Source organism: Hyperoodon ampullatus (assembly GCF_949752795.1).
Source record: "Hyperoodon ampullatus genome assembly, chromosome: 19".
NCBI lineage: Eukaryota > Metazoa > Chordata > Mammalia > Artiodactyla > Ziphiidae > Hyperoodon > Hyperoodon ampullatus.
In genome coordinates this window covers 10,445,000-10,566,895 of record NC_136932.1, presented here as the reverse complement: position 1 = coordinate 10,566,895, position 121,896 = coordinate 10,445,000, and the positions used below count along the sequence as shown (strand labels likewise).

Below are 121,896 nucleotides of genomic sequence, written 5' to 3'. Positions count from 1 at the left end.
TCCAAACCCCAGCTCCTTCTTCCCCAGGGAACAGGAGATAATTACCTCATGACCCCTTCCAGGAAGCAGGACATGCAGACTTCCTCGCCATGCATCTAGTTTGGATGTGCCTCCCAGTTGGAGGAGTCACTACAGTGATGCCCACAGCTAACAGCAGGGCCCCAGAGCAAGCTCAGAGCAGGGGGCTCACAAATCCAATGCCTCCAGGATCCTCACTGGCTCCTGTGTCTACTCAGGAGGCTTCAGCAGGTCAGAAACAAGCTGGCCAATGGAGGCTGAGAGAAGGGTAGAGGTTGGCCTGAGGCACCGCCACAAACAAGAGGGGGCGACAGAGCTGAGCTGAAGGATGCAGTTCCCAAAACCTTCCTCCTACTGCCCTACCCAGCTGGTGCCAGAGCAGGCAGAGAGGGATGTCGCATCACCCTGTCTGCTCCACGGGGCCCTCTCCCGACCTGGAGGTGCAGGTCCTCTTAGCCTGTCTCCTTGCACTGAGGACAGGGCGAGCCAGGAGTCGAGGCCTGTTCTGCTCCACAGCTCTGGCTGGGCCAGCAGCTTCTGCATCCCTCTCTTCAAGAGGTCACCTGAGGCCTCAAGAGGGAGGTCCTGATTCCCAATTCCCAACTCAGGAAGGACAGGCAGGATGAGGTTTTCTCCAGTCTCCATACTTGACCCTCCGAATGCAGGGCTGGGCCCAGTTCCTGCCCCCAGTTTTGTGTGGCCCTCCCAGATCCTGACCGAAGGCAGAGCCTCCCCTGGCGGAACAGAGCCCCGCATGCAGGCGGCTGCAACCAGCTGGCCCGGCACCCGCACTCCAGCTGCAAGAGACCGGCCAGACCCTTCCACAGCCCCCAGCGAAGCAGCAGCAAGCACAGACTGGGGCACCAGTGGCTGGTGACCAGCATTTTTAAGAGGAAGTAAAACAGTTAAGTATCAGTGCATTGCACATGAGCTAAGCTCTAGTCTGTGAAATGTGCATTGGGTTGAGACGTTAAGGGTTTCTTTTTGCGGCTTGCCATCAAAGAAATTTGAAAAATACTGCTGCTGAAGACCTGGAACCAGCTACACAGTCTCCCTGGCTGTCCCTGCCCAGTTCCGATCTGCTCACTCCCTGACCAAAGACCTGCATCCAACACACTGCCCCGACCTCCTCCTCGGTCTCTCATCGAAGGTCTCTCACCCCCACCTGTCCAGCCCAACTTCCCCTTCCAGGAACTGTGCTTCAGCAGGCCAACGACCCGACGTTCCTTTAGCCACGCCCTGGGTTCACACACACTGACACACACACACACACAGACATACGACAAGGAGAGAAGTACGGGAGAGGTGTTCAAGGTGTTGTGAGAGCCCAGAGAAAGGAAGGCTGCAGGGGACGCTTGAGCTGAGTTTTCAAAGATGCTCAGATGACCAAGTCCTGGAGGCGTGAGAGAGCAGGGAGAGATCTAGGCATGACAGACACTTCACGGCAAGAGCACAGAATGGGTGAAGGACCCTTTGTGGCAAACACTGCCTTTCCTCACTCTCTTTCATTCTGCCCATCTTTCAAAGCCCAGTTCAACGCCATCTCCCGAATCTCCAGGAACCTCATCTCACTCTTAGGGAATTCATCAGCTCCAAGCTTACATTTATTACATGTAGCTACTAAATGATAACACAGGAGCCAAGTCTGATGTACCTTTTTACATCCCACACAGCCTAGCCCAACGTATTAGAAACAGAAAGCTCTCCAGAGAAGTGTTTTGAGTGGATGCGTGAAGTTTAGAGCTGTGACAACTGTAGCTCAGAGTGTGTGAGTGCCTGGCCCAGGGTCGCAGAGTATGCAGTCTTCACTAGGAGCTCTCCTGTTGTCTTGTTTTATCAGATACCAAAACCAGGTCCAGTTTTGTCTGGGCTGAGGAGCAGGGTTAGCATTAAGGTTGTGGGTAGGGTTCTGGGAGTCTGTAGATGCGAAGAAGCAATGGCTCCTGAAATTAATTTGTAGGGAAAGACCTTCCTTTTCATGCATGCCCTTCTCTTAGGGCACAGGGCTGAGTCTGACTCTAGGACAGTCTTCCTTCTAGAAACAGGCCAGGGCCCACCTGCACTGGAGGCCCTCTGTGTCTTGCAGACACCTCTCCAAGGGCCCCTGTGACGCAGAGGAGGCATCTAGCAACACCCTCTGCTTTTTACTTTTTCAGTTGCTGAAAACATCTTTACATCTCTCATCCCCTTCAAGACTTACAGAGACCATGAGCAGTCAAGGCAAAGGGTCCGATTCCCACTTGTCAGTTGGGACACAGGGACAGGGAGTTATGGGATTTTTCACTTCCTCATCTACAAAGCAAGATGACACTATAAGAGGGCTTAGGGAACATGAGGCGGGAATGTTCTGGGAAACCATGGCCCCTTCTTCCCACCTAACTTCACTTCTAGCTCAGGACAGCAGAGGCAGGGCTGCTGCCCAAGCCAGCTGGGTCTCCAAGTAGATTTCTAAGGGCCAGCCCTGAGGGAGGCGGGTACTCAGTGAAGGGAGCCCCGGGGCAGTGGAACCGAAGATTAGAGAAAGATATGCTTCCGGCTGGGCGCCAAGGTACAGCCTTTAGCTCCAATGCTCTCTGCCCGAAGATGGCACTCAGAGAATCCACCTCACAAAATGTTCAAGCCTGCAGTCCCTCCCCTTCGATCCTGCTCTACCTACCTACTACCAGTCACCAAATCAATCTGGGCTTTGGTTTCCTCATATATAAAATCAGCGAGATGCTTCTATGAAGCAACACAGCTGAGGAACTTCTCTGCAAAGTAGCAGTGCGAGAGCCCCTTCTGTTTGCTGATACCGCCCTCTGCAGCTCCTCCCCCAAGCTGCCTTGGGGGTGCAAAGGCTGGGACAGCACAGGAGGCCACCACAGTGGCAGGCTGTGCCTGGAGGCCAAGGAGGTTGAGGTTACCACAGTTCTCTGGCCGGGCACTTACCGCCACACCCAGGCCTGACCGGTGGCCCGCTGCTCTCTGACCCCTGCACACCACGGGGTCTCTTGCCCAGCACCACACACGACCCCTCCGCCGGCCAGCCTGTCTCAGGCCCTGCGAGCTTCCCCGGCACAATAGAGCTCTTTATTCCTTGCCCCTACCATGTCCCAGACCTGCTCCCAGGCCTGCCTGTTTTCCTAGCCTCTGGCAGGTTCCCCCAACCCACCCACAGAGCTTGGCATCGGCCGGAGTCCCACCTCCTCTCCCCACGATCTCTCTGCAACTCTCTCCTCCCCAGAGCCCTTCCAAGGAGCTGCAGCTCAGCCCCAGGATCTCCTCAGCCCGGATCCAGATTACCAGGCTGGATTCATAAGCAGACCCAGGTCTCAGTCCTCCGGCAGCCCTGGACCCCTCAGATAAAAGAAAAATGTGATAAATGAATTCACAAGAAGGAACTGATGAGTTGTTACATATATTTTAAGAGAAGGCCAAAGGTAAGAAGCTTTGCCTGAAGGAGTGAATGATTCTTGAGTATATTGTTAGGTACCAAGGCACCAGTATAAGGGTACAAAAGGGCATAGAAATGACATCTGGTCCTAGGACAGCCCAGAGCTTAAAGCAGATTTTTAACCCCAACACAAAAAATAAAACAAAGCCATCTCCGTCTTCCAGCTGGCTGAGTTTAGACAAGTCCTGAGAGCCACCCTCCAGCTGCCCCCTTGCTGGGGTGGATGATAAGGTCAGTAGGGCTTGTGACCTTCAGGGCTTATGCCATCTGGGAGACTGATAATGGGAGGGGGGCAGCTGAGAACATACATTCTTAACAGGTTCCCAGGTGATGCTGATGCTGCTGGACTGGTGGCCACACTGGCCTATAAAACGCCTCCTCCCACACTCAGCCAGAAGCAGTCTTGGATGCAGGGTAAGAGAAGGCTGCTGACCTTGTAGGACAGAGGTTGATATTGAATCTCAAGCAAGAGAGGAAGGCTGCTGAAGGGTCTACATCATTACTCCAGACAAAATCTCCTGACAACCTGGAGAGTAGAAAGGCTCTGAACCTCAACCAGCAAACTTGGGAGTCTCACTAAATCTTGTGATCTTTTTCAAACCACATTTTTTGATTTCCCTCTTATGTGCCAGGTACTTTAAATACCTTATTTCTCCTCCTCACTATAACCATGCAAAGAGATATTCCTGAAGCTTGCAGAGGGGGGATTTGAACCAGACCTAATTCTAAAGCCCAGCCTCTTAACCTCTAGGTGATTCTGCCTTAAGAAACTAAAACAGAACAGCTAGTTTGTGCACCATGTCTCTCTCCCACTTAAACCCACGCGGATTTTAATTACAGACGAAGAGGGCTTGAGTGATTGGAATGATGAGTAATGGAGAGAAGAAAAAGATTCTCAGAAAGCAAAAGATTGCAAAAGGTGGGTCGAGTTACTTGTAAACTTCGCCTTCTTAGGAGCAAGGAGCTGGACCCAAAGCTTGCTTCTAGCTCTAGGATTCGAGGAGATAACTATGTTTAAGGAGAGTTATTTTCTAAATTAAGAAACACAGAGCTCCTTGACTGCTAATCTTCTCAGCTGGAGGAAACCCTGTCCTTCCTGGACTAGAAAGCAGACAAGAAACAAACCCTCTAAAAAGGACAGCAGATGTGTCCAGGTCAGCCACAGAGTGGGGTGCGTACGGCTCTGACTGGCGATTCTCTATTTAAAGCTGCCCATGTCATGATGGAAGATTCAGAGCCCAAGCCCTTCTCCTCGACCCCTGTATTCCATCCCTTCCTGGAGCCCAGTGCCTTTACCCCTGAATGGTGAGCTCATGGTCATGGCTGGGCCTTCCCCATTCTGTTCACTGCTGTATTCCCACCCACAAGCCTAGCTGTTGGCACATCAGGGGTATAAAAGATGTTGCATGAATCCACACATTCCCATCATGCCTGCAACGTCCACTGGGACTCTGCCAGCTGCCAGGATTCCTCTAGCTATACTCTAGGTGGTAAGGGCCCCGTTTGAAGCTGGAGAACTAGAGTAAAAATCAAGAGGCTGGGAAATTCACTTCTTAAAACTTATTTTAATATTTTCCCCACCCCCCCAAATTGGGAAAAGCCAGAACAGTCTGGCTGGATTTAATTACAAATTAGTACACATTTTTCTGTCACTGTTTAAAGTAAATCAACATTGTGGCAATGAGGGATTATCCTTGGAAAAAGTGAAACCCATATTAACAAAATATGTCATGGAAGAACTCCACTTAGTGATTTCACTGGTTACTTACAAGTCTAGAAAAGGTCAACATTCTGCATGTTCCCTGGGGCTTATCCATGCAGTGGAAAGAGGCCTTGGCCAGACTCAACCAAGCCCAATCAGCCCTAGACCCAATAAAAGCAAGAAAAGAGGGCATCCCTTCTTCAAAATGAGGGCAGAAAAGGCAGATCACCAAATAAAGTCCTACAGCTTCACTCATAAGAACTTGGGGGAAAGGAGGCAGGAAGTTAGAGGGAAGCCTTAAAGATGCAGCATTCCTTCATCCTTAAGAGAAAGTTAAAAATTAAACAAACACTTCAAGATCATTGAATGAGAGGGAAGAAAAGAGGAGCAGAACTTAAGTATCTTGAGTAAGTTTAAACATGGTCTCAACTTCATCCATCTCTTCACGTATACAGACACCATCCTTTCGGTGTTGTGCTCAACCTTTGAGACCCCATGGGTGTTCTGCTTAGCAGCTTGAAAGTAATGGTTTAGCTGACTTCCTTCCCTTCAGAGTTCCACACAACAATACATCCACGAACCTCTCTCCAATTTGGAATGCTCCATCTTCCCTTAAGATCTCCTGACACTGGGGAGAGTGGGGCAGGTCCACAAAACAAACAAAGGTCCTAGAAAATGTGTCACTACTGGCATTTTTCACATGTAAAAGAAATACTAGTCATGAGTCATCTGAGAGCTCTCTACCCTTCCTGACTGCCCTCCCCCCTGCCTAGGGAACTCAGATGCCTGAATGCTGCATCTTTAAATGTTTCTGGCTGAGCCCTTTTGCCACATATGTCAGTAACATTCCAAGCTGGCTGCCACATGTTCACACTCTGGCCTCCTTCCCCCTGCACTGTCGAGTGCGCTGCTGTTCCAAGGGCACGGTGGGGCCATGCAGCTCCCATTTCAGCTCCAGCTTCAGTTGATCATACATCTCAGAAACAACCAAATTTAAGAAAAATTAGTTCCAAGAGAATGTTCATATTTGAAATACCTATTTCCTTTGAGATTATTTTTTAACTTCACTCAATGAATCTATTAAAGTGAGTTAGACAAAGTGTGTGTGTGCACATGCACACACAGACACACACACCAGCACACACCCACAAAATTTAGGGGTTTGGAGGTTGTTTCCTGCCAAAAGATCTAACAGAGGAAAGCTTATGTGCTGATCAAGTTTTAATATCACGGTTAACAAGAAATGTACACCATTTAGCAAGCACACACGAGACTGTGGGTAGGACTCCTGATCCCTGGAGCATCGGGCTCCCCAGCCCATTTTTTGCCTACCTTTGGAACAGTTTCAATAGTTACTACATTCAGAGAATCCAAGAGGACTGCATGGACAGATGAACCTTTATTTAAAAAAATAGCACTTCAAATAAATTAAAAGGGACAACCGTCAAGTGTTCAAATTGTGAAGAAATAGTTGAAAACCTAGAGAGACTCCAAGCTGCAGAGTTCTAACCTCATTCTTTGTCCAATGGCAAAAACCCACACATCTCAGTACTCCCACTCATTTTTTTTCCCTACTGAGATGAGGGAAGCAATTGCAAACAGGAGACCAGACGGAGGAGAAAGCTGCATCTGACTGGAATGAACATTGCCACGTACTTGCTAATACGGGTTTCACTTTATGACCAAATGTATTCTTTCAAAAATAAAAAAGAGGGGAGGGAAGCTGCATGTTTTTAAAAACTGAAATTATTTAGGGATAAAACACTAACTCTAGTGCCTTTAACGGGCAATAGCAACTTTTTTCCTCCGAAGTCAAACACCATCCCCAGCCGAGCCTTTGTGCTACAAGCTTTTCAGGAGATGTTACCTAAACTTTATTAAAAGAAAAGAACAAGTTTAAATATAGACACTGGACTAGCCCAGTCTTGTATTTTCAAGTCCACATTCTTCATCTGAAGCACTGCATCAGGGACCCCCCCTGAGTCTGCATGTTTTCAAGTTCACAGTACATGGAACCAGTTTTTCTTTTAAATTTTTCCTCACTCAGAGCAGCCACACGCAGCGGCCGTTGACGCCGGAACCTTGGGCGGGGCCTTTTCCTACGAGGCCTGGCCAGAGCTGCCCAAGGTTTCTCCTCAATGAGAATCGATGCTGTCATGCTCTATGGATGGGAAAAAAGCAAGAAAATAAAAGCACCTGGTACAGGTTTCATGAGATCCATTTGGATTCGCTATGTTCCAAACCCGCTGCTGAATGCCATTAGTCCACTTTGTGTGTGTTGAACAGTTTGTGGCTAGGAGTGGGTCTCAATTCGAAGAACTGTTATTGGACGCCCCAGAGGTTGATGCAATAGCAGCTCCAGCAGGGCTACTTGTGGAGACCGACTTTCGGATGTGAGGAAGCAAGTAGGGGTCACAGGCCAACTGCTGGACGTCGATGCGGTCCTCCTTTCGGTAGGCCAAGCATCGTCGAATAAACGCCTGAAAGGAAAGTTTCTTGAAGAAGCCTGAAGCAGATAATCCTGGCACCCCAAGAGGGAACCCAGGAGGTTCTGTAGCAGCTGCCAGGGCCCAGAACAAACGTCTCCTAAAGAGAAGGGGCTTTAGGGCCTTGCCCGGAAACCACTAGGCAGACCCAGGAGAGACGTGCCAGAAGCAGCATCTCTCTGTGGCCACTGGCTCCTTCCCCAGCGAAGGTGCCTGAGCCATTCCTGAGGGGGCACAGGGCATGACCTCTAAAGATCTCTGTCCCCAAAGCACAAAGACCAATGTAAAACTCCCCCTCTCTGCCTTGGCTGATGTGCATGGGCACAGTCTAACTTCATAGTTCTGCATCTACAAACCACGGTCTCGTGTGAACTTCCTGAGGAAGTGGAAATTGTACTGACAAACTATCACCATGTGCAGCGTGAGTAGACCAATACTGACTAACGCTACGGTGTAGCACAGATGGGTAAATGCTTTCTCGGTGTATCTTATTTTTCCCTGAAAGATCAGCAGGCAAATGATCAGGCACTACTACATCTAAGTAGTAAAGGAAAACCTGAACAGGACTTGTCTCCTCAAGAGTACTGCAGACATAAAAACTTACTGATTCGGGGCTTCCCTGGTGGCGCAGTGGTTGAGAGTCCGCCTGCCGATGCAGGGGACACGGGTTCGTGCCCCGGTCTGGGAAGATCCCACATGCCGCGGAGCGGCTGGGCCCGTGAGCCATGGCCGCTGAGCCTGCGCGTCCGGAGCCTGTGCTCCGCAACGGGAGAGGCCACAACAGTGAGGGGCCCGCGTACCGCAAAAAAAAAAAAAAAAAAAAAAAAAAAAAAAAAAAACTTACTGATTCGGAATCCTAATTCACTACCAACATGGAGGTTTCCTTTGTGCTAGGTACGAAGAGCTGTGTAGCCTCAGTTTCTACAATTTTAAACACAAAGGCCCTTACATAGATTATCTGTCTTCTCCTATTTCTTAACCGGACAGTTCTATTTAATCACAGCCATACAATATAATTATTTTAAATTGAATCAATTTTTAAAAATCTAAAATATTATCATCCAAAGTCCATCCTTTACATTCGGGTGGTAATGATGCCTGGATGTAGGTCCATTGATCATAGCAGATGTACCACTCTGGTGCAGGATGCTGACAGGGGGAAGGCTGTGCATCCGCGGATGGGGTGGCTGTGTCAGCAGGGAGTATATGGCATTGCTTTATTTTCCACTCAGTTTTGCTGTGAATCTAAAACTGCTCTGAAAAGTAAAGTCTATTTTAATATATCTAAAACATAAAATAAACTACTGATTTTCTATTTTTTTCATGTTTAATTAATAAAATTCCTGGTTTTTCAAAAGCAAAGACACCTACAAATAGTTGCTTTATTAGAGCATTTGGAAAATAACAAATTCACAGAAATGAACATAAGGATCCTTGGCCTTTAAAAATTAAGCTTTCTGGGCTTCCCTGGTGGCGCAGTGGTTAAGAGTCTGCTTGCTGATGCAGGAGACACGGGTTCGTGCCCCGGTCCGGGAAGATCCCACATGCCGCGGAGCAGCTAGGCCCGTGAGCCATGGCCGCTGAGCCTGCGTGTCCGGAGCCTGTGCTCCGCAACGGGAGAGGCCACAGCAGTGAGAGGCCCGCGTACCACACACAAAAAAAAATAATAAAAAAAAATAAGCTTTCTTAGTGAGATACCTGGAGCTGGAAGGTTTTCTTGGGATGGACACCAATCAAATAAACTCCTTTTGCCTTCAACTTTCCCTCTACACAGCTGCCAGGGCAGGCTTTTGAAACAGCAATCAGATCACAAAGTTGCCCTGATTAAACCCTTCAACTGCCTTCCATCAGTTCACAATCTATCCTGCTGCCCCTCCTACTACCCTCCCCTCTGCTCGGACTGCTCTGTGGACCTGCTAAGCTCACACTCACATGTGAGCTTTATTCACTTCTCTCTGCTCAGAATATTCTTCTCCCAAATCTATACATAGCTCCCACCTTCACATCAGTCAAGACTGTTCAAAAAAAGTTACTTCATCACTGAGGCCTTCCCCAACCATGGCATCAAAAAAGGGGGTTCCTGGGCTTCCCTGGTGGCGCAGTGGTTGAGAGTCCGCCTGCCGATGCAGGGGACACGGGTTCGTGCCCCGGTCTGGGAAGATCCCACATGCCACGGAGCGGCTAGGCCCGGGAGCCATGGCTGCTGGACCTGCGCGTCCAGAGCCTGTGCTCCGCAACGGGAGAGGCCACAGCAGTGAGAAGCCCACGTAATGCAAAAAAAAAAAAAAAAAAAAAAAAAAAAAAAGGGGGTTCCACCCTCTCTACTCCCTTACTCCGATTTGCTTTCTTTTTTTTTTTTTTTTTTTTTTTTGCGGTATGCAGGCCTCTCACTGTCGTGGCCTCTCCCGTTGCGGAGCACAGGCTCCGGACGCACAGGTTCAGCGGCCATGGCTCACGGGCCCAGCCGCTCTGCGGCATGTGGGATCTTCCCAGACCGGGGCATGAACCCGTGTCCCCGGCATCGGCAGGCGGACTCTCAACCACTGTGCCACCAGGGAAGCCCACTGATTTGCTTTCTTCAAAACATTTATCACCACCTGAAATGTATTCATTTTTAGTTACTGTTCGTCTCACCTAGTAAAGTGTAAACTCCGTAAGTATAGGGACCTTGTCTGTGTAGTTCACTGTCACACAGTCACAGCTCCTTTCCACTACCTAGAACAGTGTCTAGTACTTAATAGGCACCCAATAAATGTTTGTTGTGGGAAGAGATGGGGAGAAGAAGGTAGGGGTTGGACAAATTACCCAGAGAAATAATAGAGAAAGCAAAGCAGACATTTCTGCTGGCCAATGGGTCGAAACTTACCTTTGCTTCAGGTGTTACTACTGGCTTTGGCGGGAACTGCACTTCAGTAGCTTTGAGGATAGTATTTTCTTGTAGAATGTCTTGCTGGGACTGGTTATGGCCAAACGGCTATCATATAAAAACAAAACAAACAAAGGTAAGCCTCTGGTTAAAATTAGAGAGAACACAGACTTCCCAGGTGGCACAGTGGTTAGGAATCCACCTGCCAGTGCAGGGGACACGGGTTTGAGCACTGGTCCGGGAAGATCCCACAGGCTGCGGAGCAACTAAGCCTGTGCGCCACAACTACTGAGCCTGCGCTCTAGAGCCCGCAAGCCACAACTACTGAACCCACGTGCCACAACTACTGAAGCCTGCATGCCTAGAGCCTGTGCTCCGCAACAGGAGAAGCCACCACAATGAGAAGTTCACACACCACAACCAAGAGTAGCCCCCGCTCACCACAACGAGAGAAAAGCCCACACGCAGCAACAAAGACCCGACGCAGCTATAAGTTAATTAATTAATTAATTAATTGAGAGAGAGAGAGAGAGAATACAATTCAAAACCAAAGAGAAAGGAAAGGAGAAGACAAATCTCAACAAGAACTGCTAGAATGAACTTTGGAGATGATCCCCTCTAATTCTCTCATTTTATAGATAATGGATGGAAAGGCTCAGAGCTTAAGTAACTTGCTCAAATTCCAACATCTAGGTTAAGGCAGAGCTGGGACCAGAAGCAGCATCTGCTATATCACAACACCTCTGCAAGGCTTTGCTTACAGCAAAGATAAAGAAGATTCAGAGCAGGAACCAGCAACCTCTTTTGCCCTGAGTGATACCTGTGGGCTTAAGCAGTATATATGTGTGCCACTGACAGACCCGAGACACAGATGAAGAAATGGAAAGGAAGTGAAAGAGGAGAGGGGTACCGACAAAGTGGGGAAAAAAACAGAGTCGGGGCTACTCAGTGAGTGGCTTCATCTGTGCCACAAATTGCTATCTTCTAATAAACTCCTAAAAAAAATAAGTTCACACCTAGTGTCATCTCTACAGTGTTTCTACTGAGATCACGATTCTTTCTAGATAACCTCGACCACCATTATCAGCAGCACTTCCACAATATCAGAGTATAAATAATAATTAACCCCTATTAGTTCTGAATAGTTTGCCCACGTTAGATAGGTACAATAAAGAAACAAAGCCCAAGGAGAAGTTAAAGAGGAAGCTGAGATCTGAATTAAGAGTTTGGTCTGGAGATTTGAATCAAAATATTAGGAGTCTAAGGGAGTTGTAGAACTCCCCAAAATCTTAAACCCACAGCCCAATGGGGAACGCTAAAACACACCGGTAGCAGAAATAAGAATATAAATATACAACTGGATCCCAATATATACATTTATACAAGATATTATGCTCATAAGGAAAACACAAATGTGACAATTCATTAGATGTAGTTTACCATCTACGTTTTTACTTACACAAATAATATATCACCTTTACCAGAAGTAACAGACAATGAGTACTTTCTGACGTCACCTCCCCAGTACAGAAATACAAAGCATGCTTTTATTAATAAAAGCTCTAACTAATGGGGTGGTTGGCAATAAGAAGCCTTGCAGATTTTTCAAGTTTCAATTCTTGGGACCCTTAAGAATTGCTCTTGGGAAGACTGTATACTTTAGTAAACTATTTCATATATTTCCCTGTACATATTATCAGAATCAAAACATAGACTGGATCTGAGAACAGCAAAAAATGCATGTCTTCAACAGCCCCGCTGAATTCATTAGGTGCCCTGGGACTGAAAATTTCTGCTTATGCATAAAGCTTTTATAATTAAAGTCTGTATTTTCTTCAAACCACAACTTTCAGGATTCCATTCTGTATAACCCAATGATTAACTCCAAGAGAATAATCCACACAATGCCACCGTGTACATGCACCACCTAAGACAGAAGACACCACATCCAACCGTCTACATTACCTTCCTTCCATAAAGACACTGGTAGAAGATCACACCCACTGACCAGACGTCAACTTTATTTGAGATCTTTGGTGGTTCTTTCCCAACCACAAAACACTCTGGTGGTAAATACCTGGGACAAAAGGGAAATAAAAATTCTTAGAAAAAAGACGGTATAAATCTAAGACATTTACAAAAAGGCAAAATAAAGACCCTGTTAGAAATAAAAATATCTGAATCTTAACAGTTGAAAAGCCAACTCAGACCCATCTGGATAAAGTAGATGAAAAGACACTCTAACTTAAGGAGGCAGCAATGTCCTATTATAAAGCCTTAAAATACACGTTTCTTATTTACGGAGAGAGGTGAATATTGTCCCTAGTTCCTACTTTACCCACCCCAGCCTCCTTTCCCAGTGCTGTGCCTAATATAAGGTGTCATTCTACAAGTTTTTAAAAGGAGAGGGAGGGCTTCCCTGGTGGCGCAGTGGTTGAGAGTCCTCCTGCCGATGCAGGGGACGCGGGTTCGTGCCCCGGTCCGGGAGGATCCCACATGCCGCGGAGCGGGTGGGCCCGTGAGCCATGGCCGCTGAGCCTGAGCGTCTGGAGCCTGTGCTCCGCAACGGGAGAGGCCACAACAGTGAGAGGCCTGCGTACCGCAAAAAAAAAAAAAAAAAAAGGAGAGGGAGCACAAAAGAAGTGCACTCCCTTTTATGACAGCTGCAGCAACAAACATTAAAATACAACTAGAAGTGGTGTGATTTCCTTTCAGGCTGGCAGAAGAAGATATCTCCAAAATAAATTACTCCTTTAAAAGTCCAAATGAATTCAGGACCCAGTACAAATCTCTGAGGGGAGTGGCTATTCTGTCTTCTTAAGGTAGCCTCTTTTGGAAATCTAGACTAAAAATAACTACAATTATAGTCAATGGTGACATTAAAGTTCATATTATGAAAGGATATTTTACATTCCCTACTTTAAGGGTGATCAGGGGCTTATGGAAGACTAACAAATAGTGCATAAAAAGCCAAAAAAACTACTAGTTATTAGCCCAACTCAATCCTCATCTGAATTCCTTCCTTCCCCACCCACCCCTGGCCTCTAAGAAGACTAGCTGGACAGCCAACCACACCAAATTGTATGGTGTGGAAGGTAAGTGCCTCTTAGCATTTAGGAAACCAAATAAATATGTTTCTCCTCATTGCCTGGAGTCTTCACCATAGCACAGCTGGAAGGCAGAATTCTGAAGATAACAAATTGATTTCTGCAGATTTCATGCTGGCAAAATCAATTCTGTGAAAAACTATTATAAACCCCGCTGTGCTTCTGGTATAAAAATCTAAATGTATAGCTGGAAGGGAATCACAAGAGTTGAGAGGCAGAAAATGTTCAGATGATGGGCTTTTTTTTTTTTTTTAAAGAAGTTTAGTTTCACGTTGTTCCTTTTTAACAGTCATTTTTAAATGATTAAGACCACTGACCTAGATTATTATTTCACAACAAAAGCTTTTAGCCAAAACACACATTGAAAAGTGAAAATATAGACAGAGAACTCACAAAGCGGGGTGGGGGAGAAAGGCAAAGAAATAAAAATATAAACAAAAGAATATAAAAAGAACCGCTCTTCCAAGTGCCACGAAAACCTCCCTGAACCGTAAGTTTTCATGGTTCTTGATTCTTTAATATACATAACTTAAATATGATCTTGGATAAATAACAAATAGAACCTTGATTCTAAAATGATTTTTTTAATGTACTTATAACTTTTTGGTGGAAGTAGTGGGGAAAAAGTAAGTTCTTGTTTGTGGTGAGGAAGAACAGAGGTTGTTGGACTTATCCAAATGCAGAGCAATAATCTGGCCAAATAGACACTGTCCCTTAATAGTACAAATCTGGCATATCACTTTCTAGGACTCAGTTTCCCCATCTATAAATGAAGAAATACACTAGTTCTTCACCCAAATAATAAGCATTCTAAGTCCCTATCAAGGACTCTGGGAGGAAGGGTAGAAGACAGTTCTAAGATACTGCACTAAATTGTGTTTAAAAAACAAACATAGTTGCATACGCCATCATGATAAAATCCTCATAGAGAAAAATGATTCTCAAGGCCTAGTCTAGGGGTTACTTATTTAAAAGTAGTATTCCATGTAGAAGAATTCTGGAACAACCAAATGCCACAAACAATCACTTAAAATCTGTTATGTCCTCCCATTGTATCTGTGTGTCTCTGGGACATAATACGAGGATGACATATTGAGGATGGTGATTATAAACACCAATATGGAGACTTTTTAAGCCTTCATAGAAACCCATAAAATTAATTTTCTCAGTAGCTCCCTCTCTACTTTACTCTTTATTATGAAAAAAAAATCTTCAAATATGATCTAAAGTAGAAAGAATCGTAAAATGAACCCCAAGTAAACATCATCCAGCTTCAACAATTGTCAAGATGCGGCAAATCTTTGTTTGTATATACCCCTCTCCACCTCCCCCAGATTACTTTGAAGCAAATCCCAAACATTATATATTTTTATCTAAATTCCAACCACTGAATTTTATAGCTTAGCAAATACAGCAATAGGCAGCAATGAGATAATTTAAACATGAAAAATCTTTACCTTTAAAAAAGAACAAGCTATCAAATGAAAAGCTAAAATCCAAGTTCTGGTGAATTTATATAGCAGAGGTATAGACCTGCTTCCAGAACTTGCAACAACAGATATTTTTGTATCATTTACTGACAGGAACCCACAACAACCACCAAGTGAATAAACACTGGTAATGTAGCTTCTATTTTAAACCTAGAATCTCAAAGTTTTAATTTAGGGACTGATTTTCACTATAGGTACCATCTCCACAAACAATACGGAGCAAGGGAAAGTTGAAACTTTTGTGTACATGGTGTTTCTATCAGGATATGATCGAGTCTTTCTTTAATATGACGGGAGTGGTAAGACCAGGACTGACGTCCCCCTCTTCTCTGTCTGTTTCAGATCAACAACCTCACTCCGAGAGAGTCACTAATCTGCTAAGGGCCAGGGCCCTTCAGTCTCAAACATAAGTGACTTGGCCAACTGACCCTGGGGTTTAACAGTATGTATTCCCCCTCCCTTAGTGCTACTGGAGTCTTTTCCATGTTCAGAATTACACATTCCAATGTATGGCTTTGTGTCACCACTGCAGAAGTGAAAAGAAAGCTCTGCTAACATGCCTTTACAATCACAAAGTCAAATGCCTGAGCTGCAGGTATCTTTTATGGTTCTCACTGTCAAAAGTAATACTCGGCAGAGTAGGATAGGGCATAGAACAGGCAGGCAGAGCTAGCTGGGGTGGGGTGGCTGGGGGTGGATGAGTGACAACAGATGGGAAGAAATGTGGCTCAAAACCTTTTAGAACGTGGCTGCCAGAAATGGACAAATTCTTGGTAAGCCATGCTCGTGTTTTCCTGTTTAGATTTCAAGGGATGCTATGGTTATTTTACATCCTAATCTTCATAACTCCTTAGCTCTTGAGAGTCCACCATCCTCGGGCAACTCTAAAAACAAATCCCTCATCCCATTAACTCATGAAGAGAGAGACCTGCATTTGAAATTCTGAAAAGAATTTAAGGCCATTCTTTACATACACATGAGCAACCTCATCCTCTCTCTATTCAATAGGGACAAACCTACAGAGGAAACAAACAACTCAAACACGTGGCCACACATAATCTCTTCCTCAATGGTTTTTCAAGAACAGAAAGAAAAATTAAGCAAATTCATGTAAATACAAAGAGTCAAACTGTTGAAAAGACAGTAACTATTTGGAGAGGAAAGTCTACTATGGTATACAGCATTTTTGCCTAAGCAGACAGGATGTAGTTTAATTAATAATTACCAACACTTCAGTATAGCACAGCCACATCTCCATCAGCCAACTTGACAAATCTCCCAGGTACCTACCAGTAAGTACCAGCACCTTGTGATGTTAGCTCCATGCCATCCACTGAATTGTAGCTATCATCATCCATGATCTTGGAAAGACCAAAATCTGTGATTTTTATCTCTCCACATGCTGTACCATTTACTAAAAGAATATTACCTAAAAAGATAAAAAACTTCATGAATAAAAAACTTACTAATTAAAATAAACCAAGGTAATAACAGGCAAGAAGAGGACAACTGAACTGAAACTCTTACATATAACAGCAAACATTTAAATCTCTGGAATAAAAAGATCTGGACTCTGGATGCTAGGGGAGAGTTGTAAGTGTCTGGCGGCAAATTTCTCTTTTCCAAGAATCACCTGCTTAATGTGCCAAAACCACCACTATGAGCAGTGGAAAAAAATAATTAACTAGCCAAAGTAAAGTATCACTTCTATGGTTGGTCAAAAATAGTGGGAAAGTTACATCCGAACTTTCAGTAAGGATCTCTTAACCACCCTGTTTAGGACAGTAGTTTCAGGGGGGGAAAAAAAAATCAAAGAAAACATACAAGGAATCTAAGCTAGTACCACAGTGCCACCTACAGCTCCTGGGGCAGGAAAATGTAATGGATTCAGTGACAGAAAACCCAATCACACAATAGCCATCTTTTAAAAAAAATCACTTCATTGTGATGAATTTTTTAGTCATTTGAATTACACTAGAACACTAAAGAACAGTGAATAGTGAGATTTAACATGTAGCTATCAGAAGAGGAAAGCAAAGTTAACAACTGTGCCCACCAGGAGGTAAATGGGAATCTTCCCAACACCTAAGCTCAGCTGGTTAGAGCTGTCTACAGACAACACAGGCAGACTTCTAAGCAACAGCTCAGAATGACAACAACAGACAGAAGTAAGAAGTCTAACTGCTCTCTACTCGACTGGCGATTATCAAAGTTAGACAGTAACCATGAGAAAAGATGGAAAATTCCACTCGGAATTTAATGAAATGGGAGGCATATGTGTAAAATAATTTGTTAACGTGGGGGCACTTATCAGAGAGACTTGGAGAAGAGGAACTGCTATGCAGTGTGAGTAAAGGGAGGAACCAAACCAAGCTCGCCAGAGCAGTTCTTTCTTAATCGGACTGACGTCATGAACTGCCCTGGCTCTAAGACAAGGGCATTGTTTCTCCAGAGCATTTAATACGACCCACCCTCCTAATAAACCCAGTGCTGTGTGGCTGGGACTCTCTTATTCCCACTACCCAGGCAATTTAAAGTCAGATGTTATTAGGCCTTCTTGGTCCCCGGCCAAGTCCCCTAACTTTATAAAGTTAAAAGTCACTTATAAGACCAAAGAAATACTACCAATACTGTCTCCTAAAAATTAGACATACCTGGTTTGAGGTCATAGTGTATGATGGGAGGTTTTATTTCATTTAAGTACTTTAAAGCATTCACAATCTGCATGATAATGGATCGGGCCTCTTTCTCCGACATTAATTTGTGCTGTTTCAGGTAGAAGTCCAGATCATTTCCCTCACAGTATTCCAATACTGTACAAAACCTAAACACAAATAAACCAACATTTGACCGTGGGATAAGAGCAAGTAGATTAAGTCTAAACCAGCCCCACTGAAAACGTCAGGTCATTAGCTTCTTACTTCTTTCTTCTTTGCTCCTTAAAATATTCTTCTGTTCTTTATTCAGTATTAGCTAACTGAGTGGTTTACCGGAAGAAAACTGCTTACTCTTTTGGTGAAGAGCGTCTGCACCCTTCCTGTTGGAACCTGCTGTGCTAAAGTTCACCCAGGGCATACCTCTTCTTGAATCAAGACTGTAACAATACTGACAGGAGCCGTAATGTATTTAAACTAGATACTTCTTTTACTGTCTACACAATGCTCCATTTCTAAACAAGTACCTTATGATCAAATACACAATTGTCACTGCAAACATTTTATATGACCTCAAGTGCTGACAGTGAGGAAAAATCTAGGGTTTGCCTAGGTCCCAAGGGCTGTTTGCATACTACCTCTCCTGCCAGATTGGCACATACTATGATTTCTCTTTGCTAAACACACAAGGTATAAAAGAGCTTTTTAAAGTACAGTATTGATGGTTTTAACAAATGTATTATTACACAGTATGAGTTTTTTTCTTTCACTTGTATCAGTATATCATACAGACCCCAATTTTTTTTTAACATCTTTATTGGAGTATAATTGCTTTACAATGGTGTGTTAGTTTCTGCTTTATAACAAAGTGAATCAGCTATACATATACATATATCCCCATATCTCCTCCCTCTTGCGTCTACCTTCCAACCTCCCTAACCCACCCCTCTAGGTGGTCACAAAGCACTGAGCTCATCTCCCTGTGCTATGCGGCTGTTTCCCACTAGCTCTCTATTTTACATTTGGTAGTGTATATATGTCCATGCCACTCTCTCACTTCGTCACAGCTTACCCTTCCCCCTCCCTGTGTCCTCAAGTCCATTCTCTACGTCTGCGTCTTTATTCCTGTCCTGCCCCTAGGTTCTTCAGAACCATTTTTTTTTTTTTAGATTCCATATATATATGTTAGCATACGGTACTTATTTTTCTCTTTCTGACTTACTTCACTCTGTATGACAGTCTCTAGGTTCATCCACCTCACTACAAATAACTCACTTTTGTTTCTTTTATGGCTGAGTAATATTCCACTGTATATATATCATACAGACCCAAATTTAAAACTACATACCATTCGTGCCATTAAGGGGCATGTGTCTATCTTCCAAGGCAGTTATAAGCTAAAGGAAGGCTTCCTGAGAGATGAATACCTTTTAAACTATTCTAAGCTGTGACAATATGGGTAAATCACTCAGGGTCTAGCTGGGAAATAAAAACCAGTATTTAAAACAGAGGGGCTTTAATTCAGTGAACTAATCCCAGCAATGACGGAAATGCTGAGAAGACAAAGTGGCCAGTGAGCACCCCAGAAATCATCTAGAGCAGGAAGGCATTAGCACCCTAAGGCCAGAGGGCCAAAGGGAGGAGGTGGTGCAACCAGAACCAGACTTACCAAGGGAAACTGCAACCACAGCTGGGCGGAGGGGTCTCCACCCACCACCACCTATCTCCCCATTGGCTGAACCCCACTGAATAACAACTGACAAAGGAGCCTGGTAAATACAATCTGCAAGGGCCAACTCACCTAAGATTAAACAGGCGCAGGACTAGCACTATGGGGCTCTGGGCAATTTGAGGCCTTCACAAAGCACAGTAACAAAATGTGGACACACACAGTCCTGTGGGATCCCTAAACTGAACAACAGCTTATGCTTCTTATGAAACACAGCATGTCCTAGCATGCTAGCACCCTATTTGAGAAAATATGCCTAAAATTTATAGATTCTCTGATCTGATATGCTGAAATCTGAGGCATAGACTCTCATGCTTAGTGAATTTATTCTGGACCCAATGCAAGCTGAAAATAAAATCTCACTTTTAATACCCAAACAACTCTCAGAAGACTTTCTAAAACAATGGTCTGACTTACTTTTGATAAAAATTCACCATACACACAACAGGAAGAACAAAGTAAACAACTTAACAATAGCATAGAATCAACTCAATTTCTCAGATTAGTTAAAAGTGTGTATACAATTCAAAACAGCAGATAATCCGAGTCATTATATTTATTTTTGAAACGATTTTTTTACTTACATTTGTGGGGGGGCAGTGTGTCCTTCCTAGTATTCAAGGAACTTACTGAAAGCAAAATAGTAAGCCACCCTGTGGAAACCGGCTCTCTAACTAGAGTGGGGTTTTCTGAACCCCACTCCATGCTACACACATGACTGTGCTGGGTGCACCCGACTGGAAAGGGGAAATCCCTGAGTGGATGTTTCCAAAGGGAATTATGGTCTCCCTTTGGGGCCACTTCTAAATGTCGGCCGGCTCTCTGTGCAGCAACCTCTGAGACAGTTGCTGTCTGGAACAGGCTCAACAGCCTGAGAGGCGGAGGGAAACACTTGTGGGCCAGACCTAGGTATGTTCTCCTGATTCATTTCAGACTCCAACAGAGAAAATGTTTCCAAATGCTGAAATATTTCTAAACGCCTGGATAAACCAAGAGGTCTAGAGCTTACCTATACCAAGTAATGAAATACAACAATGCCTACGGTTATTAAAGATCTCAGACAAGTCATTTAACTTCCCTGGTCCTCAAATCTCCACCTATAAAGTGAGAGGGCTGGACTGAAATCCCTATAAGCCTCTGAACCAACTTATATTTTAGGATGCAGCATTGCCCTACGCCACATTCATTCTCATTCTGTGATAAAGTCACATTGCTGGCACTTCTTTAAAAGGCCCATCAGTGTTCATCAGAGTCTCCAGGATGGGGCAGAGACTCTCTTGACTGGTGCTTCTCGGTGGTATGCTGGCACCAATTAGTGCCAGTTTCTGAGAGTTGATAAATTTTCAGGACTTTTGTGAGCTGGCTTTTAAGCCACTGGTAGGATGAATGGATAAACAAAAGGTAGTGTATCCATACAATGGAATATATTTAGTCATAAAAAGGAAGTACTGATACATGACACAAGAAGAACCTTGAAAAAACACCATGCTAAGTGAAAGAAGCCAGTCACAAAAGTTCACATACTATATGATCCATTCATATGAAAGTCCAGAATAGCAAATCTATAGGCACAAAAAGTAGATTAGCGGTTGCTTACAGCAGGGAGTGGGGGTGGAAGAATAGGGGGACGATAGCATAAGGTTCAGGGTTTCTTTTTGAGGTGGTGAAAATGTTCTAAAATTGACTATGGTGATGGCTGCAACGTACGTATCTGTGAATATACTAAAAACCACTGAACTGTATACTTTTAAATGGGTGAACTGTATGTATGTAAACATATATCAATAAAGCTGCTTTTTTTGTTGTTGTTTTTAAATTGGACATGTTCAGAGTACTTATAACACAGAAATTGGCAAACAGTACAAATCAGCCCTATGCCTCTCCCCACCAAGCTGGTTGTTAAACATTTACCAGCACACAACAGCACACACCCTGTGGCCAAGAGACATCTTGCTGGCCCAAATCTGAATTCAAATATGCTCATTTGCCCATAAGTATATTTGGTCCCCTCAGAGAGCATTTCCTGGACCCAGATTTAAACTCTATTCCATGAGTAGTCAACACACTGCAAGAAAATAATATTATCTGCTAAGCTAAAATGGCATAGCACTTACGAGTCAGTGTCCAGTGAAAAGTAATCATACAGTTTAACTATTCTGGGATGATCCAGTTCTTTGTGAATCCGGTACTCCCTACATGCATGCCTGTAAACAAAATGGAAAATTAACATTTTGTATTTTGGCCTGTCTCTTAGAACTCCTCCAGGATACTCCTAATTTATTCTCTCACTTCTCCATTGTTCCCGAACATTCATTCCATTCAGGTCCATCTAGTCCCCTGATCTTTCTTCATCTTATTTTCTCTACCAGTATCTACCAAGCTGTTGAGAAAATAGTAGGTGCTAACCTTTTATCCCTTTCGAGTTCATTCTATGGTAATCTCATCTCTTTTATATTTATACCCAAATATCAGAACTTTAAAAATTATAAAGACAGCATTTTTTTCTTTCCTCTAAAGCTGATGTTTTCTATCTATAAATGTTATATATCCTGGGGTTACATCAAGGGGCTCAATTTTAGCACGTAAATTCACTGGGTAAAAGGATTACCTGTTAGAAAAGGCAATTAGCAGTGCTTTGTATTTGTTTGTTTTTAAATCCTACTCCTTACAAAAAAAAAAAATTTAAAAGACTATCAGCTTTACTTTCTTTTAAGAAAATGCTAATTTGATAAAAAGTTTGAAATTATGGAAACCCTAGTTTTCTTATAACAAGAATATATGTATGTATGTATGTATGTATGTATTAACATCTTTCTTCTTTAGTACTTTTCCAATTTAAAATTATTTAGTAAGATTAGGAACAAAAATGTACGATATAATCTGGCAAATTCATATACTGAATTTTAAAAGAGTAACATTTAGTTCTTACTTACAAAGAGAGTAATAGGATATTATTATATTTTAAGTAATCTAGCACCATTTAGTTTGGGGCATTTTGTTATAAGACAAGAGTCAGAAAAGGGAAACTTTCCGTAGTATGATTAAAAAAAAAAAAAAGTGTGTTATTTTCTGAAATGTATTCTAGCATGTCAAAATACACAGAAAGTACTCAACCAAAGAAAAGCTGAGGAACAACTAGGGGAAGAGGGAGGGGAAGGATAGGAATCTAAAAAGTAATTAAATATTCTTCCTCAATGGAAATTTGTTTGACTAGGCTTATTTTTCAAGTGGCCATTTTTGGCAGTTTTTGCTTCTTCTGATGCTTAATCTCATCAGCATCTTCACGTCTTTCTGAAAAGAAAAAACTTTCCAGCACTGAGGCAGAGCAGCGTTAGAACACAGGAGGCACTGGGATCCAGAAACCTGGCTTTGAGTCTGAGCTCCGTGATGCCCCCTCTCCGGCCTTGTGGGCCTGCACCATCACGGCAGCGGACTGGAAGTTTTAAAGGGAGCTCCCTAGATTTGGACGCCTCTAAAGAGAAGCTAAGCAAATGTAGCTGTGACCCAACCCCCCATCCCACCAAAGCAGCTCCACACTGTCCTTTTTCATATATCAAGATTCCACGGGTGGTGCAGTGATTAAGAATCCACCTGCCAATGCAGGGGACACAGGTTCAAGCCCTGGTCCAGGAGGATCCCACATGCCATGGAGCAACTAAGCCCACGCGCCCACAACTACTGAGCCTGCGCTCTAGAGCCCGCGTGCTGCAACTACCGAAGCCTAGGCGCCTAGAGCCCATGCTCCCCAACAAGGGAAGCCACCGCAATGAGAAGCCCGCACACCACAACGAAGAACAGCCCCTGCTCGCTGCAACTAGAGAAAGCCCGCGCACAGCAACGAAGACCCAATGCAGCCTAAATAAATAAATAGACAAACAATAAATATAAATATATATATATATATATATATATATATATATATATATATATATATATATATATTCCACGGGACAGTCCAGTGCTTAAGACTCCATGCTTCCAATGCAGGGGGCAGAGGTGTGATCCCTGATTGGGGAACTAAGATCTCACATGGCACACAGTGCAGCCAAAAAAAAAAAAAAAAAAAAAAAAAAAAGATTCCATGTAATATTTCATTTGGTAAAATAAAGGTGATGCTGTTTCTAAAAAAAAAAAAAAAACAAATTTAGAAACCTATGGTCTGAACAGATTACCGTTAAGTCATTTCTTACTCTCACACACTATGAATCTATAGTCCTCTGCCCTTTTAACTTTTTGATTTTGTGCATTTCAGAGTAGAGACCAATTTCTCCATCATGGTATAAAAAACAGAGGAAAATAAAGGAGGCAAAAATTATGAATCAAAGGAAGTGGCAAAGTCCTCGCCAACTAAGAAGAAAACTTTCTGTGTGTCACTGAAAGCACTCCCTCAACGTCATGTCAGGCTCTAAGGCCATTCCTTATGGTTCAGCAGGCAAGGCAGAGGCTCTGTCATGTCCTTTATATGTTCAACTTTCAACTAAGCATCCAAGGGATTAATGTACTATAAATACAGAAACTTAAATAGGAGGCTGGAAGAAACTTATCCACTAAAGTGTTAGTCTTTTTTTTTTTTTTAAAGTGTTAGTCTTTTACTCTAAGTGGATTTATATTTAGACTTTCAATAATTTTATCCTAGAAAATTAGAAAAGAGTATCATACAAGAGTATACTAACTACTTTGGACTTCCCTGGTGGTGCAGTGGTTGAGAATCCGCCTGCCAATGCAGGGGACACGGGTTCAAGCCCTGGTCCGGGAAGATCCCACATGCCGCGGAGCAACTAAGCCCCTGAGCCACAACTATTGAGCCTGCGCGCTAGAGGCCACGAGCCACAACTACTGAAGCTTGCGCACCTAGAGCCCACACTCCCCCACAAGAGAAGCCACTGCAATGAAAAGCCTGCACACTGCAACAAAGGGTAGCCCCTGCTCGCCGCAACTAGAGCAAGCCCGCGCATAGCAACGCAGCCAAAAAAAAAAAAAAAAAGAGTATACTAACTACTTCAGATACAATTATTTCTGTGGATAGCTTTATATGAAGTTTTCCATACCATAAAGTTCTTATTATGCTATTTTGGGGAGTTAAAGAAATCGAGTAATACCTATTAATGCTTTAATAATGCAAAAGTAAAACAATCAGTTTACTTTCTGTTTGTGGGGAGAGGAGAGGAAAGGGGGTATAGAACAGAACTCAAAAATAAACAATACAACAACCTTCTATTTTCTTTGAATTTTTCCTTCTTTTTTACCCAAATAAATGCTCTGATTCCAGATGGGGCTTGGAAGTCATCCCCACAAAGGGAAAAGCAATCAAAAGACCTTACTATGCAGGGTAACAGTAGCATTTTCATATTTTATAATGTTACCACAACACTGAAGTGTACTACTTTTCAGTTCCACAACACTGAAGTGTACTACTTTTCAGTTTAACACTGAAGTTTTGAAACACTCTCTAAAATCTGTTTGGTGCCTGATATAAGCCTCCTTAATTTAAGTTCAAGGGAGTTAATAACATTTTGCTAATTCACTATTATTTGTAGCCTGAAATTCATCAGTATGATTCATATCACTTAGCAAGCAAAATCTTTCAAAGAAAGGTGGAAGTGCTTTAAGAATTTCCTCTCAAGGATGAAGAGGTCACAAAAACTTTGCACACCCCCTCCCCAGTGTGTCTGTCAACTGGGAAACAGCTCCTGCCCAGATGGCTCCACAGAAGATGCTCAGGAGTCATGACTCCCGCCTTGGTGAGGAAACAAAGAATAGGAGGGCACCACTGTGAACCACAGCTGAACCGGTACAGAACTCAGAAAAACGAGACTGTCCCCTTCACTTGCTCTGTGACTCCATCTGGTATACAAATGTGAAAAGAGAACCAATCTACACCCGTCAGGACTCAAAACAGCTTGCCAAATGTGTCAAGGAGGTGCATGGTTCTGACTTCAATCCCTCACTGCTTCAAAAGGCTACAGTGAGCACAACCCCACATGCAGTCATTACAGTATTCGACACCAGCGTTCTCTTTAAGATCAGCCTGAAAGCTGGATACTGAGACTAGGTAAAATCTGTGTAAGTCTCTGCACAGGAACTACTTCCTCAAGGTTGACCAAGGTTGTCCCCTCGTAGAGTCAGCTGGTTTGGAGTGGGCAGTGCACACAAGCTAGAGAACAGGCTCCGAGGATAGCTGAAGGGTATTTTGAAAGAGATGCAGGAACTGTTCCTATACCCTTAGGTACTCTGAGTCTCAATATAATGAGGACATTTCTCACTATTTTCCTAACTGGTCAGAATAACATGTGGTTTCCTTCTCTCAAGTGCTCCCTGGCATTCGCTGCCGCGTGCTATTCGTCCCTGCATGTCAAATGCCTGGAATGTACTTATAATAATGTAACTGCTCCTCAGAAGCATCTGGACTGCAGCTGCCTCTCACATAAGGGACGCATGAGGGGTGCCATGCACAGAGCACACATCATCCATTCTCCTACCTCTGCTAAGCCCTATTTCTCTTAATGCCACAGGAACCTTCTCTCCCCGAGTGCTGAACGCCACTGCCAATCTGCATGGAACAGCAAGAGGTCTTGGGTCCCTGATGAACAGTAAGTATAGAGCAGGAGTTGCCTTGCTCCATGCCTGAAGAATGGGTTGATGATGTAGACATGTTTTATTTTTACACTGAGACTTAGAAGCTAACTAAAAGTTGGCTAAAATCCACTGCCTTTTTCCCTCCAAAGTACTATTTATAGGAAAAAAAACAAAACTGCTTTTATAGAAAGGAGGTAGACTGCTTTATATCAAAAGGGGCTGTTTCCTCCTTTCATGGGTAGGACATGTCTAATGTAGTACTTGTACCTATAACAAGGAAACAATATTAAACCCAGTGGGGATCCTAACAGCAAATTAAGTCTGCATGGCCTCCAAAGCAAGTGAGCCATGAACTCCAATGTTCTGAAGCTCAGAGGAGAGACAGGCAAGGCCTGACATCAGTGGAACAAAGACATTCACACCCGCTCATGTAATAACTATTCATTCTAAAGAGTCACCCTCTCACCCCGTACCCCAAGCACAGATGAGGGCCACCATGAGTGGCATTCTGAAGAGGGGAAAGCACAGCAAGCTGGACGCTTTAGACCAAGAACTTTGAGACGGGCAAACTATGATGGGGAAGGTGAGCTCAGCACTGAGGGCCTGAACAAGTCAAACAAGTACCACCGAGGCACACCAGGTGCCCCGCATTGTCTCCTTTACGACGAGGTGAATGAAGCAGCAGACAAAGCCCCACCCGAAGCTCCCCAGGGTCCCTAGACCACTGAAGAACACTCTCACATCTGGTTTCTACAGACAAGCAACAATAATTTCTGAGGCTTTACTTGTTTATTATAGCTAATTTTAGATGCGCAATGGAAGGGGATGGTTAAACCCACTGGCTTTGGATTAAGGAAAGTCTAGATTTAAATACCAGCTCAGCCATTTCTTAACTGTTACTCAAATTCTTTAAGTATCAGTTTCCTTAGCAGTAAGATGGAAAATTTATCCACTCTCCTAGGACAGTTATGAGGATTAAATGAAACAACGACAACAATGCATGTAAAGCTCTTAACACAGTGCTCAAACTACAGCTATTATTACTAAATTTTGAAAAATCAGACACTCTAATATCACTTACTTGTGGTAATTCTCCTTTTTCTCATCTCTCCAGTTTTTATTTAACTGGTGAATTTTCACAGCTACATATCTTTGTTCTGTTAGATCAAATGCCTATAAAGAAAAGGAATAAATTATATTCTGTATAATGCTAACAGGAATTACAGGCAACTGACTTGAAGCTTCTGTTTAACAGACCAACATACTCAAAGTCCAAAATGCATTATTAAATAACAACAGCAGTAGACAACACAACACACACTTGTTTCAGAGTTGCAATCATCTTTCTTGAAACTTGTGATCAGATAATTTAGAAGTCTCCAGACGCACTGGCACCAAGGGGTTTAGACAATAAAACCAAGCATACACCACAAACAGAAAGACAGCCCATGCCTAATAGTCACTTCTAAACAGTTCTCTTTCTGGACATCATCTACCTTATTTGGGACCTTTCTTCCCTCCGCTGGCTCTCATCCCTCAGCTGACACTGGGACCTGACGTTCTTCAACAGTAAGTCCTGCCACTTTTTTTTTAAGATTTTTTAATAGGCTTTATTTTTAGAGCAGTTTTAGGTTCAGAGGTCCTGCCACTTTTGAAATACTAGGGACATAGACTATCTGCCTCCTTGAGAAAGAATCCCCCAGGATACACCTCTTTGCTAAATTTGCTTAATCCCACCCCTACATACTAGATAAATAAAAAGCAATTTTGGATCGCAACAATGTCTGAAGTTAGTCACACCAAATTGCTTCTCCAGCACTGTCCAAAGAAAGGGACATGCTTTCCCCAAAGACCACCACTGCTGGCAAGTTCCACATCAGCTAGGTAGTGCTATATTATGGGGTGAAAAAAGGTAACGGATAGATTTTCGAAGATGCCTCGTGTAAATCACAATTTGGAAAAAAGTAAGTAGCATTTTACAATAGATTTCCCCAATACAAACGAATTTACTGAGGAACTCTTTTAGAATGAATAGTTCTTCCTAGGTTTTAAAGTTCAGATTAAAAACTTACTACTCCAGTTTCAACACTATTACCACCTATTTGCCAGTTTCCACAAATGTTTGAACAGATGAAGGCAACAGGCACAGGATATACAGTCCATGAATAGCGGTGATTACCGTTCTACAGATCTTTTAAGATGTAAGCTACCTCTAAGAAAGCACAGGATACAAGAGAGGCCTGATTATAAAAGAAACTTCTAATTTATACCAAATTTAAACCAGTATTTTTTAAATATAAAAACCATTCAATTCAAACAGAATATCTTATTTCACAGAAATGGAAACTTTTGAACTCTATTTTTCTTACAGAGTCTGAATGAAGTCCACCTGTATGCATGTGTCCATCATGGCTATAAGAGAGAATCATTTCAAGCTATTAAAAGCCAGATTAAATACCACCTAATTTGTAAGAGCACTAATGAACTACAAGTGTCATTTTCTCCAATTACCAAACCCTATTTCTGAATCCAAGGCACTGTGATCCACCACTAATCTAAGAAGGGCTTTTGGAGAGTGGAGAACAGCAAAAGAATAACTACATTAATGAACACATCGTCGTAAGAAGCATTTAGATTTCAGAAGTGTTAAAATGTCTGAAGAATACATTAGGAAAAAATATGAAGAAATCACTAACAAGTAACTGGGAAGCCCCAAGAACCAATTTTGATGATTTTAAAAAAGGAATAGTCCCACTTCTGGGAATATAGCCAAAAGAACTGAAAGCAGGGTCTCAAAGAGATATTTGCATATGCATGTTCAAAGCAGCACTATTCACAACAGACCAGAGGAGGAAGCAACCCAAATGTCCACTGACAGATGAATGGATAAAGAAAATGAAGTATATACATACAATTGAGGGTTATTCAGCCTTAAAAAGAAGAAAATCTTGTCACATGCTTCAACATGGATGAACTTTGAGAACATTATGCTAAGTGAAATAAACCAGTCACAAAAAGACAGACACTGTGTGATTTCACTCGTATGAGTTAACTAGAAGTAATCAAATTAATAAAAACAGAAAGCAGAATTGTGGTTACCAGCAGCTGGGGAGAGAAGGAAAAGGAGAGCTGTTGATTAGTGGGTAGAACTTCAGTTCTGCAAGATGAAAAAGTTCTGGAGATCTGTTTCACAACAACATGAATATACCTACTACTACTGAACTATACACTTAAAAAAAGTTAAATTGGTAAATTTTATGCTATGTGTTCTTTATCACAATCAAAAAAGTTACCAAAAATAAAACATAAACTAAGTATATGACTTAAGAATGAAAACAAAGAAAGCAGAAAAAAAGAAGGAGGGTTTGAAAGCAGAAGTTAATGAAATAGACAACAAATCAAATAGTAGATCCGATCAACAAAAATAAAAAGTTAATTTCCAGAGGAAAAAAGAAACATTGACTAATCTCTGGCCTATCAGTCAAGAGATACAAAAATAAACATTTCATAAGAGAAGAGAAATAACTAAGGTATGCATGATATTTTTAAATCAAGATGAAATAGGATGATTTTTCAGAAAAAAATGAATTACCAAAACCGACTTAAGGAGGGGGAAAAAATCTGAATAGCTCGATATTTGTAGAAGGAATTGAAAAAGTTGTCAAATAGTTTTCCTCTAAAATGACACCTACCCAGGTGATTTTATGATTTAGCTCTAACAAACTTTCAAGTAGCCAACATGTAATGCAAAGCATTCCAGACATGGGAAAAGAGTAATTTCACAACTCATTCTAGGATAATAACTATGACATCAAAGCTAGACAATGCTGCTTGCACATAAAAGACAACTATAAGCCAGTCCTACTTATGATCACAGATTAAAAATATGAGCAAAATATTAGAAAATCAAACCCAGCAGTACACTAGAAATATTATTATAGTTCTGGAACATTCACAACATTGTGAATGTACTTAATGCCACTGAATTATACACTTAAAAATGGTTAAAATGGCAAATTTGTGTATACATCATCACAAGAAAAAATTAACATTAAAAAAAGGGAAAACAGTAGAACTAGTTTTTATCTGAAATAAAAACTTTTTACTCAAAAGATTTCTTATATAAAAATTCATATGGGCATAATATAAATCATTAACAGTGAAAGCTACACCTTAGAAAAGAGAGAATTTCCAGGGTCATGCAGTAAAGACCACTTAATAAACCAATTCAGCATTTAAAAGCCAGGTGCCAGAAACATCTAGAGAAATTTAAGGAGGCTGTGACTGGTGAACATGTTATATATCTACAACTATGTTTAAAACAGGCCAAATTCCTCATTTAGGGAAAATCAACTGGAGGCTCAGTATTAGTAGCCTGTTCTTTGCTGGCCCAACTGAAGTACTCTAAGCCAGGACAATCCTTCAGAACACCAGTGCTACTAAACACTCTGACTTAGAAGATGAGAACATTTTAAAAGCAAAAAACAGGTTTTCAAAGAATTAACTTTTTAACACATCCATTTTGTAAAAACAAAACAAAAACTTATGAGAATAAAAATAACACTCATCTCTAACAAATACAGATGAGGCAGAAAGATTCTATTATCCAGAAATGAGTGTTGTTTTCCCTTCTTGTTTTATTTTTTTTAAATCTGTAATTATTTACTTTTCAAACTTGAAAACAGGGTAAAATATTGAAGCCTGCTTTAGTCAACAAGTTTACTGGAAGTAGTTCTCCCAAAGATACAGGTTCTTAAAAGTTTTGGGAATTTCAACCAATAGATATCAACCCAGAGTTATATCACTATTCTAAATGATCTCCAAGTTTGTAATAACCAATAATTTAACCCTCAGTCCCTGTACGCAGTTCCTCATACTTACCTTGTAAACTTCACTGAAACCTCCTCTACCCAAAAGATGTAACAACAAATATCTGTCATTTAGCGTTGGATGATCTTTAAATCTGTGGAAACAGGAGATATATAACAACATCCTGAGGTCAAGGACTACACAATTTTCCATGTTTGCAAAATTTCCAGAATATCTAACATGTTATACACATGATTACAGATGCTGCCAAGAGTTTGGCAATCATCACAATATAGCTAATTCTGAGCCTAAAATAAGTTCTATAGTTCAAAGAGACAGCATAATTACAACGAACAGCATTAGCTGCGGAGTCATGAGACACAGGTGCCAGTCTCAGCACAGCCACAATTAGACTAGTGACCTTTGTTGACTTCCCTCCCTTTCTGCCCTGCTGTAAGGGTGGAGGGCGGCGGGGAGGAGATAACACTAGATCAGGGGTTTTCAAACTGTGCCACTCGGGTCCTCCAAACCATTCAAGGACCACTCGTTCCCACCATTCCACAACTACATACAATAAAATTCCAAGATAGTTTACACGGCCTTAAAAACAGATTTCATTATAAAGTGAGTCACATGTTCTATGTGCATTCATTTTCTCTCTTTAAGTCTTCATGATATAACTGTTTTCCCCATACAGGATTCCACTTCTAACAATAAGACAAAGAAATGAGAGATTCTGGCAAAAATAACTTTTAGAGTATTTCTACCTAGTTCCTCATCAGCCCCACTAATATTCCTGAAATTACTTTATTTTTATTTTGAGACAGTGGCATGCCTGTGGAGAGAGGTGATATTACTGTATGGGAGTTAGCTGTGGAGTCAGATCCACATTTCAACTCTTTGTTTGGTCACACTAGTCCCTGGACAAGTTAACTTAATTTGTCTAAGCCAGTTTCCAGATCTATGTATTGAAGATGACCTACCTCATTAGACTATTGTGACAATTAAGTGATAGAACACAGGGACACTTAGCACTCAGCCTGACACAGAGAGTGTGCAGTAATGGTAGCTGCTATTGCTTGCCACTTTACAGAAAGCAAAGTCCATGGCTCACTCTGGTCAAACAAAAATACACAAGCTGTAGCCATGCTAAAACCCCCATGTTTCAGAGTCAGAAAAATGTGGGAAAAGAAAGGATTATGGTTAGAAGCCATTTCCCACTTGCAATCTACTTTTCAGTTTCAGTTCCTTAAATGACTTACAAACAAAGATGGGCATTTATCTATAATTCATGTGCTGAACTTAAGAGGGTCTTTCTTAAAAATCTCAACACTTAAATGGCCCATAAAGGTCATTCAGAAACCGAGTGTCATCTCAACCCAGTAATCTTTCCACAACACCACATTGTCATCCCATGCTTCCCTTTAGTAAGGCTCTGAGGGTAAATCTGAATACACAGTGTATCTAAACCATTTGCGACTACAAAGTTGTATTGTTTTAGTGACCTCTACTTGTGTAAAAATGCTATAATATATGTATAGATGTATACTTACTATATAAACCTAACATATTTATATGCATTTAAACTAACGCATATCAAAATTTTATTCATAAAACTGTATTACACCCACAACAGAGCTAAATACACAGTGGAATGGTTTACCAAATTTACATTAAGCAAAAACATCATTCTAGACCATTCATGTCAGAAAGTGCTCAGCAATCTCCAACCCAACATACTCCCAAGTTGCTTACTGTGAATTATCTTCATTATGTATCCTTTTTAGTTCCCTGATATGTAGATTTCTAACCCTTTCTAGCCTTTCCAGCTCTGCCTGGATCTCTGCTTCCTCCTAAAGTGAAAAAGAAAGAATCAGCTCGGAACACAGGAAACTTTACCGTTTCAGAATCTCCTTTCAAAAACAAAAGCAGACATTTCTCTTATGAAAAGCTAAGATGTTTTACACTGAAAAAGGTATTTTTAAGAACTAGAATTTTAATCATAAAAACGCGCCCACAACACGGGTTCGTGCCCCGGTCTGGGAGGATCCCGCATGCCGCGAAGCGGCTGGGCCCGTGAGCCGTGGCCGCTGGGCCTGCGCGTCCGGAGCCTGTGCTCCGCAATGGGAGAGGCCACAGCAGTGAGAGGCCCGCGTACCACAAAAAAAACAAAAAAACAAAAAAAACAAAAAGCAAAACAAAACAAAAAAAAAAGCGCCCACAGCAAAACAGTAAATAAAATTCAAATCATAGAAGTACAGCAGGAAAAGTGAAAGTCTTCTGTCCACCTCCATGCCAACTTGTCAGATATAATCACTGTTAAGTTTCTTGTGTAAGTTTCCAGAAATATTTTGTGTGTATACATATAAGGTGTGCAATCTTTTTTTTTTCTTTTTTAAAAAACAAAAATCACGTTCTCTATCTGGTTCTGTTCTGTAAGGAGGGATTATACTTGGTGCCTTAAGTTCCACTGATTTAACAGGATCTGAGAAAGGGAAGGAGGAGACAACAAACACACACCAATAGCAATTTATTAGACACTTACTTATCATCTTCAGAATAAGCAGCATCCACCAAAAAAGCTACCAAAAAAGTACAGGCTGCTGTTTTTTTTTTTTTTTTTTTTTTTTTTTTGCGGTACGCAGGCCTCTCACTGCTGTGGCCTCTCCCGCTGCAGAGCACAGGCTCCGGACGTGCAGGCCCAGTGGCCATGGCTCATGGGCCCAGCCGCTCCGCGGCATGTGGGATCCTCCCGGACCGGGGCACAAACCCGTTCCCCTGCATCGGCAGGCGGACCCTCAACCACTGCGCCACCAGGGAAGCCCACAGGCTGCTGAATTTAAGAGATGAGCGACCTACATCTAAGATACCTCCATGAACACTGTCAATAACAAATTCTGTGTAGATGCCTTTGTGTTTCAATATGGTTGGTGCAAGACTTTCTCTTCTTAGCCAGTTTAGCAAGAGATAAAAGCTGCTATGTGATTTAAAACATCACAATAATTTAAATATCAATTTTAGAACCATCTGCTCTTATTTTATATTTAATTTTTACTAAAAACATAATCACTTGTGGAGCCGAATGAGGTATACAGAATTAAGTACTGGTACATCACTGATGGAAAAGGCACTCTCACCAGGTGGTTGGAGTTGACTTGCAACTTGAAAGATATGAACTCCACCACTAGAATACAGGTGTGACAGAGCAACTACTGAAGATCTCCACAGGTATGTAAAGCTATTAATTTGCCCAAATGTCCGAAGAGCTTCAACACCAAATGTAAACTAAAAATTGCATTTCTCCAGACATATTTTCTCATTACACTTACCTTTTTAAGATGACCCAATCTGAGTTTAAAGATTTCTTCTTGTTCGTGGTATTCTGCTAATGTTAACCTGGAAAATAATGATAAAAATTTCAGGAAATTGTTTGAAATCACAGTGTGCCTATTTAAAGAGAAATGCCAAAGCATGCTATACCGTATGTTAAGTCTCTTAGTTAAAATGACCAAAAGATAGATTATCTTGCAGTCCTTTGACAAGAGAAAACTTCTGTGATTTATCAGACGTGATGTGAAGGAAGGACTTCAAAGCCAGAAGTCTAATTTATTAAAAAAAATGAGAAAAATAAATAAGCTAAATTTTCACATTACTTATGAAATGAGTTTTGTCCCATACCATACTCAGAAAAAATCCATTAGGAGAGGTAGCCAAATTATATGTCTAAAAGTTTTTATAAAGGGGATGTTAATAAGCCAACGTATTTGATTATTTTTGATAACTCTTGGACTTTGATACAAGGAGAAGAACCTAGAGGACACAGTCCAGGATCTGGAGTCTAAGGACTAGGGTTCAAAGCCCAACTCGGGCCATGTGAACTTGGGCAAGCAACTTTAACCTCAATTTCCTAAAAACGCAGTAAGTAATGATACCTATCTAAAAAAGCTGTTGTGACTATTTAAATGAGAATATGAAAGGAATCTATAATTTGTAAAATGCTATTTAACACAGTTCTCAAAGGGCTTACTTGATGGGTAATCACTCATTTCATGTTCCACCTACCCTGATCGCATCCTCCTATCTCAAGAATGAGCATGTAAGAAGTGATATCTTACTCCTCCATCTTCACCCTCTTCACATTCTAGAAGCACACACATATACTTCAAAGTTTTAGGTGTCACTGTTTAGATATATTCTAAAGAGCAGGAGAAAGAAGAAACAGCTATCCTATTAACCAGGAAGGGCTACAAAATAGTGTCTCTGAGGTCTGACTAAAAGAAGATAAAAAGAGCAAGAAAAGGGCTTCCCTGGTGGCGCAGTGGTTGAGAGCCCGCCTGCTGACGCAGGGGACGTGGGTTCGTGCCCCGGTCCGGGAAGATCCCACATGCTGCGAAGCGGCTGGGCCCGTGAGCCATTGCCACTGAGCCTGCGTGTCCAGAGCCTGTGCTCCACAACGGGAGAGACCACAACAGTGAGAGGCCCACGTACCGCAAAAAAAAAAAAAAAAAAAAAAAAGAGCAAGAAAAAATACAACCATTAGGGCAGTTACACCTATCATTTCACAGCTGCAGAAAAACTTACATCTATTACTCCATATCACACCAGTAAAAAAGGGAGGAATGGAAAATCAGAGCTTAGAATTCTCTCTGCCTGAAATAGGTTCAATGCCAGGAAAGGACAATGTAACTCACTCCAAGACTCTAGAGGATGTTTTTGGCTTCTGGCCAAAGGAATGAGCCAAGTCACAGATACTCTAATTATTAAAGACTAGACCAAAGGCCTTCCAGCTTGGATTTTACACAGGACTCCAGATGGCAACTGCTTACTGACACACTACTGGCCTAGACTGAATTCTAATTATTATTCTATGGCAAAAAAACAACCTATGCCTACTTTATTACTCCTAAGCCAATGGTTTTATGCACTAGCATGAAATAATTTTCAAGTAACACTGGAAGGAGAGTCCCTACACAATAAATATAGGAGTCATGAAAGAAGACAATAATCAGATTAACGTGTACAACATTTGCCTGAAGAATTCTTCGAATCTGGGCTCCTACTTGGACTTTTCGAAAGGAAATATTTTTTACTTAGAATCTAGTTTTTAAAATATTTGTGAAGTGAAGATGTTTTCCAAACTTATTCACTGTGTATACCTTTATCACAACACTTAATTACTAGTTTATTCATCTGTTCATTTCCCCTAGATAAACTGTGAGCTCCTAAGACTGGGCTGTATCCTTCAGCTCTGTACCCCAGTCCAGAACAGGGCCGAATATATAATAAGCATTTAACACAGACTTACTAAATTAATGTCAAGGAAAAGGCTCCCCAATACATCAGGTATGTATGGGGTGAGGACTGGTGTTAAGCCATCTTTCTCACTGGAATGAAGAAAGATACATTTCTGGGATGTCATGAACTTTTAACAATGGTGTAATATAGTATTATTATACTTGAGGTGGATTATGGGTTAATATGTTTTTGTGAACTAATATGAAAACATTAATGGCAAAAGACATATTAGTCAATAAATTATATAATATCATTATCTCTTATTTGTAGCTATCTTTAAATCCCACAATGACAGCTTTACAAAATTTCTTTTTCCCTTGAAAAACCAACGTAGCCACTATGGAAATAATGATTACAATACCAATGACTGTTTCTATGAAAAAATATATTTTAAATTTCAAACATTCAAATATCCAATTCAGGAAATGACTTCATGGCTACCATCAATTCTGTAGAGATTTTCTACACCATTATTTGTAGATCTTTTTTTCCTTTTTAATTGGAAAGCCTCTTGAAGACAGAGGTGATGGTTTAAATGTCTTCAGGGTATGCATAAGAAATATTTTAAACAGGTAAGTAATATATAGGTTTTACTTCCTGTACCAATTCTAACTGTTTAACAGTCCTGCCTAGTTGGCAAACTACAATCTGTGGGCCGTTCAGCTCACAGTCTATTTCTAGAAATAAAGTTTTACTGGAACACAGCCACATCCATTCACTTATGTACTGTCTATGGCTGCTTTCAAGCTGTAACAGTAGAGTTGAGTAGCTGCAACAGAGACCCTCTAGTGCGCAAAGCCTTAAGTGTTTATTACCTGGCCCATCAGAGAAAAAGCTTGCCAACTCCTGTCCTAGAGGAAGATTCTCTTAGTGGTCAAGAATTCAAAAATCAATTAGGGAAATCTGACATGGGGCTGGAGTGAAAAAGGAAGGCATTTGTACTCTGAATATTCTACTCCTCGTATTCATGGTAGCTATGGAATAATTGTTGACTGGCAGTGAAATAGATGACTACACTGCAATTGAAGATACTGGTGTTTTCCTTAGGTTGCCAGAACAGGAAAAAGTACTGGGAATGTCAAGATTTGGTTTACTGGGAAAATGTCCTTTTCCTAAAATAATACCTATTTTTTTCTTAGGTTACACCTGAATTTGTGAGTGTTAACTAGTGTTCTTTAGACTACTGAATAGCATTCTTCAGTTGTGCATTCTTCAGTCTGAAATAGTCAGGTAATCGCCATAAGATGAAGCCAACATACCATAACCTGGAACCACATGTAAGCAATTATATCATTTGAATACCTAATGACTTCACATTTGTTATAAGAGTGGCCAAAGATCATGACATCAAGTTAAATGACATTTTTTCTCCCTCTCATATGAAACTCCTTATATAAATAAGATCATGACTAAGAAAATGAGTTAATTTTAGATGGCTTTTATATGAGTTGAGCAAATCTATTAATGTAACTAAAAAGAAAATTTAAGCTCTAGAAATCTCCACCATCTATCACTTTTTCCAGTGGCACTCAATAGGAGGTTTGTATCTCAGGGAAGAATATGGTATCTCAGTTCACATTAATAAAGAACATACGTTTCATTCTCAGCTCCGTTGGTTTTGCTTTTCCGCTGTTTCTGCTCATTGGTTGCTGGAGGGGCCTGTCCCATGGCAGGAGGTTTCCGCTTTGCTAACATTTTTCGTTGTCTTTCTATCTCTTCCCTCTGTGAATTTATCCTTTCCTGTTGCCTAGAGATACAAAAGATGTTGCACAGAGGAAGAAGGTCAATTTTTTGAACATGGCTGTGGAATAAACATAAATATATTTGTTACCTGCATATTTGATAGACTCCAGAAAAAATAAACCCCTTTAAGTAGAGATTTGACTTTAACTTCAGGTTGGAAAAGCCGAATATTTGGTGATAGAACTATTTTTCAGAATGAATCTGTACTTTTAAGACACTAATTATGGTAATTCTCAGAGTAGGAAAGTGGGCAGGAAGAAACAATATCAAATTTCTATTGTGATCTTATTTTCTAACTCAAAAGGAAAAATTTTCTGATTGCTTTTTAACAGTTAAGAAAACAACTCCTGGTAATGAAGCCATTAAAGTAAAGAACTGTATTTACATAAGAAAGTACAAAAGGTTCCAAGTGCCTTTTAATTTTTTTTATTGGATTATAGTTTCCTCAAATTCTATCTAGAAAGGTACCAAATTTGAAGGATGCTAAACAAAGTAAAAAAGATTTTCCTTCTAGACCTATCATTTATTCTAGTCTAAGTGAGGCATTACCACAGCCAAGTCATTCCCAGTCACTAATACGGTGAAACCTAAACTAAGTTTTTTTTTGTGTGTGTGATACGCGGGCCTCTCACTGTTGTGGCCTCTCCTGTTGCGGAGCACAGGCTCCGGATGCACAGGCTCAGCGGCCATGGCTCACGGGCCCAGCCGCTCCGCAGCATGTGGGATCTTCCCAGACCGGGGAACGAACCCATGTCCCCTGCATCAGCAGGCGGACTCTCAACCACTGCGCCACCAGGGAAGCCCTAAACTAAGTTTTTTAAGAACAAGGATGTACATTTAGAGAAAGCAAAATGAAGCCTTTCAACTAGTAAAAACTCCTTAGGAAACAGTACACAAAATGAATTAATAAAAAACATATATAAAGACTCAAGATATTTAACACCATTTTCATTAGAGTATTTCCTAATAAGATGTCTAATTTTTTAATAATAACTAATTTACAAACTAGGAGTCAATAAAAATACCAATATAAGTAATCCACTTTCTCTCACGTACCCTACCTGAAAGACACTAAGGTTTATAGACTTGGCATATAAAAGTATACCAAGACTTAACAGACTAAAGTCTTTAAATCACCCAACACAGTTAACCTGACAGTCAAATGCTAGCTTCCTTCACCTTCTCTTTCAACCATGCTTTTATCCCCCATCTCCTTTTCTCAATCCAACTTCACTTTTGCGGAATGATACAATCTAATTTTTTAAACCTATGTTCTAAAATGAACTGTACTCGACCCTCTTCCCTGAACACTATAGTTGTCAGTCTCTAGACCTTTTCCAGATTCAGTATATCTTTCTTGGAAGAATGGCAACCAGAAAAACAAGACTATATACCCCAGAGCAGATGCCCATAGTGCAATTTACCCTGCCACATCTATATGGCAACACCATAAGCAAGGTTAACCTGATCAGACAGAGTACTGCAAATAAATATCCATTCACTTGATAATACGATTCTCTTGGCTTCAAGATGAGCTGGGTTATGGATTAGATGTCAATTTAACAGCAGGGTAGAAATTTTAATTCAAGCGTTGTCTGCTTGTGTAAGAAAATCTTTTAACTATTAGAGATATGCCTTTCCCTCCAAAAAATATATATATGAATAATTCATGCCTTGAAAGAATTCTGGATTAAGACACAGAATCCTTAGGTTAAATCACAATCTTCCTTCTCACTTAATGAATGTCCTTGAGGAAAACATTTATCTTCTCTGAATATGAGTTTCTCAAACAAAAAAATTGGTAAAATAACCTTAAGTTCATTTCTACCATTTCAGGGGCCTCACTGAGTTCAAGGCACTCTGAACTCTCTGAAGATAACCATACAATATATAGTTTAAGTATAAACCACAGTGTACTAGTGGAGTACCACAACATTTTGTCTCTGAAGACTAACTGCTTTGGAAGATGGAGATTTTAGCAGTTACTCTTATTAAATATAAAATAAAACTAATTTCCTAATGTTTTCAGGGAAAATCCACACTTAAAAAAAAATTTATTTATTTATGGCTGCATTGGGTCTTCATTGCTGCACACAGGCTTTCTCTAGTTGCGGGGAGCAGGGGCTACCCTTTGTTGTGGTGTGCGGGCTTCTCACTGCGGTGGCTTCTCTTGTTGTGGAGCACGGGCTCTAGGCACGCAGGCTTCAGTACCTGTGGCACACGGGCTTCAGTAGTTGCGCCGTGGGCTCTACGGCGCACGGGCTTCAGTAGTTGTGGTGCGTGGGCTCTAGAGCGCAGGCTCAGTAGTTGTGGCACGTGGGCTTAGTTGCTCCACAGCATGTGGGATCTTCCTGGACCAGGGATAGAACCCGTGTCCCCTGCATTGGCAGGTGGATTCTTAACCACTGTGCCACAAGGGAAGTCTCAGTTCTACTATCTTTTACAAAAGTATTGATGACCTGATAAATTTATCTCATTCAAATCTAAATAACTCTATTTAAAAAGCCATTATTTGTAAACGATAAGAAGACCATCAGCTTTAGGTACCATTATCAGCTGAACTGTGTCACCCAAAAAGATATGTTAAAGTCCTAATCTCCAGTACCTCAGATTATGACCTTTGGAAACAGGGTCATTGAAGATTTAATTAGTTAAAATAAGGTTATACTGGAGTAGGGTGGGCCCTTAATCCAATATGACTGGTATCCTCATAAGAAAAGGAGAGAAGACACAGAGACACATAGGGGAACACCATGTGAAGACGGAGGCAACTGAAGCTATGCTCACAAGCCACGAACGCCAAAGAAGGAGCCTCCCTAGCAGCCTCAGAGGGATCATGGTCCTGCCAACACCTTGATTTTAAGGTTTCTGGCCTCCTGAACTGTGAGAAAATAAATTTACGTTGTTTTAGACCGCCCAGTTTATGATATTTAGTGACAGTAGCCCTAGGAAACGATTACAGGCAACTTCAATAGCAAAACTGTATTATAACTAGTAGGAGAGGTATTAAAAAAACAAATGCACATATTTTCAGACATTATTTTAACCACAATAATTTTAGTGGTGATCTACAGATAGTGTCTAAATATCCAAGATAAGAATTTTTAAATATTCCCAGGATTTCATATGTTCTGTGTGTACTAGAAACTGTAAAATGGTATATACTACCCAAGGAAAATGTGGCATTTATAAAATCAACAAAAAGAGTTGTCTCTCCAAATATCATATGATATCACTTATATGTGGAATCTAAAAAAAATGATACAAATGAACTTATTTACAAAACAGAAATAGACTCACAGACACAGAATGGAAACTTAGGTTATCAGAGGGGAAGGACAGGGGGATAAATTTGGAACTTGAGATGAACAGATACACATTACTATATATAAAATAGATAAACAACAAGGACCTACAGTATAGCGGAGGGAGCTATATTCAATATCTTGCAATAACCTATAATGGAAAAGAATCTGAAAAAGAATACATATATATATGTATAACTGAATCACTTTGCCGCACACCTAAAATATTGTAAATCAACTATACTTTAATAAAAAATTAAAATTAAAACAAAAGAATTGTCTCTCATTATGGTTCATGTGACCAAGAATCAGATGGTTCAGGAGAAATCACTTTAAAATCACTATGATTCCTTACACACCAGAATAATTATGTGGACTAGCATAACAATGCTATAAAGTTTAATTTACTCCCTCTGATAATCCACATCTTAAACAACCACGATTTTGTATACAGGTCAAATTCCATTACTTTAATGTGGTTTACTTTAATATAAAGAAAATCTTAATAAAAAGTTTTTATTGCCTTGCCATTGATTATTTGAGACTTTAAGACTTGTTTAAATAAAAAAATTGTGTCCTGAATAACAATAGTGTTTAATATAACTACTTTCTCAGAACTATAAAATAAGCTACTTTTTCAACAGATTCAAACATATTTTTAGGGAAAATTACTAACCTGGTCAAAAAACATTACAAATCTGTTATGATCTTCCTATTAGACAGTAAATCTTCTGTTTTAGGATCTTAATAAAGATCATTCAAAACAGAGCCAAGGAACAAAGTGAGAACAAAAGAACTGTGTTGAGGCTCCTACTGAGACTATATTTGATTATCTGATTAAATTTTTAATGTCTTGAGGTTTGCCTCTTCCTATGAAACCTAGTACTCATGCCTTGTGTTCACCAAATTATGTGTCATGGAGTTTCTTTCTTTTTATTTTTTTTTGCGGTACGCGGGCCTCTCACTGCTGTGGCCTCTCCCATTGCGGAGCACAGGCTCCGGACGCGCAGGCTCAGCGGCCATGGCTCACGGGCCCAGCCGCTCTGCGGCATGTGGGATCTTCCTGGATCGGGGCATGAACCCGTGTCCCCTGCATCGGCAGGCGGACTCTCAACCACTGCGCCACCAGGGAAGCCCCATGGAGTTTCTTATACACAGAAAATTATCATTTGTAAGGATATCAGCTACAGCCTTTTACAACTAAAGAACTTCAATTCTGCATTAAAATTAAGAAAGGGAATTAATTTATTAAAGTGCAACTTTAAAAAATAAAATACTTATAATTAATAGGTAACAGCCAGGGGACTTCCCTGGTGGTTGAGTGGTTAGGACTCGGCCCTTTCACTGCTGGGATCCAGGTTCAATACCCAGTTGGAGAACTAAGATCCTGCAAGCCATGTGGCGTGCCAAAAAAAAACAAACAAAAAAAGTTATCAGCCAGAAATAGCTTCCCAAGAGAACAGATGGATAGTCTGCAATTTATGTGACTTAAAACCATGAAAAAATGCTATCTACTTAGGAGAAGCAAACCTGGTTAGGGATCTCATTTAGATAGTCCCAGTTTCTCTGGTCCGATGGCTCTACAGCAAAGTCATTGTTTTGTCCTCTAACTATATAAGATTTCCAGAATCTTCTGGGCATCAGGCTGCTTATAGAGTAAAAAGATAAAACACCTGCTACTATCAGCAAAAACTGTAATCACTTCTTAAAAGTAATTACATTTTACATCTCTATACAAATCCACTAACCTTTTGAGTTTAAGTCTTTAGACATTTTAAAAACTGCCATCTGAGGAGTAACCATTGTCATGGGCTGGTAGGAGTCATTATCACATCTGGGGTTCAGTGTGAACATTAGGTAGCTCTGGTCAATAATGCGGGGTATAAGTTTTATCTTCTGTCCCATTCTAACAAAATTGGATGGTGTGCCCCTTCCAGGGCAATCTGCACATCAGTCGGGGTGTTAAGGGATAGATATCATGCCTCCCTGCAGCAGCCGTTTACACTGCCCTAGTGCAACTCTGCTATCATTTATGCATAGAGCTCAGAGTGGATGCCACTCTGAGCCTCTGGCATCTGGCCTAATTCAAAAGTCTGTTCTCTTCCACAGTATTATATCTCTGACTGACAGCCTCTCATCACACCCAAATATACATACATGAGGTGCACTTGTGAGGCAAAAACACAACTAAACCAAGTTGGAGATTAATGTATCACATATAAAGCACTGACTACTAATATGTAATCCAGAGGTTGGTTTTAACAAAGCTTTTTTTTTTTTTTTTTTTTTAAATTTGGCCGTGCAGCGTGGCGTGTGGGATCTTAGTTCCCTGACCAGGGATCAAACCTGGGCCCTGGCAGTAAAAGTGCCAAGTCCTAACCACTGGACCACCAGGGAATTCACATTAACAAAATATTATTAATAATATCAGTATCTGTACTCTTCTTTCAGACATAAATTTATTTATTTATGTTTCATTACTATTCAAAAGTAGTTCTACCCTCTCCAATCGACGCTCAATAAGTTATTTCAGCAAGAAAAAAAAGGTAGGAAAGGCAGTCTATGGAATCCTTCAACTCGCGGTGATCTACACATCAGAGGTTTGAGAGCCCATGATTAAAAATACAATGGGCCAGGGGTTTCCCTGGTGGCACAGTGGTTGAGAGTTCGCCTGCTAATGCAGGGGACACAGGTTCGTGCCCCAGTCCGGGAAGATCCCACATGCCACAGAGCGGCTGGGCCCGTGAGCCATGGCTGCTGAGCCTGCGCGTCCAGAGCCTGTGCTCCGCAATGGGAGAGGCCACAACAGTGAGAGGCCCGTGTACCGCAAAAAAAAAAAAAAAAAATTACAATGTGCCACTCCTGCCCCCTGCAACCCAGTCTCAAATGGAAATGATCTATCAAATCAAAATAAATAAATAAGATACAATAAAAGGTACTACAACTTGAAGGGTTTTTTTAAGTCCTGAGCTAATATTACACAGTTGGAATTCTAGGATTTTAAACGTTAACTCTCTCCTTGGAGTAAATACTTGAATGTTTCAAACCAAAGTTATAATAAAGTGAAGGAATGCTCAAGATTCCAAGCTGCTGAGAGGCACAGGCAGTGGGGCTGGTCACCAGCCTGACCGATGGCTCAGTCCTTGCCTCCAAGGAGGTGATTATCTCTGCTGACTGGATACTCTCCCCTTAAAGGGCCCCAGGGACATGTCCTATAAAAGTTCTTCCTAAGCTTTATTTTGTTTTATACCTAACTCAGGAAATCCTTCCTTGGGTCTTTGCCTATTTCATTTTCCTATGGACCCAGAATAAATGCTGACTGTGGGTGTACTCCTCATGAAAATCAATTACATAATTAAAAGGATATCAAGTCAGGTCCAGATTTTTCTTTCTTAGCTTTGTTGATTCTGATTCTTTTAAGCTTTAATATAGAACTTGTTTTTTATTCATCTGATTATTTGTCATTTTTTTTCCAGGACTTTATCTCCTTCCCTACATTTCTTAACACATGTGGTAACAAAAACTGAATGAAATGACGACTGCCACTACTAAGATACTAATGACTACAATTACAAAAAATTTTTTAAGTCCAAACCAACTTTTCAGTTCTCAAGTTCATCATCACAATTCACTTACTTGATAAGGTTCTGGAAAGCATAACCGTCTGTCCACTGTTCAGTGAACGAGGCCCCATGTCGGACAGTGGTAAAGTGGCCCAATCTCAAGCGATCTTGCATGCTTTTATCTCTACATGCCATCTTCTCTTGTTTTGACTTAGGGGAAAATGACAAATAGAAAATAATTTTATTTTCCTATGAAAACTCATATACAGCATTATGTTTATTTTTTGTACTATACTGCTCAAAGTTTAGGACAACTGGCTAAATCTACATTGACTTCAGGAAGTACCCTAAAGCTATAAACGTTCTATATAACCCATAAATGTTCCATGTTAACATATACCTTGTTATTTCTCTTATAAATGTGGAAAAAAGTGATTTCCTTTCTATAAAATTAATGGATTAGAGATGAAGCAAAGTTCCCCACAGTATCTTTGACATCAATAAAATAATTCACTTCGCTTTTATCAGTGTTCCCTGTCTTTTTAACAGCATTTCAAAGATTTCAGCAAAAATAACCGCTAGTCTGGGACTTCCCTGGCGGTCCAGTGGTTAAGCCTCCAGGCTCCCAATGCAGGGGGCCGGGTTTGATCCCTTGTCAGGGAACTAAGATCCCAAATGCCGCAACTAAGATCCCACATACCGCAACAAGCCGCAACAACGAAGACCCAGCGCAGCCAAAATAAATAAATAAAAATTAAAAAAAAAAAGAAAAAAAAACCACTCATCTGTCTCAAACCTCTAGCTTGTAACAGTTTCATTAGGAAGTACTGTCATCTTAAAACTTTCACTATAAGATAAATAAGTACTGGAGATGTAATATTTTAAAAGTTTTCAAGAAATAGTTACTTATATTTATTAAAGGCAAGTTGCAACTAATCAGTTACTATAATAAAGGAGACATCAGCCAATTAAAGTAATCATATACAAGTAAATGCCAATTTAGTTTTTTAAAGCACAAAGCACTGAATTATCACATTATTATATACATAAGTTACTCCAAATACCATATCTGAAATAGACATAAAACTATTGCTAAATGTCTGTAATAGTAACAGGACACACGCTTTAATTAATAGGACGAATGTAAGAATTCTGAAGAGCAATACCCTGAATAAACTCAACTAGGACAAGCTGCCCCTGTCCAACCAACACCATTCTCAAAGCAAAGCACAATCAGAAAAAATATCCCAAATTATCACTCTGGATACTTGGTTCAGTGTCCACACAAGAAAGAATTCTAATTGTCAAATCATGAGAAGTCTTTTCCTAAGAAGCCCTACTCTGAAATACTTTCATTTCAGGTAAAGAGTAAGAAGTCACAATAATGACACACACTAAGCATCTTGGGGTACAGAGTTCAGGCCACCACTAATCACTTACCTTTTCTATAAGGAGCTTCTTGCTCATTGTCACACATCGATTTAATCGTTCTTTGTATTTCTCTAGCATCTTTTGCTGTTCATCAATCTGCCGTCTCAAATCACAGTTGGCCTTCAATGGAAAAAAAATTTTTTTAATTAGCTCCAAGGAAGATAGATTAATACAAAAGCAGTTTCTAGGGAGTCTGAAAATCATTTGTTGTTAAATTATAAGCAAAATTAAGGTTCAAAGAGGTAAGAGTAACTATGTCTTTTTTAAAAAGAAGGTACATACTTCGTTCCTTGATTCTCTTTAAATAAACTTATCATTTATTAAAGATGAATTCTGTTATTAGAAGTGGGCATGTTTTTCTACTGATCATATTTTATTCCTCCCCAAAGCCAGTTACAGATAAATCTAGTACATCACACATACTTAAATTGTCACAAAATAAAAGAAAAAACCTACAATGAATGAGATGTTTAAAATTCATATAAAGAGCAGTTTTTAGCACTTACAGATTAAATATTTCCAAAGGGTGATTAAGCACTACCAAAAAATTACAGAATTTTTTTTTAAAAAACCACATAACATTCTTTATGTTCAATTGTTCTTTGTTTTTCTGTTCTTGTTTCCAAAGAAGAGACATGGATTTATATAAATGTTCCTTACCAGAGAAGCCAGGCACACCCATGCCCGCCTAAGACAGAACTAACAAAGAAGTTGAATACAGCATCTTGGTTCAACAGCACCAGAATGTAAATACACAGTTACTTTAGCTGTGGTCAGAAGGGCTAAATACTTTGAAAAATTCAATACAATAACAGAGAAGGGAAGAACCACTAACCCAAGGTCAACTTTGACTTGCAACTCCTGAATTTATTCTTGTGTTAAACAAAAGATATCTACTCTTTTGGCCAATAAATGATACTTTATAATAACTTGCTTGAATTATGAAAAAAATACAGCGTTTCCCAATCAAATGATATGTGTTTCTGAAACAGTAAAAAGCACAAATGGAAGATACTATAGCACACTCAATTTTTGAGACTTTTCAGCTTCATTTTAAAGTGACCACTGTACAACAGCTTCCATCTCCAAATTTCTACTCTCCTCATAAACATAATTTGTTCTCATTAGTTCTTCTAACAGAGCCCTAGAGTTCTATGGACCACGTTACCGAAGGCTAAGTACAAGTACATTTGGGTAAATGTGACTAATTCATACTTAAAAATCTACAAGGCAAAGATTATGTAATGTTGGGACTTCCCTGGTGATCCAGTGGTTGGGACTCTGCACTCCCAATGCAGGGGGGCCCGGGTTCGATCCCTGGTCAGGGAACTAGATCCCACATGCATGCTGCAACTAAGAGCCCACATGCTGCAACTAAGAGCTCGCATGCTGCAACTAAGAGCCCGCATGCCACAACAAAGATCCCACATACAGTGTGCCACAGCTAAGACCCAGCGCAGCCAGATAAATAAATAAACATTAAAATAAACATTAAAAAAAAAACAAAGATCATGTAATGTTTATATGAAACTCAATCTACTTTTGGAAGGTGAGCATTGAAATTTGTAATCAAATCTATGGCATCAATCAATCTCTGGCAGCTTATTTAAACTTTTAAGAACTCAATTTCTGTGGTTTCTAACACTAACGATTTTGTATTCAGGTTTAAAATAGCACCTGGCTAGCACCTGGCTAGCAGCTGATGCAGCTGGTAAAGCAGCTGATGCAGCCTTACCCAAACATCTAACTAAAATGGAAAAACTCAATGAATGGTCCATGCTTGCCTGAAAGGAGATATAAAGAGCAGTGGTCATTCCCCCTGTCCCTCCAAATCAGAAACACAAGCTCTCATCAACTTGAAAAAATGGCAGCTGTCCTTTTGTGTATTCTTTTTTGACATATCCATTCCACTGGCACTGCTCTATACCCAAAGAAAGACTACAACCTTCAGAAAACAAGGCAGTAGAAAGAGGGTAGCGGTGAATAAAGAGAACATACCACTTCCTAGAAAATTAAACCAGACATTTTTTTAAAACCCCCCCAAAAAGAGTCCTAAGTTAGGATCAGTTTTTGACTTCATCTTCTCAATCTTAAGAAAGTCAGGTGATGAAGGAAGAAGACAAGCCCATGATCCTTTTTTAGTCCAGCAGAGCTACCCTGGACAAACACCTGACAATACTGCAACTAGGTTAGGAACTTTTTAAACCCACATATCTAATTATAAATCTTGGTAATTCAACGAGCACCCAAGTGTACAAAAACAGGAATAAGAGCAACCCCAAGCAAGTATGGATGCTAACAATGAAAGATGGAAAATAGATACTGAGTCCAAACATGGCTCTCCTCATTGAAAGATGGAGAAAAGCAAACAAACAAACAAACAAAAAGGCCTAAGGAAAAATATTTCTGAATAGGAAAGGGAACATCAGCTTGAGAACAATAAAAACACTGGAGAAGATTAAAATGTTAGCCAATTTTATTTATAAATTGGTAGTATTTATGTATAGATGCATTTATATATGCTACAGGGACTTTCCCTGGCAGTCTGGTGATCAAGACTCCGTGCTTCCACTGCAGGGGGCACAAGTTCGATCCCCGGTCAGGGAACTAAGATCCCACATGATGCGCGGCGCGGCCAAAAAATAAAAATAAATAAATAAATAAAAATTTTAAATTTATATATATGCAACAAATGCTCAAAAAATTACTGAAGTAAATGTACCAAATGTTTTACCTCAGTAATGGAATTATGGGTGTCATATTATTTTTTTTTACTATTCTCTAAATTTATTATAAAAAGCATGTATTGCTTTTACAATAAGAAAACAATAAACCTTAAAAAATTTTGTAAAGAATGGGTCAGTCAATATGCCAAACTGTATATTAAAAAATTATTTCAAGGGCTTCCCTGGTGGTGCAATGGTTGAGAATCTGCCTGCCAATGCAGGGGACATGGGTTAGAGCCCTGGTCCAGGAAGATCCCACATGCTGCGGAGCAACTAAGCCCGTGCGTCACAACTACTGAGCCTGTGCTCTAGAGCCCGTCAATCACAGCTACTGAGCCCGCGTGCCACAACTACTGAAGCCCATGCACCTAGAGCCCGTGCTCTGCAATGAGAGAAGCCACTGCAATGAGAAGCCCGCGCACTGCAGAGTAGCCCCTGCTCACCGCAACTAGAGAAAGCCCACACGCAGCAACGAAGACCCAACACAGCCAAAAATAAATAAATAAAATAAATAAATTTATATATATATTAAAAAATTATTTCAAAAAATATCATGGTGGGGCTTCCCCGGTGGCACAGTGGTTGACAGTCCGCCTGCCGATGCAGGGGACATGGGTTTGTGCCCCGGTCTGGGAAGATCCTACATGCTGCGGAGCAACTAGGCCCATGAGCCACGGCCACTGAGCCTGCACGTCCAGAGCCTGTGCTCCGCAACGGGAGAGGCCACAACAGTGAGAGGCCCGTGTACCGCAAAAAAAAAAAAATCATGGTATTACTGTATAGCACAGGGAACTCTACTCAATATTCTGTGATAACCTGTATGAGAAAAGAATCTAAAAAAGAATGAATATAACTATATGTATAACTGAATTACTTTGCTAGACACCTGAAACTAACACAACACTGTAAATCAACTATACTCCATTAAAATTTAAAAAAAACATTGTATATTTTCTAGAGGTATATTTTTAATTCCATATTAGTTATTTTTCAAGTTTCTCTTGTAAGCACAAAAAACTTTACATGAATAGGTTATAAAATATACAAAATGCAAAACCAGGGCTGAAAAGTACTTGTGAAATAGTTTTTAAAATTCAAGGACATTAAAAAAAACAATTTTCCTGAAATGGGAAAACATTTTATACCTATTCTCACAGTTCCAAATGAAATACAATAATAATCCACACATATATTCCTCTAGTATATATTTAAATATTAAAATTCTATAATTGAGATGTCCAATTTAAAGACAGAGTTTAGAATATAGGTTTGATCCTCGTTCCCTACTCAGATTCCCTCAGATTAAAGGAAAATATCCAAATGTTTACTTTTTAACTTTATTATTTGGCTATGGTAATTATCTCTATGATATGTACATAATTCAAATATATATAAAATCAATTAGTGCTGTTATAAAATCTTACGACATTTTGATACTTACTCTTAACAAATCATCTATTCTTCCTTCCTTCTTCTCTAAGTCAGAATTCTTACTGTTTTCTAGTGCAGATATTTTTTCTATTGTGAGGTCAGACTATAAAGAGAAAACAAATTTAGGATTAGTCTCAAAATACTACATGTCATCACATTTTTCTCATTACTTTTCTGAACAAAAAGCACTTGAGGGCTTCCCTGGTGGCGCAGTGGTTGAGAGTCCGCCTGCCGATGCAGGGGAAGCGGGTTCGTGCCCCGGTCTGGGAAGATCCCACATGCCGCGGAGCGGCTGGGCCCGTGAGCCATGGCCGCTGAGCCTGCGCGTCCGGAGCCTGTGCTCCGCAATGGGAGAGGCCACAACAGTGAGAGGCCCGCGTACCACAAAAAAAAAAAAAATAAAAAATAAAAAAAAAAAAAAAGCACTTGACAACACAACCAGCCTGGAATCACACGGCTCAAGAACTTACATCTGCTTTCCTCATCTCATTCTTTAAGCATTATGTTCTGCTGCACCTGCCCTTCAAAAATATATTAGCTCTGGAATCGAATATATGAATTTTCAAACTGCTGTGCACTGAACAGCACAGAAACATACTACTCTAGAAATGAAACTAACTTTGAATAGAAAAGGCCATCAGAGGAGACAGGACCCAAATCTCTAAACGACAAACATGCCACCTAGTGGAAACAAAGAGTAACCAGGAGGGAGAGATGAACGCTCAACTATCTAAGTCTGTTCAACTATTCAAAAAAAATCTGTCAACTATTCAAAAGCTTAATTCAAATAAAATTGAAAATCTGCTCCTGAGGGTTGTTTAGTTCCTGCATCTTAAGAAATTCTCCTAGATTGCCAAGCATCCTGTCTTGAAGGCAACACAGTGCCAACGGGCTTCAAGAAAACCAGGTATAATATTTGGCTAGCTCAATACCACAAAATGGAGGATATATCTACTATCCTTTTCAGATATTATCTTTGAACATTCACAACATTCCCTAAATTAAGGAGTTCTAAAGACTAAGGAGAAATTATGTTGGTGTGCCACATGTTAAAGAAGTTTAAAACAAGAATTTACTGTATAGCGTAGGGAACTATATTCAATAACTTGTAAAAAACTACAATGGAAAAGAATTGGAAAAAAAGAATATAGACATATACATATATATGTATAACCGAATTACTTTGCTTTACACCTGAAATTAACACAAAATTATAAAATCAACTATACTTCAATAAAAATTTCTAAAAAAAAGAAGTTTAGCTAGGTCTTGCTAAATGAGTATGTACAAGGAAAAAATTAATTACTTTCACAAAGTAGGGAATTAAGATTCACTGAAGCCTACCATAAGCACTGTCCCAACAAGCGTTTTGTATACACTAAGATAATGATAATCAACCACAGTTTTATAGATGATTTGAACTGAAGAAAACTAAGGCCCAAAAAGATAAGGTATAAGTTGTAGAGCTAGAGTTTGAATCTATCCCTAGAGGTCTTTTCCTTAACATCATGCTGCAGTATAATCATTTCTGCTGCAATACACCAGAAAGGTAAACAAACACCTCAAAAAGTTAAATTAAAAGCACCTTCCAAAAGACTCTAAATATTCATAATGCAAGTTCTGAATACAACGCACACAAATAATGAGGTGAAGTCAGAGAAATAAAGGGACAACAAAGGGAGGACCTAGATTTTACATGTAGTTATTAGTATTTATTCCTCGGCCCCTCTTTTCCTCCTCTGTTTAACAATCACTGACCTACCTGGGTCTGTCTGTGCTGGATGGAGATCTGTTTTTGGGAGCTGCAGGAATGCTCTGTGTTGCCAGATCCCGTAGATGAGGGACTGTTTTGCTGAGCCTGTAATAAAGGTCCATCACCAATCACAAGAAAGTTTTGCATCTTTCTCCACAAACATTTGTATGAATGCAAATGATTAACTCTGCTGATGAAAGTCAAAAGTCAGGGCCATGTAGCCAAGATGAAAGTATAAACAATTCAAATGAAAAGTAAGGGCTAGACATGGTAGCTTAGACTACGTTACTGTAAATAGTTAAAAGCATCAAATGCTTATAAATGAATTTTTAAAATATGTAAATTATCAAATATGTAAATGCCCTTTTCACTTGTACAGTTGATACCTGAACAATGCATGGGTTAAGGGTGCCGACCACCCCACCCACCCCACTGCCCGCAGTGCAGTGAAAATCCACGTATCTAACTTTACAGGCGGCCCTCAGTACCCATGGTTCTGCATCTGCAGATTCAGCCAATCTCAGATGGTGTAGTACTGTAGAATGGATTTGTTGAAAGACAATCCACATATAAGTGGACCTGAGCAATCAGTCCAAACCCATGTTGTCCAAGGGTCAACTGTATTTTAATATGCTTTTGCAGGAAAGCCTGGTGAAGCATCCAAAGCACAGGGCATGCTTGTGACTCCAGGCAGAAAGGACTGTGAACCACTATTCAGAATAGCGTCCTAAATCCTCAAACATTATCCATGAACATGCAGTTTTCCAAAAAATCCTGGTTGATTTCCAATACTGTCACTTGCTTACTGTGACTTTTACACATAAATGATGGGGCATTCTAAGGCATTTTCAAATTTATAAGGTTTAGGACTTAATATAATTCAACTGTTCAAGAATATGCAATCATTATACAGATGGTCCCCAACTTAACAATAGTTCCACTTAACGATTTTTCAACTTTAAGATGGTGTGAAAGCAATACACATTCAGTAGAAATGGTACTTCAAATTTTGAATTTTGGTCTTTTCCTGGGTTAGCAACATATGGCACAATACTTTTTCATGATGCTAGGCAGCAGCAGCGAGCCACAGCTCCCAGTCAGCCACACAATCATGAGGGTAAACAACCCAATACACAACCATTCTGTACCAGACAATCATATTGGGTTTTGCTTTCACTACAGTATTCAATAAACTACATGAGATTCAACACTGTATTATAAAACAGGTTTTGTGTTGGGTGACTTTGCCCAACTGTAGGCTAATGTTAAGTGTTCTGAGCACATTTAAGGTAAGCAAGGCTAAGCTATGGTATGTTCGGTAGGTTTGGTGTATTAAACACATTTTGACTTACGAATGATATTTTCAATTTATGATGTATTTATCAGGACCTAATTCCCATCATAAGTGGAGGAAGACCTGTACTTCAGAAAGTCCTTTTAAAAACAAAATTGTACCCAACACAGTACAACCCATCATAGACATAATTAGAAAATATTGGATATTCTGGGGATTATGGGCTAATGGCAATATAGTATTATCATTTCATCAGAGAATACAGTGTTTCCACATATGTAAATTTTTTGATACTTCCTATATATTCCTTTAATTATTTTCTTATTCGTGAACATTAAAACAATGTATAACCACCACTTATTGAGCAATTATCACCATGATCACACAGTCCTTACAAAACTGTATAAGGTAGTTATTATTTCCACTTATACATAAAGAAAATGCAAATCCAAGATATTAAGCACCTACGTGCAGTCAAAGCTAGTTAGTGGGGGAACAAGAATAGAGGGCTATCTGCATCCACAATAACCGATCTCTATGACCACGGTACACTGACTGCCTCACATCAACAGTTACAGGTACTGTTGTGAGCAGGCCACAAGCAAGCTAAGCACTTCATACACATAATTACACTGAGGGCTCACAACAGCCTTGTAAGGTAGGCAGTATTATCATCTCCATTTTTATTTATTCATTCAACAAGTACTCACTGAGAACACCCTACGTCTAAGCATTGTGTTAGGTGCTAGGGACACAGTGGCCAAGAAAAACAGAAACAAAACCCACAGACCCAGTCATTACTCTGCCTTATAACGCTTACAATCCAAGAGAAGATGTATTAAGTACTCGATAAATACCTGTTGAAAGAAATTGTTAAATAAACAATCATATAATAAATGCAAAACTGCAATTAGGATACGTGCTATAAGAGTACACAGCAGGGTACATAACCTAACTTAATGAGTTGGGGATGAATTCCTTGAGAAAGTAATATCAGAGTTAAGATTTGAAGGAAATAAGCAATCAAAGAAAGGAGATGATGGGGTCATTCCAGGTTCTCACATTCCATACAAGAACCTTAGGGGAAGAGAGAAGAATGATGTGAGGATCAAAGAAGTAAAAAAAGAGGAGTCAGTCTCTAAGAGGTTAAACAATGCGCACAGCCTGTAAGTCAGAGCAGCGACTAGAGCCAGGTCTAGGAGAGTCTAAATAACTGAAAATGTTCCCCATTCTTTCTACAATGTGGCAAATCCAACCTTGTCTTACTGATTAAGGGTCATCATTATAAAACTCACATATATTGGGTTTCCCTCGTGGCGCAGTGGTTAAGAATCCACCTGCCAGTGCAGGGGACACGGGTCCAAGCCCTGGTTCGGGAAGATTCCACATGCCCCGGAGCAACTAAGCCTGTGCGCCACAACTACTGAGCCTGCGCACCTAGAGCCCGTGCCCCACAACAAGAGAAGCGACCTCAATGAGAATCCTGCACACCGCAACGAGGAGTAGCCCCCGCTCGCCGCAATTAGAGAAAGACCGTGCGCAGCAACGAGGACCCAACACAACCAAAAAAAATAAATTAATAAAATAAATTTATTAAAAAATAAATAAATAAGCTCACATATCATACTGCACTATGATACAAACATTACCTCCTTCAGTTATCATTAGGTTGCTCTTACAACCCTCTCCTTTTAAAATCTGTCCCTAAACAAACATGACTTTGAGCAGCTTTTATAATAAAAGCCAATAAGAATCACATGACCGGCTAAAAAGGCCCTTCTATGAACTTCTAGATTTTGGTATATGGGCTTTGTTAAAATGCTTTTTTAACATGTGCTCATTTCTAAGTTTTCTTTCAGCAAACCAATATTGCTAGAATGTGATTCAAGAGGATGTTTCCAAATTAAAGCTCTCTGTAAAAATGTACATATAAATAGCCCCATGATAAGAAGTAAAAATGTAGAAAGTTAACTGAGGAAGTGGGACAGAGGTAAGGAGGTAGCAAATCCTCATGAAAATGAAAATAATACTTTCAAAAGGTAAAAGAACCAAAAAATATAAGGACCTACTGTGACAAGTGAATCCATGGTAGAAAAACATGCTCTAATTCTGATCATTCATTAGATATTAATTATGAACCTCTGTGCCTGGTCCTGTGTTAAACACTAGAAGTGCAACACTGGAAAACAAAGAGAGCTTACAGTCTCCCAACAAGTCCACGATTACAGAATCATGTCCTCGAGAAATGAGAACAGAAGTTGATGGCCTTGCTAAGCGGGCCACTGTAGCTGTAAATTTAGTCCAACTCCTACTTTGCAAAACATTCTCCCCAGACTTCCGAATTCTTTGTTCCTATTATAAAAGTAATATTAGCTTCTAATTCATGATTACAGGCTGGATCTCCCAAAGTCCTACTGATATTCAGAGATTTTTAAAAAATAAAATCATAATAGCTCTAAGAAACAAGGGAGAGTTGAGAATCAGAAATTTTTTTAAACTTTAAATTTTAAGAAACATTCAAAAGCAGTTGGGATCAGACTGATAGAGAAAGTGAAATAAAGGAATTCACAGCTGAAAACATCAGCAGTAAAACAGGCTGGGCCTTTTCAAGGGAGCTCCTCCAAAGCCTCACAATGAGATTTACCTTTAAAAAAACCAGGAGTGACCCATGGGACAATTATCAGACATTTAAAACCTATACGGGGCTTCCCTGATAGTGCAGTGGTTAAGAATCTGCCTGCCAATGAAGGAGACACGGGTTCGAGCCCTGGTCCAGGAAGATCCCACGTGCCGCGGAGCAACCAAGCCCGTGTGCCACAACTACTGAAGCCTGTGCTCTAGAGCCCACGAGCCACAGCTACTGAAGCCCGTGCACCTCGAGCCCGTGCTCCGCAACAAGAGAAGCCACCGCAATGAGAAGCCTGCGCACCGCAACGAAGAGTAGCCCCCACGCGCAGCAACGAAGACCCAATGCAGCCATAAATAAACAAACAAACAAATAAACAACCTATTTATTTATTTGTAAACAACTAAATACATAAATAAAACCTATACTGTCCAATAGGGTCCTCTCTTGATCTCTTCCTAGCATAATGAGGGCCCTGGATACTACTGCTTCTGACCCAAGGGTAAAGCACAAGAACTGGTCTCTTAAATAAAAAACAAACATGTAAATATTTAAAAATGGAAAATAAGTGGGTCCAAGGGAGGGCTCCTGCTATAAGTACAGTACCCCTGCCCTCTACAACTGACACAATGGAGGAAGAAATGGAATACATCACTAAGAGTGAAATAGTTACCTATCAAAACAATGCCCTCATTTCCATTTTTGTAAAGGAGCTGGTCTTTCTGCCTACAGTTTGCGAGATGCTTACACAGGGAAAACAGTCACCGCCTCCGAGCCCCCAGAATGGTGGGCTATTTGCGAAGCAGTACTATGCCACTTCAGGGAAAAATCCATGCCAACAACCTATGTTAATTACCCTAATAGTACTGCATTCAAGTAAAGCTAAACATACATTTTCAAGAAAACAAACAGCACAAAAGGGAAGATCCAACATGAAAAAACAAAACCTGATCCAAAAGAAAACAGAGAATTCAATAAAAACAACTTTAAAAATAAAGTATGTTCAGAGAGGGTCGAAAGCATACTATATCTATAAAAATGAAAAAGCAGCAAAGAACATGAAAAATAAACTTGATAAAATAAGATTACCAAAATTTTAAAAACTGAATAGATGAGCTAAGTAACAAAATGGACACAGTTGAACACAGAATATCTGGAAAACAATGTCAAGAAAATCTCCCAGAAGATAAAACAGAAAGTCAAACAGAGCAGGAAAGAAAAGTTAAGAAACATGAACAGCAAGAGGCTCCAAAACTATCTAACAGGCTTTTAGGAGGAAAAGAACAGAGGGAAAGATATATTCAAAGAACAGTAAAACAAAGTTTCTCTGAGGTTAAAAGGTAAGTTTTAAGACTGAAAAAGCCTATGATATGACAAGCAACATTAATGGAGGAAAAGACAAATAGTGGATGGACCTCAAGAACAAAAAGATACCATCTGATCATCTCAATAGATGTAGAAAAAGCATCCAACACCCTTTCATGATAAACTCAACAAACTCAGAACAGAAGGGAACTTTTTCAATCCTGAAAGAGGCTGCCTCTGAAAAACATTTGCAATAGCATGAAAAAGAATAAATTCTTAGAAATAATTTGAACAAAACAAGGGCAAAATCTATACATCAAAAACTCCAAACCTTATTAAAAAGAAATGAAAGATACCTAAATAAATGGACAGCTATCTCATATTCATGGATTGGAAGACAATATTTTTGTGAAGGCAATACTCCCCAAATTAACCTACAGAGTTAGCGCAATTGCTATAAATTCCATCTGGTCTGTTTACAGAAATTGAAAAGCTGATCCTAAAATTCATATGGAAATGCAAGGGATCCAACAGCCAAAACAATCTACAAACTACATTTTTTAAAATTAAGGGTTTTAAGAACATCTTGTATAATGTTAAAAGATGTAGCTTTCAAGGAAATAACAGACCATGTATTAAAAAAAAAAAAAAAAGATCAGTTAGACCTTGACAACTAGAACTGTCTCATTCAACCAAACTAATTCAATGACTAGGACTGTCTTCTTCTTCTCAGTGAATCCAATAAAATCATTTGGTTTTACAGTGCCCAGTAATGAAACAACCATAATATTGTAGGTGCTCCTTAAGTGTTTTCAAGTTTTAGAAAAATTTATAAAGCAGAAAAACTCAATTATAGTTAAAATAACAAACAAAATACCACACACAATGTAACAATAACTAAAAAAGTGAAAGATGAAAAAGGAAGCTGGGTGATAGTATGTTAAACTCATCTCTTATAATGGGGAGTAAACAGACCTTGTTTAAAGTTGATTATTCAAGAGGGACTTCCCTGGTGGTCCAGGGGTTAAGAATCTGCCTTCCCAGAAGACCGAAATAGACATTCCTCCAAAGAAGATACACAGATTGCCAACAAACACATAAAAGGACGCTCAAGGGGCCTCCCTGGTGGCTCAGTGGTTGGGAGTCTGCCTGCCAATGCAGGGGACATGGGTTTGAGCCCTGGTCTGGGAAGATCCCACATGCTGTGAAGACCCAACACAGCCAAAAAAAAAAAAAAAAAAGGACGCTCAACATCACTAATCATTAGAGAAATGCAAATCAAAACTACAATGAGGTATCACCTCACACCAGTCAGAATGGCCATCATCAAAAAATCTACAAACAATAAATGCTGGAGAGGGTGTGGAGAAAAGGGAACCCTCTTGCACTGTTGGTGGGAATGTAAATTGATACAGCCACTATGGAGAACAGTATGGAGGTTCCTTAAAAAACTAAAAATAGGGCTTCCCTGGTGGCGCAGTGGTTGAGAGTCCGCCTGCCGATGCAGGGAACACAGGTTCGTGCCCTGGTCCGGGAAGATCCCACATGCCGCGGAGTGGCTGGGCCCGTGAGCCATGGCTGCTGAGCCTGTGCGTCCAGAGCCTGTGCTCCACAATGGGAGAGGCCACAACAGTGAGAGGCCCGCGTACCGCAAAAAAAAAAAAAAAAAAAAAACCTATACCATACGACCCAGCAATCCCACTACTGGGCATATACCCTGAGAAAACCGTAATTCAAAAAGAGTCATGGGGCTTCCCTGGTGGCGCAGTGGTTGAGAGTCCGCCTGCCGATGCAGGGGACACGGGTTCGTGCCCCAGTCCGGGAAGATCCCACATGCCGCGGAGCGGCTGGGCCCGTGAGCCATGGCCGCTGAGCCTGCGCGTCCGGAGCCTGTGCTCCGCAACGGGAGAGGCCACAACAGTGAGAGACCCGCATACAGCAGAAAAAAAAAAAAAAAAAAGAGTCATGTACCACAATGTTCATTGCAGCTCTATTTATAATAGCCAGGACATGGAAGCAACCTAAATGTCCATCAACAGATGAATGGATAAAGAAGATGTGGCACATATATACAATGGAATATCACTCAGCCATAAAAAGAAACAAAAGTGAGTTATTTCTAGTGAGGTGGATGGACCTAGGGTCTGTCATACAGAGTGAGTCTGAAAGAGAAAAACAAATACCGTATGCTAACACATATATATGGAATCTAAAAAAAAAAAAAAAAAAGGTTCTGATGAACCAAGGGGCAGGACAAGAATAAAGACGCAGACGTAGAGAATGAACTTGAGGTCACGGGGAGGGGGCAGGGTAAGCTGGGACGAAGTGAGAGAGTGACATGGACATATATACACTACCAAATGTAAAACAGATAGCTAGTGGGAAGCAGCCACATAGCACAGGGAGATCAACTCGGTGCTTTGTGACCACCTAGAGTGGTGGGATGCGGGGGTGGGAGGGAGATGCAAGAGGGAGGGGATATGGGGATAAATGTACATGTATAGCTGATTCGCTTTGTCATAAAGCAGAAACTAACACACCATTGTAAAGCAACTGTACTCCAATAAAGATGTTAAAAAAAAAAAAAAATCTGCCTTCCAATGCAGGGGATGCGGGTTTGATCCCTGGTCAGGGAACTAAGATCCCACAAGCCCACGCTCCACACCTAAGACCCGACGCAGCCAAAAGATATAAATAAATATTCAAAAAAAATAAAGGTGATTACACAAGAGATAATTTGACGTTAAAATGGTATTCAGTAGAAAAATCTAAAACACAAACAAGAGTGGTTGTCTGAGGAACACAAAGGAAAGAATTTTACTCTTCTCCATCACTTTAATTTTTTGTGGGCCATGTGCATGTATTATTTTTACAATTTAGAAAATTATACGCTTATAATTTTAAAAATTAATTTCCTATGTTGAAATATATAAAATTATGTAACAATACAATTTTAAACATTTAAAGGCTCAAACTCATAATATGCTGCCACCTATTTATCAATATCTATCTATAGATCTTTCATTGTTAGCACACATATATCTATCTCACTTCTTTGATCAACGGTAGAGCATTCCACTGTATATATGTATTATATTTTATTTCACTAGTCCTTATATGAAAGATGCTCTCATTAATTCATACGACATATAATTACACTGAGTGTCTATGAGAGCAGATCCAGTTCCAGCACTGGAGATACAGAAGTGAACAAGCAAAGTCCCTGACCTGATGGAGCTTACATTCCAGTGGAGGGGAGGTAGTGTGGGAATGGGGAGTGAGACAAAGAAGTAAATTATAGCAGGTCAGTTGGTGATAAGACCAAGAAGAAAAAATAGGGCACAGGAGCAACACAATGTGTGGGGTGGGCAGGAAGTGGTGATATTTTATACAGTGCAGCCTCTCTGATAGGTTGTAAATTTAAGCAGGGACTAGAGAGAACTGAGGGAGCAAGGCATGCTGGTATCTAGAGGAAGAATGTTAAGGCAAAGCCAACAGCAAGCGCAAAGGCCCTGAGGTGAGAGCATGTCAGGTAGTATTTGAGGCAGAAACGTAGGCACTGTGGATGGAACTTGGTGAGGAAGGGAGGTAGTAGTAACAGATGTCAAAGTGGTGGGAAAGAGGCCATACAAAGTGTTATGTGCCATTTTAAACACCTGTGAGCAGAGGAGTGGCATGACTGGACTTGTGTTTCAATAGGATCACTCTGATCTGCTGAGAACAAAGGCAGAAGCAAAGAGTCCAGTTAGGAGGCTGCCACCATAATCTCAGTGGGAGATTAGATTTGAGTGGTAGTCATTAAGGGGGGCGGAAGTGGCAGGATTCTGAACATATTTTGAAGGTAAAATCAGTAAGACTTGCTGATGGGTTTGGAATTGGGGTGTAAAATAAAGAGATAAGACTAGAAATGGCTCCAAGACTTTTAAACAATTAGAGGAAGAGAGTTGACAATTACTGAGATGTGGAAGAAATGGGGGTCTGGAGTGGGGGAACAAGATGAAGAATTCAGTTTCAGTCATGTTAAATCTGATATGCCTATTAGACATAAAGAGGCAACTGACTACATAGGTCCGGAATTCAGGGCACGGCTCTGGGTAGGAGATATAAATTTGGAAGTCCTCTGCATATAGGTGATAACTGAAACAAAGAAACTAAATGAGATTCTCATTACAGAATGAAGGTAGACAAGAGGTCTGAAGACTGAGCCCTGGGGCACTCCAGTGTTTGGAGATACGGGAAATGAGGAAGAACCAAAAGAGTAGAAGCCAAGAGAAGACCATGTGCTTGGAGAAGAAGGGACTGTGGCTAATGAATTATATACTGAATAAGTTCTGAGAACTGATTGCTGGATTTAGCAACATGGAGGTCACAGATATCCTTGTTCTAAGTTCCTCTGAAACACTGTGGGGGGACACTGCTTCCAGATTTTTGCAATTTATAAACAATACAATAAATATCTTTGTGTAGTTTTATGGGAATTGAATTTCTGGACCCAAGGATATGTAAACTTAACACTGAGACACATTACCAACTTGTCCAAATGACTGTACCAATTTATAGTCAGTATAAAACTGCATGTGTATCTAAACTATTACCTGCACTAGGAATTATCAAATTAATTAATCCTTGCCAACTTGATAATTCAAAAGAGTTATTTTATTTTGTATTTCTCTATGGCTGAAGTTAAGCACTTTTTCTTGTTATTAGTCATTTGTCTTTTCTTCCTCCTGTAAGACTGCCTGTTCACAGTCTTTGTCGTTTTTTTTTAAAGGAAACTGCTTGTTTCTATCTATTAATTAACACTTGTTATATATTAATGTTAACTCTTTTGCTTTTTTCCTTTTTTATATCACTAAGTTTACATCCCGGCTGGAACTGCAGAGAAGCAAAGAGAAACAGAACTGGACTTCCCTGGTGGCGCAGTGGTTAAGAATCTGCCTGCCAATGCGGGGGACATGGGTTCGAGCCCTGGTCCAAGAAGATCCTACATGCTTCAGAGCAACTAAGCCCATGCGTCACAACTATCGAGCCTGCGCTTTAGAGCCCGTGCGCCACAACTACTAAAGCCTGCGCACCTAGAGCCCGTGTTCCACAACAAGAGAAGCCACCACGAGAAGCCCGCGCACCACAACAAAGAGTAGCCCCTGCTCTCCGCAACTAGAGAAAGCCCGCATGCAGCAAGAAAGACCCAATGCAGCCAAAAATAAATAAATATATTTATTTAAAAAAAAAAAAAAGAAAAAAGAGAGAGAGAGAAACAGAATTATACCAAAGCTTCTAGGCCTTTGGTTTTTATACTGCTTCCATGTTTCTTCTTCAGACATGATTATTTTCTTACTCCTCTGTCATCTCTCTTCCACATGAGAGCAATCTGGCTGTAGCATGTGCAACTCCTCTGACAGCCTGAGTACTAGGTGACAGGACTGAGCAGGTGGTTGTCCTTCACGTGTACCCGCCCCCAGCCTGCATGCCCATACCTCTAACGGAAGGCTCGCATCAGGGGAACGAGTTCTTGCTAATCAAAATCCTGTGTATTTGACTATGTGCCTGTCACACAATGAAATATATACATACATAGAGAGACAAACATTCTCTAAAACAACATTACTGCATTCTCATACAAACTATTCCATACTACTGTCAGGCCCACTCAAAATATTATACTGATCAATTCTCCCATTTTACGTTTTGTCTCCTTTGCCACTGAAGCACAAAATTATACTGTCTTCACACAAGAAGTTTCTCCATTCTTTCGATGTTAAACAACAACAACAAAATTTGTACGTTTTAAAAAAGCTGTATTGGGCCTCCCTGGTGGCGCAGTGGTTGAGAGTCCGCCTGCCGATGCAGGGGATACGGGTTCGTGCCCCGGTCTGGGAGGATCCCATATGCCGCGGAGCGGCTGGGCCCGTGAGCCATGGCTGCTGAGCCTGCGCATCCGGAGCCTGTGCTCCGCAACGGGAGAGGCCACAACAGTGAGAGGCCCGCATACCACAAAAAAAAAAAAAAAAAAAAAAAAAAAGCTGTATTATCTCTTTTTTGAGGGAAAGCAGTAGTAACTACAAGAAAGTATTCCAAAGCAGAGATGGTGGGCCATTGTGGTGGCAGTGGAGATGGTAAGAGATGGTCAGATTCTGGATATAAGTATATTTTCTGATGGATTAGATGTAGAATGTGAGGAAAAACAGGCATTAAGGATAAAGCCATGTGCATTAGTCCTCTGTTGCTCTGCAACAAATTACCCCCAAACTTACAGAACTGTGAGGTAATAAATGGGTGCTGTTTTAAGCTGAGGAAGGAAGGAAGGGAGGGAGGGAGGGAGGAATCGATCCAAATAATACACAATGATCCCTATCTAATTATATTATTTTTATCTCCTTTCCTTAAGACACCCACCATTCCATGGCCTTTCTTAATACAATCGCATGTGGGTTAATACCAGAGATTAGAAATTTATTTGCTCAGAATCCACAGAGCAAATAAAGAGGAAACAGATTATTACTGGAGAAAATGAACCAGTAAGAGGGAAAGAAATTTTGATCAATGGTGACATCAGCTCTAAATGATGCCCCTAAAAATGGAGGAATAGGGCAATGGGGCTTTCTCTTACTTTATACCATCCTTGTCAACAAACAGGTACTTGGTAGGGCAAAGAAACCAAGAAAAGCAACAACTTTTAAGCCAAACTGCATTATAATTCGGCAAATAAAAAATGGGGGTCAAACATTTATAATAATCAAATTCTTGTTCTTCAAGGAAGAAGAAAGAAGCAAGCTGAAAGGAGCAGACACGGAGCCAAATCTTCTTAGAAAAAGTAACTGTGCTAACACTCTGAAGAAGTGAGAGCAGGCAAGCATGTAGGCTGCCCAAGTACCACACGGGGGAAATGACTGGTGAGCCTGCCCGTCCCCACACTAAGATTTTATTAACTTCAATATTACTTTAAATAAGTGATGGCTGGAGTTTGGAGATTTTATTTTTAACTCTAATGGAATTTGATTCCATTATTACAATTATTTTCTTTTCTTCTTTGTCAACCTAAGATTGTGTTTTCCTTCCCATGGTACACTCAGACTTTGACAGAGCAGTCTCTCTCAGCCCCCTTGAACCAAGCAGGACTGAGTACAAACACATACCTTTAGAAGTAACACAGAGTTAGAAATCATCATCTGTCCACCAAAATAATTACTCAAACTTCATCTCAGAGCTCCAGGAAAACAAGGATCTGCATAAACTTGGCCTTAGTACTCACTGAAACAAAAGTGAAGCAGAGGCCAGCTCCCCTCTGTGCCAGCTGCTCTGTGTCGAGCCGCGGTTTTGCCAGCATCACTGACATCAGGGTTGGCAGAGCAGACTGCTCCTCTGGTACCTCCTTTGCAGCACTGCCATCTAAACCATAGAGGGGCTGTTCTACTCGCCGCTGGAAAACATGAGAGAAAACACACAAATTACATGAGAAAGAAAATCTGATACTGCCAAAACATGCAACAGATTAAAACACGGTTATCAGATATAAGGATTTTTTTAAGAAAACACCTCTGCAAACAAATATGGAAAGCATAACAACATTATCACTGGATTATGACCTATCTAAAAACCTGAGTTAGTATCTTACTCAAATTCCATAAAATTACATTTTAATGGTTCTATATTTACATAACTCTGAATTTGCAGGTTACTTTGTAGACTTCAACAAACAACTGCATAATACCCTCAATTCTACAAAGGAAATGCTATTTCTCTCCTCTAGATTAACAAAGATTAAGGCATTTGTCCCCTACTCTACAGGTAGAACTTATTTTCACTCTATTCTGTTCTCACCCTACTATACCTATATGCACAAATATAAAATAAATACAAACAAAAGAATATACCACAATCATGTACGGTTTATTCCAGGAATGTAAGGATAGTTCATTATTCTCTCTACTGATGTAATTCATCAAATTAATGTGGGGGGTGAGGGTGGGCAGAGAATCAAAATTCTTTCCTTTAGACCCCAAACAAGATTTGCACATTGTTGGGCAATGCGTAAAAAAAACCCCACAGAAACTGGGAGTATCCCTGTTTAACACAACAAAGAGTATTTTTTCAGAAATAAACAGAAATATAATTAATGGTGCTATACTCGAGGCACTTTCATTAAAATTGGGAACTAGTCAGGGGTTAATACATTAATATCATAATCATTCACCATTATCATAGAATTTTTAGCCAAAGTGATAAGGAAAACAATATGAGGTATAAATATTAGAAAATATTAAACATTAAAAAGTGTCACTTTTGGATGATATAACTATTCACAAAGGAAACCAAACAACGCAACTGAAAAATAACAAATAAGTGTTCAGTAAGATGGCCAAGTATAAAATAAATACACAAAAATCAATAACTTCCCCACATATCACAACTGATTATAATCTGAACAAGTAGTAACAGAAGAAAAAGCAGATTCAAAATATCTGTAAAATACTTAAAAGGAAACTTAAGAAATATGCAGATTACACATTTTAAAAAACCCCACAGCTTCACTGACAAATATAAAAGATGACCTAAATTAAATGGCAATACCATGCTTCTGAGTTAAAATTTTACACATGTCAAATTTCTCTAAAAGCCAATGCTTACTTAGGGCTTTTTGTGTATTTTTGCTTCTGTTTTTGTAAGAGAAGGTGTTGTGGTAGTATAGAGATCATCTACCTTCTCTCTTGCTCTTTTGGGGGACTGTTTTGTGGATTTTCATGGGTTAATTTTGAGGTCCACTTGGAAAAATAATCAAAATTAGCCACATAATTTTTGATAAAGGGTATCAGGGAACCTGACCAGCTATTAAAACTTACTGCAAAGCAACATTAACCAAAGGAGCATAACACTGGTACAGGAACAGACAGATTGATCAGTGGCACAGAAAATTCAGAAACGGACCCATATAAAATGGATGTATAATTTGTGATTATAGTGCATTTCTAATTAGTGGGAATTTATTACAAAGATGATAGGATATGTGTGTTGATATTAGAAAAAAGGAAAAGTAGATTGCTTCCTTATAGCATACATAAAAATTATAAGAAAATATAAACAAATGCTTTTATGACTTTCTAGTGGTGAAGGACTTTTTAAACATGACAGTAAAAATACAAACCATATAGAAACATCTAAGAGTAAGACAAAACCAGTAAGTCATAAAGGAAAAACATTGATAAAATTTGACTACTTCAAATTTTTTGACTTCTGAATGGTAAAAGTCAACATAAAAAAATAAATTACAAACAGGCAAAAAATATTTACAATATAAATGACAATGAGTTAACAATCTTAATAAATAACGTGCTCCTACCCATCAGTAAGACAATACACTAATAAATAAATAGGCAAAGGAACTGAATAAGCATTAAAAGAGAAATCCAAAAGGCCATTAATCATATGAAAAGATGTTTAATATCACTGATGAAGAAATGCAAGTTAAAACAAGGTATTTTCTCACTGGTAGAGATTATAATGATAAAATTCAGTACTAGAAGGGTAGGCAGAAATTGGGGCTCTCAAACTGCTGACAGACAGCCTGCTAGCAATTATGTGGTGATATTTATTTTATTTTAAATTGACACATAGTTGATTTACAATGCTGTGTTAGTTTCAGGTGTACAGCAAAATAATTCAGTTATATATATATATATATATATATATATATATATATATATATATATATATAACTGAATATATATATTCTTTCTCAGATTCCCTTTTAGGTTATTACAAAATATTGAGTACAGTTCCCTGTCCTATACAGTAGGTCCTTGTTGGTTATCTATTTTATATACAGTAGTATGTTATATGTTAATCCCAAACCCCTAATTTATCCACCCACCCTTTCCCCTTTTGTAACCATAAGTTTGTTTTCTATGTCTGTGGGTCTATTTCTGTTTTGTAAATAAGTTCATTTGTAACATTTTTTTTTTTAGATTCCACATATAAGCTATATCATATGATATTTGTCTTTCTCTGTCTGGCTTACTTCACTTAGTATGATAATCTCTAAGTCCATCCATGTTGCTGCAAATGGCAATATTTCATTCTTTTTATGGCTAATATTCCATTGTGTGTGTGTGTGTGTGTGAGTGTATACACACACACTACATCTTCTTTATCATTCATGTGATGACATTTTTTTTTTTTTTTGCGGTACGCAGGCCTCTCACTGTTGCGGCCTCTCCCGTTGCGGAGCACAGGCTCCAGACACGCAGGCTCAGCGGCCGTGGCTCACGGGCCCAGCCACTCCGTGGCATGTGGGATCTTCCTGGACCGGGGCACGAACCTGTGTCCCCTGCATCGGCAGGCGGACTCTCAACCACTGCGCCACCAGGGAAGCCCCATGTGATGACATTTTAAAGTGAGCATATTCTTTGATTTGGGAGCTATACTTTGGAAATTTATCCAAAGGAAAAACATGCATAAGTACAGATGTATATACGAGGACATTCATTACAGCATTACTTACAGAATACAAAATGTTTAAGGCTATTGATTAAATAAATACAATGAAAATGAGGAAATCTACTACATGAACATACATATATACACATATATGCCCACTAAACTCTTTAATAATAGCTCTTGTGGAAAGGACTTTATATTTTACCACTTCTCAACTGTTGGACTTTCATAATCAGCATGTATCCCTTTATCAGGGAAAACTATTTAACACTTTCATTTTACAAAATAAAAGTAAAATAGACTAATCAAAATGATCCTGACAAAAAATTTATTTTTTTTAAAATCTATGAGTAGAATCTACCACTTTAAAAATAACACTCCTGCCCTAACCAATAAAATGGTTTAAATTCAGGCTCCAGAATACCTGTAATACTCATTCACAATATTCTCACTACTTGGGAGACTGTATCATTGAAGCCGAAATATTAAAACAAACCATTCTGCTATACATTCAATAAATATTTGCCAAGGGCTGAAAGATCTTTAAATATCTCTGGAAATACAGCTGGGATGTTTGTACCAACCTCCCCTTAGAAAACAACTGTAAAGACAGGACAAAATATAAAAAAAAGATATTAAAAGCAATGAAAAGTTGATAAAATAGTAGGGGTCTGTCATGGCAAAACCTAAGGGAAACAAAGTCACATCTGCCCTAAGAGTACCTGCAGATCTTGAATTTCCATTTCTAGGGCACCATGTTGCCAACTGGATAGTCATAAGCCAAAGCCCACCCAGAGTAGGGGGTTCATTATGAAACCCTTCCCACTTTAGCTACACTTCCAAAGGGTTACAGCCTCAGGGAAAATGTAAGCCAGAAGAAATATTTCCCCTGCCCTCAGGGAGCTGCAGTGAAGTTGCCTTGGCCATGCAGCGGGTGGAGGCTCCCCTGAGAAATGTTAACATAATCGGAATCAATAATGCCTGGGTGGTTGAAAGAAAGAAACAAAATAAGCAAACCAAACAGACAAAATGCAAGCCATGAATTCAGTATTTTGTACAGATGGGTAGAATCTCTAGGCACCTGAAAGAAGCAAATAAAAATTCTCCCTGGAGGAACATATCTTATTCTTGATCTCAAAGAAATTTCACAAATAATTTTTCAAGAACAATGAGCAGCACAAAGACAAAAAACCAAAAGTGTAAAAGAAAGCAAGCCCTGGGCTTCCCTGGTGGCGCAGTGGTTGAGAGTCTGCCTGCCGATGCATGGGACACGGGTTCGTGCCCCGGTCCGGGAGGATCCCACATGCCGCGGAGCGGCTGGGCCCGTGGGCCATGGCCGCTGAGCCTGCGCGTCCGGAGCCTGTGCTCCGCAACGGGAGAGGTCACAATAGTGAGAGGCCCGCGTACCGCAAAAAAAAAAAAAAAAAAAAAGTAAAGAAATAAAGCCCTAAGCAACAACTAGGAAAAAGAGGAGACAGCAGAAACAGGTTCAAAAAAAACTTCAGGGCTTCCCTGGTGGCGCAGTGGTTGAGAGTCCGCCTGCCGATGCAGGGGACACGGGTTTGTGCCCTGGTCTGGGAAGATCTCACATGCCGTGGAGCGGCTGGGCCCGTGAACCACGGCTGCTGGGCCTGAGCGTCTGGAGCCTGTGCTCCACAACGGGAGAGGCCACAGCAGTGAGAGGCCCGCGCACCTCAAAAAAAAAAAAAAAACAGCAATAACAAAAAAAACCCTTCAAATACAAGAATTAACAGACAGGTTATGAAACAACTATGTCTACTAGATTAAAAAAATAAAAGACAGGTTTGAATATATCTGCAGGGAACATAAAATAACAAAAACTAAGAATTCAATAGGGCAAATTAGATACACCAAAACAGAGAATTTGGGAACTGAAAGGCAAGAACTATCCAGAATGGAGCATACAGAGACCAAAAAAAAAAGAAGTTAAGGGGCATGGTGATAAAGTGAGACAGTCTAACATACGGTTAACTGATATTTTATAGGTGGAGGAAAAAGGAACAGGGCCAAGATAATATCTGAAGACAATGGCAAATAATTATTCAGAAATGGTACAAGACACCAACCCACAAATACCAGAAGCCCAACAAATTACAACAGAAAATAAAAGGATGCATCATAGTAAAACTGCAGAACACCACATATAAAAGTGTTAAAAGCAGCTGGGGATGGGGGGAAGCAGAGCAGATACTTTCAAAGAAATAACAAGTAAATGAAAACTGTTTTCTCAGTAGTAACAATGGGAACCAGAAGATGGTAATGATATACTCAATTGTGTGAAAAGATAAAAAATGCCAATCTAGAAATAACAGAGCATAAACATCTTTCAAGAATAAGGGCAAAATAAAGTTATTTCAGCAAACAAAAACCTAGAGAGTTAACCCTCAGCAGATAAACACTGTACTAAAAGAATACTAAAGGACCACTGAAGGCAGAAGGAAGTGACCCTAGAGTGGAAGGTGTAATATGTAAAACGGGAAGAAGTGCAAAGAGGTAAGTATATAGATAAATCTAAATGAACACTGACAGTGTAATAATGATGTTTTATGAGACTAAAAAAAAATTGGCAAAATATAAACCTACACCACCACCACCAAAGCAGTAGCACATAAATGGAATCAAGGTTATCATATATTTGGGAGGAGGGCAAAGATACTATTAACATCAAACTTTGGCATATTAAAGATACCTGTGGTAACTTCTAAGAGAAACAACACATAGGACCTACATACTAGTGGAGGAGAAAAATATGAAATAATTTTTTTTAATCCAAATGAAAACAAGGAATGAAAGAAAAAGTAACATAGAACAGGCAAGATAAACAGAAAATACATTAAAAGCTGGTATATTTAAAACCAATATAGGGGCTTCCCTGGTGGTGCAGTGGTTGAGAATCTGCCTGCCAATGCAGGGGACACAGGTTCAAGCCCTGGTCTGGGAAGATCCCACATGCCGCGGAGCAACTGGGCCCGTGAGGCACAACTACTGAGCCTGCGCGTCTGGAGCCTGTGCTCCGCAACAAGAGAGGCCGTGATAGTGAGAGGCCCACGCGCCGCAATGAAGAATGGCCCCCGCTTGCCACAACTAGAGAAAGCCCTCACACAGAAACGAAGACCCAACACAGCTATAAATAAATAAATAAATAAATTTATATTAAAAAAAACCCAATATAATGATAAGTTTATTAAATGTAAATAGGATAAATACTGAAGCTTAAAAAAGATTTTTTTTTTTGGCCGTGCTGCGCAGCTTACAGGATCTTAGTTCCCCAACCAGCACTCGAACCTGGGCCCCAGCAGTAAAAGTGCCAAGTCCTAACCACTGGACCGCCAGGGAATTCCCTAAAAAAGATTTTAGACTGAATAAAGAAAAAAATTTCAACTATATGATATTTTTCAGATATGCTGAAAACAAAATAATGAAAAGTTGACAGTATAAAAATGGAAGTATTTACACCATACAGTGGTTTGGATATACTAAATATCAGATATACTGCATTTAGAGCAAAAAGTATCAGAAGAAATGAAGAGAATCACTTAGTAATACATAAAGCAAAAATACATATACAGGAAGAAACAAACTACTCCCACAATCATGAGAGTCATAAATATACCTCTCTTAGTAACTGACAGAACAAACAGCCAAAAGTCAGAATACAGAAGATCTAAACACTGTGATTAAATGCCATGTTTAACAAAATTATCGTAATGACAAAACTAAACTATTGTGTTTAGGTATGCATATGTGGTCACACTATAAGGAAAAGCAAATGATAATCACAAAAATTAGAACAGTGGTTGTTTCTAGGGTATTGGGAGGGGGTTGTGACCAGGGAAGGTTTCCAGGGTGCTGGAAATATTTTACTTTCTGACCTAAGTGATGATTACATGGAGTTAACCTCATAATGATTTCCTGGAAACATTTTTTGTGAAGGGTCAGATAGAAATATGTTAGGCTTTTCAGGTAACATATCATCTCTGTGATATATATTCTTCTTTGTCTATACAGCTCAAAAAATCTAAAAATCATTCTTAGCTTGCTAAGTGTGGGCTGTAGTTTACCAACGCCTGCATTAAAAGGCTCACGGTTTATGTACTTTCTTGTATTTAATAAAAAATATAAAAGAATCACTTGGGGGAAAAATGCTAAAGTAATTCTTTATCCATTCTTCCCTTTTGACAAATAGTCTTGAGCCCCCACTGTGTACCCAACACTGTTTTGGGTGTTAAGAGACTAAAAATTGAACAAGATATCTATTCCATGTGAAGGGTGGCGGGGGGGAATAGTTAAAATGATTGCATCTTTATGTAATAAACGCTGTAAGAGATGGAAACAGCAGTAAATAAAACAAAATCCATGCTCTCTTAGGATTAACATTCTGGTGGGAGAAGCTGGGCAATAGACTAATTGTATAGTTAAAAATTAAGATATGTAAATTATTAAATAAAAATATTAAAATTATACCACACAACGACAATGAATGATCTACAACAACACACAGTATGGATGAATCTCACAAAAGTAATGTTGAACGAAAGAAGCCAGACACAAGAGTATATACTGTATGATTCCTTTTATACAAAGTACAAAAACAAAAAAACCCACCTGTACTGTGAGAAGTCAGGATAGTGGCTATCCCCAGTGGCAGGGAGGGGGCTAATGACTGGAAGGGAGCATAAGGGGGTTTCTGGAGGGCCTGGCATTTTGTTTCTTGTACTGGTACACAGTTTGTGAAACTTCATTAAGCTGTAGACTTACATGTATACACTTCTATATGTATAAATATGAATCAATGAAAAAATTTACATATATATCAAAATTTAAATACATATGTCAGGTAGTAATAACAGAATTAAAGCAGGATTAGGGACAGAGTTACAAGGTGAGAGGGACTGATATTTAAAGAAGTTGGCCAGGAGAGACCTCTCTGATAAGGTCATTTTTGAGCAACAGCCTGATGAAGAGATTGCTAATCATGCTATTCCTGGAAGAGGGAATAGCAGGTACAAAGGCCGTGAAGCAAGAGAGTGCTTCACAATGTTCAAAGGACTTCAAGGAGGCCAGCATGGCTGGAGTGGTCTGAGGGTGAGGGGGGAGCAGGTGGAGTCAGGCGGATGGGGGAGCGAAGATCATGTAGGAGCTTCTAGGCCATGTAAGCCCAGAACAGTCTGGACTAGTCCCTGGACAGTTTTGAGCAGGATCTGTCTTAATTTTTTCACAGAATCATTCTGGCTATTATACTGAAAACAGGTGAGACACAGGCAGAAACAGGGAGACCACTTTGGAGATTTAATGCAGAGAACCAAAAGAATAGAAAAGAGGTTGGGATTTGGGTATTTTTTTAAAAGAAAACAGGATTTATTGACAGGTTAGATACGGGGCATGAAGTTATGATCTGAAAAACTGGACAGAGTAAACTGTCATTTACCAGGACAGGGTAGACTGCAGGAAGAGCAGTTTGTTGTTGTTTTGCTAGTGAGCAAGAGTTCCTCTGTGGACGTTTTTAATCTGTCCATTTAGTTATGTAAGTGGAAATGTCAAGTAGAGTTGTATACGTAATTTTCAGGGAAACCAGTGCCCAAGTAAAGGGCTGGCAAGTTCTTTCATCCTAAAATGCAGATATGGATAATGATACAAGTAACTTGGTAGATTTGGCACAGGTGCATGTGAAAGTTCTCTTCTGATTGCTTCTACTTTCTCAGGAAAATAAAAAAGTAAAGCCATCAGTTGAAATAGTAGAGGAGGAGGAAGTGTTGCTGGAGGCTTGCAGGAAATGACAAAAATATGAAATATTCATCTAGGAAAGGGAACTAACTATGGAAATATAATAGGACTGGCAGCAACTAGGGGGTTCATGAGGTTGGTGGTCATGAACTTAAAGTGAGATCCGTCAGCATGGGTATATGTGCTTTCCTCTAACCATGCTGAGCTGCTTATACAAGGAAAAGGTGGAAAATTAGATAACCAGGGATGAGTTTTTTCAGGCAGATATGATGGAGAGAGAGTGGGGAAAGGGAACTGAAGGGTATACACAAATCAGTAATTATAACAATGAAACACAGACTCTAAGTTAGAAGGATAAAGAGCTTCTCAGTGCAATGGAAAAAGGAAATTAAGGCTTGGTTCCTATTTTAACACCCAAGATATACTTAGATTTGCATAATAATGATGAGGCCCCACCACCATTCATAGAGGTGGCAGAAATGTCTACAGATCACTGAATCATCTCTTTTGTTTTCAGGTAAGACCTGACTTAAATGGACACATGATAGATGGGTGGTCACACTACTAAAAACCAAATGAAAAAAAAATCTTTTTCAGGAAGAGAAGAGTAATAGACAACAAAATTCTACAAATCATATTCATCCCAAATAGATAATTCTGCAATCTCATTTAACATTTTAAAACTTTAACTGGTTTAAAACTTAATAAAAATATAGATATAGGCCTCCTCGAAAGTTATCTAACAAACCTCAACCTAACCAAACAGATCTACACATCAAACATTCCTAAAATTTTTAAATATGACAAGGATGACAAAATAATAGCAAAAATTTCAAGTTGAATACATTTTCCTAAGTGCTTTAATAATTATAATCACCCTAATGAATGCATGTTTTCATGAGAGAGAAGAGGGGAAGGATATTTTAAAATACTTTAACAATGCAGAAGACTACATCATTTAGGAAAAAAGTAGTATTAATCAACTCTGCTAAGGCAGAGAAAAGCAACTTTCCTAAACAGAGACCTAGGATGAAAACTCCTGATTCTCCCTTTTCCCTTGGATCCCACAGCAATACCTGAGGCATCAGCAGATATAATACACTCTTAAGTACAGAGTTCTTACCGGTATCAACAAATTATCCAAAGGCACTTGAGCAAATTAACACAAAACCCTACATTAGCTAGCTCAGGGATTCTCAACCTTGGCACTAGTGTCATTTTGGACTGGATCATTCTTTGTTGTGGCACCTGTCCTGTGCACTGTAAGATGTTTAACAGCATCCCTGGCCTCTGCCCAGTAAATGCCTATGGCATCCTTCCACTCACCCTCTATTTCTGACCAATAATTACTCCAACACTGCCAAATGTCCCCTGAGGGGACAAACTACCTCCGGTTGAGAACCACTAACTTGGCTATAATGTTTTTAAGAGTTTCAGATCTCACTTATAGGCAGAAAACAAACCTATCCCAAATTTGTGTAGCTTTAGCTTCTCTACTACATCACCGAGTAAGCCTTAAAAATAATTCAAATGCCAGGAACTGACCAAATTTTTTTTAAGGAATTTAGTTATAGGAACATTTAAGTCTGGCAAGGATAAAAACCTAATGTTTGGATTGGAAATCATTTCCTTGACAGAACAATGAGTTGCAGGCCTAGAAGTAATTTATTATACTGGGAGAAAAGGGTCAGCTCTTATAAAATGTAAATTTACTGATACAGATTTGAATCTAAGTTAAGTGATTCATAGGTAATGCTATGAACGTTTCTCCTTAATGCCTCATTCCCCTTGGGTAATTAAAGGAAGAGAAACTTTTGCTCGAGTGTTCCTGGGCTTCTTGTCTCCTACAACAGGTGTCAAATTTCTCCAGGTGAATGCTTACCGGTAAGGGATTGGATAAGGAATGTTGCGGTGAGGATCGTGCAACTGGTAGAACACTTCTGCCAGGGCTGGTTCCTGGCCCGCTTCCCCCAGCAAACTGGCCAACAGGGAAAAATGGATATGAATAATTCACAACAGTACTAGGCTTCAGATAAGGAGAGTAAAAGATTAATACACAAACAGGTCTTAATTATATACGGCCCCTTTAAGTCAATATATCTTATTCTAGAGAGAAAATGCCATATAAGTCAAATTCTGCTATCTTTTCAACGAGATTTTAAGGAGGAGCTCCAGCAGAAATGTACCAAGATATAAAGAAAACACGGCTAGAAAGCTGAAGGTACACATGGTTTTGAAAGGACATAAGAGAAGAATGTTTTCCCTTCTTGTCTCAAAATACACGAAGCAGGAATACAGTGGTACAGTGGATGTTAGTGTCTTCTTCAGTAACCACTAAGGATGGGTCAGTGAGCTTACTACAGGTTCCAGTGGACTAAAGGGAAGAGGACAAAACAAGAGTCCAAGTCATTTCACTTCAATCTTTGTAAGACACGAAACCTAGGCTGGCCAAGAGAAAAATCACCTCATTTGTGAATTTTTATATCATCACAGAAAAGACACATCATAAACAAATTTAAATTTAGGAAATCAGCAGCCGTTTCCTCTTATAGAGACAGGGCAGCATAGGGTTGATGAAGATGGAGAGGAAGGGGAGGAGAGCACAGTAAAGGCAATATATTCCTCTCTAAAGCCTTAAATGAACAAAAGGATTTAGGTTTTTAAAAAAATCACTATAGATTTCTTTTTCCAAAAATTTAACTTACCTCAAAGTAATCACTAATTTTATGTCCCCTAGGAGTGCCTTTCCCTGAAAATAAAACCAAAGTAAGTATAGTTTTTCCAGTAACACAAGTAAACCATCATTCGCTAAAGTGTACTATGTATTCAATAACTGCCTATGTTGTTATCAATTCAAATGTCAAGCTTACTTTTAACAAATGAGCCAAAATACCTGTATCATAAGAACAGAAGACAGTTTCCTCCATAAAATAGAAGACAGTTTCCTCCACGAAATTAAAGACTGAAATAAGCAGTGAAAGACTTTTTCACAGCTCGCTTTCCTTTAAGATTCACTAATCTTTCTTTTACAAGTACACTAACAAAACTCATGCCACAACTATGCATCAAAATAAAACTAAACTATAAACTACACCCCCAACTAAGAGGATAAAAAATTCAAAACAACTTCATCAGAACAAAAGGGTTTATTCTATTTCACAAAAAACTTTATGTGACCTTGTCACTTCGGGAAAATTTTCTCCCAAAAAAGTAAAAATTGATTTGCAGATTAAAAGAATATGGAAAAAAAAAAAGACTAGGGTGTCCATTTCTTGGAAGCCCTGCCATTTCATTTATCCTTTCTTTAATTATTTACAGAAATTTGGCATTATTACCATCACATTTACAGATGTATTCCACTGGGCACCGATGTACAACTAAATAACTGACATGGAAGAAGGGTAGGTAAAATGACAGCCTTGTGACTGAAACCATTTCTGCTTGCCTATTATTAACAAATCACTGATCTAGTGCAAGACATAGTTAAAACTCCAATGTAATCTCTTTTCTGTACAATAAATGCTTACTCTGAAGACAAACCCACGGCGAGAAGATCATTAACTTACAACAGGGAAAACCAGAGTCCCCAAAGAACTGACACTGTTTCATCAAGTGTGTATCAAATGGCAAGTCTATAATAAACAGCCTGATATTCCCTTAAGGAATAAAAATCTCCACTATTAGGAATCCCTGTGCACAAACTAATTACTTAGTGTGAGCTGGAAATTTTCTATCTAAGTACATAAGAATCTAGTATTTTTACTGGTGTGAAATTTCATTACTACCTTGGCTAGTTTCATATGGTTCAGCTTTTCTTTTCCGGTTTCGCTGGTCATTCTGTTTTTTCTCAGGAGTCTGTTAAATATCATATACATCACAATTAGCATTTTGTTAAATTTTTCACATTATGAAAATTAGAGAGTATGTACAAAATATCAAATTTATAAGGATACTTAACTTGCTCAGACAAGTCCTAAATGAGTGTCCTACTCTTAGAGCAGGGTCATGGAAAGAGTACAGGATCTGGAACCAAGCCACCTATACAATTTTTGGCAAACTGCTCAAAATATCAGAGCTTCAATTTACTTATCTGTAAATCAGGGTTGCTGCAAAGATTACATGAGCTATTTTACAAAGCACAAATGTAGTACAAGCATCTAGCATAGTAGGCTCTCAGACAGCAGCTGTTACAATATTTCTACTTTTTTTTTTTTTGTTTTGGCCATGCCACTCGGCTTGCAGAATCTTACTTCCCCAACCAGGGATTGAACCCGGGCTTGGCACTGAAAGCGCCAACCAGAGTCCTAACCACTGGACCAGCAGGGAATTCCCACAATATTTCTACTTTAAAAGAGCTTAAATCTAATCCTTTTTTCCAAACAGGAAAGATGCATAATCAACTGACTAATTTATTGAAAGTTTTATCTAAGTGCAAAGTAAGCGGTTACCTATCTATGCAGCTAGGTTGTATGCCTTAAAAAAAAAAAACTTCAAATTTTCTTACTAAAGTCTGTCAGGCCACACTAACCCACTCTGTTGAAGTACTAAAAAATGCTAAAATTCAATGGCACCTAGGCTAATTCAGCTACAACTGCAAACCTCTACCCTTTATTGATGGTTATTATTATCATAATAAAAACCCAACAAGGCCACATCACAACTGTACAACAAGCAAACAACTCAAAGGGGAGTCATTCACACAGACCCTAACAGGACCCCAGAGTTTGCAGTGCTATGGTTTAACCCAGACCAAAAGTGTGGGAATATGAGAAGTCTTGCAATGGATGTGGCTTCTTACCTCTACTTCTTTATCACTCAAGGACCCCACGCTGCACAAGCTCTGGTTGGAAGACTCACTATTGAGTGGCCCCTGAAAAGAAAAAAAAAAAAGGAATCAAAAGAAACTAATTTAAGGATGACAGCAAAAATGAAGGAGAAGCCATTTGATTTTGATATCTAAGTCAGGTCAAAGAAGCCAAGAGTTAACTGCAACACCTCTGAGCCAACTTGAAAAGAACTCAATCAACCATATAGTACAGGGCCCTCATGTTAAAATTCTCTAGCTAATATTATTTTCATTTCCTTTATAAACTCTTAACTCGTGCAAATTTTCCCTTCTAGAGTACTTTCACATGTAGCAAGTTCATTCTTTAAGGAAAATAAGCAGGGGAAAATCAATTCTCTTGGCCTCTTGTATCACACAGGCAATATCTGAAAGTTGAGGTGTTAAGGGGTATGTCAAGGGTTCCTCATGAGGAGGCAGTCAGACACCATAATGAAGGAAACACTTTTCCAAATCATGCTTTATTATTATTATTTTTTCTGTACACGGGCCTCTCACTGTTGTGGCCTCTCCCGTTGCAGAGCACAGGCTCCGGACGCTCAGGCTCAGAAGCCATGGCTCACAGGCCTAGCTGCTCCACGGCATGTGGGATCTTCCCACACCGGGGCACGAACCCGTGTCCCCTGCGTCGGCAGGCGGACTCTCAAACACCGCGCCACCAGGGAAGCCCCCAAATCATGCTTTAAAAGAGGCATGACTGCTAGCTCAAAAAACAGTTACAAGAGATTGACTTCTAGCCTAATGGCGTGAGGATCTCTGCTAGCTCACTCCTCAGGGAAACTGATGCAAATTATTTTTAAAAACCACCATTCAAAGCCTCTGACAATGGTCCCTAAGGGCAAACAGCAAATGAAGAGACAACCATTCAATAAAATCTATGAAAATTCAGCCTGAAAGGTGAAAATCTGTGGTATTAGAACCAAGACCACTCTCCCCACCCCCCCCGCCCCCCCCCCCATCTCAGCAAGGCTCCAGACTGCTGCAGCCAAGAGCACAAGGTCCCCTCTTTGCCCAGCTCTCAGTCCAAGGGCTTTCTTCCTGGGAGGAGCAGGACTTCGGCCTTCTCAACCCGTCCCCAGCCTCCATTACTGAGGCTAAGTCCCAGGCAAGTACATCAAAGACAGGAGGCTCCCTTCTGCCCAACACCGACTTGTGGAACAGAGGCTCTGCCTTAGGCATGGTCAACTGAGAATACTGGGACCCCAACAGCCCCCTCGCTCAGCTCATGAGACAGTGGTTCAACACCAGGAGAGACAAGCTGCTGTGGTGCCCCATCTCCACATTCTACCTCCGGGCACTCAGTTCCTACAGCCTGAATGTCACTCACAGAAAAGTATTACTCACTGTCCCCACCCCCCAGCTCCAGAACCCTGGCTTAGATATTTTGCCAGGGGGAAAAAGCTGGAACATGTAGTACCAAATATTTTCCCAAAGGACTTGACTTCATTCCCAACAGAGTGTGGACAAGTTTAAATCTAAGGGAGGTTTGGTAAAAGGCAAGCGGAAAGAGATTCGTGTAATGAAGATACAGTCTAGACTGTAGGTCAGCTAATTTGCAGGAGAGAATCAAGGAATAAGACACCAGGGAGGAGACCTCCTGGGGTCAGAACAAATAGCAAACATTGACCTCAGAAACCTTTCCTTCCAAGGAGCCCCAATTTGATTGGATTAGTTTGTAGAGGAATGTATGCCTCAGGGCACTGTTGAAAACAAGAGAGCAATCTGGACAACTAGTGTAGTTTAACAGCTGGGTTGGTCAGGAAAAGAGAGTCCTACTGAGTACCAGTCACCACAGGGTACCTGCAGGCTTACCTAAAGCCATGCCTCCCTGAGGAATACCATGAGGCTTAGCTCTGGGGGGATGGGTGGTAGAACAGACTTCACTAAAATAATCCAGCCAGTCACTAAACAAATAAACAAGCAAATAACAATAACAAGGCCCCAAAGAACAGGATGAGAAATCAGTACCCAGAGGTGCTACAATGTATCATCTAAAATGACCAATTTCCAACAAAAAATCATGAGGCATGCAAAGAAACAAACAAGTACGACCTATATACCAGGAAAAGAAAAAAAAAAGCAGGCAAAAGAAACTGCCGGTGAGAATGACCAGATGCTGGATTTAACAGAAAAATATTTCAAAATAGCCATCGTAAATATGTTCACGGAACCAAAGGAAACAGTAACTAAATAAGTAGAGGAAAAGGGACTTCCCTGGTGGCGCAGTGGTTAAGAATCCACCTGCCAATGCAGGAGACACGGGTTTGAGCCCTGGTCCGGGAAGATTCCCACATGCCACAGAGCAACTAAGTCCGAGCGCCACAACTACTGAGCCTGTGCTCTAGAGCCCGCGAGCCACAACTACTGAGCCCGCACGCCACAACTACTGAAGCCCACGCGCCTAGAGCCCGTGCTCCGCAACAAGAGAATCCACTGCAGTGAGAAGCCCATGCGCTGCAACGAAAAGTAGCCCCCGCTCACCGCAACTAAAGAAAGCCCACGCAACAACGAAGATCCAATGCAGCCAAAAAGTTCCCTTAAAAAAAAAAAATAGGGGTAAATCTTCATGACCTCAAACTGGGCAAAGAATTCTTAGATATGACACTAAAAGTGCCAACAACGAAAGTAAAAAAAAGATAAACTGGACTTTTTCAAAATTAAAAATGTTTATGGTTGAAAAGACACTATCAGCAAAGAAAACCCACAAAAGAAGATATTTGCAAATCACACATCTGATAAGGTACTTGTATGCTGTATAAAGAACTCTTACAATTCAGAAATAAACACAGATAACCCAATTTAAAATGGGCAAAAGGTCTAAACAGACATTTCTCCAAAGATGAGATACAAATGGCCAATAAGCACATGAATAGAAGCTCAACATCATTAGTCAATGGGGAAACACAAATCAAAACCAAAGTGGGGTACCACTTCACACCTAGGATGGCTAGATTCAAAAAGACAACAAGAAGTGCTGGCAAGAATGTGGAGAAACTGGAATCCTCACACCTCACACACTGCTGGTAGGAATGTAAAATAGTGCAGGTGCTTTCAAAAACTGTCGGGCAGTTCCTCAAACAATTAAACACAGAGTTACATATGACCCGGAATGCTACTCCTAGGTACATACTGAAAAGAAATAAAAACATGTACACACACAAACCTGGACACAAATCTTTACAGCAGCATTACTCACAAAAGCCAAAAGGTGGAAACAATCCAGATATCCATCAACTAATAAATGGATACACAAAATATGGTATATTCATACAATGGAATATTACTTGACCATAAAAAGGAATCAAGCAGTGATACATGCTACAAGATAAACAAACCTTGGAAACATTTTGCTGAGTAAAAGAAGCCAGTCACAACAGACCACATATCAAATGACTCCACTCATGTGAAAATCTAGAATAGGGAAATCTAAGACAAGCAGAAAGTAAACAGTAGTTGCTTAGGGGAGGAGTTGGAGAACATGGGGGTAATAGCTAAAGGGTATGGGGTTTCTTTTTGAGGTGATAAAAATATTCTAAAACTGTGTTGATGGTTGTACGTATCTGTGAATATACTAAAAACCAATGAATTGTGTAATTTAAATGGGTGAATTGTATGGAATATGAATTACATCTCAATAAGGCTGTTAAAAAAACAACAGTTACTAGGCTTAGCGTCAGAAATAATTTACATTCCTTTAAGGGTGTATTAAGTTTTCTTTTCACTGTGTCCTTAAAGCAGTATTTTTAAACTGTGATCAACACAATATACCAGAGAGCTTCATAGATACTTGTGAAACTGCAAATAAAAAAAAATAAAGTGAAACTAGGGATAAGAAATAAAATCAAATCATGTATTCTCAGTGACATAAATCAACAAAGGACTTATTCCTTTAAAGATATAATAAGAGTTCCATGATGTTTTAATTGAAAAAAAAGAGCTTTATTTACATAAGAATTCTAGAATAATTTAAATTGAATCTTTCTATGCCTAAATTCTTAAAATATTCCATTTGTGAATTATCTTTATTGTAACCATTATGAAGTATTTCCCCCCCCCGTATAGTAATAAAACCGTACACTATATTTTAACTATCCACTTTACCCACCAACTATCCCTCATTTTCTTTTTTTTTTATAAATTAATTTATTTTATTTTATTTATTTTTGGCTGCGTTGGCTCTTCGTTGCTGTGCGGGGCTTTCTCTAGTTGCAGGGAGCAGGGGAGGCTCTGCGTTGTGGTGCGCAGGCTTCTCATTGCAGTGGCTTCTCTTGTTGCGGAGCACGGGCTCTAGGTATGTGGGCTTCAGTAGTTGTGGCACATAGGCTCAGTAGTTGTGGCTCATGGACTCTAGAGCGCAGGCTCAGCAGTTGTGGCACACGGACTTAGTTGCTCCACGGCATGCAGGATCTTCCCAGACCAGGGCTTGAACCCGTGTCCCCTGCATTGGCAGGCGGATTCTTAACCACTGTGCCACCAGGGAAGCCCTATCCCTCATTTTCAAAAGGAAATGGCGGGGCTTCACTCATCACACTTGCCATTTCCTTTTTTTTTTATATATATAAATTTATTTTATTTCATTTATTTTTGGCTGTGTTGGGTCTTTGCTGCTGTGTGTGGGTTTTTCTCTATTTGCGGTGAGCGGTGGCTACTCCCCGCAGCAGTACATGGGATCCTCACCGCGGTGGCTTCTCCCGTTGTGCAGCACAGGCTCCAGGTGCACAGGCTTCAGTAGTTGTGAAGAACCTATTTTTTATTAGCAATTACTGATAATGACATAAACTGTAAAGTGTGCATAACAGTGGTGTACATTGTAGTGTTTGAAATATCAATGCAAGACGCACAAGGATCCTTGTGGTTCCTTGGGTGTGTGTGTCTAACGAAAAGAAAAAAAGGATTAAGAATCACTTAATCCTACCTTTCCCCATCCTTTTCTGATGCACAGCATCCCAAATTATTATAAAATCATTAGATTAAATTTAATTAGCAGGGATAAATGACATACATTCCCTGTTCTAAAACAGCTTACTGTCTAGTAAAGGAGCTAACCAAAGGCTTTTAGGCAAACAATGTTATCTTTCAAAAATGTCACTATCATTAAAAAACAAAAAAGGCAGAAAAAAACTGAACTAAATTACATGAGGATAAAAAGGCATGACTAAATTCAATGTATGATCCTTGATTTGACTCTGGATAGCAAAACAAAGCAAAACCAATAAAGGACATTATTGGGACAAAGGCAGAAACTGAATATGGACTATACTAGATAATTAAGTTCCAATCTATTATTATCAGTCCTTCAATTGTAAATTTTCCTATTTGTTGCATCTTTTTACTAAGGTGCTTTATAAGTTTTGTATGAGTTCATATTCAGCTTTGGGGGAGTTCTCTACATTTCAGGGGTTAAGGAGCAGTCAGTCCCAAGGGAAGTTTAATGGTCACCTCTGCCAGTGCCCTACAACATTCACCAGTTCCAAACATATTTATACATTAGCTTTCCTGCCCAGGATTTCCACACAAAATTGGAGTTTCCATTTCTTGTGGCTTTTAACAGCCACAATCCAAAGTTAGGCAGCTCACTTCCATCCTATGTACTGGACTGGTGGGCAGTTTTACTAGTCTTTTTTTTTTTTTTTGGTACGCGGGCCTCTCACTGTTGTGGCCTCTCCCGTTGCGGAGCACAGGCCCCGGACGCGCAGGCTCAGCGGCCATGGCTCACGGGCCCAGCCGCTCCGCGGCATGTGGGATCTTCCCGGACCGGGGCACGAGCCCGTGTCCCCTGCATCGGCAGGCGGACTCTCAACCCCTGCGCCACCAGGGAAGCCCTACTAGTCTTAATTCATAGACAGGTTTGCCCCTTCCCAATTCCCAGCCTTATACAGTTCCAGTTCAAGCCTTTGGCCTCAATTACTACCCCCAGGGGGAAATTAACCCCAAAGGCATAAAAGCTTATGGGTTACCAAAGTTTAACTCCCATTCACCACTGTGACATCTTCGTCTTCATCTCCCAAGTTAAAATAACTGGGATTCAATTTTTCCTATTTTTCTGATACTGCTGACATTCAGGAATTATATAATTTTCATATACTTCATTTAGCCAGTCACTTTACTGAACTGTTATTCTTTCTAATCATCTCGCAGTTTGTTCCTCTTGAGTTTGTTGTCTAGATATAAATCATAGCATTTATAAATAATAAGCTTATACATTCCTTTCCATAATTTATATCTCTTATTTGTTTCATATTTTACTGCTTTGAATAAAACATAAATAATCACCATAAAGAACACTGTTTTGTTCTTCTTTTTTCAAGGTGACTCCTCTAGTGCTTTACCATTAAAAACTGTAATAAGACTGTAAAGAGCCAAAACAACCTTGTAAAAGTTAGAGTTGGAGGTCTCCCACTTCCACTTATTACAAAGCTACAGTAATCAAAACAGTATGGCACTGGCATGAAGATAGACATACAGACAAAGGATATAGCATGTTCTTAGATTGGAAGAATCAATATTGTCAAAGGAGTAGCAGGAGAGAGTCTTGTTGAAGCAGTTCTGCATCTTGATCGTGGTGGTGGATACAATAAGCTACACAAGTGATAAAATTTCACAGAAGTACATGTACACACACACACACGAATGATGTGCATATACATGAAATCTGAATGAGTTCTGTGGATTTCACCAATGTCAATTTCCTGATTTTAATATTGTACTATAAATACATGAGGTGCTCACATTGGGAGAGAAAGGGTACATGGAACCTCCCTGTACATTTTTTTTTGCAACTTCCTTTGAACCTAGAAGTATTTTAAAGTTTTTAATATATTATTTATTTTACTTTTTGCTATTTATTTATTACTAATGTGACTTCTATAACTACTTGCTATAGTTAAGAAATGATAATGGTGAACAATACTTAGGTAGTGCTTGCTACACGGTCAGGTATTCTATATTAGCACATTTAATCCTCCTAACAACCTGTAATGGGCCCAACTGTGTCTTCCTCAAATTTATATGTTGAAGTCCTAACCCCCAAAACCTCAGAATGTATTTGGAGACAGGGCCTTTGAAGAGGTAACTAAGCTAAAATGTGTCATTAGGGTGGACCCTAATACAATACGACTGATGTCCTTATACAAAGTGGAAATTAGGACATAGAGGCACCAGACATGCACGCACACAGAGGAAAGACCATATGAGGACACAGCAAGAAGGTGGCCATCTGCAAGCCAAGGAGAGAAAGCCTCAAAAGCAATCAGTCCTACTGACATCCTGATCTTGAACTTCCAGCCTCCAGAACTGTGAGAAAATAAATTTCCGTTGTTTAAGCCGCCCGGTCTATGTTATGGCAGCCCTAGCAAACTAATGACAACCTTATATGATAGCTATCAGTAGTCTCATTATTAGATGAGGAAACTATAAGAGAAGTTTAGTGAACTCCCCAACGTCACACAGCTGGCAAGAAGCAGAGCCAGGATCTAGACCTAAGCTACCTGGCTTCAAAATACGTGCTACTAGGCATTCAGTAGCACTATACTCTAGATATATTAATATAGAGTCATCTCTACATATATTAATACATTTTTTAAGTGAGTGCTACATATATATTTTTAAATAAATTTATTTATTTATTTAGGCTGCATTGGGTCTTTGTTGCTGCGCGCGGGCTTTCTCTAGTTGCGGCGAGCGGGGACTACTCTTTGTTGTGGTCTATAGGCTTCCCATTGTGGTGGCTTCTCTTGTTGTGGAGCACGGGCTCTAGGTACGCAGGCTTCAGTAGTTGTGGCTCGCGGGCTCTAGAGCGCAGGTTCAGTAGTTGTGGCACACGGGCTTAGCTGCTCCACGGCATGTGGGATCCTCCCAGACCAGGGCTTGAACCCGTGTCTCCTGCATTGACAGGCGGATTCTTAACCACTACGCCGCCAGGGAAGTCCTATTAATACATTTTTAAAATATTGAACTTGTCCAACATTCTTCGGATAAACTCCCTGCAACAAAATAATTAGCCATTCGCAAGTATTTTTACTTGAATTTAAACATCTATATATTCATAAATGAAATTAGGTTATACTTTTACTTCCTCATATCTGTCAGGTTTTCCTATCAGAGTTTATTATTCCTATGTTATTATTTAACATGAGAATTATCTACTTCTTGAAAGGTTAGGAGAGATCACCAGTAACCAGGGAGTGGATTTTTTTGCACTGCTTCAAAGGAGTAGGAGGAAGAGGAGGAGGAGGAAATAACTTTATAATCTTGATTTTTCCTTGGTTATAGAAGTCTATTCTGATTTTACACCTTATTTTTGTCAACATTAATTTCTACTATCTTTGAGTGAAATTATCTAATTCACTGAGATTTTCATATTAATCACGTAACTAACAGCATCCATTTCGTTTTTTCTCTAAGTCCTCACTTTTGTTATATTCCATTTACTTCCTCCATTTTCCTCTTTGTTTTCTAATTTTCCAACTCTAGATTGATTCATTCCTAATCTTCAATCTATTGAAAGTCAGCCTTTGACACAACAGTTTATTTTTTTAAATAAAGATAAAAGAAAAAAAATTTTTTTAAACAAAGTATGATAATAAGTAAAGACTCCTCAGTAAAAGCCCTATTTTCTAAGCTAACATTTAAGCTGATTACCCTGTCTCCTGCTAATGATTTTTTTTAAGTAAAACACCAAATGGACAATTTAAAAAACAGACAAGAGTCAAGTTTCTCGTTTTAAAAAAAAGCAGGGCTCCCCAAAACAAAATAAAACACACTTTTAATATACTTAAATGCACTTTTGGGGGGCTTAAAAATACTTCAGTAACAAGCCTAAAGAAAACCTTGTGGACAAGTTATAAACTTATGAAAACTGAGGTTAAAATACGAATGTTGACAACCAGCCTTTAGCACATGAATGAAGCCTATATGAACTAAGAAAACCTTGTAGAAGTGGGGGCCAAAGGTTAATCTTTCACTCTTGTAAAAATTTAAATGTCAACATTTGTTTAGTTTCTGAAGTCTTCATTTCCTCCTTGAACTAAATTGGCATCTTAAAAGGGATTGAGAACAGCAGACAAAAGTTAAACTTAAGTATAAAGGAGCACAGCTGACAACAGGGTCAAACTACCTGAGCTAGTTAAAAGATACTCCATTAAAAAAAAAGATACTCCAGGGCTTCCCTGGTGGTGCAGTGGTTGAGAGTCTGTCTGCCGATGCAGGGGACACGGGTTTGTGCCCCGGTCCGGGAAGATCCCACATGCCGCGGAGCAGCTGGGCCCGTGAGCCATGGCCACTGAGCCTGCGCGTCCGGAGCCTGTGCTCCGCAACAGGAGAGGCCACAACAGTGAGAGGTCTGCGTACCGCAAAAAAAAAAAAAAAGATACTCCATTAAAGACTAGACCTAATGGGTTAAAACTAGGGGTCTCTGTACTTTTTTTAGTCATTAGTTAGCACCACCTTTTCACCCCATAGCAGAGTCAAATCAGTGGGGTGATTTTAAATGAATGACTTTGTGTTTTAGCAAGCAAACAAAATATTACAGTATACTGTCAAGAAAATCCTTAACTAATATTAATGATTTTTAGTAGTATTTCAGTCCTAAATAAATGGCAAAATCCTAACCATGTAATTTATTAACATCCATTTCCAGACAAGCAAGTCCAACAATAAGAATAAGAAATTCTTTGTTTTTTCTCCTGGACAAACCTGCCTACGGAAGTCTATGTATTTACTCAAAATCTGGCACATATAACCAACAAGACAGATAATACGACGTTGGCAAGGATACGGAGAAAGTTTAACCCTCATATACTACTGGTGGAGAGGTAAATGGCACAGCCACTTTGAGAAACAGTCTGGCAGTCCCTCAAAGGGTTAAACTAATGACTAAAAAAAAATAGACAGATCCTTAGTTTTATATTATGTTCATCCTTTAATGGACTATCTCTTAACCATAAGACCCAGCAATTCCACTCCTAGGAATATACCCAAGAGAAATGAAAACATATGTGCACACAAAAACATGTACATGAATGTTCATGGCACATTATTCATAATAGCCAAAAAATGGAAACAACCCAAACGTCCATCAACTGAAAGAATGAATAAACAAAATGAGGTCTATCCATACAATGGAATATTATTTGGCAATAAAAAGAAATGAAGTTCTGATACAGGAACAAACCTTATAAACATGATGCTAAGTGAAAGAAACCAATCACAAAGGACCACATATTGTATGATTCCATTTATATTAAATGTTCAGAACAGGCAAAATCTATCGAGACAAAAAGTAGACTAATGGTTGCCTGGAGCTGAGAGAGAGGGATTTTGAGGGTGAAAGGTAAGGGGTAAGGTTTTTTGGTTTTGGTTTTGGTTTTTGAGGTGAGGAAAATGTTCCAAAATTGATTGTGGTAATGGTTTCACATTTCTATAAATACACTTGGAGCCACTGAATTGTATACCTTAATTGAGTAAACTGTATGTTGTGTGAATTACATCTCAATAAAACTTAAATCAGTGCACTCGGGCTTCCCTGGTGGAGCAGTGGTTAAGAATCCGCCTGCCAATGCAGGGGACATGGGTTCGAGCCCTAGTCCGGGAAGATCCCACATGCCATGGAGCAACTAAGCCCGTGTGCCACAACTACTGAGCCTGCGAGCCACAATTACTGAAGCCCGCACACCTAGAGCCCATGCTCCACAACAAGAGAAGCCACCGCAATGAGAAGCCCGCGCACCGCAACGAAGAGTAGCCCTCGCTGGCTGCAACTAGAGAAAGCCCGCACAGCAACAAAGACCCAACACAGCCAAAAATAAAATAAATAAAATTTTTTTAAAAATCAGTGCACTCTTGCTCAATACAGGAAGGGCTTACAACCATGGGACTGTACTGCTACTGTGGTGGATACAGAAGAGCATCAAACATAATCCTGCCCTCCAGAGCTTCCTCATCATCTATAGAAAGGATCAGACTACCGTTTTCTCCTTCTAATTTTCTAATCCCTTATCTAATATTTCTTTAAGTAAGTGACAAAACACCATTCTACAAATGTGTTTACAGGATGATTATTTAAACAGTGATCCAAACTAGGTCTACATTTAACAACTTCTTTATGGTAGATCTCAAAATCATCTGCTGTGTGAAAAGTAAGTTCAGAACAATAATGATAAGTTCTGAATAATAATAACAATAATGTTTGCAAAAGTCACAGAGAAATCAGTACTGTATGTTTTCTATGGGTAAATATGTATGCAAGTGGATAAGTACAGTATTTTAAAAATCTAGGTGGAAACATACCAAAGTTTTCTGAACAATTACAGTTCTCGTTATTATAAAAGTACGCATGCATTCCTTATACAACTGAAAATTAATCATTTAAAAAAACTAATCCTAAGGGAAAGGAGTATGACTTCAATTCACATAAAAGCAAGTCATATGGACTTTATAGCTTATCATAAAGCTTACAATTTAGCCTTTAACCTTACTCCTTATGCTGAAAAACAAACAAAAAAACCTCTCCTTTATTGATTAAAAACTACAAATTTAATATTTACAGATAGAAAAGGGAAGCTATGTACAAAATCATGGGGCACATTCACAGTAAAGATAACACAGAAGAAATGGTCATAAGAACAAAGATTAAAAGATCAACATAATCTTTCATAAGAAAGATAATCATAATCAGAATTAAAATATCCAAGGGATACATAACCCTAAAGAAAGTTTGATGACCAGTAAGTTTAAGGTTCCTGGTTTTTACTGTTTTGAAGAGATTAATTAATCTGTAAGAAACAAACTCACTGCCCTCTCCTACAGGAAACAGTATAACAAAACTCCTACTGCAGGGCTTCCCTGTTGGCGCAGTGGTTAAGAATCCACCTGCCAATGCAGGGGACACGGGTTCGAGTCCTGGTCCGGGAAGATCCCACATGCAGCGAAGCAACTAAGCCCGTGCACCACAACTACTGAGCCTGGGTTCTAGAGCCCATGCACAACTACTGAGTCCATGTGCCACAACTACTGAAGTCTGTGCACCTAGAGCCCATGCTCCGCAACAAGAGAAGCCACCACAATGAGAAGCCCGTGCACCACAATGAAGAGTAGCCCCCACTCACCTCAACTAGAGAAAGTCTGAGCGCAGCAACGAAGGCCCAACACGGCCAAAATAAATAAATAAATAAAAGTTTTTCTCTTAAAAAAAAAAAAAAAAAGGAAGATTCAAACTTAGCACTATAAAAATTAATCTCACTTACTCACATTTCCTGAATGGGCAAGAATGGGATGGCCCAGGGGTGTGACCAATAGAAAAATGAGAATAGCTGGTACCGACAGTTTAAAGTCAGGTAGGTGTGGGACTGAATCACTGAACCACTGAATGAAACTAGGCAAATCACTTAAGCTCTATGAGCTCTGGTCTTCTCATCTGTGATAAAAAAGGAAAAACCACCCACCTTAGGGATATTGCAAGGATTAAATAATACTATATATTGGGGAGGTGGGTAAAATACTGCCTGAAATAAAATTGGTGCTCAATGGGAGTACGGGAAGATATGCATGGACCATCCTTAACACGAAACTTTAAACAACCAAGCCAACCAGTTTTAACCACTCTATAAACTGTCAGGCATATATTACAATAAAATAGTTTGCCCGCATAGAGGCCAGATTATTCAACAAGTCACAATATTTAAAATCTAACTAAAAGGTAATGGCTTTGAACCACTGATCTAAATTAAAAATGCTAAATCAGGGCTTCCCTGGTGGCGCAGTGGTTGAGAGTCCGCCTGCCAATGCAGGGGACACGGTTCGTGCCCCGGTCCGGGAGGATCCCGCATGCCGCGGAGCGGCTGGCCCCGTAAGCCATGGCCGCTGAGCCTGCGCGTCTGGAGCCTGTGCTCCGCAATGGGAGAGGCCACAGCAGTGAGAGGCCCGCTTACCGCAAAAAAAAAAAAAAAAAAGCTAAATCAAGGCTGGGAACTCAGCACCCTCAATCTATTTCTCCCTGCAATCTCCACTAGATCATAAACTCCATGAGTGAAGGGATAATCTTCTACTCACTACTATATACTATGTCCCTAGCACAGTATCTATTACATAACAGGTATTTAACGAAGGTGTGCTCATAAACAAATGATATTTTTTAATCCTTTGTACCTCAATGTCCTCATTAATGAAATGGGAATACAAAGCAACTTCTATTACAAGGAACTCTAAGAAATATTCTCACTCTTCTTTTCTTGGGGAATGTTTTTATATTTATACTATTTGATGCTATTGTAAATTGTATTGCTTTTCAAATTTCAATTACCAATTGTACATTGCAAGTTTACATAAATACAATTGATGTATTTCAGAAATTGAACTTGTAGCCTAGCTAAACTTAAATTCTAGTAACTTTTTTTTTACACCAATTACTCAGAACTTTCTACATGCATAATCACGTCATCTATTGGGTTGGCCAAAAAGTTCGTTCGACTTTTTCCCTAAGATGGCTGTAGTGGCACTTAGTTGTCTTTAACTTCATTCAAAACAATTTTGTTAGACTGTATTGTGACAGCTGTCATATCAGTGTGCGTTTTAAAAACACATCAAAATTGGTGAATTTTTGTGTAGCCGTTTTAATATTGAAGATGGAAGAAAAAAAGCAACATTTTCAGCATATTATGCTTTATTATTTCAAGAAAGGTAAAAATGCAACTGAAATGCAAAAAAAGATTTGTGCAGTGTTATGGAGAAGGTGCTGTGACTGATCAAACGTGTCAAAAGTGGTCTGCGAAGTTTTATGCTGGAGATTTCTCGCTGGACACTGCTCCACGGTTGGGTACACCAGTTGAAGTTGATAGCGATCAAATCGAGACATTAACTGAGAACAATCAGCGTTATACCACACAGGAGATAGCCGACATACTCAAAATATCCAAATCAAGCACTGAAAACCATTTGCACCAGCCTGGTTATGTTACTCACTTTGATGTTTGGGTTCCACATAAGCTAAGCGTAAAAAACTCTCAACTATATTTCTGAATGCAATTCTCTACTTAAACATAACGAAAAGGTTCCGTTTTTAAAACAAATTGTGACAGGCAATGAAAACTGGATACTGTACGATAATGTGGAACAGAAGATATCGTGGGGCAGGTGAAATGAACCACCACCAACCACACCAAAGACCGGTCTTCATCCAAAGAAGGTGATGTTGTGTATATGGTGGGATTGGAAGGGAGTCCTCTATTATGAGCTCCTTCTGGAAAACCAAACGATTAATTCCAACAAGTACTGCTCTCAATTAGACCAACTGAAAACAGCACTCGACGAAAAGGGTCTGGAATTCGTCAACAGAAAACGCATAATCTTCCATTAGGATAACGCAAGAAGACCACATGTTTCTTTGATAACCAGGCAAAGACTGTTACAGCTTGGCTGGATGGTTCTGATTCATCCGCCGTATTCACTAGACATTGCACCTTTGGATTTCCATTTATTTCAGTCTTTACAAAATTCTCTTAATGGAAAAAATTTCAATTCCCTGGAAGACTGTAAAATGCACATGGAACAGTTCTTTGTTCAAAAAGAGAAAGTTTTGGGGCTTCCCTGGTGGCGCAGTGGTTGAGAGTCCGCCTGCCGATGCAGAGGACACAGGTTCGGGCCCCAGTTCGGGAAGATCCCACATGCCGCGGAGCAGCTGGGCCTGTGAGCCATGGCCGCTGAGCCTGCGCGTCCGGAGCCTGTGCTCCGCAATGGGAGAGGCCACAACAGAAAAAAAAAAAAAAAAAAAAAAGAGAAAGTTTTGGGAAGATGGAATTATGAAGTTGCCTGAAAAATGGCAGAAGGTAGTAGAACAAAACAGTGAATACGTTGTTCAACAAAGTTCTTGGTGAAAATGAAAAATGTGTCTTTTATTTTTACTTAAATAGCAAAGGAACTTTCTGGCCAAAGCAATATAAGACATCTAAAAAATAAACATAGTTTTACTTTTCCTTTCCAATCTATAAGCTTATTCATCTTACTTGCCTTAATGCATCTGGCTAGGACCTTCAGAACATGCTGAATTGAAGCTGTGAGAACAAATATCCTTGACATGTTCTGGACATTAGGTTGAAAGCACTCAATCTTTCACCATTTAAGTATGAGGTTCATTGCAGGTTTTTAATAGACGCCTTTTATCAGACTGAGGAAGTTCCCTTCTATTCCTAACCGGCTGAGAGCTTTTATCACAAATTAGTGCTGAAATCTGTTCAAGTGCTTTTTATGCATCTATTACAAGATCATTTAACTTTTCACCTTTATTTTATCAATATGGTAGATTACATTAACTTTTAATGTTCAATCTACCTTGCAATTGGGATTAAACCCAATTGGTCATGATGTGTTATCATACATATAGGATACATATAGAGAGCTAGATTCAATTTACTAACATTTTGTTAATGATTTTTGCATATATATTCATGAGGGATACTGAGCTATGGTTTTCTTTTTTCATAATGTCTTTACCTGGTATGCTATCAAGATAATGCTGGTCTCATAAGTGTTTTCTGAAATTTGTGAAAAATTTGTTATTATTTCTTCCTTAAATGTTTGATAGAATTCACCAATAAAGCCATGTGGGCCTGGACTTTTCTTTGTGGGAAGGCTTTTAATTACAAATCCAATTTCTTTAATTAACATAGGGTTATTCAGAGTTGCTTTCTATTTCATTTATTTCAACTCTTTATTTCTCTCCTACTTAGTCTGCTCTTTTTCTAACATCTTAAGGGGGAAGCTTCGGTCATCGATTTTAGATGTTTCTTTTGAAACTGTTTCCTTCTAAAGCACTGCTTTAGCTGCATACCACAAATTTTGATAGACTGTGTTTCATTTTCACTCAGGTTAAAAGATTTTCTAATTTCCCCTGTGAATTCTTCTTTGATCTAAAGTTTATTTAGAAGTATGTTATTTAACTTGCAAATATTTGGAGATTTTCCAGGTATCTTTTTCTTTTTGATTTCTTATTTAATTTTCTTGTAGTCGGAATACTCTCTATATAATTTTAATCCTTTTAAAGTTGTTGAAACAAGTTTTATAGCCCAGGATATAGTCCATTTTGGTAAATGTTCCATGTGCGCCTGAAAAGCATGTGGGTATAGTGTTCTATAAATGTCAATTAGGTACAGTTCACTGACAGTATTGTCCAAATCTTTTATATCCTTGCTGATTTTTTTGCCTGCTTGTTCTATCAACTATTGAGAGAGAATACTGCAATTTCCAACTAAAGCTGTGGATTCGTCTACTGCTCCTTTCAACTGTCAGTTTTTGCTTTGCTCTGTTATTGGATGCATAACATTTACAACTGCTGAGTCTTCTCAAAGGATTGATCCTTTTTTCATTATGAAATGCCCTTCATTACCCCTTGTAATATTTTCCTTGTTCTGAAGTCTCCTTTGTCTAATACAACTATAGGCACGCCAATCTTTTTATACTTAGTGTTTTTACAGTATCTTTTTCCATCCTTTTAAATACAAAGATGCAGGTTAAAAGTAAGGTGGGTTTCTTGTAGACAGCACATAGTTGGATCACATAACAATGATCTAACCTGACACTCTTAATTGGAGTGCTAGACCATTTACAAATTTATTTAATTATCTGTGTTTAAACCTACAATGTTACTTCCTTTTCCTATCTTTTGTTTCTTTTCCTCCTCCCCATCCTTCTTTAGAACTGAGATACATATTTTTTCAAGTATTCCATTTTATCTCCACTAAGAGATCATGAGCTATTATCTCTGTTTTGTTATTTTCTTAGTGGTATGCATATTTAACTTATCATAGCCAACCTCCAAATAATCTATGGGAAAAGAATCTAAAAAAAGAGTAGATATATGTATATGTATAACTGATTCACTTTGCTGTACTCCTGAAACTAACACAACATTGAAAATCAACTATACTCCAATAAAAAGAAAAAAAAAGAAAAAATTCATTGTACTCAAAGGTTTGTTAGTAAAAGCAGATTCCCATTATAGCAAATGTCACTATAAAAAGTTCTGTAAGGATAGCCCATAACAAAAATTTTGTTCTAAATTTCTATTCAGAAATAAATAAAACTTTGGAGAACTAGATAAAATAAGTTATCTACAACAAATAATTCTGTACAACAAACAGCTCCTCAGGTTCTATTCCAGAATATGTAACAATTTTTTAAAAAATTGTCCTAATTGAGTGCTATTAACAGGCAAGACCTTTTAACTTTTGCTCCAGTATCTAGTATGGCATACAGATTCACCTCACTTTTCCCCACATGAAATATTCTAAATCATCCCTAGAAAAATCCCCTTTCAAAACAAGCCACCAGGGCTTCCCTGGTGGTGCAGTGGTTGAGAGTCCGCCTGCTGATGCAGGGGACACGGGTTTGTGCCCCGGTCCGGGAAGATCCCACATGCCGCGGAGCGGCTGGGCCCGTGAGCCATGACCACTGAGCCTGTGCATCCGGAGCCTATGCTCCGCAGTGGGAGAGGCCACAACAGTGAGAGGCCCGTGTACTGCAAAAAAAAAAAAAAAAAAAAAAAAAAACAAGCCACCAAATAATAATATAGCATCAAAAAAGAGAGGGCTTTACATAACACCACCAACTATCTCTAAATAAATTAAATCTTTTAACTTTCTAATTCATTTTAGATAGCTCCTGTTTTTTTCTCCAGGACTTAACAGAATTGTGACTTTCAATAATATGCATACTGTAATTACAGATTAATTCCAAATTATTCCAAAATATGAAAGCCCTCTGGAATCTGTTATGGGGAGAGTTTATTTGTAACAGCACTTGTATTAGAACTTAATATGGGTCCTCATCAAAACCTCAGAATATGTACTGCTGATACACAGAACGCAAAAGGGCCTTGGAGATTATCTGGTATAGAGATTTGTTCCTTAGATCCCTAATAAGTCCTAAAGATAACAGTGTGGGTCCTGAACTATTTTTCACCTATACAGCCTACTTAAAATGATAAACTGACTTGACTTTAGCTAAAATTTCATCAACTCAGTATAGATGAAAGGATTAACTCTATGTAGTAAAACTCACCTCATACTGCCCTAAAGCTCTAATTAATAAAACTGGGGAAATAAGGTATTGCTTAATAAATTCAGTTTAATAGAAAACAGGCTTTTTAAAACATGGCCTCCCAGGGAGTGAAGGGAAGGATAATAAAAGATTGGGAATTAGATTTAGTCCATTCTCCTACACAATAACTTTCCACGCAACATCTCTAATAATTACTTACATGCTTCTGCTCAAATACTTCTGTAAAAGAGAAATACGATTCAAAGCGATGTGTTCTAATTTGAAACAACTAACTGCCAGATAGTGGGGTTTTTTGTTGTTGTTGTTGTTGTTGTTTTGGTTTTTTTTTTTTGCGGTACGCGGGCCTCTCACTGCTGTGGCCTCTCCCGTTGCAGAGCACAGGCTCCGGATGCGCAGGCCCAGCGGCCATGGCCCACGGGCCCAGCCGCTCCACGGCATGTGGGATCCTCCCGGACCGGGGCATGAACCCGTGTCCCTGCATCGGCAGGCGGACTCTCAACCACTGCGCCACCAGGGAAGCCCCAGATAGTGGTTTTTAACCCTATTTTTTTTTTAAGATTTAATTTTATTTATTTATTTTATTTTTGGCTGTGTTGGGTCTTTGTTGCTGCACGCGGGCTTTCTCTAGTTGCAGCGAGTGGGGGGCTACTCTTCGTTGCAGAGCACAGGCTCTAGGCGCACAGGCTTAGGTAGTTGTGGTGCGCGGGCTTCAGGAGTTGTGGCTCGTGGGCTCTAGAGCACAGGCTCAGTAGTTGTGGCACATGGACTTAGTTGCTCCGTGGCATGTGGGATCTTCCCAGACCAGGGCTCGAACCCGTGTCCCTTGCATTGGCAGGCGGATTCTTAACCACTGTACCACCAGGGAACTCCTTTAACCCTATTCTGAATCACTGAACTTTTTAAGAATGTAGTGAAAACTGTGGACCTGTCCCCCCGGAAAAAGACACGGCCATAAATACATACATACAAAGACTCCACGCTCCCAATGCAGGGGGCCCGGGTTCGATCCCTGGTCAGGGAACTAGATCCCACATGCCACAACTAAGAGTTCTCGCGCTGCAACTAAAGATCCCACACGCGGCAACGAAGACCCCATGTGCTGCAACTAAGACCAGGTGCAGGCAAATAAATAAATAAATATTAAAAAAAAAATAAAACCAAGCTATTCTACACTATCATTCTGTGGCTCATTCATAATAATATTTTATCTGAATTTTTCTTAGGTTGTTTAGCTATAGTGATCTTACTGTGAAACAAAAAGTCTCATCCTTCCACAATCTGACCCCCAAGCAAATTAATTACTACGCTCTCTCCTTTTAGGCTCATAATACCTTCACATCTCCATATTGTTTTTAATGGAGGGGAGTGAATATACATATGTATTTGTGCCCCCTTCTTTTAGGTTCATAATACCTTCACATCTCCATATCCACCATCAGCTGTGTGCCACAGACATATGGGTCCATGCCTGCCTGATTATAAGTGCCTCAAGAGTATGCAGTGCATCTAGTTGTTTAATCCTCTGTAACGCCTATACATAGTACAGACTCAATAAGAGTTAGCTGAACTCAACTGTTGAAAAATTTGGGCACTAAAATTTCAATATAGCTATTATGTTTCTTCTCCTTCATCTCATCCAGATTATCACACAGCAGGTCAAACAGCTTTTCATTAGAAGCTGATGGAATATTTTGTGCCTTGATTCTAGCTAGTCAATTGTTAATATAATGGAGATTGGACAAGTTAGTTTTGGTTTGATACTAGTAGCTTCTGCCAAATTTGAACATTAAATCTGCCTGCTGAAGTTAGTTAATATAACAGAATATATCCTGAACTAGAGGCACCATCTCCTGAGATTAGCTGGCCCTTCAGATTACATTTTAATTCCACAATTAATCCTTAGTATTCCTCTGGAGACAGACAAAACAGAAATTAAATCAACATGAACCCTGGCAGCAGACTATGTGATAAAAGTCACATACTTACTCTTTATAAAAGCAAAGTTATCAGTCACACGGGTCACATCTATTACAACAGATACCATCACCTTGTTATCTTTATGTAGGCAACATTAACAGTCTTCACAGGACTTAATACTTGAGGTAATACTGGTTAAAATAAAATTCTAGGGCTTCCCTAGAATTTAGTGGTTGAGAGTCCGCCTGCCGATGCAGGGGACACGGGTTCATGCCGCGGTCCGGGAAGGTCCCACATGCCGCGGAGCGGCTGGGCCCGTGAGCCATGGCCGCTGAGCCTGCGCGTCTGGAGCCTGTGCTCCGCAGCAGGAAAGGCCACAACAGTGAGAGGCCTGCGTACCGGGAAAAAAAAAAAAAAGAAAAAAAAATTCTAGTACAGCAAATTTGGATAGCCACTTACTGTTACCATTTTAAAACTAAACTATGCTTTGGTTAAAATAAAAGGCGTTGAAATAGACATTTCTCCAAAGACATACAGATGGCCAATAGGCACGTGAAAAGATGCTCAATAATGCTATGTAACTCACCAAGTTACTTACTTTGTCAACATCCTGGGCCAATAATACCATTTGCAAAAATAACTGCCATTTGAGTAGTATTACTAGTTGTGCAGATGCTAACAAAATTTTCAAGACTTCTAGGGCTTTTGCTAAATGTGGACTAAAAGAAAAACAATCACCATTTTCTGACTGCGCTTTGTCAACGATACGGGATGAGAGGAGGTCAAGCTTCAACAAAAGAGTGAGTTTAATAAAATCCAATCATTCCACTTCTGCATATACACCCAAAATAACTGAAAGCAGGGACTCGAACAGATATCTGTACACTCATGTTCACAGCAGCATTGCTCACAGTAGCCAAAACACAGAAGTAACCCAAGTGACCACTGACAGATACATGGATAAATAAAATGTGGTACATATAATATTATTCAGCCTTGAAAAGAAAGGAAATTCCGACACATGCTACAACACGGATGAACCTTGAGAATATTATGCTAAGTAAAATAAGCCAATCACAAAAAGACAAACACCGTATGAGTCCACTTATATGACATTTCTAGAGTAGTCAAATGCATGGAAACAAAGTAGAATGGTGGTTGCCAGGGACTAAGGGGAGGCATAAACGTGGATTTATTGTTTAATGAGTACAGTTTCATTTCTGCAAGATGAAAAAGTTCTTGAGAGGGATGGTGGTGATGGTTGTACAACAAAGTGAAGGCACTGTACACTCAAAAATGCTTAGAATGGTAAATTTTATGTCATGTATATTTACTACAATTTTAAAAAGAGTGAAGTTCAGCAAAGGACACCATAAATAAAACTTAAAGACAACCTATGGACTGGGAGAAAATATTTGCAAACGATGCAACTGACAAAGACTTAATTGCCAAAATATACAAAGAGCTCATACAACTCAATAACAAAAAAACAAACAATCCAATCAAAAAACGGGCAGAAGACCTAAACAGACATTCCTCCAAAGACATACAGATGGCAAACAGGCATATGAAAAGATGCTCAACAACGCTAACTATTAGAGAAATGCAAATCCAAACTACAGTGAGGTATCACTCACACCGGTCAGAGTGGCCATCATTAAAAAGTCTCCAAATAACAAATGCTGGAGAGGATGTGGAGAAAAGAGAAACCTCCTACACTGTTGGTGGGAACGTAAATTGGTGCAGCCACTATGGCGAACAGTATGGAGGTTCCTCAAAAAACTAAAGAGTTGCCATATGATCCTTCAATCCCACTCCTGGGCATATATCTGGAAAAGACGAAGATTCTAATTCAAAACGATACATGCATATGAATGTTCATAGCAGCACTATGTACAATAGCCAAGACATGGAAGCAACCTAAGTGTCCATCAACAGATGAATGGATAAAGAAGTTGTACGTATATATACAATGGAATATCACTCAGCCATAAAAAAAGAATGAAGTAATGTCAGTTGCAGAAACATGGATAGACCTGGAGATTATCATACTAAGTGAGGTAAGCCAGACAGACAAGGACAAATACCATATAATATCACTTATATATGGAATCTAAAATATGGCACAAATAAACTTACCTACAAAAAAGAAACAGACTCACAGACATAGAGAACAGACTTGTGGTTGCCAAGGGGGAGGGGAGGCAGGGGACGGTTGGACTGGGAGTCTGGGATTAACAGATGCAAACTATTATATATAGAATGGATAAGGGAGGTCTTATTGTATAGCACAGGCAACTATATTCAATATCCTATAATAAACCATGATGGAAAAGAGTATGAAAAAGAATATACATAGATAGGTAGATAGATAGATAACTGAATCACTTTGCTGTACAAGAAAGACTAACACAACATCGTAAATCAACTATACTTCAGTTTTAAAAAAAGAGTGAAGTTTGATGACCAACCTCTTTCTTTATCTCCCTCATCTAGTTAGAATTAGGAAACAGACATCACCCTTTTTTTAAAGAATACTTTTAGAAAAACACTCCACCTCTATCTTCCTTGCCACTGTCTCAGACTATACTTAATGGGCAGAACAAAGTGCTTTTCTTGTTCCTTTGGTATTTGCAATCCAAATTCCCAGAAGTCTATATACACATAATGAAAGGGTTAATAAGGAAAGAATTTTGGCAAGATTTTTTTCTAGCCTTTGTTCCTGAGGGTTTTGTATTTTAACGCCACTACTCGTTCTTTGATAGGATTAATGTCTAAATGGAATTTTTAATTTTTGTTTTCCCCTTTCTCAAATATGGCTCCCTCTTTTGGTGCAGATCATCAAAAATAATTTTCTTAAACTGGAAGTACCCAGAATTAAACTGACTTCCAAGTCATACAGTTAATTAACTTCTTAGAAGGTACTAGAACCAAAGCTAGATTATTCCTATTCCAGTACACTTTGCAGTATATGCAGTTAAAAGGGGGGAGAGTGAGGTTAAGTTAAAAGCATAAGATAGGACTATAACGAAATGCCATTCTTAGCTCTGTATTCCAAATTGCACAGGAAATTACCAATTAGGTTTCTAAAATTATCAAAAACTGAACCAGTGACTTCCCTGGCGGTCCAGCAGTTAAGACCCCCTGCTTCCACTGCAGGGGGGAAGGGTTAGATCCCTGGTTGGGGAACTAAGATCCCAGATGCCGCACGGTGCGGCCAAAAAGTAAAAAAACAAAAAACAAAATTCTCTTACTGTGAGCATCTGACTGTGAACATTCCTCAGCACAAGGTATATCTGTGAGGGGAATGATACTGCTTGTATCTGATGGCTAATACAGTATAACTATGTTCTATTGTTAAACAGTAAAGATAAGATTCTACAAAACTAGTGTATGAAAAGTGGGAAGAAAGCAAAGAGCCTGACTTAGTCATGAGAACCTTGGAAAACAGGCAAAACTAATCAACCAAATGAGAAGAAGAGCTTTTACTAGTACTCCAGATCCTTCAGACTGCTCTAACCTGCAAAGGAGTATTCCTTGGGTAGAAAGCAAGAGCAGTCCAAATTATGAAATAAGATTCCCCATGAAAGTCTCTAAGGGCAAAAAAAAGCTGATCAGGGGGCAAGCAGGTGCTAGGACAAATGACCCTACAATAGAAACTTTGTGGCGCCACACTAAGTCAAAGCCTAGCCTCAAATGAACCAAAAAGAACAGAGAGATGGGAAGGGCAACCCTCCCATTTTAATATGCCTAAAGTCTAAACAAGGTAAATTTGGGACTAGAAAAAGCCAAGTCTCTTTCTGGATTAGGGAAAAAGGGAAACTGGACTGTAAAACGTCAAAAAGAACAGCCTAAGAAGTGTTTAAACATGGCTAACATACTAGGAAGCAGATTCTAAACTAATCCATCCCATTACACACAGTAGTAGTTAGGACCAAGTGAAACCTACCATCAAGAGGGACCTAGCAAAAAAAAAAAAAAAAAAAAAAACAGGGCTTCCCTGGTGGCGCAGTGGTTGAGAGTCCGCCTGCCAATGCAGGGGATACGGGTTCGTGCCCCGGTCTGGGAAGATCCCACATGCCGTGGAGCGGCTGGGCCCGTGAGCCATGGCCGCTGAGCCTGCGTGTCCGGAGCCTGTGCTCCGCAATGGGAGAGGCCACAACAGTGAGAGGCCCGCGTACCGCAAAAACAAAACAAAACAAAACAAAAAAACAAAAAAAACACATTGCAACAGATCTTGTTTAAAACAATTTATTAGAAACATTTTTAGGATGCAACTTTATAAACATCAGCACTGAAAACAAAAGAGGTACCTAGCAATTTGAGACCCCGACAAGGTAAAGAGGATGAACAAGACTAACCAAGCCAAACCATCTCTAGAATCAAGTTTGAAATAAGAAATCATTGATAAGACTTCCCTGATGGCACAGTGGTTAAGAATCCACCTGCCAATGCAGGGGACACGGGTTCGATCCCTGGTCCGGAGAGATCCCCCATGCTGCGGAGCAACTAAGTCCGTGTACCATAACAACTGAGCCTGCGCTCTAGAGCCTGCGAGCCACAACTACTGAGCCTGTGTGCCACCGCTACTGAAACCCACATGCCTAGAGCCCGTGCTCTGCAACAAGAGAAGCCACCGCAATGAGAAGCCCACACACCACAACCAAGAATAGCCCCTGCTCGTGGCAAGTAGAGAGAAAGCCCACAGCAACGAAGACCCAGCGCAGCCAAAAATAAATAAATAAATTTAAAGATAAATAAGGTAAAAAATAAAGCCTTAAAAGCATTCAGAAAACGTTAAAAAAAATCATTGATAATACAACCTTACTTGCTTTCTTTCTTTCTCCTTGCCTTAAAAAAAAAGTTAAGAAATACTTCAATTTAATCTTTAACTAAAAGTAAACAGAAAATAAGAAGTAACATAACTGACTAACAGCCAGGTGTAATGACAATACTGACCACATATAGGAAGGAAGGAAGCAGATGAAAAGTGAAAATCACAAGGAGGAAAACTAGATATGGATATGAATTCTCTAACCACTGTGGCACAAGAGTTCATGTACACTTTGTTAAGCATCAACCAAATTTATATTATTGACTGCGAAAAAGAGAAATAAGGTATTACTGCACCAAAATCCATAAGACAAGAATTCAGAAAGGTAAGACCAGCACTCAAAAAACAGTATTTCTATTTGAGGGCATTTGCTGGTTTAATTCTAAAGAAAAAGCTTTGAAACTGAGCTAGCTGTACTTTAGGAGGCCCGAGTGTGTCGAGAAAGAAGAAAGTCAAAGCCCAGGACCTGCCCAAGGAGGGGATTCTGGGAAATCTACCCTATACTTTAAACAAAGAGCACAGGGCTACCCTTTCAGGGTAACAGCCGCCTAGGAATACACCAGCCCTCATGAAAACTCAATGGATAGAATTATGGAGATTACACAAATTTAAAGAGAAAATAAAGAAGTGGAGGTATCAGAAGAAATACAAAAGTGCAAGGAAATTTCAGAACAACCTACTCAGTATTCAGCCGTGGGAAATAAAGACCAGCAATCCAGAAGATAGGGCAAGAGGCAGAGAAAATACAGTAAGAAGGTCTAACATATGTTTAAATGGAGTGCAAGAAAGAGAAGACAGAGTGTAAGGCAGAGGCAATATATGAAGAGACAATGGCTGAGAATATTCTAGAACTGATGAAAACCAGCAACCCACAGATTTAAGAAATCCAATAAATTCCAAGCAGAATAAATCAAAATAATCCAACCATTCATAAAAATCTGCATACAGATGTTTATAGCAGCTTTATTCATAACTGCTAAAACTTGGAAGCAACCAAGACACTCTTTAGTAGGTGAATGGACAGATAAATAAACTGTGGTACATCCAGACAATGAAATACTATTCAGTGCTTTAAAAAAAAAATTTTTTTAAGAGGTAACAACCCATGGAAAGACACAGAGAAAACTTAAATGAGTATTACTAAGTAAAAGAAGCCAATCTGAAAAGGCTACATACGGTATGATTCCAACTACATGACATGCCAGAAAAGATAAAACTATGGAGACAGTAAAAAGATCAGTAGTTGCCTAGGGTTAGGGAGGGAGGGATGAACAGCTGGAGCACAGAGGATTTTAGGGCAGTAAAACTACTTTGTATGATAGTATAACAAATATATATCATTATACATTTGACCAAACCCATAGAATGTACAACACCAAGAGTGAACCCTAATGTACACTATGGACTTTGGGTGATAATATGTCAATATAGCTTCATCAGTTGTAACAAATGTGCAGGGCCAGGAGGTATATGGGAAATCTCTGTACCTTCCACTCAATTTTGCTGTGAGCCTAAAACTGCTCTAAAAACTAAAATCTACTTCTTTTAAGTGTATTCTCAGGTTCCCCAAAAATATTCAGATGTAAATAAAGCTCAGGAAAATAATAAAGAAAAAAAGTAATCCAATCTAGACATATCTCTCATCCCTACATTATACTGCAGAAGATCAAAGACAAAGAGAAAATCTCGAAAATGGGCAAAGAAAAGATAGATTACCTTCAACAGAATGGCAATGAGACTAAAAATAAAAAGAGTATAATGGGGCATCCCTGGTGGCACAGTGGTTGAGAATCTGCCTGCTAATGCAGGGGACACGGGTTCGAGCCCCGGTCTGGGAAGATCCCACATGCCGCGGAGCAACTAGGCCCGTGAGCCACAACTACTGAGCCTGCGCGTCTGGAGCCTGTGCTCTGCAACAAGAGAGGCCGCGATAGTGAGAGGCCCACGCACCGCGATGAAGAGTGGCCCCTGCTTGCCACAACTAGAGAAAGCCCTCGCACAGAAACGAAGACCCAACACAGCCAAAAGTAAATAAATAAATTAAAAAAAAAAAAAAAAAAAGAGTATAATGGAAGTCAGTGGACAATAGTAAACAATGTACTGAAAGGAAATAACAACCAACTTAGAATTTTAAACCTAGCAAAAATACCACGATTCAAGAATAAAACCAAAAACAGACATTTTAAAGCAGACAAAATGAAGAGACAATCACTGGTAGATCCACACTAGAGAAATTCCAAAGGATATATTTCAGGCAAAAGAAAAAATATTCCAGATAGAAGGGCAGAGATGTGAAAAGGAATGAATGACAAAGAAAGTGGTAAACACATAGGTGAACGTGTAGGTTAGGCAAAAAGAATGTAACTATAAAACAGGTGCAATAATAATCTGTGGACTCTTAAAATATATATACAAATGGTGAATACATGACTTTTTTTCATGTATCAAAAGCCATAGAACTGTACAACACGAAGAGTAAATCCTAATGTTAAACTATGGAGTTTCGTTAATAATAACGTATCAATACCGTTTTATCAATTTGTAACAAGTCTACCACACTTAAGCAACATGTTAATAATAGGGGAAATTGGAGGGATGGGATGGTAGTATATGACAACTCTCTGTACTAACTGCTCAATTTTCTATAAATATAAAACTGCTCTAAAAGCCTACTAGTTAAATATATATACATATACAATTAAATACAGAACAATAGTGTGTGAGGTGGGAGAGGAATAATGGAGTTAAATGTTCAAGGCCCTTATATTGACAAAAAGGAGGGCAAATGTTAATGATTTAATGTTAATGATTTAACATTAATCTTTGATAAATTAAGGATACATATTGTAACTTCTGTGGTAACCAATAAAATAGTGCATAACTTTCAAACTAGAAGGTGGAAAAATGGAATATTAAAAATAAATAATAATATAACTGACAAAAATTTGAAGGTAGGGGGGAAAATAGTATGAGAATGTTTGTCTTTCATAGCAGATAATTACTCAATAAATTACAAAAAAATTTCAAAAGAAGGTAAAAGAAGCATAAGAAAGATTTTAAAAGAAACATAAGGAAGACTTAAGCCCAAATATATGTCATTGCTTTAAATGCAATCTTAGACAAGAGTTTGGAGCTAGATTAAAAGAAGAAACACGGGGGATTCCCTGGTGGTGCAGTGGTTGAGAGTCTGCCTGCCAATGCAGGGGACACAGGTTCGTGCCCCGGTCCGGGAAGATCCCACATGCCGCGGAGCGGCTGGGCCCGTAAGCCACGGCCGCTGAGCCTGCGCGTCCAGAGCCTGTGCCCCGCAACGGGAGAGGCCACACAGTGAGAGGCCCGCGTACAGCAAAAAAAAAAAAAAAAGAAGAAGAAGAAACATGCCTATATAGGTGACAATTAACTCTATTTTCATCTTCTCAATACTCTTTTCCAATTCAACAAAGATTTATTCAGTGTATACAATGTGCTGAGCACTTGAATAGTCAGAAATAAAGGTATCACCCATGTTCTCAAGGAGACTAATGGGGAAAACAAATGTGTTATAATAAAAGTAGGTTATCAGGTGCTAATAAGATAATGCAACTAGATGGTGCAGCTATCTGGAAAAGCTATACAGAAGGGATATCCAGATTATGCTTTGAAAAGTAAACTGTAAGTTCATTTGACAAATAAAAAGGAACGGTACAGGAGACAGCATAACCCTGTTTACTAACATTACAGGTTAGAAGATCAGTCATGGTTTGAGGTAGCAGCGCCCAGCAGTGGGGGAGTAGACAACGATCCATGAAGTTAAAGTTTGGATAGGGAGTTTTAACTCTGTCCAGTAGACAATGTGGAGCCTTTAAAGCAAGGGAGTAAAACAATAATACTGGTATTTTTAGAAATATAACTGGTGGCAGTTTACAAAAAGATGAATGGGATAGGAGAAACTAGCTATTACAGTTATGAATGAGGAAGGTCTGGATTAAGGCAGTAGCAGTGGGGCAGACAAATACTAGGGAAAGAAGAGAAATGAGTTGATACTTGACTACATGTGAAATGAGGGTAGAATTAAATAAATACTAAAGTACAGATGGTCCCCGACTTATAATTGTTCCACTTAATGATTTTTCAACCTTATGATGGTGCAAAAATGATATACATTCAGTTAAAACCATACTCCAAACTTTGAATTGTGATCTTTTCCCGGGCTAGTAATACGTGACACAACACTCTCTCATGACGCTGGGCAACGGCATCAGCACAGCTCCCAGTGAGCCATGCAATCACGAGGGTAAAAGAACCAAGACACTTACAACCATTCTGTACCTAGACAATCATTCTGCTTTTCACTTTCAGTATGGTATTCAATAAATGACATGAGATATTCAATACTTTATTATAAAATACACTTTGTGTTAGATGATTTTGCCCAATAGTAGGTTAATGTAAGTGTTCTGAGCACGTTTAAGGTAGGCTAGGCTAAGTTACCATGTTCGATAGGTTAGGTATGTTAAATGTATTTTCAACTTCTGATATTTTCAACTTACAATGAGTTTACCAAGACATAACCCCACTGTAAGTCGAGGAAGATCTGTAATGAAAAGGAGAAGGTAACATAAAAGCAAACATAATAAATTTATCAACAGTTCCTTAAAACTAACCAGTATAAATGTACACTATTTTTCAACATTTATGCTTATTGACCATCTAACTGTGTACTAAATATAAACACCTAAATACATTCTTTAAAATTACTGGCATTGGTATGTGAAATAGCTAACACTAGATACTGATAACTGACACCTTCTAATTGATGCAATTCACTAAATGACAGGAGAAAGGTATTGGCTGGTTAAAGGTCTTTTCAGAAATCAAATGTGATCATTTAAAATGTTCACATATCAGACTCACAAATTTATAAAAGATAGGAAAAGAGATCATTTTTCTTTAAGAAGACATAAATAATCTATTATGTGGTACTACCTAAAATTACATGATCTTGCTTCAGGCTCTATAAAGTGAAGGTTCTTACTGTGCCAAAAGAGATAGTGCCACTTTTCATGGCTTCTCATTTTGCTCTTCTTGTCAATACCATCAACACACTGCATAATCCATTTCATTCAATACAACTGAAACCAATGACATTAATCAAAAAAGTAAGTGATAGTGGGGAATCCTAAAAAAATAACACCTTAAACATCTTCTTTGAACTTAAAACATAAATGTTTATTCTGTTGCCAAGCTTTTGATACAGGCCCTTTGAGTTATAGATTCACTAAGTTTCACACTGTCTTACACAAACCACATCCATAATGCATCATCTACAATTTCTAGTTTCAATTTCTTTAAAAGTGAAGCAAGAACTTTAAAGATACTTGTCAAGGATCTAAATGAAGAATTCTTCCAGATTAAAAAAAAATTTTTTAATAAATTTTTATAGTTATCTCCTTATTGACTCATTTTATATTCAGTCTTTCCAAGGCAGTTAACTTAGTTTTCACCGAATCGACAATTCTTTCATTTTACAATCATAGGTCAATGGTTAACACAATTTTGTATTGAACTATATGATTATAATACAAGTGCAAGCTGTCATAAAGTGACCCTCGGTAAGTCTATAAATCAACTGGTGGGAGCAATGCAGTGGGCATCAGTGAGTGTGTCTTATAAAAAGAGAAGGAATGTTTATTAAGACTAGTATCCCTGTGGGCTTCCCTGGTGGCGCAGTGGTTGAGAGTCTGCCTGCCGATGCAGGGACACGGGTTCGAGCCCTGGTCCGGGAAGATCCCACATACCGCGGAGCAACTAGGCCCAGTGAGCCACAACTACTGAGCCTGTGCGTCTGGAGCCTGTGCTCCGCAACGAGAGGCCGCGACAGTGAGAGGCCCACGCACCGCGATGAAGAGTGGCCCCCGCTCGCGGCAACTAGAGAGAGCCCTCGCGCAGAGACGAAGACCCAACACAGCCAAAAATAAATAAATAAATAAATAAAAATTAAAAAAAAAAAGGCTAGTATCCCTGTTATGAAAGATCTAAATTCACTTATTGCTTTTATTGTACTCAGGACAGTATCTGGCACACGGAAGAGTATTTGTTACTATCTTAGCATTAAAATTCAACTAGGTACAGTTAACAGTGCGTGCAAGGGTGGAAATCCACCTACTTTACAGTCTTGAGAATCAGAGACAAGACTACCTGTATTTAAGTTGTCAAAAGGGGAGAGAGTAGCGAATATAAACTGCATCAAGTCCTCATTGAAAACATATGAATACAAGGTACAGTCAGTTTCACATTACTGGAAGTGGATTATCTAGCACTTAAAGGAAGAGAACTTAAAGAAGGATAGCTCACATGTCAAGTCAACAAGAAATGAAGAAGTAGGTTCGTAACCCAATTAATCTATCACCTCAAAAATGCTAAGAGTATGGCTACAGGTCCTCGTAAACGTGGCAGATAGACTAGAGGAGGAAAGTCAGCTATAGATTAGTGCACATCAGGTTACCTTCCTCTATTATCAACTCACTGATGACAGAAAGCATCAATCTCTTAAACAAAACCACATGGTGCATCCCAAAGCGCAAAACAAATGCCTTTGTTTTACCAATTATTATAAGTTAAATATTATACATAAAATTACATAAAATTAATGCATATAAATGCAATGTACAAGAAAATTTTTAATTTGCCAATAACCTAAATATAAGTAAAGAGCAACTTAAATACTATAAGTAATAAATGTGGTGGCTTGGCCATTTTCTTTTAGCCTAAGTTTTGTGATGTATATCCAATTTGCAGGTACAAAACACTCAAGGCAACATGACAGAATATCTATAATAACCAGGAAGTTCAAAGACTGCAGCTACTTAAAACACCCTGTCCACTAGGAAAGAATCCACAGTGGCACTGACCTTCTTCCTTCTATGGACATCAAAAAGTACTGAAAATGTTATGAATAGTTAGCAGAGACTCAAGAGACAGCCCATGAGGCTGCACCAGTCCCACTAGATGGCACTATCACAGGAAAGTCACTCTGCTCTCCCATTTGGAGCAAGGGCTGAAAGCGCTCATGATCTCTGTAAAAATGAAAGCTGTCATCAACACAGTGACATCCTCATTGAGAAATTATGACACATAATGAGGAATTCCAAGCTAGAAGGAGTTTATCCAAAAGCACCTTTTCTTCCAGTATTGTGGCCACCTCCCCACTCCTATTTCAAATCAGTGGTCTGAGAGATACAATGTCTTGCAGGCAAAAGAAGTCCTGCAAAATGGAGATTTTCTTTTTCCTCTTCCTAACTCCACAAAACACAGGATAATTTACTTGCCTTTTTTTTTTCTTCCCAAGTTTCTTTGCTATGGGTAAAAATACTCTCCTGCTAGTCCATGAATAACAAATTTATTGTAATCAATATACTTACCGTGATTGGAAACTTCAAAATGACATACAATTAATGGCATAAAAGCTTTTGGATATAAAGTAACTTCTTTCTATGTATCAAACGGAGAACTTGCTATTAAACAGATAAAGTTTTCTGACACCTTAGTTACATGATTTTAGGTTGGGCCTGGGCAGCAGAATTCACAATGTTACTCATTCCCGTAACTTACGCTCTACCCCATGGAAAGTATGCTTGGATACAGCTACCATGAACCTAAAAACAGAAGGAAAGAAAAGCATCCTAACAAGGAAGCCCAAAGAGTTTAAACCGCATACAATTTGAATACAAACTCACTTTTACTCAGTAGGTGACCGACCATCTGAACAGACAGATTTGGATAAGAGCCTTTTGCTGAATTCCCCAGTTAAAAGACACAACACAGGTCATTATTAGGTAATCAATTGAATCAGAGATCAACTTAATACTCAAATATACTGCTCACTTACAGTTGAAGCTACTTCACCTAGATCAGAGAATTTAGATTTACACATGTAACTTTAATATACAGCAACAGTCAGGAGTATAGCTGCTCCAAAGTGCCACAGAAGTCAGTTATTTAAAGAAGCCAAGAAACCAAGAATTACAAAATGTGTAACAAATCCTGTGTTCCCATAGCACCTTACCACAGCTCTAATACAGCTCTCGTCACAGCATCAGCTCTCTGTCTAGAGCACTTGCCCTCTCCACACTGCGGGGAGGCTTGGAAGCACTGTACTGAGGCGTCACCCCTAACACCCTGCACAATGCCTAGTATGCAGCAGGTACTCAGTAGCCGTTGAATGAACAAAAACTATCAGGCTATTCCAGCTCACCAAAATTATGAGACTCCTCAAAGCAGCCAGTTTTTCCAACTAAACCCTGACAAACACCTTCTCCTTTAAGAAGCTACTGGGGCTTCCCTGGTGGCGCAGTGGTTAAGGACCCGCTTGCTAATGCAGGGGACATGGGTTCGAGCCCTGGTTCGGGAAGATCCCACATGCCGTGGAGCAACTAAGCCCATGCGCCACAACTACTGAGTCTGCGCTCTAGAGCCCACGAGCCACAACTACTGAGCCCAAGTGCCACAACTACTACAGCCCGCATGCCTAGAGCCTGTGCTCCGCAACAAGAGAAGCCACCGCAATGAGAAGCCCGTGCACCGCAACAAAGAGTAACCCTCGCTCGTGGCAACTAGAGAAAGCCCATGTGCAGCAACAAAGACCCAACACAGCCTAAATAAATAAATAAATAAAAATTAAGAAGCTACTGACCAAAGCATGAGACTAAGATCTAAGTCACCATGAGAAATAAGATTTCTTGAAAAGCACAGGAAGGAATGTATCACATGAAGTCAAAGATCAAAAATTCTCGAGTCTCAAGCCCAAGGAAGCAACATCTTAGATTGGTAAAGATTTTAAATAAAACATCATCAACATATTTTATATACTGTATTAAAATCATAAATATGTTTTACATTTTGTACTAAAGCCATCCTATGAGAGTAGAGGGGTGAGGGAGCAGGTATATAAGAATGCATAGGGGGCTTCCCTGGTGGCGCAGTGGTTGAGAGTCCGCCTTCCGATGCAGGGGACACGGGTTCGTGCCCCGGTCTGGGAAGATCCCACATGCCACGGAGCGGCTGGGTCCGTGAGCCATGGCTGCTGAGCCTGCGCATCCGAAGCCTGTGCTCCGCAACGGGAGAGGCCAAAACAGTGAGAGGCTCGCATACCGCAAAAAAGAAAAAAAAAAAAAAAAGAATGCATAGGAAGCCATAACACTGCTTAACTTAACACCCGCCCATTCATGAGGCCTGATCTTATTTTATGCTCCTGGAACAAAATAAAGAATGAACAAGAAGGAAAAATAGAAGGAGAGAAAAAGCAGTCTGGGGGTACAACCAGGAGGAATCTGCTGAACTGCAGATTTAGAGAACTGACAGACTTAGCAGAGGCAGATTTTTCAAAACTCTACATATAACTATCCAGAAAGTCCAGCGTAATGAAGCTATGCCAATACCTTTTCATTAAACAGTTTTTTCTGAGTGACTGAGCTTTGACAAAATGTGGCATAGAATCTACATACACATCCTGTTAATATCCTTGCAACAGACCCATGGGAAACCTCTCCCATATTAGAGGGTAAAAAGAAGTATATCCTCCCATAGAGAGTACCTTCAAGCATACTGTTAAATGACTGGAACAACTGGTAGGATTTAAAAGCTCACTGGAACCGTAAGCCAAATCGTCTCCCCTTCAGTGTATCTGTATGATCCACCCAAATTGCTCTTTGTTTTTAAATGTGTTTACATTAGACTATAAGCAGTGTTTGTTATCATCATTTTACTCACCTTACTAACACCAACTCCAGTAAACCTGGCCTCTAATAATTCCTGCCGTCGGGGGTCCAGGCTATGCAATTCTTCCATCATTTCTACTGAAAAAGAAAAAGAACCTGTGAGACCATAAAAGCTAAAACATGAGGAACCAATTTTTAGATATAACAAAACTCAGAGTAATTATTTCACCAAATGGTCACGTACAGGTAAACCTCAAATAAATATGGCATACAAGTAATAAACTACAATGTGCTGCATCAAACAGTAATACATTTAAAGTTATAAAGTGCCTCAAAAGTCCTCTTCTGAGCAGTGGTTAAGAATCCGCCTGCCAATGCAGGGGACACGGGTTCGAGCCCTGGTCCGCGAAGATCCCACGTGCCACGGAGCAACTAAGCCCGTGCGCCACAACTACTGAGCCTGTGTGCCACAACTACTGAAGCCCGCGCGCCCAGAGCCCGTGCTCCGCAACAAGAGACGCCACCACAATGAGTAACCCCCCGCTCACCACAACTAGAGAAAGCCCACACGCAGCAACTAAGACCCAATGCAGCCAAAAAAAAAAAAAAAAAAAAAATACAGCATGAATCAGAAGCTACTAATAACTTAAAATAATGCTATTATATGCCTCCTTGCTCTAAGGAGCAGATAGTAGCTCATGAAAAAAGGAATTACTTTAAATTTAATAGAGAATCCATGGTAAAACCATCAACCAGCATTCACTCAGGAAATTGGTATAGCTCCATAACCATCCCTTTACAAAACCTTTCTCTGCCACTCCCTGGAGCAAGTAGGTTTCTCTAGACATCTGCTTTTAGCACTCCTTCTAAGCAGGGAGGGGCAGGAGGACACCATTTTTAAACTCCTTCCACGACCAATTAATGCACAGGCTACTCTCAGCAAATACCTCCATCGTTTGCAAGAGATCAACTCTTGCAGAACCCATTGGAAACCTCCCCAATGTTAAAAGTAGAAGAGGTGCATATACCATTACATAGAACCCCTTTGAACATATTATTAAATAGTTATTGGAATGATGGGCATGATTTAAAAGTTCACTGAAAACATGAATGAAACATGCTCCTCTGCAATCTAATACCTCCACAATTTCCAGTAACAACCCCTACAAAGTCCTCCAGTTTCATTTCCCTTCCTGGATTGAGAGCCTGGGGCAAAGGGGAACGAAAGGGTGGCAAATTAAAGTTTCACCCACACAGACAAGTGCAGGTTAGAGAGGGAATTAGGAAATTCTCGGAAGGGTAGAAAGGCATCTTAAAAAAGAAAAGGAAAGAAAAAAAGAAGAAGAAAAGAGATTGAGAGAGTGTTTCCCTAAGTGGCCTTCCTCGCGTCTCGCCCTACCCTAATCGAGGCCAGAATGGCAGAGGGTGCAACCTCCCTTCAAGACCCAGGGTCTCTCGGCACGTTTCCTAAACCTCCATCCTCAGGCCTGGCCCGGAAAATGACGCCCCAGCGGTTATTCCATTTAATGTCAACTCATGTTAAGGAAAGATCCACTCTGTTCCATTCCAGCGGGGCCTTAGACTGGGATCCTCCCTGTAGCCCACAGCCAGGAAGCAGGACCGATGGGGCCTGGTCCCGGCGCCCCTCGCCTCCCGCCGGCTCCAAACTTTCCCCAACTCCAGGCCCACCTGTCACGGAGGGAGGGCGGGCCAGCTCTCGGGGGCGCCCGGGAAGCTGCCGGGGCCTCCAGCTGCCCGGGCGCCCCCCTCTCCCCGCCGGCCGTCGGCCCCACTCCCAGGCCGGAGCCGCCTGGGCCTCCCCCATCTTCGGCCCGGCCCCTCAGCGACCCGCAGCCCTCGGAAAGCCCCTCCCGCCTCAGAGCCGAGGAGCTGCGGCCCGGCGCCGGCCCCCGTGTGGGCCCGGGCCGCAGCCTCCTCAGCCGAAGGGGTCGCCCGGACGGTTAATGCCTCAGGCCCGGCGCCCTCCCCCGCTCGGGGCTCAGCCTCTCACCTGCCGCCGCCGCTGCCGCCGCTCCACGCTCCTCCCGGGAGGGGCCCCGACCCGACCCGGCTGCGGACCCCTCTGCTCTCCCCCTGGGCAGGCCCGGGGCGGAGCCGGGGCCTCTCCTGAGCACCGCAAACCCCCGCCCGGGCAGCCGCCGCCGGCGCTGGGCTCCACGAGAGGGCGGGCGGGGGAGGGGGGCCTCGGAGGCCGCAGATCCCCGGGCTCGCGTACAGAGCCAGGCGCCCGACGCGGGCCCGGGCCCGGGCGGCCGCGGGGGGCGCGGGACCGGTCTCCTGGCGCCGGACAAAGGCCAAGGGAGGCACAGAAGGGCCCAGGCCCGGCCGGGAGGTGGGGGCCCACTCGGCTAGGGGCCACTCGGGTGCGGCGTGGAGGGCGGGGGGGGGTCGGAACCGTTGGTGCCCACGACCCGCCTCCGGCCCCTTAATCCGGATCGGTTCGGTCCGGATTAGTAGTGATCGGTGTAAACACACTAGTGAAACCGCGTGTTTCCTCGCGAGATTTGCACGGCTGGGAGGCAGGGGGGGGTCCAGTGGGGGTGGGGGAAGAGCCGACAGTGGGGGAGGAGGGGGAGGGGACGAGGAAGGTGGGGGGGTCCCCGCTGCCCCGGCGCCCCGCCTCCTCCAATCAGCGGCCGGGCTGGCGGGCAGGGGTTAACCAGGGGACCCCGCGCCGGCTGAGGAGGCCGCCGCCTCGCCGGGCGGCTGAGGGAGGGCGGGCGGACGGGCGGCGCCGGCGGACCCGCAGCGACGCGAGGAGAGGTCGGACCGGTTCGGAGCTCCGGAGACCCCACTGCTGTCTCCGTAAAATCGGCCCTCGCCCCGCGGGACCGGCCCCAGCCGAGGAGGTTGGGCCGGCGCCCTGGGTCGCGGACCGGAGCTAGAGGGGCCTCGCCGCCGGGGCCGGCCGCTTCCCCGATCCGCCTCGTCGAACCCCGCGCCAGCCTAATCCCTGGTCTCCACGAGTTTGGGTGAGAAGTGGGGTTGCTCTGCCCAGGATGGATTTTAGAGGAAGAAAGCCCGTGAGCCGGCGAACCCCGCCCGAACTTCCGCGGAGACGCCCAGTTAGTGAGTTGGCTGTGCCCACCCGTGTTGGCTGGCTCCCACGCCCCGCCACTCTCCAAACTCACCCTCCCACTCCCCAAATCCAAGCCGCCTTGGAAAGCGGACAGCGCTTCACCTCCACGTACCTGGTTGGCAGGACGTCTCCAGAGACAAGAGGTCCTCTGGGATCAAGGCTGAGTCCCCACCCCCACCAGGATGCTGCCCCAAAGGGATTCTCTCGGTGCCCCCGGGGGGAGGTTCCATTTCAACCTTTGATTAAAAACAAGGCCCTCCTGGGTACTTAGGGGGCTCGGAGGGTAAGGGCTAGAATGGAGAAAACAGGCCTGCCCCTCAGTGTCTGCTGAGGAATGGGAAATGTGAAAGGGTGCAGTAGCTCCCGCAGCTAGGAGGGCGTCCTGCACAGAAAAAGCCTCCCATTTTGATCACCCAGCACCAGAGAAAAAATCACGTTCTCCACCGACTTCTATGAGCCAGGACGCTGACTTCAACGCAAATACCCAACTTTTTATTTTCCTTTGATGCTGCCTTGATCAGATGTCTGAAGATGACTTAAGGACTACAGGCAAATCACTTGGGAAAAATTCAGATAATGAACAAGAGCCTTGAACTTTTCCAGGGGGTAGGCAAGTACTTCAAGGGGAGTTTCTGCCTTTCTTTCTTCCTTATTCTTAATTCATCCTGTATTAATGGAACACAGACCTGCTGGAAGGGCAAAGGATGGCAGTTAACTTTTTGTTAGTTGCCCAGCCTTCCAAAGCCTTGGACAAATTCAAGCACTGTGGAAAAACTCCATTCAACCAAGAGTCACCTTGCTTCGAACCCAGCCAGGTTGGGCCCTGTGCACACACATATTTCCAAAGATAACAATGTTTGAAGGGGAGGGGGAGAGCAAGTTCCAGGCAGAGGAGGGTAGGAAAAAGGGCAAGGTGAAGGACTATCAAGAGAGCAGGAGTACCTTCCCCTACAACTCGAAAAGCAAGTGAGGCAAGCTCTGTCATTATAGCGAATGATCAAAAAAGTAACTCCTCAAAATGGCACTGGAATGTCTCAAATGAGAAGAGTTTAAAAGGAAGAACACTGGACAGAGTTGGAGCTGAGTTCCAGCCAGCTCTTTCACAGACAAGCTGCATGGACCAGTTAGCTAACCTTTCAAGTTTCGCCAACCTCATCTGTGAAGGAGTTTGGACTAGAGGATAATAAGATAATAATAAGGCTATGATTCTATTTTTTGAGCTAATTTTTTTTTTTTTTGGCCGCACCATGTGGCATGGGAGATCTTAGTTCCCCCGACCAGGGATCAAACCCGTGCCCCCTGCATTGGGAGCACGGAGTCTTAACCACTGGACCACTGGGGAAGTCCCTGAGGTAATTATTTTTTTAAAAAATAAAAGTAGTTACTGAAATACAGGAAAAGATGAGATTTTTAGTTTCACTTTGCCTAGTGGGTTTTCCTCTGCATGTCAAAGAACTTACACTGCCATAGGTCTGTTCACAGCCCCACTCCACATTTAACACTCATCCCAACAGAAATTGCTCATAGGAATTTAATGAATTTGCTTACCACAAAAAGGAGGTGCTTCTGTTTATAAGCATCATATAAATGAAAATATCAAATATCAACAGTAAGGAAAAAGAACAATAGATGGATAATTTCAAAATAAGCTTTGTTGTCAGATGGTTCTCACAATGTGATTTAACCTTGGGTTCATGAACCAACTTGTTTAAAGTGTGTTTACTGGGACTTCCCTGGCGGTTCAGTGGTTAAGACTGTGCTTCCAATGCAGGGGGTTCGGGTTCGATCCCTGGTCGGGGAACTAAGATCCCACATACCACGTGGCCAGAAATAAATTAATTAATTAATTAATTAAAGTGTGTTTGCTCACAGGGCAACTTTGTGAGACTCAACTTGTCATAGGCTGGCAAATGGTGACACTCCCCATGCAAAGGCCCAATTCCCATCAGCTTCAGAAGGCTCAAACATGGATTCATCTAGATGTGCACGTTGATCATCTGGTCCTTCCTGCCTTCAGTGTATGACAAGTCCTCCAGGTTCATGTTCCTAGTCACAGACAGGACCAGGGCGCTGGTGTTCCCCAAGCTGTGCTCTGCACATCTCGATAGGTTAAACGCTTTAAAGGAAGTAGATGTACATTGGACCTCAGGAAACTCTAGGTTAAAGTGGAATCCTTTATTTCAGTACTACTTAGAGCCTAAAATGTACAGTAGGCATATGACAATCTCCAGGCAGGGGATCAGGGTATTCAGTGGTTTCCTATTTGATGTTTGGAGCCACCACACTGGTTTTTTGTTGGCTGGTTTGTGGTTTCAGGTACTCATGGCAGAGGTGTTTTGAGAAAGACACTGGGAAAAACTAAAGTAGCTCTAGCACTCTTGCCCTTTCACCTGTACCACACTAAAGAATGTCCAGCATCTTCTTAAATGTTTCATAATGTCCACCATCTGGCATATATTACTGAGCAGGGGACCTTACGTGCACCTTTTCTAGAAGGGGCCTGCAGTGTGTTGGCTAAGAGGACAAACTTCCTAGTCAAGGGCCCTGGTTTTCATCTTGGCCCTGCCTCTTACCAGCTGTGTGGCCTTAGGCAAGATATTTCACTTCTCTAAGCCCGTTTCTTTATCCATCAAATGGTGTTAAAAACCTCACAGGACTGTTGGAGGATGAAATGAGATAATGTGTGTGCCTGACAGAGTAATCCCTAAATAAATGGTCCCCAAACCACATTTCTACCAAGGATGTAGACGTTTGTCATTAGATTGGTTAACAGCACACAGTTTAACTTCGGAAACCAGGCTGCCAATGTACTGAGTTGTTTGTGGGGCTATTTTCTTCATAACAGAAAAAGGACTTGATGTCCCTTTAAAGAAAGCATTACCAAAAAAAAAAAAAAGAAAGCATTACATTTTATTTGGGGGGGAAGTGCGGCTAAGTAGAGAAAAATGTAAAAGTCATCTGGTCTGTTTATGTTCTTCCCCCATCCTGGAGAATTGAGGGTTTCTTTTTTTTTGTTTTGTTTTGTTTTTTTGCGGTACGCGGGCCTCTCACCGTTGTGGCCTCTCCCGTTGCGGAGCACAGGCTCCGGACGCGCAGGCTCAGCGGCCATGGCTCACGGGCCCAGCCTCTCCGCGGCATGTGGGATCCTCCCGGAACGGGACACGAACCCGTGTCCCCTGCTCGTGTCCCCTGCATTGGCAGGCGGACTCTCAACCGCTGCGCCACCAGGGAAGCCCGAATTGAGGGTTTCTAATGGTGAGAAGAAATAACAAATTGTGTGAAGGCAATATTTCCACTATAAATTCTGGTAGGCAGGGCCGTGTAGAACGTCAGGGCGCTGGTGCTTGGAAAGAACTAGGTCCTAACGCCGTCTCCTCACCTGTCAGGTTCCTCATCTGAAAACTGGCCAGCACACCTAATCCCATGAGTGGCTTTAATTAAAGTTGAAATAGTGATCGGAAATGCCTTGTAACTGTGCCTGACATACAGTAGGCATTTGGTCAGTGTTATTTCCTCCCTTCTCCCCATTCCTAACAAAGTGGAAAAGCATCTGGTTGCCATGAAAGTGCACTATAGATGAAATAAATTCAGATCTCAGCCTGCGTAAGATTCTCTGCCAATCTCTCCCTTATCTCTGTTTTTCATACCCTCCTTCTGCCCAGCTTGCTTCAGAAAGCCTTCCTGAGCAAGTCTCCTTGACACACTTTACTTTCTTTATCGTCATGCGTTCTTCCCCACAGCCCAGTGATGCTGGAACAATATTCTTATTCTCCTGGAGAGTACCTCCCTTCTTTAATTTCCTCTTTCAACTCCCTCCCCAAATGTTACTTTTTAATACTTGTCTTCCCTGACTTGTGTGTTCCTTCTTCCCAGCAGCTGAAATGTAAAACAGACAAGTAGAAGAGCAAAGAGAATAAATGCCCCTGAAAAGGAACAAGCCCCCTCCCCTGAGGTATTGAATCCTCCATTTTGGTCTTTCTCAGAAAACGTCAAGATAGGGAACAACAGCAAACACACTGCATTTGTGGAAGCTGGCAAAGTGTATTTTATGAATCTTAGTTCTTCCATTGACCTTTCATATTAGGCTTCAGTAATCAACCTTCAGACACAGTGACACAGGTCATGAGGGAAAGGGGCCCAAGCCCACAGAGGAGAAAGCAGGGGATCACTCGGCTAGTGGCCTTGGGCACGGTCAGCCCAGAAAGGCAAGTCAGAAGAGCCTCTGAGTTAAGAATGAGTTTTACTTTTAATGGCTGAAAGAAAATCAAAAGAAGAATAGTACTTCGTGACGTGAAAATTACATAAACTAATGTTGGTGTCCATTAATAAAGTTTCATTAGAACACAGCCCCACTAATTCCTTTACATACAGTCTGTGGCTGATTTTGCACTACAGATGGCAGAATTGAGTAGTTGTGACAGGCAGGCAAAGCCTAAAATGTTTACTATCTGGTCCCTTACAGAAAAAGTTAGCCAACCCCTGCTCTAGGCCAGGGCTTCGCAAATTGGACCAAGCATACGTATCCTTTGGGCATCTTGCCAAAATGCATCTGGGATGGGGCCTGAGAGTCTGCATTTCTGACAGCCCCAGGTGATGCTGTTGCTGCGGGTCTGCAGCCCACACTGGATTTCAATGCTCAGAAGGCTTGTCTGTTGCATTAGCGAATGCTTTATGTGAATGCTTTGTTAAGTACAGTGAGCAAATCTTTAAAAATATGAAAAATTGGAGTGTAACCCATGATAATTACCTCAATCGAATCTTCCACATTTCATTCCACTGTTTTGGCATCAGGTGACAGCCTGAATAGCCGTGGAAATGGATTTGCCAGCCACCTTGCTGAGGCCAAAGGGATGGCAGCCCCAGCCCTCTTGTGATGTGGTGCTTCCTTTTATTGGCCCTAAACGTACCAGTCCAACTACAGAAGGGCCTTCTGTGTCCTGGTATTGCAGAATTTGGAAAGGAGATCTGAGTTCACCTTATGCAAAATACTCGACTCTTCCAACGGCAGGCAAGTAGTCCTCTCCCAGCTCTTTCTTCAGTGAGCAGTGCTTCTCGGGGTGACAAACCCTTGCAGAAACAGCTTGGATTCAAATCCCAGCCCTTCTACATACATGTTCTGAGCCAAGGACACGTGACTTCTGGAGCCTCGATTTCCTTATCCGTGCAGTGGAGATAATGTATGTAAAACACCTGGCTTACTGCCGGATTCCTGCCAGGTGCTTCCAACCTGAAAGCATCATAAAACTTACATCCCAAACCTGCTCCTCCCCCTACCTAACTCATGTTAGAAAATGTCATTTCCATTCTTTCATTATTTATATCAAAAACCCTGGAATCATCCTCTCTTACACCCTTATCCCCCGCACCTCCACTCCAGCCTCACTGGCCTCCTCCCACACCTCAGGGCCTTTGCACTTACTATCCCTCTACCTGGAACACTTTCACCAGACACTTAGTAGGTGTGGCCACATGTTACTGCATTGCACGGAATGTGTCCTGTCTTCTGCGTATGTGTGATAATGATACGGAGCTGGCAAGTGGCTGCCTTTCCATGATAGAGTGAGAAGAACCTCCAGGCCGTTTCAAGAGACAACCATGCTAGGCTTTTGAGTAGAAATAAGTGAGGAGGGCAGTTTGAAAAGAAAGACCATTTCATCACAAGAAAAACAATTTTTGGGGCTTCCTTGGTGGCTCAGTGGTTAAGAATCTGCCTGCCAATGCAGGGGACACAGGTTCGAGCCCTGATCTGGGAAGATCCCACATGCCACGGAGCAACTAAGCCTGTGTGCCAGAACTACTGAGCCTGTGCTCTAGAGCCCATGAGCCACAACTACTGAGCCCACGTGCCACAACTACTGAGCCCGTGCGCCTAGAGCCCATGCTCTGCAACAAGAGAAGCCACCGCAGTGGGAAGCCCGTGCACTGCAACGAAGAGTAG

At 40.5% G+C, this 121,896-nt stretch overlaps 1 protein-coding gene across 4 annotated transcripts; it reads right to left on the bottom strand.

The window, feature by feature from the left end:
• Positions 1-7,459: 7,459 nt before the first annotated feature.
• TLK2 (tousled like kinase 2) lies at positions 7,460-114,683 on the bottom strand (the record flags this gene model as incomplete). Of its 4 annotated transcripts, none has more annotated exons than XM_079724597.1 (22): positions 7,460-7,633; positions 10,506-10,613; positions 12,471-12,582; positions 16,393-16,531; positions 17,757-17,926; positions 21,600-21,689; positions 27,143-27,234; positions 30,943-31,024; positions 32,626-32,723; positions 34,200-34,266; positions 37,760-37,912; positions 44,850-44,986; positions 46,217-46,327; positions 50,375-50,467; positions 52,127-52,222; positions 64,595-64,762; positions 75,404-75,499; positions 76,227-76,270; positions 77,307-77,376; positions 78,320-78,391; positions 112,911-112,996; positions 114,548-114,683. In XM_079724597.1, the coding sequence occupies 22 exons, from the start codon at positions 114,681-114,683 to the stop codon at positions 7,460-7,462; spliced, it is 2,394 nt and encodes a 797-aa protein (XP_079580723.1). The 4 variants fall into 4 exon arrangements, with proteins under 4 accessions (XP_079580723.1, XP_079580724.1, XP_079580725.1 ...); XM_079724598.1 differs by having other exon boundaries at positions 112,911-112,993; XM_079724599.1 differs by lacking the exon at positions 75,404-75,499 and having other exon boundaries at positions 112,911-112,993.
• Between the last annotated feature and the right edge of the window lie 7,213 nt (positions 114,684-121,896).